Source organism: Oncorhynchus kisutch, linkage group LG5 (genome assembly GCF_002021735.2).
Source record: "Oncorhynchus kisutch isolate 150728-3 linkage group LG5, Okis_V2, whole genome shotgun sequence".
Lineage (NCBI taxonomy): Eukaryota > Metazoa > Chordata > Actinopteri > Salmoniformes > Salmonidae > Oncorhynchus > Oncorhynchus kisutch.
Window position 1 is genome coordinate 30042602 of NC_034178.2, and position 143812 is coordinate 30186413.

At 43.8% G+C, this 143812-nt stretch overlaps 5 protein-coding genes and 1 long non-coding RNA gene across 15 annotated transcripts in view; 2 read left to right on the forward strand and 4 right to left on the reverse strand.

The window, feature by feature from the left end:
- The window catches only part of LOC116374090 (uncharacterized), a 951-nt gene extending 125 nt beyond the window's left edge, over positions 1 to 826 (reverse strand). The window contains exons 1-2 of the long non-coding RNA XR_004209904.1: positions 795 to 826; positions 1 to 517 (exon numbers count right to left, since the gene is read on the reverse strand). The exon at positions 1 to 517 is cut by the window's left edge and continues 125 nt beyond it. This is a non-coding gene — a long non-coding RNA (uncharacterized LOC116374090). The remainder of the gene's footprint in view (positions 518 to 794) is intronic.
- Positions 827 to 7886: 7060 nt separating this feature from the next.
- LOC109890872 (semaphorin-3F-like) lies at positions 7887 to 80662 on the forward strand. 4 transcript variants are annotated; one of them, XM_031824817.1, is made up of 19 exons: positions 7901 to 8251; positions 11021 to 11180; positions 58558 to 58718; positions 58806 to 58868; positions 60825 to 60944; positions 62340 to 62426; positions 64899 to 64992; positions 67733 to 67852; positions 68998 to 69137; positions 70223 to 70337; positions 74560 to 74629; positions 75859 to 76003; positions 76106 to 76328; positions 77419 to 77507; positions 77808 to 77849; positions 78041 to 78198; positions 78385 to 78467; positions 78709 to 78842; positions 79037 to 80662. In XM_031824817.1, the coding sequence occupies exons 2-19, from the start codon at positions 11066 to 11068 to the stop codon at positions 79508 to 79510; spliced, it is 2433 nt and encodes an 810-aa protein (XP_031680677.1). In that variant the 5' UTR covers positions 7901 to 8251; positions 11021 to 11065; the 3' UTR covers positions 79511 to 80662. The 4 variants fall into 4 exon arrangements, with proteins under 4 accessions (XP_031680680.1, XP_031680677.1, XP_031680678.1 ...); XM_031824818.1 differs by having other exon boundaries at positions 78400 to 78467; XM_031824820.1 differs by lacking the exon at positions 62340 to 62426 and having other exon boundaries at positions 7887 to 8251; positions 78400 to 78467.
- A 118-nt stretch (positions 80663 to 80780) lies between these two features.
- On the forward strand, positions 80781 to 90014 carry LOC109890870 (guanine nucleotide-binding protein G(t) subunit alpha). 2 transcript variants are annotated; one of them, XM_020482963.2, is made up of 9 exons: positions 80781 to 81124; positions 86637 to 86679; positions 86789 to 86930; positions 87091 to 87248; positions 87561 to 87689; positions 87889 to 88018; positions 88300 to 88453; positions 88669 to 88875; positions 89083 to 90012. In XM_020482963.2, exons 2-8 carry the CDS (start codon positions 86675 to 86677, stop codon positions 88857 to 88859), a joined length of 909 nt encoding a protein of 302 aa, XP_020338552.1. In that variant the 5' UTR covers positions 80781 to 81124; positions 86637 to 86674; the 3' UTR covers positions 88860 to 88875; positions 89083 to 90012. The 2 variants fall into 2 exon arrangements, with proteins under 2 accessions (XP_020338552.1, XP_031680682.1); XM_031824822.1 differs by lacking the exon at positions 80781 to 81124 and adding an exon at positions 82913 to 83316 and having other exon boundaries at positions 89083 to 90014.
- edem1 (ER degradation enhancer, mannosidase alpha-like 1) lies at positions 90012 to 96363 on the reverse strand. Of its 2 annotated transcripts, none has more exons than XM_031824821.1 (12): positions 95719 to 96363; positions 94758 to 94830; positions 94529 to 94632; positions 93982 to 94153; positions 93535 to 93718; positions 93234 to 93408; positions 92967 to 93087; positions 92634 to 92804; positions 92476 to 92549; positions 92247 to 92343; positions 91865 to 91993; positions 90012 to 91604 (listed from the first exon to the last, which is right to left on the reverse strand). In XM_031824821.1, the coding sequence occupies exons 1-12, from the start codon at positions 96180 to 96182 to the stop codon at positions 91515 to 91517; spliced, it is 1854 nt and encodes a 617-aa protein (XP_031680681.1). In that variant the 5' UTR covers positions 96183 to 96363; the 3' UTR covers positions 90012 to 91514. The 2 variants fall into 2 exon arrangements, with proteins under 2 accessions (XP_031680681.1, XP_020338551.1); XM_020482962.2 differs by having other exon boundaries at positions 91814 to 91993; positions 95719 to 96362.
- A 518-nt stretch (positions 96364 to 96881) lies between these two features.
- Positions 96882 to 120777, reverse strand: LOC109890871 (ADP-ribosylation factor-like protein 8B-A). Of its 4 annotated transcripts, none has more exons than XM_020482965.2 (7): positions 120598 to 120777; positions 102398 to 102478; positions 102204 to 102277; positions 101848 to 101941; positions 101663 to 101730; positions 98030 to 98100; positions 96882 to 97856 (listed from the first exon to the last, which is right to left on the reverse strand). In XM_020482965.2, the coding sequence occupies exons 1-7, from the start codon at positions 120718 to 120720 to the stop codon at positions 97807 to 97809; spliced, it is 561 nt and encodes a 186-aa protein (XP_020338554.1). In that variant the 5' UTR covers positions 120721 to 120777; the 3' UTR covers positions 96882 to 97806. The 4 variants fall into 4 exon arrangements, with proteins under 4 accessions (XP_020338554.1, XP_031680674.1, XP_031680676.1 ...); XM_031824814.1 differs by lacking the exon at positions 120598 to 120777 and adding an exon at positions 102600 to 108617; XM_031824816.1 differs by lacking the exon at positions 120598 to 120777 and adding an exon at positions 102600 to 108617 and having other exon boundaries at positions 101663 to 101941; positions 102415 to 102478.
- A 15301-nt stretch (positions 120778 to 136078) lies between these two features.
- tnfrsf18 (tumor necrosis factor receptor superfamily, member 18) lies at positions 136079 to 142575 on the reverse strand. 2 transcript variants are annotated; one of them, XM_020482120.2, is made up of 7 exons: positions 139567 to 139698; positions 139178 to 139303; positions 138811 to 138945; positions 138603 to 138690; positions 138431 to 138501; positions 138228 to 138350; positions 136079 to 138043 (listed from the first exon to the last, which is right to left on the reverse strand). In XM_020482120.2, exons 1-7 carry the CDS (start codon positions 139688 to 139690, stop codon positions 137925 to 137927), a joined length of 786 nt encoding a protein of 261 aa, XP_020337709.2. In that variant the 5' UTR covers positions 139691 to 139698; the 3' UTR covers positions 136079 to 137924. The 2 variants fall into 2 exon arrangements, with proteins under 2 accessions (XP_020337709.2, XP_020337711.1); XM_020482122.2 differs by lacking the exon at positions 139567 to 139698 and adding an exon at positions 142273 to 142575 and having other exon boundaries at positions 137332 to 138043.
- Positions 142576 to 143812: the final 1237 nt, after the last annotated feature.

Sequence of the window (143812 nt, forward strand, 5' to 3'; positions counted from 1 at the left end):
TAACACAAGCGCATGATGATTAACACACGGGACGAGACCCATAATCATCTGCACAATCCACAATGGCACGAAAGCCAAAACACACAGCACAGGTACTCACATGAACCAACGGACATTGGAACAATAATCAACAGCCCAATGGAAACCAAAGGGCACACTTATACAAGTACTAATCAGTGGGAATAGGGGACAGGTGTGCGTAATGAAAGTTTGAGGGATCTGTGACAGTACCCCCGCGACGCGCTGCACTAGCAGGGCAACGACACCGGCCTCGAGGACCATCACAGGAACGCAGTGCGGGTCGATCAGGACCCAGGGCAGCTGCCGAAGTTACGGTCGTCATCCGACGGGCCAGTTGCCACGGCGTTGGACGGACCAGTAGCAGTGGCGTTGGATGGACCGGTTGTGGCGGCGTCGGACCGGCCAGTTGTAGCTGCTGACGTTGCGTCGTCGGACGGACCAGTCGCAGCCTCATTGGACGGGCCATTCCCGCTGTCTCCCTTAATGGTTGATTATTCTGTAAAGTTGGTATAAATGATTAGAGAGACAGATGCAGGAATGCGTAATAGTTTTTTTTATTGTACCCAAATTACGGCGTGCCGTGTAAAGGCACAGGGATGAAGACCAAACCAACACGATGCAAAAACACAGGGTTGAAACCCAAACAAAAGAGTGAGGAGTACCTCGAATAAAGAACACACGCGCACAATGATTAACACACAGGACGAGACCCGTAATCATCTGCGCAATCCACAAGGGCACGAAAGCCCAAAGCACACAGCACAAATACTCACACGCACCAACGGACATTGTAACAATAATCACCAGCCCAATGGAAACCAAAGGGCACACTTATACAAGTACTAATCAGTGGGAATAGGGGACAGGTGTGCGTAATGAAAGTTCCGGAGGGATCCGTGACAAGAACATTTGCTTTAGAACTGAAAAGCGTTCTTTGCACCCCATGACAAAATGTGTAGAATTGCAGGAAATTCACTTTAAACATGCAAAAAAGAGGGATGAGGAGTGTGCATGCAAGGGGGGCATGGGATGTTCCCCAATGCTGGAAGGGGGACCACGAGTGAAAAAGTTTGGGAACCCCTGACTTACATTATGGTTAGCGCATGCAAGATACACTGATCCACTGTTACTAAAATGATGGTACAGCATCAGTCTTCAGGATTAGCTTCCTGGCAAGACCAATCTAATGTTCTCCTCAATTGATAAAGCAACTTTGCTCAAAATCTGCACTGCACGTGAGTGACATGATCGTCAATTTCGGGTGGGCCAAAATGAAAAGCAGCCACTTCTGTTGGAAGAATTAATTATTCAGAAAAACTTTCATTTAAACACTTGAATTAATTAAAACCAATACATTTTACAATACATTTTACAATACATTTTTAATGCCACTAAGAAACAATGAGCCTTTAAAATTTGATTAAACTAAATATGGCATGCCCTTTAACCAGCAATGCTTATATAAGACAGACAAACTAACAGAACTATACAATCTCCAACCAGTAACATATCCAACTTTTGCACCCAATAACATATCCAACTTTCTCTTTAACCTATTTTTTTTTACATTGAAAAATAGGATAGAAAATTCTACATTACATATATCCTCTCCAACTACCTGTCTCCCAGAATGTTCTCCCACCCAGAGCCATATATATATATATATATATATATATTTTTTTTTAAGTACTCAGGCCCCTTGACTTTTTCCACATTTGTTACGTTACACTGTTATGTTACATCCTTATTATAAAAATAAAATCCTCAGCAATCTACACACAATACCCCATAATGACAGAAAATAACTTATTTACATGAGTATTCCGACCCTCTGCTATGAGACTCGAAATTGAGCTGAAGTGCATCCTGTTGCCATTGATCATCCTTGACATTTTCTACAACTTGTCCACCTGTGGTAAATTCAATTGATTGGACAGGATTTGGAAAGGCACACCCCTGTCTACTATATAAGTTCACACAGTTGACAGTGCACGTCAGAACAAAAATCAAGACATGAGGTCGAAGGAATTGTCAGTAGAGCTCTGAGACAGGATTGTGTCGAGGCACAGATCTGGGGAAGGCTACCAAAAAAATTCTGCAGAATTAAAGGTCCCCAAGAACACAGTGACCTCCATCATTCTTAAATTGAAAGGTTTAGAACCACCAAGAATCTTCCTTCGAGCTGGCCGCCCAGCCAAACTGAGCAATCAGGGGAGAAGGACCTTGTTCAGAGAGGTGACCAATAACCTTATGGTCCCTCTGACAGAGCTCTAGAGTTCCTCTGTAGAGATGGAGAAACTTCCAGAAGGACTACAACCTCTGCAGCACTCCACCAATGTAGGCCTTTGTAGTAGAGCGGCCAGACGGAAGCCACTCCTCCAGTAAAAGGCACATAACAGCCCGCTTAGAGTTTGCCAAAAGGCACCTAAAGACTCTAAGACCATGGACAAACAAGATTCTCTGGTCTGATGAAACCAAGATTGAACTCTTTGGCTTGAATGCCAAGCGTCACAACTGGAGGAAACCTGCCACCATCCCGATGGTGAAGCATGGTGGTGGCAGCATCATGCCGTGGGGATATTTTTCAGCTGCAGGGACTGAGAGACTAGTCAGGATCGAGGGAAAGATGAATGACGCAAAGTACTGAGAGATCCATGATGAAAACCCACTCCAAAGCACTCAGGACCTCAGACTGGGGTGAAGGTTCACCTTCCAACAGGACAACGACCCTAAGCACACAGCCAAGACAATGCAGGAGTGGCTTTCGGACAAGTCACTGAATGTCCTCGAGTTGGCCAGCCAGAGCCCCGACTTGAACCCAATCAAACATCTCTGGAGAGACCTGAAAATAGCTGTGCAGTGATGCTCCCCATCCAACCTGACAGGGCTTGAGAGGATATGCAGAGAAGAATGGGAGAAACTCCCCAAATACAGGTGTGCCAAGCTTGTAGCATCATACCCAAGAAGATTCAAAGCTGTACTCGCTGCTAAAGGTGCTTCAACAAAGGACTGCGTAAAGGGTCTTAATAATAATGTAAATGTGATATTTCAGTTTGTTGTTATTTATTTTTGTAAAAATGTCTAGAACACTGTTTTGGCTTTGTCATTATGGGGTATTGTGCATAGATTGATGAGGAAAATTTGTTTTTAATCCATTTTAGAATAATGCTGTAAACTAATAAAATGAAGAAAAAGTCAAGTGGTCTGAATAGTTTCCGAATGCACTGTATATAGACAGTATGCACACACTGAGTGTACAAAACATTAGGAACACCTTCCTAATATTGAGTTGCACCTCCTTTTACCTTCAGAACATCCTCAATTCATTGAGGCATTAACTTTGCGTGGTGTCGAAAGCGTTCCACAGGGATGCTGGCCCATGTTGACTCCAATGCTTCCTACAGTTGTGTCAAGTTGGCTGGATGTCCTTTGGGTGGGGGACCATTTTTCATAAATACGGTTGCTAGAATCTTATGTGATAATATTTATCCAGTGCTAGCCTCTCTACACTGGCTTTCTGTAAAGGCTAGGGCTGATTTCAAGGTTTTACTCCTAACCTACAAAGCATTACATTGGCTTGCTCCTACCTACAGTATGTCTCCGATTTGGTCCTGCAAGATATACCTACACGTATGCTACGGTCACAAGACGCAGGCCTCCTTATTGTCCCTAGGATTTCTACGCAAACACCTGGAGGCAGGGCTTTCTCCTATAGAGCTCAGTTTTTATGTAATGGTCTGCCTATCCAAGTGAGAGACGCAGACTCGGTCTCTACCTTTAAGTCTTAAGTCTTTACTGAGGACTCATCTCTTCTATGATTGAGTTTAGTCTGGCCCAGGAGTGCAAAGGTGGACTGCAATTCACTGGAGCGACGAACCGCCCTTGTCTCTGCCTGGCCGGCTCCCCTATCTCCACTGGGATTTTCTGCCTCTGACCCTATTATGGGGACTGAGTCACTGGCTTACTAGTGCTCTTCCATGCTGTCCTTAGGAGGAGTGCATCCCTTGAGTGGGTTGAGTCACAGATGTGATCTTCCTGTCCGGTTTTGCGCCCCCTCGGGCTTGTGCGGTGGAGGAGATCTTTGTGGGCTATACTCAGCCTTGTCTCAGGGTAGTAAGTTGGTGGTCTGTTGATATCACTCTAGTGGTGTGGGGGCTGTGCTTTGACAAAGTGGTTGGGATTATTTACTTGGATATGTCGATGATAATGATATTGATGCTTGATTTTGACTGGCTAAGAAAAAGTAGAACTCATCTCCTCTGGGCACCGTTCACTCTATGTATGGTACCAGTGGCGATTTTAGCATGTAAATCTAAGTGGGGCAAATAAAATAACAATGTTTCAGATGTATGCCAGTAAAGCCAATACACAACACTAAACAGTACATTAATAGCATGATAACAGTGACAAACGGTGCCCACAAACTGTTAGGGCCTACATAAAGCTGTCCCAGCAGCAGAGCTTTCTTTTCAGCACCATGGAGTGAATCCTTACTATCACTACACCTGGCTATCAGCGGAGCCTTGTCTGGCAGAGAAACAGTTTATTCCGCTTCATTTACTGCCTTTAAAAAAAGCATAGCTGACGTTAAACAAATGTGTTTTCTATTGACAATTGATGTACAAACTATGGCATAAGGGAACGACGAGCGGATAAGAGGCAATCCGTAATTTTGATTAATGAGCGAGCTAGGATGGACATAGTCAAAATAACTATTTTTTAAGCAATTTTGAAATGTACAGCGACAGAATTCAGAACATGGGCCGTACTTACAGTATTCTCCCTGTACACCATGTCAGACCCGTAGGATAAATAAATGGGACATATAAGCAGTCAATGAAAGCTCTTACAATATTCAATGATGACATTTCTCTAAAACAGGCTATAGGCTACATGTGCACGACCAAGTCAGAACAGTAGGCTAAGTTAGGAGGGGGAAAGGGACAAATTATTAGGTTGAGGCACATGGGCTACTTACTACACAGCTTACTACACAGCATACACTTAGTATTACTTTCTTAGCTACAGTATACATATCGCTCTGGCATATTACATAATTTATGCAGCAGCATACAAGACATTTTTGGACACACCTTGTTGTGCTGTGCACACTTGAACAGGAAGGAGGTGCGGTGGTCCTTTGCGGGCAAATTTTGTCATCAAAGTCTTTATTTATGGTGCTTTCAAGACATCTGTGAACTCGGAAAAAACATGGTCGAATCATAATGCTAGTTATCTTCAGCTCGGAGCTCTAGAAAGAGTTCCCGACTTGGATTTCCGAGTTGGATGATGGTTCAAAATGTATTTTCTCAGTCGGAGCTTGTTTATTTCGAAGTTCCCAGTTGTCGTGAACTCGCTGAAGTCTGAGATTTCCCAATTCCGAGTTTCCAGTTGTTTTGAACACGGCAGAAGTCATGCTGGATTGACAGCATGGCCAATGTATTCAACTTTTTCTGGCTCACTGTGTTGAATGTTAATCCTTTAAAATGTGGAAAAGAGAGCCTTAAACCCAGACTTGGACCACACACCCACTCCACTGAATAGCAGGCTATTGATTGCTTTCCAACGCTTGCAGTTAGCCACTGATTCCTTCAAAACCACTCATTGTTGAATTTGCGATTTCCAACTTGTTGTGTAATGTTTATGTCCAATGGCCGATGACCGATGGCCGATAATTTCTCTTCATAATTTATTTTCATATGACAAGGATTGAAAAGGATTTGCCAGTAGATTGTCAACTTGATATAACGTGATTTGATGTCATTTTATCTGTGGCCAATCACCTTGAACCTCATTGGATGGGCACTTCTAATGTAACTATGGCAGCACCCAAGGGACTTACATTTTTTTCGTGCTCTCCCTGTAGATTTTGTGGTGACGTAGTGTTCCCATGAGTGACAGAACACTGAGCCAATCACGGGGTAACTAGATATCATTACCAACCCCTACACTCCCTATATTCCGCTGGCTGCCCCACCACCACAGAAAGCACTGAGCTCGGCTGAAACACCTGCATTTTGGAGCTGCATTACTCAACAAAGCAAAGAGACCATGTTTGTATGCGGCTTTATTAACTCAATTATATATATATTTTTTATATTGTTTACAAACTGATATGTGACACATATTAATGCCAAAATAACCATGCAAAACAGGCAACAACAAAAAACAGCTAAACAGGGGGTCTCTGCCCCACCTGCCTTGAATGACCGGTCGCCACTGTATGGTACTACACGGATCAAAATTCAAAAGTGAAACATTGTTTCCCGAAGTCGGACAGGCAGACTTCTAGGCTTATAGTACCAAACTAAATGCTAGGCTGGAAGCACGGGGAAATCATGTGTGAATTGAAATAAATACAAGAGATGATTCAGACAGCAACATGATATTCTAATGGAGGCACAGTGATCATGTTCAGATGTAACTGTTAGCAGGCATAGGGGTGTCTATGACGGCCTAGACAGCATGACTTGGAAAGCTGCTTGTCCAATCAGCATCCAGGATACCAAACAACTAGTTTTATAATGTTTTGTGCACTGTGTATATATGGCTCTGCTGTCTGCTCCCACCTAACACTCCTTATAAACTGGGTAGTTCGAGCCCTGAATGCTGATTGGCTGACAGACGTGGTATATCAGACCTTATACCACGGGTATGACAAAACATTTATTTTGACTTCTCTAATTACATTGGTAATCAGCATATAATAGCAATAAGGCAACTTGCAAGGGATGTAACCAGGCAATCTGCCTTGTGTTGTACATAAAAACAGCCCTTAGCCGTGGTATATTGGCCATATACCACATCCCCTCGGGCCTTATTGCTTAAATAGTACTCCATCCGAACGTCATTGCCCATTGTCAGGTAGCCTAGAAAGCATGTTGGGAGTGTTGCAAATAAAAAGCACTGCATGAGGCACAGCACACTTTAGGCACAAAACATAACAGTCCATCCTCCGTCAGGTTAGGGCTCACAAACTCACTCCCTTTTCTGCTTAGGCAGCTGGACTGTTGAAAGTATACAATGGGCTGATCTGGCATCAGGTGTGTTTACTCAGATCTGGCCAAGCATCCCACTGCTGTCATCAGAACCCTTCCCCCTTCACACACATGCATGCTCTCTCGTTCTCTCAGTAGCACACACAATGTGGGATCTGCTTCACTGATGCAAAAAGAACAGTGTGCAGGACACCATGAAAACAAACTCAAAATCTATGAAAATTCTATGCCCCAGTTGAGATTTCATGAGGTTTTACTCAAAAGCCTAAGCAAATCTTAGATAATCCTTTGTGCTGTGTATTAACTCAGCAACCCTTTCCTCTGAAACAGAATGGAGGTTTTTTTTCTCATCTCCCCAGCGGCTTCGTTTTTTTTCTTCCAGGATGTGGCTTACATTTTCTGCATCACCCATCTCAGTACACTTAAGTGGCACTCTTCCTTGACTTCACAGACGTTTGCATATTTCGCAGACGAAACTTCAGAGAATATGCGAGTGACAATAAAAATGACACAAGGACCGACTCTGGAAGTTGTAGACATTTTCAAACACACGGAAACTACGAGTGCAGCTCTAGACATTACTGCAATACTCTGGATGGATTCATGTCTGATGTGATCCGATGTAAATCACCAACACAGTAAATATCCTAAGTCTAGGGGCTATGTATAAAAGTAAAATGGATATTCTGAAACGTCCAGTTTTGAAGTTAGGCCTACTCTACCTTTTGGGCTCTGGATGCTGATTGAATCTTGCCATTGTGTTACAGGCACATCATTTTCAGGGGGGCGGTACAGATGCGTCTGCAGCTAAGGTAAGTTCCCGCCCCATGGGTGTGTGTCTATGTAGGCTACGGGCGAGCGCACTGCATTCACCTGCCAATGCGTCTCCCCTTCAGTAGCCTACAGAGCTGTCTGTGGTGTAGTGCGCCGCGTCAACTTTAGCAACTCCTCGATTTCAAGGAATAACAGATATTAACGAGAACAACAAAGTGGGATTGTACACTATTGACCGAGACAAGAGTAGAGAGTAGGATACAAATATTGCAAGCTTAGGTGATTGCCAAGTTCATTTGGATCCATAGCTTTGTTGCTGGGGATTCGTGCAGGATCTCCGCGGCTTCATTCGTACACTGGGGACGGAGAAGGAGAATTTAGTAGGATTTTGTTATCTGCCTTCTAAATGACTCTTATGACTGGAATCTGCGTAATTTCCACCGGGCAATAATAACCAGGTAGGCACAACCGTGGGCTACTTAATTGATCTAATGTTTTCATGCATAAGGTTTTTTTCAGCCAAATCATGACTCATATGTCCGTGTTGAATTATTTATTATCCTAAGAGATTATTATCAAAACAATGCCTCCAGTAATTGAGTCGAACTACAATTGGTGATTTATACCTATTGTCTCTTATGTATTATTATTTTCAGTCCACTTAGCCAAACAATAAGTTAATGATGCTTTGATAGGTCTCTGTTATTTTTTTAACTATTATTAGGCCTACAAATGTATGATTTATTGATTATTTTTGCTGTATGGATGCACGAGGAACCAGATAAGCGTTCAGATCCGGTAGGCTATGGCTTGATATTAGCCATAATATCTCTGCATTTCAAACGGCTGTAGGAGCTCTTGCATGGTCTTTTCAGCTACTTCTCACGAGCGTCACAAGAAGCCAACATTTTATAGCGTTCAAGTTTCTTCATCCAACAACAGGCTGCAGAAGCCTGCGCTCCTAATTCTGTGAAAAGTCAAGACTGTTCGTTGTTCGCTTATAACAGGAACATTTTCCCACTTATAGCCAGCCTAAAATCTTTTAAGCGTAGCCTAATTCATTTTCTATTGCACAGACTTTTAATGTTATTCTCGTTAATTATAGCCTCAACCCCATTCCCGAATAAATAAGGAATGTATAGTGTTTTCTTTATATTCATTACGCAGCGGTGGCCCATCTCTGTTGTCACCGCCGCAAAAAGCCTCTGCGTAAAAACAAAAAAACAAAAGAGTTCATATATACAGTGCTAGAGGCATCACTACAGACACCCTGGTTCAAATCCAGGCTGTATCACAACCGGCCGTGATTGGGAGTCCCATAGGGCGACGCACAATTGGGCCAGCGTCGTCCGGGTTTGGTCGGTATAGGCCGTCATTGTAAATTGTAACTGACTCGTCATGGTAACTGACTTGCCTAGTTAAATATCGGTTAAATATAATAATCATATTTAAAAAATATATGCCGAGACGCGCTTTTAAATGGATAGTCGCTCTCATTCGGAACTTGATCCAACGTCCTTTTATGGCAGTTTTTAACCCCATACGCTCATGACCGAACAGAACTGTAATATATGGCCAAAGAACGTATTTAAATAGCCTTTATGGGTTCAAAACCCCATAAATCAAGCACAATATTTAAATTATCTTTACTAATGTGTTGTTTTGTTAAATAGGCCTATCCTGGGTGCTTTTAGCGTTGCGGATGTATTACATACACTAGCATTGCTTTCAATTGTATTGGGTTGCACAAAAGAGTCCTTCCGAAGCCAGAAGTTCAAGTTGTGCTGGTGGGCGGGATGGTTGGTCATTATGAAGGGGGGATTTGAGACAAAATATCTAAAGCATCATATTATATTATTAAATAGACTTTCTAACGGTAGGTCTGTTGTAGACCCACTCATTTTCTGCTTAGGTCATGTCAAAATAAATGTCCCCCACAACGTATTCCTTTTTTGTCCACATATGGTGCATGTCAGTGGAGGTTCCTCAGAGGAGGAAAGGGAGGACCATCCTCCTCAGTGAATTTCATAAAAATAAAAATAGTGAACCATTAAAAAACTTATCCTTTTTAGATAAAACTATACTAAATATATTCACATTTCACCAAACACAGTAATTGATTAAAACACACTGTTTTGCAATGAAGGTCTATAGTAGCCTCAACAGCATTCTGTGGGGTAGCACCATGGTGTAACTGGAGGACGGCTAGTTTCCGTCCTCCTCTGGGTACATAGACTTGAATACATAACCTAGGAGGATTGTGGTTCTTACCTTCTTCCATAGACATACACAGTAATTATGGCAACTCCCGGAGGACGTCCTCCAACCTATCAGAACTCTTGCAGCATCAAATGACATGTTGTCAACCCAATCAAAGGATCAGAGAATTAATCTGGTATTGAACGCATAAACTACAGCTAGCTAGCACTGCAGTACATAACATTTGGTGAGTAGTTGACTCAAAGAGAGAGAAAGACAATAGTTGAACAGTTTTGGATAAATTAATGTATGTAAAAATGAAGGAAGAGAGAGAGCGGGAGAGAGAGAGAGAGAAAGAGAGAGATATTTCCTTGTAGTTTTCTTTTCACTTTCACTTACCTAGTGAATGCAGCTAGGTAGTTTAGCCTACTCAAACAACCGGCTCAAACAGAGAGGGATGCTATGTTAGCTAGCTGGCTATGGCTAGCCAACACTCGAACTCTTCCAAGTCAAGGTAAGTTTAGCTTTTTTAAACATTTATTGCTAAACTGCTTGCTGACTGTACACTGTACTGCATGATTGTCGCGGGTTTACTAACGCGTTAGTTCTAGTACGCATGTTGACTAGCTATGACGTTAGCTAATATGGTGACAATAATGTAGGCTGTGTATAGCAGTTAGCTGTTATGATATGAAGGTTTGGCTTGGAAAGCTTTTTTCTCCAGGTCACATATAGCTGATGTGTTGAGACTGAAGTCCCTAAGCAAAGGGAAAAGGTGCGAGAAGGAATTCTACAGCGAGCAAAATTAACATGCTGTTCGTTGATCAGTAACTGTAATACAGTACTTAAATTGGAATCTTACTTCGTTATATTACTCATTACCGCAAAAAGTAATATTATTACTGTAACACGTTACTTTGTAAAGTATTACACCCAAAACTGGTGGCATGTGTGTGTGTTGGAGGTTTTTGTATGGGGCTGTGATACAGAGCTGATCATCATCTCACTCTCTGCCTCTCTTTCCCCAGGTACCTGGACTCTCTCTCCTCTTCTTCTCTGTAAGCGGAGGGACCATGCTGTGGGACAAAATGTGGTGGCTGTCCACCATGCTGGCCCTTTCGGCCCAGGCACTGCCCACACTGCCCATTGAGCCCCTCTCTGCCCCTCGGGTTTTCCTCTCCTTCAAAGGTAAGACACACTTTTAGATATCTTGCCTAGTTGGTGTGGTTCTCTGTAACTCTGTAACAGGTAAATAGTATTTCCCTGTATGTGAGCTTTAGTGGTTGCTTTTATTTTACCAGCTCATCCTAGCTTTGTGTTTGCTCTTGGTGAAATGTAGGGTTTAGGGGGACTAGGAAGGCATTACAGACAGCTACGTGCTTGGCACACCGTGGTGTCAGTGTGAGCCCAGCCACCTCTCTCTGGCTGAAGCTTGATTATCTGCTGAGAGAGGAGGTTGACGAGAGACATGAGCAGGGGAGAGAAGAAGTGCTGTTTGTGCCTACTGGTCAGGGCCAGAGACCAAATCTTCATTAAACAGACTGTCTGACTGACTACCACAGTCTTCCAACAGCGCTTTGTCTGCCCTCGGCAGAGCCCAGTGTATTATGAATACTTAAATTGGCACGTGAGGTCCTGTCTATGTAGTGAACTGTACCTTGAAAGTGTACCTTCATGGTGTACCATAATCTCTGATGCTTTATCAATCCCGTTGCACTGTGTGCATGTAGCGCTAATCGTGATGTGAACCCCGGTGTGGAGCTCAAAGGAGAGGAGGCCTCGCTAAACCTCCAGATGTCTTTAAATCCTCATCACCTCATGTGGAGAATGAGAATAGATTCTGCACTTGTTTTTTTTTTTTGCCTGTGAGTTATGTGGAATTGGGCAACCTGAGTCTCTCTCTCTCTCTCTCTCTCTCTCTCTCTCTCTCTCTCTCTCTCTCTCTCTCTCTCTCTCTCTCTCTCTCTCTCTCTCTCTTTCCCTCTTTCTTTTTGCTTACTTGTCGGTTTTCACTCTCTAATTAAGTTGGTCTTCACAACCCACTGGTTTCAAGTTTACAATCGCACTGCTCCAAAATGGTCATTTCTTTCCAATTTCCTTTAAATCAGTTCCTTTTTTTGTTTTGTTATTCATTGGTTTTTGAGAAATCTATAGGGTTGTTCCATTTGAATTCAATCCCTTTTTGACCACATCCCTTTTGATTTGAACAAAACCTTCCAGACATATTTGCCCATAGTAGAAGTGTTCAGAAAGGGACTTTTTGGACCTGAATGTTAAAATATTGAGGTGCTCAAAGTTGACCCATTTTGCATTCCCCGCCATACCATGAGACATCCAAGTCACTGGAAAAGATTAATGGTTGAGTTTGATATCATTTAAAAGCTTTACAAACAGCGTTATCTATTTTATAATGTTGCATGCTCTTGAATACAGGGTGGGTGTCATATTCTGGAAAATAAATGTACTCGAATGCTTATAAACATTGACATTTAAAACTCAAATTGGGCCACAAAGATTGTTGGAAGCCCACACATCAGAGAATGTTGACTTGAATGGGGATATCAGTTGTTTTAAATTATACTGTCAATATTGTATAGGAAACCTATTTAAATAAATAATGGAATAAGAAACCTATTTAAATAAATAATGGAATAGACAATTCCCAAATAAGTTGACATTCGATGGTGGGTGGACTGGCGGCCATCTTTGTGGTAAAAAAGAAATTCAAGAAATTATCAGATAGGTTGAAAACATTGTCAGATTTTAAATTATATCAAACTCCGTTAATCTTTTCCAGTAATGAATACTTGGATGTCTCATGGCATCGTGGGGTATGCAAAATGGGTCAACTTTGAGCACCGATGTCTCTTGAATGTTTTTGGCATTTAGGTAAAAAAATATTTGAAATCAAATGGAACGACCCTATATGCTTGACAGAGCAACTTCACTTTGTTGGTGACTAGAATTGAACATGAGCTGCACATTTTCTAATTGTGTTGTTTTGGCTCACACTAAGGGGAATTGCTTTTAAATGTGCCCATATTGATTCCTTTATGGACCTTGGTGAGCCAAATAATTAGCTACACATTTTACAAAGCATACACATGGGGGGCAAGATTCCTTGGAGCTTTCCAAGGGGGCTCGACTGAATTTTAACAACCTCTTGAAAATGCAACTCTAATCTCCTTATAACCATCCAACTGTTTTTAACAAGCTTTTTGTTTTCAACGCTCCATGCTTTACACAACCTATTGCACCCACTGGTTCATGCTGGCAATCTCTGTCTATTGGAACAGTTATAAATTGTGGACTGTGTTGGCAAAATGCAGAAGCTAACCTGTGGCATTAATGTGGCTTGTGCTGGTCATCAGAGGGGTTAGACTTTGGCCAGCCCTATCTGTTGAGGAGGACTCAGACCGTCAGACAGAGTAACTAAAACAAGTTTGGGAGTTCATTTAGTATGTCTGGCATTATTGATTGCTTTGGATATTGCTTTGAATATATATATATATATACACACATATATATATATATATATATATATATATATATATACAGTGCCTTGTGAAAGTATTCGGCCCCCTTGAACTTTGCGACCTTTTGCCACATTTCAGGCTTCAAACATAAAGATATAAAACTGTATTTTTTTGTGAAGAATCAACAACAAGTGGGACACAATCATGAAGTGGAACGACATTTATTGGATATTTCAAACTTTTTTAACAAATCAAAAACTGAAAAATTGTCGTGTCGTTCCACTTCATGATTGTGTCCCTCATGATTGTGTCCCACAAAAAAATACAGTTTTATATCTTTATGTTTGAAGCCTGAAATGTGGCAAAAGGTCGCAAAGTTCAAGGGGGCCGAATACTTTCGCAAGGCACTGTATATATATATACAAGCACTTCCTTCTTTGGATGAGGACTTGAGTGCTTGTAGGCTCCTGCTACCTGGAGAGCATGTTCATCATCAGTCAACTCATTCAGGGAAGCTGCGCTACAGACAATCTCACAGAGACCTTGGACTGATACATCTAAGATATAAGAGGCATTTTTTTTCAGTTAATGCAACTACCCTGGTTGAATCCACATTCGAGTCATGTTGGTTGTTGGTTCACATTGCCAACAACCAAGTCATGTTGGATGTTGGTTCACACAGAGAGTGAGTGAGTGAGTGAGTGAGTGAGTGAGTGAGTGAGTGAGAGAGAGAGAGAGAGAGAGAGAGAGAGAGAGAGAGAGAGAGAGAGAGAGAGAGAGAGAGAGAGAGAGAGAGAGAGAGAGAGAGAGAGAGAGAGAGAGAGAGAGAGAGAGAGAGAGAGAGAGAGAGAGAGAGAGAGAGAGAGAAAAAAAAAAAAAAAAAAAAGCTTTCTGCTGAATGAGTGAAAGCTTTAAGGATTTACATGCTAAACGGTGGCCCGGAGGGGAGAGGGGAAAGACACGTCACATGCTAGCCATCACATAACTCCATTGTGACATGACAGCATTCATTCCCAGCACAGTGGTTAGGAAAATCTAAATGCTCAAGGTTGCACATGTTTTTTAGAATGTCGTTTTCTGTCATTCTGAGCTGTATAATTTCTATATATTTATTCAACTGACATTCTCGTCTGAGTATTGAGTTCATTTCCAGTGTTCTTGACTCAGAAATCATTTTTAGTTTCCGTTGAATAATATCAGTCTGTCTACCTTGTCTTCAAATCTATGCTTAAGTCCCCATCAGGTCTGAGCTTTCTTTATAAGTTCCTACCAGTTGTCTGTAGTATAGTGAGGTCTATAAAAAGCTACCAATGAGTGGGTCAGAGTCAGTGCAGGGCTCTGAGTTATCACCTGTGATAAGGGAAGAGCAAACAGCGGCTCAGAGTAAAGGAATGTCCACTTAGGACTCGTAAGCATCGGTCATCTCCCACACTGCTTTAGCCGTATAAGCCGAAAGGGGAAGGAAAAAAAATTACATTGGCCCGTGTAGAAACAGGCAGGCAGGCACACCATCTACACCTATTGTATACACTACAGCACCGTTGAATAAAGCTCTCCCTTATACAGTCACACACACAAAAACACTCATGCGCGCTCACACACAAGTACAAACACATTTTCAAAGTGCTCATCACAGGCTGGTTAGCCAACAGATTTGATGGTTATGAGATAAAGAGGGCACTTGGGTCTTCAAAGAACAGAGAGAGTGTGTTTACTGACATTGCTGAGACCCATACTAGATATGTAGACGTTGCCTCACTTCCTCTTCCGGGCTGGTGGAAATTGCTGACAAAGTGGATGGTGGAGGTTGTAATACAATGTTGCAGCACAAACAAAGCACCACTGTTGTGTTCCTTATTCAGTGTACCTTTCTGCTGTCTTTGTTTGTGAAGAGTGAGTAGGACTGACTGGTTTTAGCTTCTGATTCTAGCTTATTTATGCTCAAACAAGCTCTATAATTACATGCTATTTCAGGGTGTGGGGCTCCCCAGGGGTCATGACCCCCCCCCCCCCCCCCCCCCCCCAAAAAAAAACAGGATCCAGTCACACTTGGGCTTAACTGACGGCCCCCACACCCTGGGAGAATGGGAGCGTATTAGCTAGTAATAGCTTGTTACACTAATCTTCAGTCGCATTTGGACGCGTTTAACGTTGTTTACCTTTTGCCTTTGGTTCAGGGTGAAACACCTGGAAACAGAGTTGCCAGTGAGCGAGGGAGAGAAAGGGAAAAAAACTCAAGGTCACTTCAACTTCCCCTGGCTTTTTTTTCTTTCCCCAACTCGCTTTATCTTTCTCTGTCACATAACCTTACGGTTTAAATCGGGATCACAGTTGCCCAAAGAGCTCAGCATTAGCGCACCTCTCCTGTCCGTGCTCTCAGGGTGGACGATGTTAACGCCGAGAGATCGTGTCTGACTATATGTCTGCGTCCCCTGTTCGGTGAATTAGGCTGCTGCTCACAGTGACCTTCACTTCGACTTCCTTCATTGTTGCTCTCTGGCTCTGCGATTACAATAGGCCAGATTTCTTAGATTAGTAGAAGAAGAAAAATAACCGCGGGCAGACATAGTGCTATGCCTACTGTGGCTGGTAAGAGAGTAAAAGCTATTCAGGGTTAAATGGCCTGCTGAAAGGTGCTTCCTCAGCTTTCCGCCTGCCTGTGGTTCGTTTCTACACTGTATGGGTTGTCTGATACCCTTGCTGACGTGTCTGCTGAAAGGTGCTTCCTCAGCTTTCCGCCTGCCTGTGGTTCGTTTCTCCACTGTATGGGTTGTCTGATACCCTTGCTGACATGCCTGCTGAAAGGGGGAGCATAATGGCCGTCCATTTGTGCTCTGTCTGTCTGAGAGCCTTGCGACTGAGTGTTCAGTGTCTAAAAGAGAGAGAGATGGCCAGCCGAGAAAGAAAGACGAGAGTGAGAGGAGAAAAGTCCGCAGTCAGGTCTCCATGCAATGGACACGAGGTGGGAGTGTGTGTGTGTGTGTGTTTGTGTGGGTTAGTTGGTGCGTGGGTGTCTGTGTGTGCGAATAGTGAAACAAAGAGAGTTAGATGCCCATGCGTTTATCTCCCTCCATCTCCTTCCATCTCTCTCCCAGGCTCCAAGGTTCATATTTATTTGGGTCAATTGTAAGTGTGACACTGGAGCCAGAGCTAAGTGCCCCGGGCAGGACTTACCAGAACAGAGGCCCTCAGCAATCAATGAGCCGCTGAAAGCTTATCCACAGCTAACCTGCCAAGAGACAGCAAGTGCACAGACCCAGGGTGACTTTGTCAAGCCTTTCCAAGTCTTCCCAGGCAGAACAAAAACCTGCCCTGGGCTCCAGACCGACATACTGACACGGACACGGTTTCGGAGGGAGCAACAATCCCAATGAGACCAGAATCAAAACCACCAGTACAGTACAAGGATTGTTGCTTGCCACTGCCAATCAGTTATGACATATCCACTGACTCCTTCAATAACCGTTGCCTCTCCCTTTTTTTATTAAACAAAGGTTCACTTAGAAGACATGCAACTTTGTAAAGGTATAATGATCACCGGGGAAACCGTGTCTGGGTCTCCGGTTATATCCGCTACTCGCGATTACTCAACGTTTCATTTTCATAGCAAGCAGGTAGAGGTGGCGGCTTTTTGCCTAAGAGGCCATTGATGAATTTGTCTTAAAGTTGATTATGGTTCCAGGGTATCTGACCACATGACCAGGTACAGGCAGCACCTGACAGAATGACATCACATAGACCCAGCAGGAAACATAAAAAGAGACGACAAATATCTTGATGATTGGCATCATTTGCTGACTATTGATGCGCACCCTCCCACCTCCGTAGCACGGAGTCCCCTAACCCAGCTGACACAGAGAGCCACTGCTGTTAGGTAAGGATGGCATGTGCCATGTAAGACATACAATGTAAGGGGCAGCTGACATATCTAGTACATCAGTCCACGCATGTAATGTCAAAGCCCCTGCCTGCCTGCTCTCCTCTCCTCTCCCTACTGTGACTGAGCTATTCCACCCCCTCTGCTCTGCACATCTGCTGCTGCCGTGTCATATGTCATCTGCGTCCCACCTCCTCCCTCCCTCCCTCGCTCCTCTCTGCCGGCTGTGTGTGTACACAAACGTTGACAAAAAGATGCACAGCGCTGTCCCGGACAGACAATTTGTAACACATGCAGTCATGCCTTTGCTGCGTGTTTTGCAGAATGGGCTCTGAGAAGCCAAGTCGGTGCAGTTCCCACGTGTCACTTGGGCGGTCTGATAGTTTAGGTCTAGTGGGTTTGGTGCTCGTCCACTGATCTACAGATTGGGGGGCGGTGGATGGAGATCTCTGGTTTGCCAGTTTTCGACTCCCATGCATGAAATGTGTATCTGCATTGTTATGGTCAGCAGGCTCATAGCTCCCCTTCACGTCTGTATTTTTTTCATCGCTAAGGCCTCTGACAAATTGCTTCAACAGAATTATATGAGGTGGCTGTGGCACGCAAGCCTGGAGAGAACATGATTATCTCGCTGGCTGTGTTTCTCTCCGGAGATGACAGGGTGGTATATCCCAGCAACCTCTGCTCCGCAGGATTCGTGCTGTCAACCTGGGATTATTCAAGGGAGGAAAAACAGAAGGTGACAACTCAAGCTCTAAATATAGTGTCCTTCATGTCTCTGTTTCTCTGTATGTATCCTCCTCTCCTCCTCCTCCTCTTCCTCCTCCTCCTCCTCCGCCTCCTCTCCTTACACCCTCTCTTGTTGCTTGTTGATAAGGGGTTGGGAGGGGAGGTGGAGGGAGGGAGGGAGGGGAGTGACTAGCGTGCTTCCCACAGCTGGGGCACCCCGTTTTAGCACGCTCCAAAGGGGAAAGGGGAAACTGCCAGGTCTGCAAGGTCTCTGAAGTGACCAGACTTTCACTGGGGGAGAGGAGGGAGGGTGGTATATTTTTTTCCATGGCAAAATGTTTAACACGAAGCAGACCAAACTCAACTTTGAAAACCTGCTGTAGGCAAAATATTGTGTGCTATAGCACGGAAAATAAATACATGTGATTCTGGTTGACAACATAATGATGTTTGTTCCCAAGTATTCTCCTCTGTTCTTTTCTGTGTCGTTTTATGTCAGCCCTGTCGTATAATGGCTGGCATATTTCTACCATCAAGCTATTAATCCCTGGCTCTCCCCTCTCCAAATGATGTCATGGATTTAAAAGAAAGACTTCAAAACTATTCTTCAATCAACGCGAAGGGACAGCAAATGAAAAGCAGGCAGGCTGATGCAGTTTATACTAGTGTGAGCAGAGTAGTTCATGTTAGCAGGACGACAGTGACGATACAGAGCCATTACCAAATAGTTATTCACGCTGCAATCTCGCTCCATGGAGTTATAAAGGCACACCATCCAAATGAATTCCTAATCTGTACAGGGAAAGGACAGATTCCCTTATCTCTGGGATCTGCTTGTCAGCCTGTCTAACGTAGGCAGCCTGTCTGACGTAGGAGGCCTGTCTGACGTAGGAGGCCTGTCTGACGTAGGCGGCCTGTCTAACGTAGGCGGCCTGTCTAACGTAGGCGGCCTGTCTAACGTAGGAGGCCTGTCTAACGTAGGCGGCCTCTCTAACGTAGGCGGCCTCTCTAACGTAGGCGGCCTCTCTAACGTAGGAGGCCTGTCTAAGGTAGGAGGCCTGTCTGACGTAGGCGGCCTGTCTGACGTAGGCGGCCTGTCTGACGTAGGCGGCCTGTCTGACGTAGAAGCCCTGTCTGACGTAGGATCCCTGTCTGACGTAGGCGGCCTGTCTGACGTAGGAGGCCTGTCTGACGTAGGCGGCCTGTCTGACGTAGGAGCCCTGTCTGACGTAGGCGGCCTGTCTAACGCAGGCAGACAGACAGACAGACAGACAGACAGACAGACAGACAGACAGACAGACAGACAGACAGACAGACAGACAGACAGACAGACAGACAGACAGACAGACAGACAGACAGACAGACAGACAGACAGACAGACAGACAGACAGACAGACAGACAGACAGACAGACAGACAGACAGACAGACAGACAGACAGACAGACAGACAGACAGACAGACAGACAGACAGACAATGAGGTGTGGAGTGAGTTTGAGAAGATGCAAAAGTAAAGTACTGACATACACTATACTCTTCCATATTCTCCTCGTTCTCACCCTCAATCTTTCTTTACTCTGTTTCTCTTTATTTCACCCACATACTGTACATTTTTTAACCTTCCAACAGTGTTCCTCCCCATTACATTTAAGCTCCCAAGAGGGTGTGTACTTTAATAGCCTGAAGTTTTTAAACTTCATGTTTATCTATGCGTGCGTGCATCTGTGGAATTATGTTTTGAAAACCAGATCGGATACAGCTTCCATGGTTTTCCCATAGTGCGGGTTTCAGTTTCCCCAACACATGAAATGCTTCTTCCGAATGCAATATCACATGTAGATCATCGTTTACTTCACATGGGGCCACTTTGGCATGCTTGGTAATGGTCCTTCTGTTTCGCTCTCTATGCTGTGCAAAGGGGGGGCAACACTCAGCAGGGGTGAGAGACAGCCACATTCTGATGCATTTGTCTAAATGTGTGTGTGTGTGTGTGTGTGTGTGTGTGTGTGTGTGTGTGTGTGTGTGTGTGTGTGTGTGTGTGTGTGTGTGTGTGTGTGTGTGTGTGTGTGTGTGTGTCTGTTCGTGTCTCTTGATGTCTGCTACGGCTTTTTTATCCCAGTTGAAATGTGACAGACAGGATAAAAATAGGCTCAGTGGAAGATGCAACGATGATGTTGCCTAATTTCCTTTTTTATCCCCTATAAAACAGAATTGAGGACTGCTGAACATTCAAACATGTATTCAGATATATTCAGATATGTCTTAGGCCTAGTTTAGGTTTTTGTTTGGTTTTCACATGCAGTTGACCATTGACTATAGGCGTCAATGGTCTTCTGGCCATTGTTCCTCGTGAACGTAAGAAACTCCCTTGCAAATCCTTTGCTTCTAATGAAAGAGTATGCAGGCAGAGGCTATAGAGTAAACCACAGCCCCTGATATTAAGATGCTGTTTGACAGCAGCAGAGTGGGGAAGGCGAGGGATGGAGGATAAGGGGAGCACTTGCAGTTGGAAGGCACAGACAAAGATGATAATGGATATTTCGAGAAGTGTTTCTCTTAAGATTCAAAGTGACAGAGAAGGAGGAGGAGATGGAGGAGGATGAGTGTTTGAATATTCATCTCCTCAAGCCTGTGTGTGTGTGTGTGTGTGTGTGTGTGTGTGTGTGTGTGTGTGTGTGTGTGTGTGTGTGTGTGTGTGTGTGTGTGTGTGTGTGTGTGTGTGTGTGCATGTGCGTGCGTGCGCGTGCGTGTGCGTGTGTGTGTGCGTGTTCACTCAGCTCTTGTTTTCAGGAGGACAAAGAAAAATGGAGCCACGTGTCTGGAAACAGGAACAGAGGTGGAGTGTGACAGTACTTTGGCATGGTTGCCATAGCAGCGTTGCTGTCACTTCTCCTCTCAAACAAACCAAACTGAGTTCAAATGACTCTCTCTTCAGAGGGAAAAGGAATGCAATCTCTGGATTGGTCTTATTTCCCCTGGCTTTTGTTGTTGTGTCTGCACACAGATAAAGTCTGAAAAAGACAAGGATAGAGGTCTGCTAGGTAAGATAAATGTGGATTTTCGGAGATTAACCTCCGGCCGACGCTTGTTTAACCATCATACGGATTCAAACAGATTCAATATTGGGAATGCGATTGAGGTTTTGTGTGTGTGTGTGTGTGTGTGTGTGTGTGTGTGTGTGTGTGTGTGTGTGTGTGTGTGTGTGTGTGTGTGTGTGTATGTGAGAGAGAGAGAGAGAAATCAGAGACGTAGAGAAGGAGAAAGTGGAAAAGTCGATTCCCCAAGGACACAGACACCCTGTGGGGCCTCCAGATGTTGCCCCTGTGTTTGTGGGAGTTCTCTGGGGGTTAGCAGTCGGGCCCTGACCCCAGGGCTGAAATTAAAGGGACGGGATGGGGGGTCAAGGGCGCCTCTCTCTCGCCCTGCTGGCCCTGTTTATCCAGCCAGACATGAATGATTCCTAAAGAAACCCAGACAACGTATTCTTTTTAAACAATGTTCTGAACAAGGAATTCATAGACTTTCAAACATATTGACTGATGAAGGTTTATTATCCTTTCATGACCTTAAAAATATGTATAATTTACCTTGTTCGTCATTTTATTTTATTTGCAGTTAAGAACCGCTAGGCGTAATTACGACTTCCCATGGAATCCACCACTCCCCTTTCATCCACTCACTGAGTTATTAGGTAGCCAGAACACAAGTTGAGGTTTTGTGTTCTATCTATATAAAGAAAGCTACTAGAAACTCTCCATAAACCAATGGGAGGAGTTACGAAATGGAACATATATTTTAAAGACTACTAACAAAATACATACTGGAAAAGAGTCTGGAACAATCTTCCAATGTTGTCCCGAAATCTGAGTCATCGACTAATACACCACAAATTAATTCACCGATTTTATTTGACTCTGTGGAAATACCAATTTAAACTTGCTCCTATACTAATTTGTCTGTTGTGTTCTCAAATAAATATTGGAAGCTACATACACATGATGTGGGACTGCCCCAGTGTGAAGACCTCCTGGTCACATGATGTGGGACTGCCCCAGTGTGAAGACCTCCTGGTCACATGATGTGGGACTGCCCCAGTGTGAAGACCTCCTGGTCACATGATGTGGGACTGCCCCAGTGTGAAGACCTCCTGGTCACATGATGTGGGACTGCCCCAGTGTGAAGACCTCCTGGTCACATGATGTGGGACTGCCCCAGTGTGAAGACCTTTTGGTCATAGTTTGCCAGGTCTGTGTCGAACATAGTTGGTGCTGCCATTCCCAAACAGCATTAGATACATTCAATAGAGCAGTTGAAAAGGTCAAAAGCTTATAATGAGATAATGCAATATAATCATGTTTGCATTTCTATATTATATTTTGAGTATCTGTATCGAATATGTATCCAGGCTGATTCTATTCATGTGTGCCTTGGTCCCACAAAGAATTTGACAAAGATTAGATGGGTTACCCATGATGTTTTGTTTTATACAAAATGAGCCCCTGGGGGGAGGGAGGGAGTGTGTCACACATATTGAGAAGAGGGGGGGAGAGGGGAGATGGGACATTTCTCTCCTGTGTTTCGTTACTTTATCTATATACAGTTGAAGTCAGAAGTTTACATACACCTTAAGCCAAATACATTTAAACTCCATTTTTCCACAATTCCTGACATGTAATCATGGCATAAAAATCCTTCTTAGGTCATTTTGTTTTAAGAATGTGAAATGTCAGAATAATAGTAGAGGGAATGATATATTTCAGCTTTTAATTATTTCATAACATTCCAAGTGGGTCAGAAGTTTACATACACTCAATTAGTATTTGGTAGCATTGCCTTTAAATTGTTTAACTTGGGTCAAACGTTTCGGGAAGCCTTCCAGAAGCTTCCCACAATAAGTTGGGTGAATTTTAGTCCATTCCTCCTGACAGAGCTGGTGTAACTGAGTCAAGTTTGTAGGCCTCCTTGCTCGCACACGCATTTTCAGTTTTGCCCACAAATTTCCTATAGGATTGAGGTCAGGGCTTTGTGATGGCCACTCCAATACCTTGACTTTGTTGTCCTTAAGCCATTTTGCCACAACTTTGGAAGTATGCTTGGGGTTATTGTCCATTTGGAAGACTCATTTGCAACCAAGCTTTAACTTCCTGACTGATGTCTTGAGATGTTGCTTCAATATATCCACATCGTTTTCCTACCTCATGATGCCATCTATTTTGTGAAGTGCACCAGTCCCTCCTGCAGCAAAGCACCCCCACAACATGATGCTGCCAACCCTGTGCTTCACAGTTGGGATGGGTGTTCTTCAGCTTGCAAGCATTCCCCTTTTTCCTGCAAACATAACGATGGTCATTATGGCCAAACAGTTCTATTTTTGTTTCATCAGACCAGAGGACATTTCTCCAAAAAGTACAATCTTTGTCCCCATGTGCAGCTGCAAACCGTAGTCTGGCTTTGTTATGGCGGTTTTGGAGCAGTGGCTTCTTCCTTGCTGAGTAGCCTTTCAGGTTATGTTGATATAGGACTCATTTTACTGTGGATATAAATACTTTTGTACCTGATTCCTCCAGCATCTTCACAAGGTCCTTTGCTGTTGTTCTGAGATTGATTTGCACTTTTCACACCAAAGTACATTCATCTCTAGGAGACAGAACGCGTCTTCTACCTGAGCGGTATGACGGCTGTGTGGTCCCATGGTGTTTATACTTGCCTACTATTGTTTGTACAGATGAACGTGGTACCTTCAGGCATTTGGAAATTGCTCCCAAGGATTAACCAGAGTTGTGGAGGTCTACAATTATTTTCTGAGGTCTTGGCTGATTTCTTTTGATTTTCCCATAATGTCAAGCAAAGAAGCACTGAGTTTGATGGTAGGCCTTGAAATACATCCACAGGTACACCTCCAATTGACTCAAATTATGTCAATTAGCCTATTAGAAGCTTCTAAAGCCATTACATCATTTTCTGGAATTTTCCAAGCTGTTTAAAGGCACAGTCAACTTACTGTATGTAAACTTCCGACCCACTGGAATTGTGATACAGTGAAATATAACTGAAATAATCTGTCTGTAAACAATTGTTGTAAAAATTACTTCTGTCATGCACAAAGTAGATGTCCTTAACCGACTTGCCAAAACTATAGTTTGTTAAAGGAGACCTGGGTGGTCAATGTGTAATAAATAGGCCTATGCCAACTTTGAGATGTGATTTTTCAAATATGATTTTGTTGTGTGACCAACTTTTTATTACTTATTTTTTTGTGAGGGGTTCAGATCAGACACTCAATAATATTGAAAAAGTACAGTTGAAGTCATTAGTTTACATACACTTAGGCAGGAGTCATTAAAACTCGTTTTTTAACCACTCCACAAATGTCTTGTTAAGACTCCATAATGTGTCATCTGTAGATGCTACTAAGCTAAAATTGGTGTCATATGAAGCTTAACCGCTTGCTCTGTAATGAGAAGTATTTAGATATAAAAAAAACATATTAATTGATTAATATATTTAAATATAAACATGATTATAGAAATGCATTGATTTAGCTAATTGTTCAATATATTGTTAAACATAATAAACTCTACAGGCATATCAAAGTTCCAGAGTGGGACCTCTGCTACTTTTAATTGTTTTGGCCCATTTTATACAGATAAATTGGCATAGTAGGCAATGTAACCAATCACAGCCCTCCTTTTACTTGCATCATTGCACATCCTGCAAATCACCAGCATTTTGAATCCATTTTCACATTCATTCTGTTGGTAATGCTTACAAATTGGATCATAACTCTAAAAGTAGCAGAGATCCCACTCTGAAACTTTGATATGCCCATAGAGTTTATTATGTTCAACGATATATAGAAAAATTAACCAAATCAAAAATGTTATATTTTCAATATTCATGTTTATATTTGTCAATATTCATAAATGAATGTTAAAAATGTTAAAAATCACAATACCACTCGTATTACAGAGCAGTGGTAAAGCTTCAGATGACACTGTTTGTTTTATAGCACCAGTAGATGATACACTATAGCGACTCAAAAGAGGCCTGGGTAAGCCCAAAATGTCATTAACATGCCAACTTTGATAAATGATTTCTGAATTAAGCTTTTTAGATACAAATGTCAAAAATGACTGTTCTTTGGATTACATTTAGTGAAAATCCTAAAAACCCAGGTCTTTATTTGTCTTGTTATCATGAGAATTACTCATATTATTTATTAACATCAAAATCAAATCAAATGTTATTGGTCGCATAAGTGTATTTAGCAGATGTTATTGCGGGTGTAGCTAAATGCTTGTGTTCCTAGCTCATACAGTGCTGTAATATCTAACAATACATAACAATACGCACAAATCGAAAAAGTAGAAGATTGGAATTAAGAAATGTATAAATATTAGGATGAGCAATGTTGGAGTCCGGAGTATAAATATATATACACTACATGGCCAAAAGTATTAGTGCATTTGGCTATTTCAGCCACACCCGTTGCTGACAGGTGTATAATATCGAGTACACAGCCAACATTGGCAGTAGTGGCCCGTACTGAAAAGCACAGTGATTTTCAACGTGGCACAGTCATAGGATACCACCTTTCCAAATTTCTTCCCAACTAGAGCTGCCCTGGTCAACTGTAAGTGCTGTTATTGTGAAGTAGAAACGTCTAGGAGCAACAGCGACTCAGCCGCAAAGTAGTAGACCACTCAAGTTCACAGAACTGGACCACCAAGCGCATAGCGAGTAAAAATTGTCTGTCCTCGGTTGCAACACTCACTACTGAGTCACAAACTGCCTCTGGAAGGAATGTCAGCACAATAACTGTTTGCTGGGAGCGTTATGAAGTGGGTTTCCATGGCCGAGCAGCCGCACACATGCTTAAGATCACCATGCGCAATGACAAGCGTCGGCCGGAGTGGTGTAAAGCTCGCCCTCATTGGACCTCATTGAGCAGTAGAAACGCGTTCTCTGGAGTCATGAATCACACTTCACCATCTGGCAGTCCGACGGACAAAGCTGGGTTTGGCAGATGCCAGGAGAACGCTACCTGCCCGAATGCATAGTGCCCACTGTAAAGTTTGGCGGAGGAGGAATAATGGTCTGGGGCTGTTTTCCTTGGTTTGGGCTAGTCCCTTTAGTTCCAGTGAAGGGAAATCTTAACTATACAGCGTACAATGACATTCTAGACGATTCTGTGCTTCCAAATTTGTGGCAACAGTTTGGGGAAGGCCCTTTCCTGTTTCAGCATGAAACACAAAATGAGGTCCATACAGAATGAGGTCCATACAGAAATGGTTTGTTAAGATCGGTGTAGAAGGACTTGACTGGCCTGCACAGAGCTCTGACCTCAACCCCATTGAACACCTTTGGGATGAATTGTAACCCTGACTGTGAGCCAGGCCTAATCGCCCAACATCAGTGCCTGGCCTCAATAAAGCTCTTGTGGCTGAATGGAAGCCAGTCCCTGCAGCAATGTTACAACATCTAGTGGAAATCCTTCCCAGAAGAGTGGAGGCTATTATAGCAGCAAAGGGAGGACCAACTCCACAGTAATGCCCATGATTTTGGAAAGAGATGTTCGACAAGCAGGTGTGGATGTTCTTTTGGCCATATAGTGTATGGGGAGGACAGCTGACTGGCTATCTTATTAGAGATACTAGTTATCTCTGGGGAGTAGTAGGAGGGGGCCGATGAACAGTACAAAGGTAGTTAGTTATGGAGCTATTGCTGGTGGTAAGGAGGGAGAGCCTGTCCCATCCCATCCCAGTGATGTGTTTTAGACGTGGAGCGACGAATCACCAGAGACTGTGCTAGCCTGGCTCTTCTCTTGTTGTGACAGTTAGAGGGACATGACGAACTGATGGACTAGACTTGTCTGGGAGAGAGAGATAATTAGGGGAGGGGAGTACATGAGATGGTGGTGGATAGAGGGAGTGAGAGAGAGAGAGTGACAGAGAGAAAGGAGGGAAGAGTGACATGGATGGGAAAAAAGATGGAGCGAAAGAGCGCTTCAGACTTGGGAGACTAAAAACAGGAGTGAGGGAGAGAGGAGGTGACGGATGAAAACCTGGAGGGTGAGATGGAGAGGGCTGAGCTACTGCTAATGGATGGAGGGGCATCAATGTCAGGCCTGGTATCTTAAAAAGGCTAGGGCTGGATGGATGGATGGATGGATGCTTGGGGGGGGGCTGGAGGCGTACTCAATAAATTGTCTGTCTGTTTCCCATTAGCTGTCTCTGAGTGTTGGTTGAGTGTTGGTTGTGTAGTGGTTGAGTACTGGTTGAGTGTCGGCATTCTATAGAGTGAACCTTCATGCCAATGCTCTGACCGTAACCTCATATGCCTTAATCCTCGACTGTCCTACAGGTCCTACTTGAACGTCAACAAGCCCCTACTTTATTCACAAATTTGAATTGTCATACAAATTATGTTAAACTAACTGTTTCAGATCACTTGGCATTGTGAGCCTATTTGGACTGAAGCCCAGATAATATAACTGAGCCATACAATTTACTCACTGATGATATAAGTTGTTGTCTGCCATAATGAGAATATCTACAAATGTGTATTGTTTTTGTGTTCAGGAGTTGGACAACCTCAACAGTTACTCTGAGGTGTGTGTGTGTCTTCACTGAGCTCTTGTTTTCAGGAGGACAAAGAGAAATGGAGCCACGTGTGTCTGGAAACGGGGACAATGCCCATGTTTGGAGGTGCAGTGTGACAGTACTTTGACTTGGTTGCCATAGCAGCGTTGCTGTCACTTCTCCTCTCAAACAAACCAAACTGAGTTCAAATGACTCTCTCTTCAGAGGGAAAAGAAATGCAATCTCTTGATTTGTCTTATTTCCCCTGGCATTTGTTGTCGTCTCTGCACACAGATGGAGTCTGAAATAAACAAGGATAGAGGTCTGCTACTTAAGATAAGTGTGTGTGTGTGTGTGTGTGTGTGTGTGTGTGTGTGTGTGTGTGTGTGTGTGTGTGTGTGTGTGTGTGTGTGTGTGTGTGTGTGTGTGTGTGTGTGTGTGTGTGTGTGTGTGTGTGTGTGTGTGTGTGTGTGTGTATACTGTATTTATAAAACTGCTTGTTTGGATCCTGGATGCTGATTGGTTGATGGCAGGGAGATATAGCAACACAATCCCCGCATTCCACAGGTAATGCCTATTAACAGTTCCATTAGATGTATCAATGCGCATCCACTGTCTCAAGGCCCAGCCAGTTAATTTATACATTTGATCTCCCCCAGAAAAAAGTATCAAGACACTATTTCCCCATGCTACTAGCCTAGCATTTGGTTTGGTACAGCGGGGATTAATACAAACCTATGTGATCTAAGCAAAGAAAATATATCTATTTTTGCAATCTCCACCATGCCATGCGTGTGAAGAAATACATTTATCAGGATAAGTATCATGGACACTGTATATCCAAAGAAATGGCAATAGTGGCAAATTGTATGCTGTCATGTCCGCTGCTTAATGTGATTGTTTGTTAGCTTGCCTTTAGTTAGCTAACTAGCTCGCAAAGGATAAGTAATATTAGCCTAGCACAGGGCTCTCCAACCTTGTTCCCGGAGAGCTACCCTCCTGTAGGTTTTCGCTCCAACCCCAGTTATACTAACCTGATTCAGTTTACCAACCAGCTAATTATTAGAATTAATTGTGCTAGATTAGGGTTGGAGTGAAAACCTACAGGAACAGGGTTGGTGAGCCCTGGCCAAGCTATCCTCCATAACTATATTATTGACTTGACAATCAGCTGGTTTTTGCCTATTTATACATTATTTATCAAAGTATTATTTGCTGAAGTTCTTGTTTCCTATTTATAAATCATTTATGAAATCATTACTTATTGAAGCTTGTCTCTCATCATCATTGAGCCTCTGCTAGTTTTCTAGCTAGCTATATTCCAATTATTTGTTTAGCTTAGCAACATGGAATGAATAGAATGTACGACTGGGTCAAAACATCCCAAAATAAATAACGACCACCCTGTTTGGTTGGCAATTTCTGAACCTCAGGAACTAACGACGGGCTTTTGTCAGGACCATATCGTCTGGTGGAAGGATGAAACAAAACAAATGTACTCATTAAAATCACGTTTAAAAAAAAATGAAAACATGTCTTGAATCTTTTTTTTTTAAATGGTGGCAACAGTTTTATAAAAGCAATAAGGCCCTCGAACCCTGGGATCAATCACCCACGGGTTCTCATGCCTTATTGCTTAAATATATCACCCAGGAGCACTCCCAGCTGCAAAACTCTCACCAGAGAGAAAGGACTTGCCCGTTGGAACACACAGAAACCCATTTGCTCAATGCATGTGGTGGGACAGGGACCAACGAGCTGTCTGTCTATGGGAGTACTAGAGGGATCAGGGATGGGGCGTGTGGTTGGGAGTGACCGCTGCTCTTGTGGGAGGGAGGCTTCTAGCTGTGCTCAACTGCTGGATTTAAAACAGCTTCATCAGCATTCCTCCTCCCTCAGTGACAGCACTATTTCACCCCAGTTCCCTTCGCTAACCAACAGTGAGGTCATACCCTACAGGTCCTACCTCGCCCCCCTCTTCTAACCCATCAGGTGCACTTGGAGGGTATCAAAGTTCACGCTTTTTTAAATGCAAATAAACAGAGCATGCGTGTGTGTTAAAATGCACCGTGGTTTGGTCACACACCACAGAAATGTGTAGGCTACTATATTTGAGACCACATCCTGGATCCAGTGTTATCTCTCGCTCTCACCTTTCATACAGCATGCATATTGTACTGAACATGAATTCAAACAAGTGTGGAACATTAGTGTGGCTGAGTCAAATGCTGAACACTTTCCAGCCCCACCTTCAGGCGAAGTATAATGTACAGGTCCAAGACTTTTCACATCTCTTTCCCATAGTCATTGTTGCTTTCAGGCTAGGAAAGGCAGAGTGCATGTGAGAGTCAGTCAGTGTGGGTGTCAGAACATTGAGGAGCAATGACAACTCCTCAGAGAGCACCTTTGGGTGGGCTAAGGCTTTTGGAGGCTTGGATCCCTCCAACTGACTTTTTCCTGGAAGATGAACAGAGAGAGAAAATGGCCTGAATTTAGAATGAAGAGACTGGGGGATTGTAGATTGTATGTGGTGGGACATGAGGTTCCGGACCTTGTTTTCTGGGTTCATGCACTGATGGGGTTTCTGTTGCGTGGATAATGTGCTGATTGTTGGAGGAGGAGATGGCCTCTCATCCCCAGTCATTGTGGTGGTTGCATTGACATGATGCCAAGATTCTCCCCATGTCCTGCCTCCTTCACCCCCCTTCACTCCCCTCTAACCCTCCTGCTTTGTCGGTTGCCCCTGTTCTCAGGGACCCTCTGTCGGTATCTCAAATGGTATGTTGGAAATGTGGGGCCTGCGTGGAAAAGTCTCTGTATGTGTGTGTGTCAGGGGAGAATGACTGCCCCCTCTCATTGAAACCACGGAAGTTCAAGGCCGACCTGCAGGCATTGTTTGCAGAAACAGGATCCCCCATTATAGTAAATGAAACATGGCAATCTTTGTGTAAACAAAGCATGCTTTTTGAAGAGAATCATGGTAACAGTAATTGCTTCTATTACACCAGATATATGTCCTTGAACTGATTATTGTAATATCGCACAAAGAGAAGTTATAAGGATAATTTAGTTGCTAATGGCAGCCTGCAGTACCTCAGCCTAGCCTTCAATTTGAGTTCCTCAATGACAAGGAGGCAGCACTGAGCTAGCCTGCAACATCACTTCCTGGAGTAGCTCAAACTGTGCATGTTATGTCTCCATGAAACACCATCTTAACTGACTTAATTTCGCTTCAATGTGCTATTGAGTCTTCACATAGGAATGAATGGTGTCACGTGATGATCGATAGCTTTGTCCATTCATATACAGTCATTGGTGTGTGCATGTGTGTGTGTGTGTGTGTGTGTGTGAGAGAATGAAAAAGAAGAACAGGGGCCGCCGTTCCCAATGCTGTTGTTGTTGGTGGTGTCGCCTCCTCACTCATCCCAGTGAAAGGAATGCTACGTCTCAGTAGAAGGGCATTTGTGTGGGCTGGGTCCATCATTCAGTTACTGTCTCAATGGAAGCCAGGAGTAGTGGCAGACGACATTGGCACTGAATTCATGTTAAATTAATCTCACTCTCTTTCTTGCACTCTCTTTCTCCATTCTTTCTCCCTTACTCACTCCTCGTGGCGCCCCAGAACTTGGAAATGATCCAAGGCTTTTATGTTCTTGAGAATTTCACGTTACATGAACTGATGTTTTCCCGCTGTACCCTGTGTTAAACCTTCCATACCGTGAATCTACTGTCCTCTAGGAACATTAATGTCATGATCAGTTAGACAATGACATTCTACTGCAGAGACACAGTATTTCGAAGAATCCCCAGAACAGTTAGAGAATGTGATAGTTCTACCCATTCCAATGTTATGGTTCTATTGGAACCCCACCACAAAACACCTTGCAGCTTCACTTGTATCCATTATGCTGGCTTTGGCCCCCATGGTTCACGTTAAGATAAAGTGTCTCTCTATGGTTTCAAATGAGGTGATGTACATTGCGCGCATGTGAATTGGGGGGCATGGCATTTCTTCTCATGGCATGCCTGCTCTGTAGAGTCATTTTTAATGGTGTCTACTCAGTTGAGCAACACAGAGAGAGAGAGGAAACAAAACCAACCTCTTTTGGCATGAAAACGATGGGGAGGAAACCGGCATAGTTGACAACAATAATCACCTCCTCTATTGACTCTCAGCTAGCCTGGAATATATTAGCCTGACTGTTAATTAATCCAGCGTCACTGGGGAATGGTTACGCACAGCAAGATTTAAATACTACCACCCATGACCAGATTATGTTGTTCCCGTTATTGAAAATGTTTGTGCTTAATTAAACCGTCGTTGCATGGTTAATTCATAATGAACAATGAAATGAAGACATTCATTTAGACCAGAACGCATCCCAATCATGGCAAGGCTTACTCGATAGCTTGACAATTTACAACCGCCCTACTGTTGGCATAGGAAAGATGATCGCTATGAATCTTGTTCTCTCCTTGCTCCTGGTAGAAGTGGAAAGGTTAAGCTGTTGTAAAATGACAAAAAACTCTGGCTTCTGTCATTGTGCTGTGCAGGACTGGATACTCAGTGTCATGTTCCAAGAAGATTGGGGTAGAGAACATTTTGATGAATGATGTTAAAGGACTGGGTTTCTCAATGCTGTGTGAAATCACCAAGCTAACATGAAACAGTTTAAATGTAGTCGTAAAAGCTTCAGAGATGAAGAATTGGCTTTGTGCTTTTGACCTGAGCCAGGGAAGGATTTGGGATCTGGTAAGTGGAGGGATAATATAGATGACACTGAAGTCTTTTGGTCTGTAATAACACTGCCTAGGACAAATATTCCCAGCATACCCATCACTGTTAAAATTCAACAAGAGAGTCGACAGACATCTTAAAGATTTTTTTCATCATCATGCCTACACGGTCTGATGAAATGCTTTTAAGAGGTGTCCAAATGTCCATGCAGGTTGAGTTTCTGAACTCTCAGAGGACGTTTCCATGCTGAACCTTGACTGACATCATACCGATACTGTCACTGGCTACAGTTACCCAGAAAATAATATTGAAATTAAACGTTTTGTCCCTTAATATTTTTCACAAGATTACAAGAGTCGTCCAGCTTTTATCCTGTGTGAACGGTCAGAGCAGTCATTTGCCGATGTCAAACCGAATTCACGAGCGAGAGGCTGTGAGAGAGAACCCGGCAGGCTGCAAACAAACAAAACCTGAAGCGGAAAAAATAACACGTCTGCTGTTGGAATGAGAGTGGTGAAAAACAGATAGCAGCGATATGAGGTAAAGGGAGAGAGTGTGGAATGGTCTATGTTTGGGTTTCTTATCAGAGTGGATGGCGTGAGCTTTGATTTCTGAGCAGGTATGACAGTGTGTGATAAGAGAGTTTTAAGCCCCTCCGTGTGTCCCTGACTGGAATCCCTGGCCTTCCCTAAACACACGCTCCACAGAGAGAGTGAGAGGGTGGAGCAGGAAGCAGGACCACCACTTCCCATTGTCACGCATGCTATTTTTTGCCCCCGCCCTAAATGTGCAGGCCACAGAAGAAAAAAAAACGATGCTTCCAACTAATATTTCCTCTCCTCAAATCTGTCTGAGCATCTCCCGTTGGAGTGTTTGGTGTTTTACTTGGTGAAGATGCTAGGAATGTTATCGAAATGTTGGCGGGAGAAACCAAGTGGCCTGTATGAGGAGCTAATAAGCAGTCAGAAAGTTTCTCGTCCAGCAATCTGTCGCGACGAAGGAGAGAGGACGTCAGTGCCCATAGAGAAATAGCTCTCGCGGTGCTGTTTTCGAACTGTAGAGAGCTCTTTCTTGGCTGTGGTTGGGGGTGAAAAGGTCACTATAACGGTTCTTGTATGTATTTGTTGTTCTCGTCTCACACTGCTCAATAGCCAACAATTACATGCCATAGAAATTGGCAACATTTTATGATCTGCGGTTTCGTAGCTGTTCGTTGCTGAGAGTTTTGTTCCGCTTGGCGCATACATTGAATTCATCTCTTAGTCTGAACAAAGGGGCAATCTTATTAGCCAATTTCATGGCGGGTTTATGGTTAATTACTGTAACGATGAAAAAAGAGAAGATCATTTAGACTGCACTAATGAGAGGAAAGGTTCATGGAGGTTACCAGCACCGAAGCTGGGGCTCTGGTGGGGCTCTGGTGGGGTTGTGTTAAATCAAATCAAATCAAATTGTATTTGTCACACGCACCGAATACAACAGGTGTAGTAGACCTTACAGTGAAATGCTTACTTACAAGCCCTTAACCAACTGCAGTTTTAAGAAAAATATGTTTTAAGAAAGTGTTTACTAAAATAAACTGAGGTAAACAAAAAAAACTTAAAAAATTATAATTTAAAAAGAAATAACAAATAATTAAGGAGCAATAATAAAATAACAGTAGAGAGGCTATATACAGGGGGTACCGGTACAGAGTCAATGTGCAGGGGCACCAGTTAATTGGGGTAATATGTACATATAGGTAGAGGTAAAGTGACTATGCATGAATATTAAACAGAGAGTAGCAGCAGCGGTACCGGTACCGCTTGCCGTGCGGTAGCAGAGAGAACAGTCTATGACTAGGGTGGCTGGAGTCCTTAGAGATTTTTAGAGCCTTCCTCTGACACCACCTGGCATAGCGGTCCTGGATGATAGGAAGCTTGGCCCCGGTGATGTACTGGGCCGTATACTCTACCCTCTGTAGTGCCTTGCGGTCGGAGGCAGAGCCGTTGCCATACCAGGTGGGGACGCAACCAGTCAGGATGTTCTCGATGGTGCAGCTGTTGAACCTTTTGAGGATCTGAGGACCCATGCCAAATCTTTTCAGTCTCCTGAAGGGGGAATAGGCGTTGTCGTGCCCTCTTCACGACCGTCTTGGTGTGTTTAGACCATGATAGTTTGTTGGTGATGTGGACACCAAGGAACTTTAAGCTCTCAACCTGCTCCACTACAGCCCCGTCGATGAGATGAAGGCGTACTTGGTCCTCTTTTTCCTGTAGTCCACAATCATCTCCTTTGTCTTGAGAGTGTGACGGACAAGATGAACTAGTCCCTGCCTCTCATCTTTTTCTCACTTAATTTTTCCTCTGAACGTTTTGTAGAATTAAGCAACCTGAGTGTCTCTCTCTCTCTCTCTCTAGTCTATAGGGCGTTATCTTTATCTATAGATGTCTCTGTATAGATCTGTGACGTGATCCATAGCGATATGGACCGTCACGGGTCACAGTCACTTTTGACTATTTTAGTAACTGAAGCAAATGCAAAGTCTCCTCCAACTCCCCCACATTAACCCTACACTGCACACTGACCCTAGTTGTCACGGGTGAGAAAAAGGTTGCAGGGTCATAGGGTAGGATGTCCCATCTGTCTGTCAAACATGAAAGGGCTAAAGTGACTGGCTGGGCGATGGTGTTTTAATGGGCTGGGTTAGTGTGTCAGTCAGCACGGGGAGTTAAAAAGGCTGTGGATTACCGAGACAGACAGTAATCTATAGGCCTGTCAGCCTGTCCGTCAGACCAGCCTTGGGCAGCGTCTCACTAAATTACAGAGGAGGATGAGCAAGAAGGGCCTGCCCATTCCAGACTATTCACATTACCCACCGTAGATGTAATGGCTGCCGACATGTTTCATCTTGAACGACAAATCTTCCTTTCACAGCACATGAATTTGCACTATTGGAATGTAAAATGGCAGTTTTAGCCTGCAATTATTTAGTGAGCGTTCCTCGTTTGAAAGGTATTCGGGCCCATTAGGTTTGAAGAGCGTTGGCTTTTATTTTTCTATTCAGACGGACCAGACAAACAGACGTCCTTTAGGACAAAGCACAGGGTGTCTATTAGTTTGGACCACACGCTACCTCTCCTATGCACGAGATATATTTCAAGGTCATTCAATACCTCATGTTGGACAGCAGAGGTAGATCTCTCGTCACACCTCTGACAGGATACGTTCTCAGTTCTCACCTTGTCAAACCAGGCTCCATTGAGACCCTGTTCATATCACAACAAGCTAAAGCGACAGGAGTGTTTGTAGTGACTGCGGTTTCAATGGGGAAATGGGTTCAACTGTGAGATGTTTTGTCAACCGTTTACTGCTGTTACAATCACCTCCACAGGCCCTTTCCATCTATTTCCATCGAAACAAACGTCTATAGCACTCCCCTCATGACAACCCCAGCCCTAACAGACAAACAAATGGGACAGAGGGGAGGAGTCAGCCTTGAGGATCTCCATGTCAGTCAGAGCACCCTGCCGACTCCTCTTTCTCCTCTCCCGCTCCCCCTAACCCCCACCCACCACTCCTGCTGCGTTCTCCTCAAAGCCTGGGTCACATTTATGATGTGTGTGAACATACCAGAGGGTGAGTGTTTTGTATGTCGTCTTTTACGCTTCCCCATGAACGAGGTCCAACCGAAGTTTGCTGCATTCACACAGTCCGGTCATATTCAGAATGGTTCCATTGTAACAATGTAAAAGAGAGAGAGAAAGTGAGAGAGTGAGAAGATGCTCCTGGTTGGGATAAACCGAGGTGGTGGTGGGATGCTCTCCATGCACACCAGCTGCTCTATTGCTCCTCTGCGTCTCCGTCACTGATTTCAAAGTGCACTAATGTGTTGAGCGTGAGATCCTCTGGGCCGCTCCCGCCAGAGCGGTCACGCCGCCAGAGAGTAGGCTGGCTGGATCAATGGCCCGTAATTGACGGTGGTTTGTTCTTGCGGGGAACCAGATTCCAGTGGGGGTGTTTAGCCCTCGGATGAGCTGCTTCAGAGACGTCGAGAATCCAAAAGCCAAGGCCCGGCACAGAGATGGGAAAACAGAGTTCACATTTCTGAGGATCCATTTCCCAATCTCTCCCCTTCTCTAATGTCTCTGAATGAAAACAGCATAGGAGTTAACTGGGATAACTTGTCAGAGGTTTCAGATTGTTTGAGAATTTACTCTGCCATTCTCTGAGTAACCTGTTGGTTAATATGTTATTTTAAAGCCAAGGTCATTTTGAGAGGGTATAACAAACCCGAGGGAGAGAGTTTGCTCTCTGAGTGTAATTATCCACAGAATCCTTACGCTGGATTCTGTGTTGATTTATTGATTTGTTATACCGTACCCGTGAGCAGCCTAGCTGCCGGTAATAGAATAGATTAGTCATGGAATGGTATGGTATGTTTTATCCTTTTTCTGAAGACTTCTCTTTAGGGAATTTGGGCAGACAGGAGACTTGACCTTCAGCAGAATCCATTGAATGGAATTGAATAGTATAGTAGCACTTTGTCAAAATTTGACTGCACTAGTCAATGAAGCAAATACAGACACAAACAAAAAGGTTCATATGTGATTTGTTCGTCAGACCATTCCACCAATGGGTTGAAAGGGAGGCCATACAGTAAGCATTGAGGAGGGATAGGAACATTAAATATAAGACAGAAACTATACTATACAAACACGGATCAAGATGATTGATGTTGTTTTAAGAGGTGATTTCATATTTCTCTTGGTGAAGCTGAAATGGGGGGGAGCATTTCGTTGTGGTGGGGGGTTGATGTCTCCCCCATCATGAACTCCATGCCTGTCACATCGTCTTAGTGGCAGGGCCTCCATCTGCTGCTCAGTGAGCACAAAGCCTGTCAGCTGAATGAGCCAGCCTCTCTGCAGGAAGGGCCCAACACTGACACCCCATCACAGACCCGTGCCTCCACGAATCCGCGCCACACAGCACAACAACCAGCCACCACGCCCTCTTTATCCCAGTGTCTTCTGCCTGTCACATGGCATTAGCTGCAAGAGGTCGGGCTTGTGGTCTCTGTTGACACCTACCTGGTCGGGGGTGACCCTCGCCTTTGTGTCCCACAGACGGAGGGGTCAAGTGGGTGTATGCAGGGCAGGCAAAGCCCTGGATGCCCCCATCCTGGTGGAGGCAGAGGGGTCTGAGGCTTGTAGTGTGATAACCACCCAGACCCCAGTGACCCCTGTTCTGTAGGGCAGCTAGCCACAACATGCTGATGACTCTGAGAGGGGGATCTGTAGGGTTGAGGGTTGTAGTCACTCCCACCCAGTCACATTGTATAATTTATTTTCACAATATAGACCTGTCCCCTCTCCCCACTGGCTCTCTTCATTCCGTACAGAGATAGGGGCTTTTATGAGGTACCACATCATGCAACAAGAAGAGTTAAAACATTCTCTATGGGCTCATCACTTGTGCTAAGGCCCCATGCGAGCCGTTTGAGTCTTATTTCACGCATCTATTATCATCCATCATTTATAATATAATATATATCATTATAATATAATATATCATTATTATAATTATTATAATAGAATGATGAGTATATGCCATTTAGCAGGCGCTTTTATCCAAAGCGGCTTACAGTCATACATGCATACATTTTCCGCATGGATGGTTCCTTGCTCTACCAGCTGAGCTACAAGGGACCATTTAAAACTTCTTACGGCTGAAATCCCATTAACGGGATCAATTTGACAACTGCCAATGAAAGTGCAGGGCGCCAAATTCAAACAGAAATATCATGATTAAAATTCCTCAAACATACAAGTATTATACACCATTTTAAAGACACACTTGTTATTAATCACACCACAGTGTCCGATTTCAAAAAGGCTTTACGACGAAAGCATACCATGCGATTATGTTAGGTCGGTGCCTAGTCACATGAAAACACGGCCATTTTTCCAGCCAAAGAGAGGAGTCACAAAAAGCAGAAATAGAGATAAATCCAAATTCACAAGGCGCAGGCACTTAGTTCAGACGACAGTTCCATTACAGTTCGTATAAACATGTCAAACAATGTATAGAATCAATCTTTAGGATGTTTTTATCATAAATCTTCAATAATATTCCAACTGGACAATTCCTTTGTCTTTAGAAATGAAAAGGAACAGAGCTGGTGGTCACGGCCGTGTGCGAGACTTAGCTCATGGCATTCTGCCAGACACCTGGTTCAAACAGCTCTTATTCGCTCCCCCTTCACAGCCTGAAACAAGGTTCTAAAGACTGTTGAGATCTAGTGGAAGCATTAGGAAGTGCAATCGGACCAAATTTTACACTGTATATTGGATAGGCAAAGACTTGAAAACCTACAAACCTGAGTTCCCACTTCCTGGTTGGATTTTTGCTCAGGTTTTTGCCTGCCATATGAGTTCTGTTATACTCATAGACATCATTCAAACAGTTTTAGAAATGTCAGAGTGTTTTCTATCCAAATATACGAATATAATATGCATATCTTAGCTTCTGGGCCTGAGTAGCAGGCAGTTTACTCTGGGCACCTTATTCATCCAAGCTACTCAATACTGCCCCCCCAGCCATAAGAAGTTAAGGAACCATATAAGGAACCATTTAAGGGACCTTATACGGAACCATTTAAGGGACCATTTATTATGATCTAGTGGAATACTATTTAGGATTGAACCATAAAGTCCCTGAGTCAGAGTGAACCCCCCCCCCCCTCCTGCTCTCTCTACCTGCGACACGCTGCCTGCCAGAGAAAGGACAGGAGGAATCAACAGGCTTGCGTTATCTGAATGAGCGGTTGGCGGAGTGTAGGCGGCGGGTTAGTCTAGAGGCTGCTGGCAGGATCAGACAAGGCGTGGTGGTGGGGAGTGAAGGTGTCCAAGGTAGCTAGGGGATAAATCAGAACACGACATTAACGTACCACGCACAGCCTGAGAGATGGTGGTGCCAGATTCCTCTCCCAGAACTGCCATGACAACACCTTCAAAGAATCCCCAGTATTATGGATGGAGAATGGTGGAAGGGATATTAAAACAAACAGAGGAGGTTGATACATGGAAATAGTGTGAGAGAGACGTTGGCTCAGTTTCCCCATCGTTCCTTGCCACTGAAAGATGGGTGCGTTTGATTATGTGAAATATGAAGCCGTTTCGGTTATCTTCCACTACCCGTCACCTTTATTTCAATGGAGCATCCCGATGCTGATTAATGGGTTGATTGCAACGATTGAGCAAAAATACTTTCACTCAAGTAACACATGAGTTCTGTGGTTTTTGGAATGAGTTCAGATCTACAGTAGAATCACACTGCAGAATGTTTTGTGACACTGTAAACTGCGTTGTAAAGGTGGTTGCTCTTTGCATTTGATTAAAGCATGTCTCTGGCAAGGTGTGTTACGGGTGGCCAAATGAGTACCTGGGACTTAACCGTAGGTAGATGTCATGTTGAGTCTTGGCCAAACTATTTTACCCCTGGCTAGCTGGTCCAGAGTCTGAGATTCGGCATAACCTGTGGCCTGGCTTAAAGTGACTGTGAAAGGGCACACTGTGGGATGCAGAGTAAATGTATCTTTCTCTTTTCAGCCTTCAATCGTCTCCTAGAAGAATCAGGTGATAATTCGTGTTCAATGGAGGCCGTATTTACAGTTGCTTCAGAAAGAGTGTCTGCATGCTGCACATTTCCTGTCTATCAGAATGGATTGCCATACTGTAGCATGGCAAGACAATTTGCTTCTACATCCGATATAATGAACAGCATGGCTGTTGTTATACCTCCAGCTTATTCTAAACAATACAGTGTTTGCCTTCTTTACACTTGGCTAAATCGGATCCCTCTAAAGCTCTGAGTAATGAGGTCAGGGGAATCGTAATGTTATTGTTGGCCACATTGTACGCTAAATCCATCTCAGACAGAGTCGAAAGGTTAACCAAGAAAACATGGCAGAGGAGAAGTGGAGGAACTCCAAACACACCTCACCGATGAATGTAATCGTACCTGATTCTGTGAGAACAACCTCTAGCAAAACGTATTCATTTCTCCGTCCAAAAAGTGACTTCTTTACGCTCACCTTTCAGTCACAGGTTGGTCAGATGGCGAAGTAATGCAACCAAGCCCACATTACTGCCAGCCTCCCACACAGCGTAGGTTTCATTTGTAAACTTCCAGCCGATTTTCTGTAAACCAAACCTAAATTATACAGGTAGCTGTAGGATGATTGTACACTCGTTTTACAACCTTGCAGTAAAATGTAATTTTTCACTGTTCAACCCTGAGCCAGAGTGACTATATTATGACTATAATTATAGCTTTTTTAAATGCTCTACTATAGTACTATATAAGCCCCTCTCTCTCTCTCTCCCTCCCTCTCTCTCTCCCTCTCTCTCTCTCTCTCTCTCTCTCTCTCTCTCTCTCTCTCTCTCTCTCTCTCTCTCTCTCTCTCTCCCCCTCTCTCGCTCTCTCGCTCTCTCGCTCTCTCTCTCTGTGATGTGTATTTAGCAGCCCTTTCCCTCAACACGACATAATTGGACAGCTGAGGCTGCAGCCTGGACATGTTGAGGTATAAAGAGGGAGAGTGACATTTCTTCTCTTGTTTGTTACTGACGTAAAGAGACAAAAGCACAGGGAGACAAATGAACGGGAAAATTAAGAGAGAATGGAGGATTTTGACATGGATAGAGAGGAAAGCGTCAGGGGGAGAGGAAAGAGTTGCCTGACTGTACAGATTGTTCATGTAAGTCAGTGTGAATGCTGCTGGGGCCTCTTATCTCCTCAGTTCTGTGCTGCTGGCCTTGTGTTTCTATTTAAGGCCAGACAACTTTGGCCACCTGGGAGGGACCCTACAAGTCCAGTGCCTCCTAACTGGTGTGGTTCTAAAGAAAACCTCCACTCAGCTCACACCAGTTCTCTTTCTTTCCCACCTCTGATGGCCACAGCCATTCATGTCGGTCAGTGTTCCTCTCAGTGTCAAGCCACTCGCTCATGGTTAGACCACGGAACGCCTCCCAAAGCTACGCCTGTGACTGTGACTGTGAGTGAGCTGCTTTGAAATGAAAATGAAAACCGAGTGGAGTGTTTTCTGCCCCCTTCAGTCAACCTGTAGCATCTCTCTCTATAGCTTTTTTTTTAACAGTCATTCAGGCTCAGTGTCAGAGAGTTGCCAAGGCACTCCTGCTGCCAGGCTAGCATTGATAACGGACAGCTCTTAGGCCATGCTGTCAGACTCCTCCACCCTGGGGACTCCTCCCTCCATTCTCACCCCTCTAGCCCACCACCATCACTCCTGTCCTGCGGTTGTAAAAGGACCCGGCGTCCTAGGCTCCCCTCGCTGCCCTGGAGTGGAACACCCTGAGCGGGGAGAGGGAGAGCGGTGGATGACTCTGTCCCAGTAGACCCTGAGTCAACACTCAGTCCTAGTCGTCCCTCTAAATATACTTCCTAATTACCCGCACTCATTTCCCCATCTACCTCTCCTCACCTACCCCTAACTACCCCTACCTTCCTCTCACCATGCGGGCCACGACCCTGTTACAGGGGAGGGGGAAGGGGAAGACAGCGACACTACTCCCCAAATAAAGCCCAGCACTCCGTTGTATGTGTAAAGATATGTTGGAAGGAGCATAGATCAGGCTTAAGAGTCAACCTAGTGCACCCCCTTTACTGTGGGGCTGTGTGCGTGTTTTGTTTATATAATCCCCAGAGGAAAAACACTTTATGTAGGGTGGGAAGACATTTTAGATCCTTAAGTGAGTAGAAAGTGAATCTCCAGTGTCCCATCATGGGCGTGTTCGTGCCGCTGACGGTGAGAGTGTGCCTGGTCAGAGGTCTGGTGGAGATAGAGAGAGATAGAGAGAAAAAAAATCGGAATCGCCTGTCTTTTTCCACGTAAGGCCACGATGAGGATTTGGAGGTTTAGCGAGGCCTCCACTTCTTTGAGTGGAAGAGAGATGGGGAGATAGATGGATGCTCTGTTCATCCACGCCCCCATCAACGTCTCTGTCTCATTATTCAGACCCTCCCTGCTCCCTTTGACCTCTGCCCTCTAGTCTCAGCACCGGGCCAGCTACACACACAGAACCACCCTGACCCTACCCCACCCCACCACCGACTAGCCTATAGCACAGCTACAACAATAAACACAGCTTCATCATCATAACAGAGGCTAGTTTAGCGGCTACGTATACCCCACTGCAGCCTCTAATCTACTATGAATACCCCACACCCACGCGCTAGCTCACTAGCCAGGAGCCCAGACAGCGCCACTGGGATACAGGCCCCATGGTAAACAAACAAAGAAAGGAACCATCGTTCCCCACGTTCACCAGAACCCAGGGATTAGTGTTCTGAGAAACGGGGTAGCCAATAGACTGATGTGCTGCAGGGCAACAGGGTTTACGGTATTAGCAACTCTGCATAAATTTAGCATATTTTTGGCATCTCCAAGACAATTTTTTGCTGTTGAATATGGAAACTATTTTGGGAGATTCTTGGAGACATGTTAGAATGATTTGGTGCAATGTGCTTTTTTTTTTTTTTTTTTACAGGTTATTGTTTTGTTGGAAGGATGCCATTGAATACAGAGATACCAATAAAAAATCATATGAAAATGATTGTATTATGTCAAGGTTCAGTTCAATATCAAATTCAGGGACAACTCAACCCCTCCTCCCTTGACTGTCAACACCTTTCCAGTGTCTGACCATTTCACCCTCCTCCAGTATAGTTTTTCTAATGGTAACCCCGCCCCTAGGCTATTGCGCATATAAGCCTGGGATATGAACGATTCAAAGTTGGCTTTAGTGGGTGTGACCATCGAGTTATATGGGAGTAACCTTACTGAGTAAAGTATTTGTCATAATTACATTTTTTTGCGAATCACACCACTGTGAACTGTGGCTTCAAATGGAGGCAGAACCCAGGCAGGAACTTGAGGTGAACAAGACACAGACGCGGGAGGGTTAGGGGGACGGTGTTGTGGGAGATGATTGGTTGGTAGATTATGATAATTATGCCAATGCCTATGCGCCGGGAGTTTGATGTGTTGGTCCATCCAAGGTCTTTGCACATTTGGGCGGGAGTCACTGGGAGCGAAATTATTCTGATGGAGGCTGAATGAAGTGCCTCCCCACTCTCCCCCTTCTCATCCCACTCCACCTATCCCTAGCCCCTGATTGTGATCAGGCAGAGGGGCGAGCCACCCTGACCCCTGAGATAATCCCAGATTATGCTGAAGCGTGTACGGGACCAGGATGAGCCTTTTCACCAGCCCCCTGGTGACCTTTCACCTTTAGCTCCTGACCCTGGGCTGCTGCAGGTCGGGCATCTGTCCATGGCCTTGTTTGACGAGGGAGAGGGAAGGGTGTAAGCGACAGTCTCAACTAATTACCTCAGAATTATACTGTCCCACCCAAACAACCTCCCAGAGCTCAGTGTGTATTAGTGTGATCTAAACTCAAGGATTGTCCTCTACTGCTTTTCCTCAAGTGCAGAGTGCAATTCTGCTAATTTGGTTAGGCAACTTGATTTTTGCGCTTGCAAAACTGAGAGATTACAGGTCTTTTCTGGACAAAGTACAAGTGATGATTGAAGAGTCAAGCTTGATTGGACTGTTTGGTTGAATTATGCTTAAAAAAGCCATTGGCATCACTCTGGAGAACATGTCACTTTTTGTTTCGTCAGTCGGTAACATCCCTGGCTGGGTTCTGGCAAGGACAAAAGTTAGTAATGGGATGGCACATTTGCCACTGCCTTTAAATTGACTGACGATGTATGTATTCACTCACCTTGAGGCAACTCCTTCCGAAGCAATAAGTCCTCTCCTTCTTCCACTCACATCTGCAGTTGATCCACGTCTCTTTTCGTTTTCCTTTAACGAAGAGAAGTCAAGATCAGGTGCACTGACAAGAGGGACAGAGAGAGAGAGAAAAGTCCTGTCATCCGAAACAAGCCCAGATAGATTTTGATAATCTCCTGTTTCCACCCAGGAGCTCAGCTGAAGGAACAGAGCTGCTCAAATCAATGTTTCCTCTTCCTGACCTCTGCACTGGGAGATAGGTGTCCCTGATTGAATGTAGGGATCAGAGATCTTTGCTCATTGCTGCACTGTCACACGCACGCACGCACGCGCACACACACACACACACACACACACACACACACACACACACACACACACACACGCGCGCACACGCACACGCACACGCACACGCACACACACGCACACACACGCACACACACACACTTCGATACACACACATGGATACACCAACACACACACTGTCAGTCATAGCTGTGGAGGAGCATGAGAGCATCGGAGTGACAACCTCCAGAGGCTCGGAGATAAGACTTAATCTGGTGCCAATTATTTCTCCTTGACAGGTGAAGGTAAACACCAATCAGCTCCTGTGACTTGTGTTCTGAGTCAATAGTCCAAGCCCAGTGGTTGTTGGTGGTGGTAGGGGGCTGATTATGAGGTGTCGATTGGTGACAAACACCAAGCTGCCACATCACAGTTCCCTGTGATAAGGGGCTTTTCTTTCTGATCAACCTGGCTCTCCAGTTACTCAAATCGTTTCGTTCTTTTTTTATTTCAAACCATCATTTTTTTTTGTTTCCGACCAGCAAAATAAAGTTCTGAACCGGTTATAACTCGCAAAAATTGGTGAAAAAAAGAATCTGTATCTGTTTTTGTACATTAAGCTCGACCTTAAATGACTTCAGCAATGGATAGAGCAGCTATGGAGTTGGCAAGCTATGTACATGCATTGGACAGACAAGTGTTGTGCAGGGTGCGACATACGACTGAAATTTTGCGGCTGAGGAGAGCACCCGGGCATGAAGTCCTAGGCATTTTGTTGTCATGTCATGCATTATCTGAATTAGGCCTACAGAATTATACCTAGGAGGAGCGGCTTCTATGAAGGAACTTTGAATTTCTTTGAACTTCAGACAGTTGGCTTAACTAGCGTTGGACAGGAGCTTGAGCCCTTGATCACGACTCTCAGTTCAATTACATTACACATGGTGCAGCCTCGAGTTTCCGAGGGCTAGACCAAAGCTAGCTAGCTAACACACTTGTGTGTGTGTAGACCAGTGCCAGGGTTAAAATAAACACACACCTTACCTTTTTGTAGTTAATCAATTGAACGTGAAAGGTGATTGCCATAGTATCCTCAACTAGCATTGAAAAAGAGAATCCATTGTTCTCCAAATAAAAAAAACGCTCTCTCCCTAATTTCTGAATCATGCCTGTAACAGGCTACAAGAGTCTATATGTGCTTTGTAGGGAGGGGAGGGGAGGGGAGGGGAGGGGAGGGGAGGGGAGGGGAGGGGAGGGGAGGGGGGGGCAGGTAGCCTACACGCACATGCTGGCAAACGTTTTCAGCTGGCAGGCAGGCAGACACTGGAATATGTTTATAAGTGACAGTGAGGGCTTTGCATAGGTGCTTTGTTGCATTTTTTTTTGTGGGACTGGAAACAAATGCCTAGAACATAAAATAATGTTACTGTTCCGGAACAGTATAGATCCCTGGTTCTGTTTCTCAATTCAGTTCTGTTCCCTGAACCAGTTCCAACACCTGGTTCTCTCTGTGTCCCTGCCTCTGTGAGGCTCAATGAATGTCCTCTTTTTCTCACGCTTGCTTTTGAACACATAATTATGGGCAACTCTACGGTAACAGAGTGATGCTGAGATGTTTCACTTTAAAATGTATGCCAAAATAAACCCCAGTGATTGCAAAGTTAAATAAACAATGCAACTCTATACACAAGGACGACTTCTAACATGTTACTTGTGTTACTTGAAAAACAGTGCAGATGCTAAGTTTGGTAACAGAATGATGGTTTGTGCTGTTGGTGCCCTCATTCTGTTACCAAACTTTGCATCTGCACTGTTCTTCAAGTAAATTTATTTTTGCAAAAAAATGGGAAATTGTTAAAAGTGGTCATTGTGCAAGGAGTTGTGTGGTTTGTTTAACTTTGCAAGCAATGCTTTTAGTTTGACATGCATTTTAAAGTGAAAAGTCTAAGCATTACTCTGTCACCATGGAATTTCCCTTATACACTCATACCAAATCATGCAAGCTTTCTGATAGGGATTCATGTACGACTCAAGATAAGTGTGGCCGTCTTTGTGTCCCTTGGGGATGTGTCCCTTGGGGATGTGTCCCTTGGGCTTGGGGCTCAGTCTGGCCTTGGGGCTGGGAGTTGGGGCTGGGGTTGGGGCTCAGGCTGGGGATGGGGCTGGGAGTTGGGGCTGGGGTTGGGGCTCAGGCTGGGGTTGGGGCTGGGAGTTGTGGCTCAGGCTGAGAGTTGGGGCTGGGGTTGGGGCTCAGGCTGAGAGTTGGGGCTGGGGCTGGGGTTGAGGCTCAGGCTGAGAGTTGGGGCTGAGGTTGGGGCTCAGGCTGAGAGTTGGGGCTGGGGTTGGGGCTGGGAGTTGGGGCTGGGGCTCAGGCTGGGTGCAGCTGGACAGGGTCACATTGTGTCCTTGGTGGACAGAGAGAGGTGGCGATAGATGTGTGGTAATAGGTAACAGATTGGAAGAGAAACAGTTAACTATTGAGAAAGTATTATTTTCTTATATGTAGCAGCTCGTCAGTAGGGTTGCAAAGGGTCGGAAACTTTCCGGTACATTTCCGGAAATATTCCGGAAATTTTCCATGAGAAGGTAAGCCTGGCAATTTGGAGAATTTTGCTTAAATTCGTCAAAAAAAGTTAACTTATAACAATTAACCTTTTTTGTGGGTACACATAAGGCAATTCTCTGCATATTTTGGTTAAACTATTGCAACCCTCTGCATGCACAGTGCATTCTTCCATCACATGTGCAGTGCACTCTTCCATCACATGTACAGCTGATTCTCAAGATCTTGCATGAGATGCTATTGAACCCACACTACTATACTGTCTGAGCCAAGGACTACATGCTTTCTGGTAAGTGTTGATTACAATACTGGGTGGGGTGAATATATTTTGTATGACAGATTATTTTTTGTTAATAGTAAATAGTAGCCTACAGCAAAGTGTGTTTAAATAATTTCTAACTTGTTAATAATTTCTGGTGAATATATTTTGTATGACAGATTATTTTTTGTTAATAGTAAATAGTAGCCTACAGCAAAGTGTGTTTAAATCATTTCTAACTTGTTAATAATTTCTGTTAGTTAGTTTTTGCTACCATGTGGGTTTTCACTTGCTTGAGCCTGCTAACTGAGGAGTGTTAATTCACCTGTTTCCATACGTGTTTCATTTTAAAACATTTATCTTACAAATGAGTTGTTTAATCTAACTGCTTAACTATTTATTTGTACATGGAATTGTGTTTGTTTCTTTTTACTCATTTTTTTCTAATCTTTACAGGAAAATTCCACGGGCACTATCTGATTTGTGGAGACATTTCACTGCAGCTAATTTAGAAGGAAAAGCTGTGTACATTTGCAAATACTGTGCCAAATCATATGTGAAGAATGCAACAAAGATGCAGAATCATCTGGCCAAGTGCATAAAGTTGAATCAGTGAATATGATGAATCAGACACCTTATTCGATAGCAACAGCTCATGGTCCTCCTGGAATCAGAATGTTTTTTGACTCAATGGAAGAACGTAGTCAGAGAAATGCTGATGAATGTCTTGCTCAAGCTGTGTATGCAACTGGTTCACCTCTGATGCTCACAGACAATGTGTATTGGAAGAGATTCCTGAATGTTCTTAGTCCAGCATAGACCCCTCCAACCAGACATGCTTTATCTACTCATTTGCTGGATGCAGAGTTCAACAGAGTTCAAGTGAAGGTCAAGCAAATCAATGAGAAAGCAGACTATATTGCAATCATCTCTGATGGGTGGTCGAATGTTCGTGGGCAAGGAATAATTAACTACATCATCTCCACCCCTCAACCAGTATTCGACAAGAGCACAGACACAAGAGACAACAGACACACCAGTCTCATTGGAGATGAGCCGAAGGCGGTCATCAATGACCTTGGACCACAGAAGGTATTTGCACTGGTGACAGACAATGCTGCGCACATGAAGGCTGCTTGGTCTAAAGTGGAGGAGTCATTCCCTCACATCACACCCATTGGCTGTGCTGCTCATGCATTGAATCTGCTCCTCAAGGACATCATGGCACTGAAAACAATGGATACCCTCTACAAGAGAGCCAAGGAAATGGTTAGGTATGTAAAGGGTCATCAAGTTATAGCAGCAATCTACCTCACCAAGCAAAGTGAGAGTAATAAGAGCACCACATTGAAGCTGCCCAGCAACACCCCTTGGGGTGGTGTTGTCATCATGTTTGACAGTCTCCTGGAGGGGTAGGAGTCTCTCCAAGAAATGGCCATATCAGTCTGCCAATATGGACAGCCCCATCAAGAGGATCCTCCTGGATGATGTATTTTGGGTGAGAGTGGTAAGCAGCCTGAATCTCCTGAATAGCAGTAGCCATTGTACGGATTGAGGGAGAAAATGCCATCCTGTCATCCTGTTCAGACTCTACTTGCAGATGTAAGAGAAGAAATGTGTACTGCCCTGCCCATTTCACTGTTGCTCCAAGCAGTGGAAACGGAAGTTCTGAAATACATTAAAAAGCGTGAATACTTCTGCCTGAAGCCCATACACGCCGCAGAGTACATGTTGGACCCCAAGTATGCTGGCAAGAGCATCCTGTCTGGTGCAGAGATCAACAAGGCATATGGTGTCATCACTACTGTGTCTCGCCACCTTGGCCTGGATGAGGGCAAGGTTTTTGGCAGTCTGGCGAAGTATACTTCTAAGCAAGGGCTTTGGGATGGAGATGCCCATATGGCAGTCATGCCAACATATCTCATCAGCCACCTGGTGGAAGTGACTTTGTGGATCTGAGGCTCTTTCCCCTGTTGCTTCCATCATCCTCCAAATCCCACCAACATCAGTTGGTCGTTGTTTGGGAACACACACACAAAGCACGCAACAGGCTGATTAATACAAGGTTTGAAAAATTGGTGGCCATCCAGGCAAATTGTTGGCGTTTTGAGCCTGACAACAAGCCATCCTCAACAAGGTTGGAAAATTACAGTGAAGATGAGGCCTCAGAGTCTGATGTTCAAGAGGTAGACATTGAGAAGGTCCAGGGAGAAGACATGGAAGCCTGAGAGGAAGACAACCAAAGCTTTAGTTTCTAGACTATCATTTTACAGATGAATGTTGAAAACGTTTTGGGGAGATGCGATGGATCATTGGGGATCATTCAATATTCCCTTTCTTTTGTTGTTCAGTGAAATCATCCCATGTGAAGAGTCAACTCATTTAATTAAAGTTACATTTGTAACTAAATAGTTTTAAAATTATTATTATTTCTATTGAAAGGATTTAATAATTTGCAAAAATGTCTACTTTTGACAAAATGTTTATGTTTCTGTCTCCATATGATATGGTAAATATATCCACTGCAAAAAAACATCTACATTTAAATGGTATTAATATTAATTTGCATATATTCCCGTTAATTCCCATACAGTCCCGTTAATTCCCACGGAAAGTTTCCACCTCTGAATATTCCCCAAAATGTGCAACCCTACTCGTCAGTATGGTCAAACGGCGTCGTATGCTCTGTATCATACATGCAAGACGACACACACACACCACACACACATGCACACACACACCACCCACACACACACGCATGGCTGGAGACAAGCCAAAGCAAGGTGAGCCACACCTTCCCATTATGGGACTCTGAGTGGAGACGGGGAATTCAGACAACATGCCGGGGATGCCTGGGCAGGTATGTGGGATTTTCTGCTGTCTGCACCTTCCTTCCTCCTCCCCTCCCCACCTTAGTGCTGCAGGCAGATCAGGGGAGATCTCCAGGTCTGATAGCGGCTCCTCACACAGGAAGAATCATGTCGGGCAGAGGGGCTCTACAAACTCTCACAGCGCAGTTCACTCCCCAGCAGATCCTCACACAGAGAGACCTGGGCAGGTATACAATGGGTCTCTGTCTCTCTGTCCACCAAGGACACCGTGTGACCCTGTTCAGCTGCACCCAGTCCGTTCCCCAGCCCCAACCCCCAGCCTGTCCACGCACCTGGTAGAAAAGAACAGGGAGCAGAGGGATTAAATCAACAGGTGGACAGACATACCATATCATTTTACCACCAGATGTCACTGACATGCTGGCCTTTACTAGTTACATTCACAGGCCTACCTATGATGGGATGTTCCATAGGGCCGAGGTCATCCCATTCTCGATTGCAATACCTTTTGTCGTTCTCCCTCATCTCACCTGTCAATCTCCCCCGAGATGCAGTAAATGGGACAGGTGCTTAAATTCAAAGTCTCTTTCCTCCTTTAACCTTATCTCCTCATCATAACCATGAGGTCCTGGGAAACACGTACGCTCACGCACACACACACACACACACACACACACACACACACACACACACACACACACACACACACACACACACACACACACACACACACACACACACACACACACACACACACACACACACACACACACACACACACACACACCAGTGGAGTTGAGCCCTGTCTGGCTGTGGGTGGTTGTGGTTACAGAGGCCTTGGTGAGAGCTCCAGTGGTGTATACCAGATCCTTCTGCTCTGGATGGAACGCTTGCATCCCATCCCTGCTGGAGTTTTCATCACCAGTTTGCACTGAGTGTACAATTCATGTGAAGGGAACGTTTCTCCTCGATATGCTTCCTCTCACTTTCAATATATCGATATGAAGATAAAACAATCCGATTCGCAACTGAGAAGAGCATATATCTCGCAAGGATCACATGCAAGTACTAAACGTTGCACTCGCTGGAATTGAAGTCGCTTTGGACAAATGGAATATAGTATATCATCCCCGAATGGCTTCAATCGACTCAATGCAGACGATAGCTTTCCCGTCCCGTCTTTGTAGGATGATGTGGATTTGAGAGCCATCATCATACCATAGCTTGGATATCACCATGCCACTACCAGTAGCTTAGTTACAGTGGACACATGCTGGAACCTGCTTATGGCAAAGGAAATTCATACTTCTCAGCTATGCCCGATTGCACTTCAGTTTGCCCATGGCCCATGGCAACGGGAAAGGATACGCTGAATGAGAACAATACGCCGTTCACCAGGAGTACTGGGTGCCAGGCAGTCTTTCAGTCCAGTACTGTAGGTGTCACAAAAGGGATTGCTAATCTGATTCGGAGGTGAGAGCGCTAAGTAGCCATATAGCCCGTCCTGGCTGTGGCTTGTGTTCAATCCTGTGTTCGTTCCTTCGTCCGCGTCATGTCATAGAGTATACCTTTGGTGCTCAGTAATTCTGGACAGATACAGAGGAAGAGGACAGGCAGGCAGGAGAGAAGCAGACATCTCACCTCAGTGTGGATCCCGTTCAGTCACTCCCTCATTGTATCCCCCCTCTCTCCCCCCCTCCCCCCCTCCCAGTCTCCAGATCCCCAGTCAGATGTCATGCAGGGGCATGCTTTACTGTACGGTTGGCACTCCTGATGCTTCTCATTCAGCCAATTTGAAACTAGAGACACCTCCCGTGTTTGACAGTGCAGTCAGTTTAGCCACAAGGAATGTTCATCGCAAAGTCCCATGCCAAGATTTTTTCCCTCTGTTTTGTTTTATGTTAAACACAGCCAGAGAATGTTTCCATTATCCGATAATGCTCTTTGCTTACAATGGAAATTTGCTCTGAGAAAGAAAATGCAGCAAGGGGTGAGATGTATTTTTAAGATGATTGTTGGATGCAGTGATCGTTCCAAAACACAATTACATGAGATGTCCATTTTGCAAAACAAACCACAGTGCACAAGTAGTATTTAATGTAACTTAAGACTGTAATTATTCTATTTTAAAAGTGATTCATTTAATGTAATGTTTTGATATCATTTCAAGGCAGAGAACATGCACCTCCACTGTATATTTGTTCAACTAAACTCAGCAACAAAAAAAAGAAACGTCCTTTTTTCAGGACCCTGTCTTTCAAAGATAATTTGTAAAAATCCAAATAACTTCACAGATCTTCATTGTAAAGGGTTTAAACGCTGTTGTTCCCATGCTTGTTCAATGAACCATAAACATTTAATGAACATGCACCTGTGGAACGGTCGTTAGGACACTAACAGCTAACAGACAGTAGGCAATTAAGGTCACAGTTATGAAAACTTAGGACACTAAATAGGCCTTTCTACTGACTATGAAACACACCAAAAGAAAGATGCCCAGGGTCCCTGCTCATCTGCGTGAACGTGCCTTAGGCATGCTGCTAGGAGGCATGAGGACTGCAGATGTGGCCAGGGCAATTAATTACAATGTCCGTACTGTGAGAGGCCTAAGACAGCTCTACAGGGAGACAGGATGGACAGCTGATCGTCCTCGCAGTGGCAGACCACGTGTGACAACACCTGCACAGGATCGGTACGTTCGAACATCACACCTGTGGGACAGGTACAGGATGGCAACAACAACTGCCTGAGTTACACCAGGAACGCACAATCCCTCCATCAATGCTCAGACTGTCCGCAAGCTCAGACTGTCCAGCTGAGAGAGACTGGACTGAGGGCTTGTAGGCCTGTTGTAAGGCAGGTCCTCACCAGACATCACTGGCAACAATGTCGCCTATGGGCACAAACCCACCGTCACTGGACCAGACAGGACTGGCAAAAAGTGCTCTTCACTGACGAGTCGTGGTTTTGTCTCACCAGGTGTGATTGTCGGATTCGCGTTTATCGTCGAAGGAATGAGCATTACATCATACTCTGTACTCTGGAGCGGGATCGATTTGGAGGTGGAGGGTTCGTCATGGTCTGGGGTTGTGTGTCACTGCATCATCGGGCTGAGCTTGTTGTCATTGCAGGCAATCTCAATGCTGTGCGTTACTTTGAAGACATCCTCCTCCCTTCCTGCAGGCTCATCCTGACATGACCCTCCAGCATGGCAATGCCACCAGCCATACTGCTTGTTCTGTGCCTGATTTCCTGCAAGACAGGAATGTCAGTGTTCTGACAAGGCCAGCGAGGAGCCCGAATCTCAATCCCTTTGAGAAACTCTGGGACCTGTTGGATCGGAGGGTGAGCGCTAGGGCCATTCCCCCCAGAAATGTCTGGGAACTTGCAGGTGCCTTGGTGGAAGAGTGGGGTAACATCTCACTGCAATAACTAGCAAATCTGGTGCAGTCCATGAGGAGGAGATGCACTGCAGTACTTAATGCAGCTGGTGGCCACACCAGATACTGACTGTTACTTTTGATTTTGACCCCCCCCCCCCCTTTGTTCAGGGACACAGTATTCCATTTCTGTTAGTCACATGTCTGTGGAACTTGTTTAGTTTATGTCTCAGTTGTTGAATCCTGTTCCTACAAATATTTACACTTGTTAAGTTTGCTGAAAAGAAACGCATTTGACAATGAGAGCCACAATGGGAATAAGTCCCAGACTTTATTGTCAATGATTTTATTCATGTAAATGTATGGCTTTTTCAAGTTTTATGTGTGCTTGTTTTTGAACCTTTCTAGGGCAGGCATTCCGCTAGCGCAACCCCTCGACAACATTCTGCTGAAAAGACAGCGTGCGAAATTCAAAAATATTTGTAGAAATATGTAACTTTCACACATTAACAAGTCCAATACAACAAATGAAAGATACACATCTTGTTAATCTACCCATTGTGTATGATTTCAAAAATGCTTTACAGCGAAAGCACAACATATGATTATGTTAGGTCATAGCCAAGTCACAAAAACACACAGCCATTTATCCAGCCAAAGATAGGAGTCACAAAAAGCAGAAATATAGATAAAATGAATCACTAACCTTTGATCTTCATCAGATGACACTCATAGGACATCATGTTACACAATACATGTATGTTTTGTTCAATAATGTGCATATTTATATCCAAAAATCTCAGTTTACATTGATGCGCTATGTGCAGTAACGTTTTGATTCCAAAACATCCGGTGATTTTGCAGAATTACTCATAATAAACATTGATAACAGATACAAGTGTTATTCACGGAATTAAAGATAGACTTCTCCTTAATGCAACCGCTGTGTCAGATTTCAAAAAAACTTGACGTAAAAAGCATAATCTGAGAACGGCGATCAGTGCCCAATCCAGCCAGAGAAATATCCACCATTTTGGAGTCAACAGAAGTTAGAAATAACACTATAAATATTCACTTACCTTTGATGATCTTCATCAGAAGGCACTCCCAGGAATCCCAGTTCGACAATAAATTACTGATTTGTTCCATAAAGTCCATCATTTATGTCCAAATAGCCACTTGTTGTTAGCGTGTTCAGCCCAGTAATCCATCTTCATGAGGTGTGAGCACTTCGTCCAGATAAAAACTCGAAAAGTTCCATTACAGGTCGTAGAAACAAGTCAAACGATGTATGGAATCAATCTTTAGGATGTTTTTAACATAAAACATCAATAATGTTCCAACGTGAGAATTCCTATGTCTGAAGAAAAGCAATGGAATGAGAGCTAACTCTGTCGGGAGCGCGCATCATGAGCCTGAGACACTCTGCCAGACCACTGACTCAAACAGATCTCATGAGCCCCTCCTTTATAGCTGAAGCCTGAAACAAGTTTCTAAAGACGGTTGACATCTAGTGGAAGCCGTAGGAAGTGCAACTTGACTCCATAGACACTGTGTATTCGGTATGCCAAGCTTTGAAAAACTCAGATTTCCCACTTCCTGGTTAGATATTTCTCAGGTTTTCGCCTGCCATAAGAGTTCTGGTATACTCACAGACATCATTCAAACAGTTTTAGAAACTTCAGAATGTATTCTATCCAATACTAATAATAATATGCATATATTAGCATCTGGGACAGAGTAGGAGGCAGTTCACTCTGGGCACGCTATTCATCCAAAAGTGAAAATGCTGCCCCCTATCCCAAAATAGTTAAAATAGTTGAATTAATCAACTAAACTGAAGACTGTGAGTGGACGTTTCTTTTTTTACTGAGTTAATGTTGCCCTGATTAGGGATTTGAATTAGAGGCTCCACTGAGTAGCTACTGTGTATCCCGAATGGTACCCTATTCTCTATGTAGTTCGCTGCTTTTGACCAGAGCGCTATGAAGGTAGTGCACTATGTAGAGGACGGACTCAAGCAGAATGTGCAGATATTAAGTGTCCTGCTATTTCAACATTCTCTGTAGGTTTCTCAATATCTGTTACAGTTAATGTCATTTCTTCTTTGTTGCCAGCTGGAGAATACAAGTGTTCTTAGCAGCCAAATTCAGAGTTCCATATCTGTAGGTTGTTGGTCTTAAGTTATCTCTGTCTGGGCGCTACACTTGAGCTATTTCACTAAGGGTTAAACGATTTCTATGCTCTACATCCGAAATGATAGAAATTGATAAAGAAGAATTTGAGAGACAGGTTATTGGAGTATAGAGAGGCAGTCGAGAGATGTCCTGACAGACTTACACTAGAGGCTGGTGTGACTGATAAGGTTTGTGATGGATGTCTGCCTGTCACTTGTACTATTCCTATGTCTGTCTGTCTCTCTGTCTGTGTCTGTGTCTCTCCTATGACCTTGGACTTGCTAGGGACTTTGGCACTGCCTAACTCCCCCCCCCCCCCCCCCCCCCATGCAGTCAAGCATTAGAAACAGAGCAAGCAGGCTGCAGCGGTTCCATTCAAATGACCCTGAGTGCTAATCTCAGCGCGGAGGTGATGAATGCCACATGTCAGCTGGTGACGGCTTGTCCTCTGAAGTCAGCGTCTCCAGTATCCCCTCAGCCCAGTGCTCCAGCCAGCAGCACCACGGGATGGGACGGGAGTGATGTCTGGGCACGGCAAGGAAGGGCTGGCTGGCTGGTGTCCCGCCTGCTGATGACCTGAGTTGACAACAACACAGGGCTGCTCAGACTGGGGTGTTTATGAAGGGAGATGACCTTTCTAATGTGTGTGTGTGTGTGTGTGTGTGTGTGTGTGTGTGTGTGTGTGTGTGTGTGTGTGTGTGTGTGTGTGTGTGTGTGTGTGTGTGTGTGTGTGTGTGTGTGTGTGTGTGTGTGTGTGTGTGTGTGTGTGCGTGTGTGTGTGTGTGTGCGTTGCGTGTGTTCTGTATCTGTTCTGGAAGGGGTGCTCTTGTCTGTCTGGGTTATGGTTAGTGAGGGTTAGTGCATGTGTTTGGAAGTGCATTCACGTTAACCGGCGGAGAAGGGAAGACGCCTTGCACTATATATCACCATCTCCTCTGTGTGTGGCTAGATCACACCTGCTAAACCATAACAATACCGTAACAGAGTTTCCAAAAGACAGAAGCTAGCGCTCACCACATTAACAGCTGAGGAGCCCTCTGCCAGTGGGCCCATGTCAGTATTACAGTTACACCATCTCCTGTGTCTCTGTGTGCAGTGGAGAGCTCCCCAGCTCACTTAATCACTTCTCCCATCTGGGTAAACACAATAGTATACACTTTTATTTCCACATGGACAGATGTTCACTAAAGCTGTTGTTGGGAGGACTTTTTTACTGAGAGTAATCCGTCTCCAGCTTTCTCCTTTCGATTCAATGCAGCGTACAGTTCGGTGCAGGGGAGTTGAGAGGGCTCTGGAGATGTAGTAGAAGTTCCAGAGGACAGCGGGTCATTTGTCTGCACCCATTGGAGTGGAAAATGAACAGGACTTCCATCGTGGTGTCCTCTGGGACGTTCGGGATCCAAGTGCTGGATCAACTTTCCCGAGCTGCACGGAGAGAGAAGGCCCACCTTGAGGGAGAGAGATAGATTGTCTGTCAGATTCCCGCCCAGCTCAAGTCTTCTCTCACAACCTCTAATGGAGCCATTTTCATACCACACCAGATTAGCTGAAACTAATGGCAAGAGGAGAGGGATAAAGTTCTACTCTGTGTCCCAGACCTCCCATCCATCTGCCCTCACGCCCGCTGATCTCACACAGAAGCGCGCACACACACACACTAATCCCCGGCAGCAATCTGCCATTAACGGCAGAGATGAGTCATTTGCGAGAGATTTTATTTCCAGATTGTTTAAAAACCGATGAGTTCACATGACATTTGAAGCTACGTGTAATATGTGGCCAGAATGTTTCGTTTTTTTAAAGTGATCCTTTTTGTTTTAAAGAAGTTGTTCTTCTCCTTGTGTCGGCAGCCTGATTCAGCTGGGCTGTCCTCTACAGGTGGCCCTACAATACTAGAACACTAGGACTGGAGTCACGTTACAAGTCTTCCATTACCAGGGCCAGATCAGAGATGATAGCCGGTATCTGGCACGCAGGCTGTCTGCTCCCATGTTTCAGCCTCCTCTGTCTCTCTCTCCCCTCCCAGCCCCCACCTCTCAGACAGGCTATGAGGTTTATTATGATGGCTTATGATATTGTGCAGCATGGCAATTTACACCGAAACACTCTTCATGCAAACTCAGGTTGCGTTTTCTTTCTGAGTGTGCCTTCCTTTAGTTCCCACGTTACAGCGGAACAGATAGCGTCCTTTCCCTGCTAGTCTTGCGTCACCCACAGTCTGACGGGCACCTTTTAAATTTGACTTTTTTTTACACAGAATGAAAACGTCTATGGAAAGGCTCTTTGTGTGTTACGTTTGGGATGTGTATATTACATTTCTATACTATGAGTGACACCAAAACCATAATAACAGGCTGTGAAGGTCCGTATTGCATACAGAACAACTGACTCCAAACAACAGATTGGAGTAGCAGGCTCGCTCCACCACAGCTACTGTAGATGTTAGCTGGGTAGTGGGGGTGTCGGAGGTCTAGATTTGGACCGTGTTTTTATGAGCGGTTGAAGTTGCTCTAAGCATGGTATGGTACAACATTTGTTTTTGTCTATGTGCTTGGATATGTTTGGCATGACTTTATGTGGAGGAAATATCATTTCCAGAAACAGTATTTTCAGAGTTTTGGCAAGCAAAAGACTGTTACTGTGAAGTTCCTGTGCCAGTTCTAGGATTGTGTTGCCCTGAACTGACTCCCAATAAAGGCTAATCGCTCGGTGGGTGAAACACTCTGTGGGCTACACGTGTTTCTCAATGTGTATATATGCTGCACTTTATGGCCACAGTGTTCAGGACGACAGTGATTAAACCTATTTCTCTCTCTCTCTCTCTCTCTCTCTATTTCTCTCTCTATTTCTCTCTCTCTCTCTCTCTCTCTCTAGAGCTGCGATCTACTGGCACTGCCCACCACTTCTCCTTCCTGCTCAACTCAACAGACTACCGTATCCTGCGTATGGACGAGGACCACGACCGCATGTACGTGGGCAGCAAAGACTACATCCTGTCCCTGGACCTGCACGACATCAACAAGGAGCCGCTCATAGTAAGAGACACCCCAAGCCACCATTGATCCTAGACCGGCTGTATAGTGATGCATTAAAACTAACCAGCTCTTTCCTTTCTCTCTCAGATTCACTGGCCTGTGGCTCCTCAGAGGAAGACAGAGTGTGTTTTGTCGGGGAAGGATACCAACGTAAGTACCGTGCTCTCTCAACCATCGTGACATTTGGGTTAGTTGGGCTGTTGACATCATTCATTCCTTATCCAACATTACCCTCCCATTACCCTCCCATTACCCCTTTGAATCATGCTAAAATGGCCGTTAGGGTGCGAAGGACTGTAGCTGGAGGCTAAAGCTCCTGTTTAACCACATCTGTTTCAGAGGTACCTTTACACACACGCGCGCGCACACACACGCGCACACACATGCACACACACACACACACACACAAACACACACACACACACACAAGCCCCCCGTGGACCTGAGAGCACCATTTAAATCCATATCAAGGTCTGATCCTCCTCTGAATTCTCTGTTGATTTGTTCACACATGTCGACACCCCCACACACAGCCCTAAGGGGTGTATTTGGGCAGTGGCATGCAGGATGGGGTATGGTGGAGAGGTGAAGGGGGGTTTGGATAATAACCGTGCTCCCCTGCTGGTATTGAGAGAGCAGGCCTCTGTTTATCCTACTGGAATGTTCATTTAAACGTGCTCGCTGACCCACACATCTCACCGCCTTTGGTTACATAGTATGGGCCCCTGTGTGTGCATATGCATGTATGAGCTAGCGTGCATGTGTGCATGTGTGTGTGTGTGTGTGTTGTGCAGGCATATGTGAGAGGGGTGGAATTCCAACACCGTAATAATAAAATATTAAATTGGCTGTAGACATCTTGGCAAACCTGGCCCCTCTTTAGGGAATGACAGATGATGACAATTCAAAAGCAATTCAAAGGGGATGTCAGTTCAGGCAAGAGGTCAAAGGCAATCATGCACACCGCACTCTTGGGGGGAGCACAACTGTGGAATGAATAATGCACACACCTGTGCACACACACACACATGCGCACACACACAAACACACACACAATGAAATGAATTGACTGGTGTGCATCTGTCATGTTGTTTGGGTTAGCTATGCTAAAATGGCTTATCCCCTATTCTACACACATCTCATTGTGGATAGTTGGTACATCCTTTTCTCCTGCAACAAGATGGACAGCATGCAGCACTCACAGAGATCGTATCTGCCCAGACTGGCCCTAGCTGTGTAACCCTGTATTACTGTGGCCAGCAAGGAGGCCTGGCTGGGGTTAAGGCAGGGGGCCTGGCTGGGGTTAAGGCAGGGGGCCTGGCTGGGGTTAAGGCAGGGGGCCTGGCTGGGGTTAAGGCAGGGGGCCTGGCTGGGGTTAAGGCAGGGGGCCTTGCTGGGGTTAAGGCAGGGGGCCTCGCTGAGGTTAAGGCAGGGGGCCTGGCTGAGGTTAAGGCAGGGGGCCTGGCTGAGGTTAAGACAGGTGGCCTGGCTGGGGTTAAGGCAGGGGGCCTGGCTGGCATTAAGGCAAGGGGACTGGCTGGGTTTAAGGTAAGGGGACAGGCTGGGGTTAATGCAGGGGGCTTGGCTGGTGTTAAGGTAAGGGGACTGGCTGGGGTTAAGGCAGGGGGACTGGCTGGCGTTAAGGCAAGGGGACTGGCTGGGGTTAAGGCAAGGGGACTGGCTGGGGTTAAGGTAAGGGGACTGGCTGGGGTTAAGGCAGGGGGACTGGCTGGGGTTAAGGCAGGGGGACTGGCTGGGGTTAAGGCACGGGGACTGGGTTTCCATACAGCTGGTAGGTGAGATTAGGGGCCTCAGATCGTAGAGGCACAGATCTGTTCTCATTACCAGCACCTCCAAGAAGGGGCCGCTGACCTGTCCTATTCTAAAGCCGGACTCTGTGTGTGTTTGTGTTCCAGCGTGCGTGTACAAGTGTGTGTGTGTGTCCAATAAAGAAAGCCAGCAGGGAGTAGTACTGCAGCCAAACACCAGACTCAGATCAATCAAAAATGGTAGCTGAGGGTGTTTGAGGTGGTTAGCTGAAGGTTATTAATCATCAATTTGACATTTTGTTTACTATTACTAACGTTTTTGGATTTTCTCTTTCAGGGGGAATGTGGGAACTTCATCCGTCTGATCGAGCCGTGGAACCGGACCCACCTATACGTGTGTGGAACAGGGGCCTACAACCCCGTCTGCACCTATGTGGACCGCGGACGCAGGTCCCAGGTAACCAGAGACCAGATGTATCTGACCATGGTGACACTGACCCCTGAACTCCCCCTCTTTCAGAGTCAGATCTGTCAATCAACCCACCTCGTCTGTCATTGTCACGGTCTGTTCCTTTCCGCCACTCATTTTCTGCTCCCCTGTTCACATTGACTCGCTCTGTCCATGGTCTTGTGAACCCAGAGAAAGGCTTAATAGTGAGCTCTCCACAGATGTGTAACTCTCCTTTGTCCCGGGCACTTTGTGTCACACTGTTGTGGTGGATCCTGTTGGTGAGGCAGGTAACGTCCACCATAGGAAGCTAACTGCCAACTATAGTACCGGTGGGAAGAGCATGTTGAAAGTGTGTCTAAAACAGCTGCTACTATTTCCCCCCTCTAGCGGCGGTCTCCTCTCCCCCCTCACCTGTTTATGTGTAGTGTTCTGGCCTGACTGGGAGGCTCTGAAAGCCCATCATTACTGATGGAGCCTCTCATCCATCACCGGCCTTGTAACTCACCCCCCGTCCCTCCCCTGTCCCCCCCCCCCCCGTCCCTCCATTCCTCCCTCTGTCCCTCATAGACCAGCAGACATCAGAGCTTCGGCAGCTGCCGTCCCCAGTGCACACTTACTGTTGCTATCCCGCCTGTTTAGTCTCAGCGTTTAATTGGAGGACTTGGGTTTCAATGTACAGGCCAGTCGCCCCCTTGTCATTCATCCGCTAGCTACGTCACTTGTACTGTAAAGGTTTTCCTTGGGTAAAATTAGAGCTGTAAACAGAAACCATTTGCTTTGGGAGTTCTCCCAGTGTTCGTTCCAAAGGCCTCGCACGTGTTGAGTCCTTAGACAGCTAACCAAGGTTTTCCAGATACGACCTACACATCGCCTTCTCTGAGATCACTCCCGCCATTGTCCTTTTTTTCTCTCTGAGCTCCTTTTCACCTAAATGGGTCCACCTTTGTCTCGTTTGTCTTGTATATGTTGCTGAACCTTGGCTATGTGTGCACGTGCATGACATACCATGTTTTCTGCATGTATCTGGCAACCTAGATAGAGGCTGGTACTGATACTCATCCAGATTGATTTATGCACATGACATCATCACTGAACTCTCTGTTGAACTCTCTAGCGCGGTTTACTAGAGTTCTGATTTGTTACTTTTTGGGGTTCTATTCTCCCACCTCTGTCAGTCTTTACATTCCTCATGGAGTCCAAACTAATTTCTTCTGTTGTGGTCATGTTTTTTGTGTGTTTTTTTTACGGTTATGGGTCTTTCTTTGAGCTTTTTCTGTTCTGCTCCTGGTCAACTCTTCGGTTGAATTTTCACTGAATTTTCCATTGGTTTTGGGGTCTCCGGTTGGGTGCAGCCGATGGGACCGTCGTGGTAATCGCGTGGCACGTGTCCTCTTTTTTTAGGCCCACTACCTGCAGGCGGCCCAGTCCGGAGGGAGGACCAACCGGGCGGCAGATTTCACCACTACGGCAGGGCCTGTGGAGCCAAAGGTGGGCCGTGGGCCGAGGGGAGGCTACTGTAGAACCTGGTCCTGGGTCAGGTGCCCATTTGGGGTCTTAGAGGCCCTGTCTTATCATGTTCCTCCTGCTGAGATTCAAAATGGACGCAGCTGACTATGGTGTGGATGAAATAAGGTGTTAGAGATTTGGATTCAAGTGTTTATGATCACAGTTAAATAGTAGAGCGGTTTTATTCATAGGTTAAGTTGGTTAGTATAACAGAGTCCAGTACTTTACATTCACTAGCATCCAATATGACCTCAAAAGGCCTACTTTAAAAAAAGGGATTTTACTGTACTTGGTCTATAATTCATCTTGGCTACTAGAATGTTGAGAGGTAGGCTACGTATTAATATTAGCCAAATCATTCAAAGGCATGCAATAAAAACATGTGTGGTGGAGGACAATGGCAAGATCCATTCCAATGAGTACCACAACAAGTCAGAGAACTTTTTGGGGTGAGGGGGAAGTGTATTTGTCCAACTCGCCTTTTAGTCAAATATGTAATCCTGACGTGTGTAATGAGCATTTTTTGGCATGTGATAATTAATTGTCAGCTAAGTGAAAGGACAGTTTTTTTCTTAGGCGCAAAAGGAAAGGGTTTACGTTTCATGTTTCTTGAAAGCCAATCTGTTTAGGTTTTCCATTACCGTGCCTAAATCACATGCTCTACATTCAATCACAAATGTTGAACTAATATAACATTATTATTACTACCAACCCTCAGTAGTACAGCAAGCTACTTGACACAATGTTGAGACAGATGCTAAAAATGTCCTCCTGGCTCGCAGACCTGAGCTATCCTCCGCATCACTAACACTAGGAGCATGGTGGAGGAGTTTTCTATCGCTCTCTGCATATTTTAGCTCAAGCACTCCATCACGCCGATAACCCGGCCTTGTACGCGTCCGTACTCCCTTGCTCAGCGCTAATACGGGTGTGTGAGTGTGTGTTTTACATAGTTTCAAGTAATGCCTTTCTTGCAAGCTCTTTCCCAACAATGTAGTAAACAATGTCCGTAGTATTATAAAATAAAGGGAAGTAGAACAAAAACACACAAGAAATAGAAATAAGAAGGACAGGAGAATGTAAGTAAGCTATATACAGGGTCAGTTCCAATACCAATACCAAGGTGACTTGGCATCAGGATATATGATGAACAGAGTAGTAGCAGCATACAGGATATGCTGTCTGTCTGTCTGTCTGTCTGTCTGTCTGAGTTAGGTTTAGTGCGGGTGTGTGTGTGAAGAGTCAGTATGAATGTGTGGGCGTGTTATGTGTGGGAGCCATTGAAGTGTGTGTGTGTGTGTGTGTGTGTGTGTGTGTGTGTGTGTGTGTGGGAGCCATTGAAATGTGTGTGTGTGTGTGTGTGTGTGTGTGTGTGTGTGTGTGCGTGTGTGCGTGTTATGTGTGGGAGCCATTGAATTGTGTGTGTGTGTGTGTGTGTGTGTGTGTGTGTGTGTGTGTGTGTGTGTGTGTGTGTGTGTGTGTGTGTGTGTGTGTGTGTGTGTGTGTGCGTGTTATGTGTGGGAGCCATTGAAGTGTGTGTGTGTGTGTGTGTGTGTGTGTGTGTGTGTGTGTGTGTGGGAGCCATTGAAATGTGTGTGTGTGTGTGTGTGTGTGTGTGTGTGTGTGTGTGTGTGTGTGTGTGTGTGTGTGTGTGTGTGTGTGTGTGTGTGTGTGTGTGTGTGCGTATGTGTGCGTGTTATGTGTGGGAGCCATTGAATTGTGTGTGTGTGTGTGTGTGTGTGTGTGTGTGTGTGTGTGTGTGTGTGTGTGTGTGTGTGTGTGTGTGTGTGTGCGTGTTATGTGTGGGAGCCATTGAAGTGTGCATGTGTGTGTGCGTGTGTGTGTGTGCGTGTTATGTGTGGGAGCCATTGAAGTGTGTGTGTGTGTGTGTGTGTGTGTGTGTGTGTGTGTGTGTGTGTGTGTGTGTGTGTGTGTGTGCGTGTGTGCGTGTGTGCATGTGCGCGTGTGTGTCTGTTTGAATGTTTAGGGTCCTGTGAGTGTGCATAGAGTCAGTGCAAAAATAGAAATTAAAGGGTCAATGCAGATAGTCCATGTAGCTATTTAGTTAGATAATTAGTTAGCTATTTAGCAGTCTTATGGCTTGGGGATCGAAGCTCTTCAGGAGCCTGCTGGTGTCAGACGTGTTGCTCTGGCACCGCTTGTCGTGTGGAAGCAGAGAGAACATCTGGATCAGTACAAAAACAGCATTTGAGAGACGTGCTCAGAAACCATTTGTGTACCAACCTCTAGTCTGCCCATCACTTCATGGTGTTGCCCTTACTGGTCTGCCAATGTATCGTCATCCATGTGTCAGTATCTCCCTCCACAGGACTACAGTATGTGAAAACTTGTAATACACAAATTCTATAAGGCGGGGATCAACTCTGCTCTGTGTTCTCAATGGAAATGACAGAATAATGAATGGTAGTTTATATATTTTATTGTTTATTGCAGGAATATATCTTCCGTTTGGAGCCGGGCAAGGTGGATTCGGGTAAAGGCAAATGTCCTTACGACCCTAAACTCAACAGCGTCTCAGCTTTGATAAGTAAGTTCCTGTTTATCTCCTTTCTCTCATCTGACTTGAATGTCTTTCTATGGAAACAAAAGGTTTGTTTCCCGTCAAGGTTTATTCCTCTCTTCCCCAAGGAATGTTTGGGGTCAGTCCAACCCTTGTGGAAGCTATTACTGCACCATTGGCTAGTCACACTCTGGAGCTTGTTAATTCAAATACTTCTGCCTCTTTTCATGTGCAGCTACCCTGTGGTGACGTTAACTGTCCCATTGTCACATTATTGTCATAATCAAAAAGAGTGTACTGCAAAGTTATTTGCTGGGTTGAACATTCTTAATGGGTGAAGCATGCATCGGTATGTAAGGTCTCATATCAGTAGGTGGTCTGGTGTTGTCAGCAGCTTAAAGGCAGGTGGTCAGACTTGGCAGTTGACCTCTTCCTCTCTGGCTTGACTCCACTGACCTCCCAGCCACCCAGAGTTGTGTGACACTACCCATGACCCCCCTCTGTGACCTCCTATGTCAGCCCCAGTGGTGGAAAAAGTACCCAATTGTCATACTTGAGTAAAAGTGAAGATATCTTAACAGAAAATGACTCAAGTAAAATTGAAAGTCACCCAGCAAAATACTACTTGAGTAAAGGTTTTTTTAAGTATTTGCTTTTAAATATGGTTAAGTATCAAAAGTAAAAGTATAAATCATTTCAAATTCCTTACATTAACACTTCTTCGGGATTGGTGTTCCCGTCCACGGGACGGTTGAGCTAACGTAGGCTAATGCGATTAGCATGAGGTTGTAAGTAACAAGAACATTTTCCAGGACACTGACTTATCGCAGAAAGCTTAAATTCTTGTTAATCTAACTGCACTGTCCAATTTACAGTAGCTATTACAGTGAAATAATATCATACTATTGTTTGAGGAGAGTGCCCAATTTTAAACAGGAAAAGTTATTAATAAACAAATTAGGCACATTTGGGCAGTCTTGATACAACATTTTTAACAGAAATGCAATGGTTCATTGGATCAGTCTAAAACTTTGCACATACACTGATGCCATCCAGTGACCAAAATCTAAATTGCACCTGGGCTGGAATAACACGTTATGGCCTTTCTCTTGCATTTCAAAGATGATGGTACAAAAAAAAAGGACAATTTTCCTGTCCTGCAAAGCCTTCAAAATGTAACGAGTACTTTTGGCTGTCAGGGAAAATGTATGGAGTAAAAAGTACATTACTTTCTTTAGGAATGTCGTCGAAAATATAAATGGTAAAGCACAGATACTCAAAAAACGACTTATGTAGTACTTTACACCACTGAGTAAAAGTAAAGATACCTTTAATAGAAAGAAAATGACTTAAGTAAAAGTGAAAGTCACCCAGTAAAATACTACTTGAGTAATGGTCAAAAAGTATTTGGTTTTAAATATACTTAAGTATAATTTCAAATAGCTTATATTAAGCAAACCAGACAGCACAATTTAATTTTTTATATTTTATTTACAGATAGGCAGGGGCACACTCCAATACTCAGACATGATATACAATTAAAGTATTAGTGTTTAGTGAGTCTACCAAATCAGAAGCAGTAGGGATGACCAGGGATGTTCTCTTGATGTTGTAAGTGTGTGAATCCTGTCCTGCTAGGCATTCAAAATGTAATGAGTACTTTTGGGTGTCAGGGAAAATGTATGGAGTAAAAAGTCAAATGTAGAGAAGTAAAAGTAACAGTTGACAAACATCTTAATATTAAAGTACAGATACCCCCCAAACCCATTTAAATACTACTTTAAAGTATTTTTACTAAAGTACTTTACACCACCGGTCAGCCCACACCTAGAGCTGACCTGGGTGAAACTACCAAGCATCCACTTACTGCAGCAACTCAGCTATTACATAACCAACCTACAATGTGGCCAGAGTCATACTGTACCACACAAATTCAAAACAAGGAATTCCTCTGTTATAGATTTCAATGTACCTCTCTTGACCCCAATATTTCTGTCGTGTTTGGTCGCTATGGTGAAGAGGTTCAATCTGAACCGATTGTAGAAGGAAAATGCTGTCTTGTCTTTAGGGAGATCTGTCAACTCTCTAAACAGGTCCCATACTGGGGCAGCACCTGCTCACTCACACTCAGCCACAATCAACTGGGGGTGGGCATTTCCCAGGTCTCCACCCCACACTGTTAGCATGACCTGCGCCAATGACCACATCCTCACATCCTGCCCCAGGTTCCCAGTGTCTACCCTGGGATCTATCTCCTCTTTGTCCAGCCTGACCCTGGCCACCAGCTGAGGGCTACTGTTGGTTATGGTGAGCTGAGGGATACAGTGTGTTCCTGCCCTAAAGACAACAGGGCCATATCTCCATAACAAAGGACTGTAGTCACTAATCACCTGTGGTTTCCTTCCTGTCAACCTCTTTGTTATTGTCTTTCTATGATCTTCCATTGATTTCTCTCTCTCTCACTCTTTCTCTCTCTCTCTCACCCCTTCTCTCTCAATTCAATTTCAATTTAAGGGCTTTATTGGCACGGTAAACATATGTTTACATTGCCAAAGCAAGTGAAATAGATAATAAACACTTAGTGAAATAAACAATAAAAAATGAACAGTAAACATTACACTTCCAAAGTTCCAAAAGAATAAAGACATTTCAAATGTCATATTATGTCTAAAAGTGGGTTCTCTCTCTCTCTCTCTCTCTCTCTCTCTCTCTCTCTCTCTCTCTCTCTCTCTCTCTCTCTCTCTCTCTCTCTCTCTGTGATTGACAGATGGGGAGCTCTACGCGGGGGTCTACATTGACTTCATGGGGACAGACGCGTCCATTTTCCGTACTCTGGGGAAACAGACAGCCATGAGGACGGACCAATACAACTCCAAATGGTTAAATGGTAACGTCTAACGTCTCATCCTGACAAACATCATCTCTCTATGGCGTTTGTCTTTATACTTCCGTTGTGTGTCAATCGATTCCTCAGCCTCTACATTCCGGTGCTGTCTCACAGTACCTATCTCATACTGTATATATGGCTCTGGTCCAATGGCTGTTCCAGCCATTAGAAAATCAACAATGCCTATCACATCAAACCAGTAATGCCTGCACTCAACTCACCGAGTGCCTTTTCTAATGAACTGTTAAGGAAACGTTTCTCCTCACTGTAATGCGTCAGCCTCGACACATGCTGTATGTGCTGTGGCCGAGTCATCGATGGTTTGTTCTAATGCCATACATGTCTTCTGGCATTTCATCATGTATGGATTGCTCTTTGTCGGATCCTGGTCTCTTATTCTCCATAGTCTAAAGTTACGAGACTGTACACGTTAGTTCTGCTGGCTGGGTGGGTGGGTTTGGGAGGTCATTGTTGCCACCTTTGATTATTTCAGAGTAGGGCTGGGTCCCAGGCAGTTCTCCAAAGTGACCCTGTTGCCCCCCCAACCGTCTACCAGCAGGAGGCATACCCCATCCCCTCCTGAGTCCTGTTTATCAGCCCCAGGGCCACACTAGGACATCCTGCTCTGCCAATATGGCTTAATGTTCCCCACCCTCCACAGGGTCTGCCCCCATTTGGGTTGTGTCTCTGTAGCAGCAGGGAGGACCGGGTTTATTTGATGTGTCCAGCAGTGTCCCAATCAGTGAGCCAGCATGAGAAGAGAGGGCGACGCCATATTGTGCTCATAGAGTGAGAATAATGAGGGATATTTGGAATGTACAGCAGTGACATGAGCTCAAATTTAGGCCTCAATTGACTCTCACTAGCATCTGTCTAATTATCAGCACTCTCTCTCTCTCTCCCTCTCTCTCTCTCTCTCTCTCTCTCTCTCTCTCTCTCTCTCTCTCTCTCTCTCTTTCTCTCTCTCTCTCTTTCTCTCTCTCTCTCTCTCTTTCTCTCCCTCCCTCTCTCTTTCTTTCTCTGCCCATCTCTCTCTCTCTCCCTCCCTCTCTCTCTCTCTCTCTCTCTCTCTCTCTCTCTCTCTCTCTCTCTCTCTCTCTCCTTCTCTCTCTCTCTCTTTCTCTCGCACTTTCTCTGTCTTTCAGATCCCACATTCATCAAGGCACACCTCATTCCAGACAGTGCTGAGAAGAACGATGACAAGCTCTACTTCTTCTTCCGGGAGAAGGCTTCAGAGATGGGCCAGAGCCCCATGGCCCAGTCCAGGATAGGCAGGATCTGTCTGGTAAGATACTGTAACTCATTATCTTCAAAAAATACAGTCAATAAGAACGTGAAAGAGGTCATATATTGTCACCTTTGACCCTGCGAACCCAGTACCCCGCCACTAATGATACTGAGACATCCCCAGAGTAGAGGGGGTCTCATTGGAAACTCTGCATAAACCATGAATGTATCTTAGCATTCAACACAGTCAGACATAAAACAACACAGCCCTGCCCCCTCCCCCTTCCTCAACAGCCAATGAGCAGTCTAAGAAACCCAAACTAAAGGGAATGCTGTTGTCCCCTTGTGATAAACTGTTGGAGTGGGAGAGTTTGCCTTTGGCCTCCAGTATTTACACATAAGTGCAAACATACACATACACACTCAGGGTAATGTTTATCTAATGATGTATGTATGTCCCAGTGGTTGCCGTGACTCAGAACATTGTTTATCCTTAGAGGGGGACCCTGGGCTGTGTGCAAGCCTTCCCCCTCTCGCTGCACGCCTCGTAATGGACCCTAGGGACGCTGGTCCTTGCCTGTGTCTGGATCCTAAGCCCCTGTCCTCTGATGACTCCCACTAGACTTAGCACTACTGGCATAGATACACATACAAAAACATGGTAGAAAAAGCACACAACTTGATCGAATTTTGAGTACATCACTATATAAGCTACAACATAATGGAATATAACTTTAGATTTGGATGATGATTATTATATTACTCCAATATAAATTGTGGCACAAATAGCATTCTCTGATTTTTCCACTTGAACATTGTCTCTCAAACTCCTATTTTCTCTGTTCAACAAGTCTAGAAGATGTTTTGTAATGTACAAGGAGTTCTGGATTGGGAATAATTGTCAACGTGTTTCACCTCACTCCCTTTACTCTCTGCAGGGGTTGGCGTCTGTCCACAACAGATGGGGCAGACAGACTGAAACACAGCTGATGGTTTTACTCTCGGCTTCTCTCTAAACTAGTGTTGGCTGCTAGCTGTCTAAAACAGCTGTTGATTTGGATCTTTGGAGCGGTCCACTTGTGGTGTTTGTGTAGGGGTCAGGTGTGAGTGACACTGCCTTTTGTCCCCCCCCCCCCCTTGCAGAATGATGATGGTGGACACTGCTGTCTGGTCAACAAGTGGAGCACTTTCCTGAAAGCCAGACTCATTTGCTCGGTACCTGGAGTGGACGGCATAGAGACCCACTTTGATGAGCTCCGTAAGTAGGCGGAATTTTTACAACAGTGGTATAACCCAATTGTTAAGTTATATGTTCTTAAGGCTCGCACACATCCCACCGAATGTGGTTCTGGCGTTCGTCTACCGATTGTTCAACACGCTGTGTTTTACGGACCACTGCTGACTGACTGACAACATTTTCATGCGATTCAATCGGTGTGCGCACTCGTTAATCAAATTCCAACCGCCAGGTGCTAAGTACTCTCGGCCAGCAAACGTTATTGGTGTGTCCGAGCCCTTGCACTAACTTCCCAGTTTTCCTCAAGTTTTGTCTTACTCCTCTGCTCCCTCATCTTCTAAACACTAAACATAGTCAGCCGCACATGAAAGCGACAACATGTAAAAATGACCAACCAATCCATTCAGACCCCACTCTGCAATCATACTGTGATATCTCTGTAACATCCGAGTTCGTTTGAACCGTTTCAAAGTGCACTCCTGTTTCGTTTGGGCTTTGAAACGGACACTGTGTGTGTGTGTGTTCTGGTTTGACACACATCCGCCCGTACAGGAATCATGTGTCTGGATTCTAAAGTTCTGTAACATTGTGACGTCTGGGATTCTGCTGTCCAATATTCCATCATTGTGGGAGCAGATCTTACACGAGAGTCTACCTGGAGAATGAAAGCTCCTATGTGACCAAGTGACCGGGCTACTCGGAAAACAAGAGTCTACTGTACGTAGGGTTACTGCTGACCTTTACCGTAGCCAAACAGGGATTTCTCACAGACAGTAACTCTTCCATTTTGTTTTAACATATACCATGTCTTCAGCTTTCCTTTCTGGTATAGTTTGATTTAGCGCCACAAAAACAAGGAAATTGGCAAAGCGTTTATGACTGCTCCAACGTTGTAACGATGGGTCTGTAAAATCATTGTACTATTCTTCTCTGCCCTTGTAAACCAAAGGAAAGGGGAATTCTGAGGAAGGTACTGCAGGGATCAAGATACCGCTGTCCCACCCAGCTTGCAGCCTGTTTTGCTTTAGACATCAACATCGCTCCTGTATGATAAGCATGTCTGGGTTCAGGTTGGCTCAATCAGACAGCAGTGGAAGTGCTGAGGGTAGAGGTGTGTGTGGAGGTGTCTGGGGAGGACTGGTAATGAAGCGCAGGGCTTTACGGTCTGTCTCTGAACCAGCCAGGGGGGAGCTCCTTGCAGGGTTACAGGGGTCACCCCTGCCTGTCAATCACATCTCTCCTCTCACATGACTGGTGGCTCACCGTCTCAGGGAAACATTAGTGTGATGCGCTGTGCTGTGGAGGTCCTACTCTGAGGAGACTTGAGCGCTCTCCTTGAAATGATTATGAACACTAGTTATTAGTAGGACAGTCAAATGCAAATCACAACAACTGATTTTGTTTTATTGCAGGTCATTTGTTTTTACTGATTCTGTTTGTTTTATACTATAGCCCAGTGGAGGCTCATTTTAGCTTTAGCCTGAGGGCTGTGAATGACCAGTTTTGATACCACATGTCTACCCAAACCACACACTTATGTTGAGCAATTCGTACTCATTTCTTTGTCAATGTAAATGTCCCATCTGCAGGTCAATTGTAGTCCGGGTCACTCTCAGTGAGGGTCATACTAGGCTTGTCACCCCTGAACGTTTAGCTACCCACCACACGTCTGTCTGTGGTTTGGTTTCCCACAACCACTACCATCAGGCCTATAGCAGAGAGGGGTTCAGAGTGGGGCTGAGGGGGTGGTTGAGGGGGGGTGGTGAGAGGGGGCTGAGGGCGTGGTTGGGGGGGGGTGAGAGGGGGCTGAGGGGGTGGTGGTGAGAGGAGGCTGAGGGGGTGGGGGGGGCTTATAGGGTGATTGGGGGGGGGGGGGAGGTGATAGGGGGTGGTGAGGGGGGGGCTGAGGGGGTGGGGGGGGCTGATAGGGGGTGAGGGGGGGGGGCTGATAAGGGGTGGTGAGGGCAGAGATGGGAGTAAAGTCAGATGTTGAGAAAGTCTTCTTGTCTTTCCAGGCCAGCATTGGAACTACTGTATGTAGAGTAGAGTCTGAAAAGGAAGACAGAATGGGGGGGGGGGGGTTGCAGGTTTCCAGACAGTGTCTCTGTCAGAGTAAATTATTTTTTTATTGCCTTTTCAAAAGTGTAATGGGGGGAAAGGAACATTTGGTTTCTGGTTCATTTCATAGTTCCTTATAATAACAGAAAGGGCAAAACCTCAGAAGCCACCTCTTTCCCTTCCTTCGACAGTTAAAGTTGTTTATCATCTGCCGTTCTTTTTCTCGTAGTCGTCGTTCTTGAGCAATGGGCTTTTGTGCGGACATTTTGAATACATATTTTTCTGTGTCACCAAGGGAGTCGTGTGGTTTTTATTTGTGTTTGCTGTTGTAACGCTGTGCAGTCAGACGGGTCCCTAGGGTAGAGACCATATATACAGTACCATCTGACCGTCATCAGACAGACGAACAGACAGAGAGAGAGCGTGTGTGTGTGTGTGTGTGTGTGTGTGTGTGTGTATTAGTATCTGTTTTCCACCACCATCAACAAAACACCAAATGATGGAATTTCTCACCTAGAGTTGTCAAGGCGCATTGAATCTGTTCTGGCTCGTAGTGATCCAACGCCCTGTTAAGACACTTTATGTTGGTGTTTCCTTTATTTTTGTCAGTTACCTGTATATTATACTGCACTTCCTCGTGATATGAATGGGAATTGTATTTTGGGCATTCATAGGGAAAATTAAAGGTGCAGTAGGTTTATTGGTCTTTAATAACACCATACTGTGTACATACACATTGCAGAATAACGGCGTTTCTCTCATAGATGTGGTATTTCTGCAGGAACAATGTGCTGACTTTAGATACTCAGTGAGCCTCAAGGAGTCTTTGTCTGCAATGACACATCATAGCAGCCAATGATGCAACTTGTTCCAAATTTTCAGCCAGGAGGGCTGTCAAACTGGCGTCAGATGTGTTAGGAATTTCTCTCCCGTTTACCAAAAGTTAATTCCCGTTCTCGTTTACGGCCTTTACCTGTCAGTCTCTTACACTGCCAATAAAGAAGGGATGATTTTCTTTGTGATGTTTACATACATCATTTCAATGCAACTCAGTCATAGCTACAGCTTTTATTAGGGGCCATCTCTCTTCAGAAAAATAAGGAGTGGTGGTTTAAAACTCTTAAAGTTTATTCTTTGGGAGAACACTCTTAAGGCTTGATAAGGCCTTGGGCAGTAACATTTTGTTCTTCAACTTGAATCCAGAAGGGTTTGGAGAGTGTGTGATTGGAGAAACCTGCTGTTTTGTTCTTTGAGTATTTTCCATTTCAACTTGATCTTTGCCCAGAGATTTATTTGAAAAGTTCAGGGCGTGGAGCTGCTTGATATCTACGAGGCTCAATATCTTAGTAATGCCTGGCTTCATAAATGCACATGACAGAGGTTCCAGAGTTATAAATGGAGGGTATAATGTTTCCTGCTTCATCTAATCATTAGATATTCTTAGTGATTGGCATTTCCAATGACTTGTGGCTGTGGGTTAACACATCCTATCTACTCTCCCTGTCCTTGAAAGAGTCAGCCGATGTCCACCCCCCCCCCCCTCTCCTCCCCTCACTCTTTTTCTCTCGATGGAAAACATTTACCCTGGAATTGTGTTTCCAACAAGGGGCTGAAGTGTTACACTTCTCAACTGAGGTAGTTGACTCTAAATTGATTTAAATGTTTTTCCTTTCACTTCTCGCTCATTAAACCATTGGAGGATACAGGGTCCAATTACCACAGCTCTGAGGATCATGGGAAGCATATGGCTTCCATTAAAGCCTTGTTACCCCACAGATCTCCATTTCTTACCTTCCCCCTCTGAAACCCAGGAATTGGGGTCTGCTCTGGAAGCGTTCTGATTCAGGACCCCACAGTGGCCGGAAAGCCTGCTGACTTAACTAACCACTGCTGTGCTGTCCAATCCAAAAAGGGCTTCCCCTTGAACCCGCCTCCTATCCAGGAAGTAGTAACTGTCCGTATGTCACGCTTTGAATTAGATCTGGTTGCTCAGGAATCCCAGGTGGAATAATAGAGCCTCTGGGTTAACTAAGAGAGAGAGAAGAGAATAGACTCCATCCTTCAATGTTTATCTCAGATTACCACTGCTTTACCAGAGTCCTTCGTACTGTTATTGTAAAGTGAGAGCGTAAGACATTTTGCAGTGCCACTTTTGGTAATGTGTAATTCTCGCTTTGTCTAACAGGGGACGTGTTCATCCAGCCAACTCAGGACACCAAGAATCCTGTCATCTATGGCGTGTTCTCAGTTTCAGGGTGAGTCACGGACTGTGTGCCTCTGTGTCCCCCCTTAATTAAATCGCATTTCCACAAGTATCTGTCTCCATTAAAGGGCGTGTAGAATAGATGTTTTTTGGGGGGGGTTTCCTCCCGTGGTTTCCCGTCTCCCATCAATATTCATCGTGCCCAAAAGCGCCTCTGTAACAGGGTCTGTTATTGAAAAAGACCATTCCGCACAGTCTGCTCTGCACACTAAAAAGGCAGAGGAGGAAGTTGGTCGGGAAGGGGTTCTCCAGTGAGAGACTTGACCTGTGTTCCCACATAGCCGGGCTTTGATAACAAGTCATCAGTCAGCAGCACAGCATTAGGAGTCAAGGAATCGGCTCGCGGCTCCTGCCCCAGCATATACAGCGGGAGATTTTGAGTGGAGGATGCACACACGGAGAGTTCGCTCTCACACTCACGCCCAGTCATAATAAACATGGCTGTACTGTATGTGTGTCTGCGTTGGCTTCTGTGAGATACCTAAGCAATAAGGCACGAGGGGATGTGGTATATAGGGCAATATACCACGTCTAAGGGCTGTTCTTAGGCATGACGCATCACCAAGTGTCTGGACACAGCCCTTAGCCGCCGTGGTATATTGGCCATATACTGTACCACAACCCCCCCCCCCGAGGTGCCTTATAGCCATTATAAACTAGTTACCAATGTAATTAGAGCAGTAAAAATACATGTTTTGTCATACCCATGGTATACCGTCTGATATACCACGCCTGTCAGCTAATCAGCATTCAGGGCTCAAGCCATCCAGTTTTTAATGTACTGTATATGTTTCCCTGACTCACCCAAGGCCTCAATACTAACTCGCAATAATCACCCCCCCCCCCCCCCCCCCCCCCCCCCCCCCCCTTAAAGCCCAGTTGATCAGAACTACTGTAGTGCTAATGATAGGGCCCTCGACAGAAGATACTAATATAATGCTGTACTGTACACCCACCACAGCACAGCAGAGATGATTAGCTTGGCTGTGTGTGGGTGTTTGCATGTCAGTGTGTCAGACAGCCTGTCTGTGGTGGAGAGTGTTTGTGCGGCATCGTAATGTTGGAGTACGCCTGCTTCGTGTCTCTGAGTTGGGATGCGAGTTGATTCTATGAGCGGGAGAACGTAGCTAATTGCTCGCAGAGTGAGTAGTAATCCCATGTCTCCTAAAGCTGTCTGTCCCCTTTCGTGTTTCTGACCCTCCTCATCCCTTTACCCTGCAGGTCAGTGTTTAAGGGCTCAGCAGTGTGTGTCTACTCCATGGCTGACATCCGTCAGGTCTTCAATGGACCCTATGCTCACAAGGAGGGGCCCAACTACCAGTGGGTGGCCTACACTGGGAAGATCCCTTACCCTCGGCCTGGGACGGTGAGTGACATGCAGAGGGTGACACACACACATATATATATTTGTAAATTCAATTAAATAATACATTTAACATGGCTGGTTCTGCCCTCTTTCTAAACCCAGTGTCCCGGAGGTACGTTCACCCCCAATATGAAGTCCACTAAGGATTACCCAGACGAGGTGATTAACTTCATGCGGAACCACCCCACCATGTACCACGCTGTATACCCAATACACAAGCGCCCCCTGGTGGTCCGGAACAACGTGGACTATGAGTTCACCACCATCACCGTGGACCAGGTGGCCGCTGCCGATGGGAGCTACGAGGTCCTATTCCTGGGGACAGGTCAGTGCTCTGAGCGCCCGCCTGTTGGTTGATTTGATAGACTTGTTATTGTATGTGTGTTTTCACATCTGTGATAGATTCAGAGATCTAAAACAATCTACGCTCTGGGGAACCTATTGTGGTTAGGATTTTGTTAGAAGTGCTTGTCTTCTCAAAGACTGGAGAACATATAGCCTACTATCTTTACAGACGGGAGAGTTACTGTAATTTGAGTTACTGTAATTTGAGTTACTGTAATGTGAGTTACTGTAATTGTTTTGGGAATGTACGCTAGTACTACCCTGGTCATCGTTTGGCAGTACTTCACACAGCCTCTCCCTATGGCCATAAATCATGTGGATCTGAGGGTGGGAGCTGGGAACCCCTAGGGCTGCTGACTTTACGGTGTTCAGCCTGGTGATGAATGGATCCTGTTTGTCGAACACTGTACAAGACGAGGGGGATCCTCCTATTATCCTCATGGCATTTGACCTTATATGGACAAATGTTTTGGAGGGATGTGGATATGAGTAGAGGATGTGTGAGGGAGGGAGCAGGCCAGAGAGGACTAGATTAGAAGTTAACCTGATCACTCCTCTTGGCAGAGATGGGCAGTATTTCTGTTACATTTATTTGAAATTCGTATTTTGCCATTTGAATTACATTGGGCTACACTCCAATGTATTTTGATATTTGGTATTTTCAAAATACTGTAGTTTGTATTTTCAAAATACTAAATACTTATATATACCATTTTTTTTGTGGTTTGCATTTTGTGTCTCCCTTTCACCCTGCATTGGTATTAGAAGTCTGACTATAGTGAGGACTATAGGACTATAGTGTGATAAGAGTGTCTGCTAAATTAACTAAATATAAATGTATATGTAAAAATAAACAACTGAAAAGCATGTTGAGTATTATTCTAATGAGCTCCGCCCTGAAACAAGGCCAATCATATTACCCAGTGTGCTTTGCACTTAATTTTGGTATGTTCATTTTCACATATACATGTACTTTTAGGTCATTTAGCAAACAATTTCCCAAACTCAGTCCTTGATCTTTATGGTATTTTGTCATTGTATTTTGTAATTTGTTATTTTTGGGTCTTCAGACAGGGGGACGGTTCAGAAGGTGATTGTCCTGCCCAGAGACGACCTGCAGACTGAAGAACTGGTCCTGGAGGAGGTGGAAGTGTTCAGGGTGAGTCTCTCTTTCTCTCTTCTCTGTTGTCTTTCTCATTCTCTTTATTTCTCTCTCTCTCTCCCTCTCTCTCTCTCTCTCTCTCTCTCTCTCTCTCTCTCTCTCTCTCTCTCAGTATCTTTCTATTTGTGTCTATTTATTTCTTTGTTCATTTGACATGCCATTGACATGCACCAGATGTAGCTATTTTCATCCATAGTCTCTGGAGTATTCCTCAGATGAGAAACATTTTGTGTGGGAACACCTTTCCAACTTCCATTCTGCTCATATAAAGATCTGCTGCTATCTTTTACGTTTCAGGTGCCAACTCCCATAACCACCATGAAGATTTCATCCAAAAGGGTAAGCTGATACATGTCCACGGTCTGATGGTTCAGTGCGCACAATTTCAGAATTGTGTCTTCCCATAAAATATCCCATGAATCAATGCAGAGTGTAAAAAGTGAATGCCAACGTCTGGATGACGCAACATTTCCCCACTTGGTCTCTCTTCCTCTCTCACTCTCTGTCTCTCCGTCTCTATCTCCCTACAGCAACAGCTGTACGTGGGTTCAGTGTTGGGTGTGACCCACCTGGCCCTCCATCGCTGTGACGTGTACGGGGAGGCGTGTGCTGACTGCTGCCTGGCCCGGGACCCTTACTGCGCCTGGGACGGCAAGTCCTGCACCCGCTACTCCGCCTCGCAGAAGAGGTGAGTTCCAAGAGAGTGCGTTTGTCTTTGTCTGTTGCTCGTCTGTCGGGAACAACAACCCTTACCAATATAATGTTTTCCATCATGGCTCTACTATTTCATTTGTCCGATTTTTATTTCATTCACTGCACATTTTCAGTTTGTGGAACGTAGCGTAGTTAACCTCTTTTTATTTGGCGAATGTTGATCCGACCCCTCTAGGCGCAGCCGTCGACAGGATGTAAAGTATGGCAACCCAATCCGCCAGTGCAGAGGCTATAACTCTAACGGTGAGCTGACAAGAACACTCTAACGTACCCCAAAATAGACACTCAAACGGTGCCGAAATGTCCACTGTGACAGAAGCGGCACACACTAGTGTCGTATGTGACTCACGGAACGTGGATGCGGTTGACATTTCTGCCGAGGAATAGTTGACCGATTTGGTCGGTTGCAGTAAGAGACGTTGAGAAATGAGAAATGACGCCTCAAACGTGTTTGAATAATGCTTGTGACGATGCTTTGCCGCAGCCAATAAGAACACGCTGGAGATGGTGCAGTATGGGGTGGAGGGCAGCACTACGTTCCTGGAGTGTCAGGCCAGGTCCCCTCATGTGTCTCTCAAATGGCACCTGCAGAGGGAGAACAGCGACAGGAAGAAAGAGGTGAGTCGGGAACTCTCATCCCACTGCAGCTATGTACTGTATTGGGTCTTCTACTGCTTGACATCGAAAGGATAGGTCGACAATCAGAGGGACTCCTTAGTCATTGAACAATATGGCCTGCTGTTTGTGGGGGGGGGGGGTTGCTAAATGAGTGCAATGATAAATGAATGGCGTCTCGCTCTCCCTGCTCTTAGATCCGCTCTGAGGGCCGGACTGTGAAAACAGAGCAAGGTCTGCTGCTGCGTTCCCTCCAATCTTCTGACAGCGGCGTCTACCAGTGCACGTCCACAGAGAAGAACTTCAAACACACGCTGGTCAAGCTGCAGCTGGTGGTCCTGTCCAGCCGCACGGTCAACAGTGTCCTGGTGGAGACGGGCAACCCGGCCCTGCCACCCCTCCAGTCCAGCGCCTGGACCCCCAGCGCGGGTCAGTACAAGGACCTGCTGACCATCCTGAGCCAGCCGGAGATGGGTCTGATCAACCAGTACTGTCAGGACTACTGGCAGCTGGGAGAGGGCAGTCCGGGGGACCCCATACTGGCCATCAGCAAGGCCCGGGGACTCAAGGAGCTGAAAGAGCAGAAGAAGCCCCGCAACCGCCGGCATCACAACGATGAGGATAAGCACGAGGACGACAAAGATGAGCACACCAACCTAGCCGAGACATGAGGCCCCTGGACTTGCACCACATGCCGCACACTAAGCCCCTACACCACGACACACAGTCCCTTGTCCCCTCCGCTCTCTCCCTCTCTGCACAGCCCTCCGGAAATGGGAAAGACTTCAATTGAAAGCATTCAAAAGCAACCAGAAAGAGAAACCACTACAAATAGCAAAAATAGTAAGCAACGAACAGATTCTTCTTAACTGTTAAAAAAAAAAAGATACACAGTATTTATTGTAGGTTGTACATAGTAAGATTCTGTGGATTTCTTTGTCCTTAAATAGAAAAACGAGGCTTTTTTTTGTGAATAGGTAGATCTGTGCAAATATGATTGTTATTATGATGCTATTATCGTTGTTAGTGTCATTGTTTATTACAAATTGTGTTATTATATGGCAAAGATATTTGTGTTCTGTCTTTTGGAGGGAGTGCGAAACGTTGAAAAGACATTTGAAGGTGTAAATACCTCCAACTGTTTGGACTCAGAGGAATACCTTCAGAAAGGTTTTGGTATGTTGGCTCCATGTTGGGTCCATTTGACTGCTGGCAGTATGTAGTCTTTGAGGTGGGACGAGTCAGATCACTGATGGAGTGATGACCCAGAAACTCACCCAAAGCCATGATGGACAATTAATTCCCACAGCCAATGGACTATAAGGATGACACTTCATAGCATTTCATTGGACACGCAGAGAGACGAGGAAATTGACCGTAGGACACTGCAGCTTCGAGTTGGTCCCACGGCCACAGAGAGACACTAGAGTGAAAAGTCTGGTGGGAAATAACGCACTCCTTGTCTGCTGAACTGACCCTGGGGTGAAACAACTGACCCTGGGGTGACCCCAAATCCCCTCAACCCCAAATCCCCTGTGTTCCACTCTTCTTGGGCCATGTGGTCCAATATGGCTTTCTGTCTATCCCTTGTGTTACATTTGCATTCATATTCCCAATCTCCTCCAGAACTAGTTGATGTGGGCTGTTTGTGTAGAGTATCTGTAAATATAACACTCAATGTTGTACCCTTGAGGCCATGATGGTTAGAATAAGCTGTTTTGTTTTAGGGGGGGATTGTTTGTTGTTATGGGATTTAAATAGCATTGCCTTCTCTTTGTGCACCATTGTTCAATTGAGATTAAAACGTCAAGCAGGCAGCTAAATCATTTGTGCCAATTTGATTATGCACAGTTATGACAAGAGATAGAGAACTTTTTCACTTCTTGTTGAATCTGATCCCATTCTCTGAGTTTCCAAACTAAGCCGTAAATATACTGGTTTGCATTCCAGCCATTTCCCGGTCTCCTTATGGGTTCAGTTGTTTCATAGGAAATGTACTTAACATTTCTCAACTCCTCCAATCGTCCCATGTAGTTTAATATCACAGCTCTCTTAGTAATGTACCGTTAGTCCACATCGTCCTAAATCAACTAGCGCGACGATTCCGCCCGCACTGATTTGTCAGTTGAGGGACTAGCATCGCGTAGGAGTGACGTACGACAACGGTTAGCCCATGTAAATCACGAAAGCGAAAGTGCATGAAGACTGTTTTCAGAGATGTAGTTTGACTGGTTGGAGAGGGACACCGTAGCTTTCTCTAAGCTGTTATCCAGCTCCCACAGAAGGTAAACGTTACATAACTCCCACTAAAGAATTTAAGCAACTTCTCTGATCAGCCGGTGTTGATGGCATTTTGCCTGGAAAGGTGTCACCTGCGTGTATCGCGGAACGTCTCCATGTATATAGCTACAGTCACTAGAATGATCAGCTCTTGAAAACACACGCCAAACCCTTTGGGACGGTGGCTTTTCATTGTGCGCATGAAATGTATAATGTCCTGTTTGTGATACTAGTTCAACAAGCTACAGTATGTTGCTGCGGATGTCAGTGGATGTCTCTCTTGTTGCGGGAACATGGGAATAATGTCAGTGCAAGGAAAGGCAGATAGACTCATACCCTAGTGATGGAATTTTAAAAACACAGGAGATGTACACTGAGTGTACAAAATATTAGGAACACCTTCCTAATATTGAGTTACACCCCACCCCCTTTTGCCATCAGAACAGGCTCAATTCGATTAAAATCCTTCTTTAACCTGTCTCCTCCCCTTCATCTGGTGATATCAATAAGGGATCAAAGCTTTCACCTGGTCAGTCTATGTCATGTAAAGAGCAGGTGTTCTTAATGTTTTGTCAACTCAGTGTAGGCCCCTATGTCTCTCACTCTCTTTCTCTCTCCCTCTCTCCTCCTCTCTCTTTCTCGCTCTCTTTCCCTCTCGCCTCTCTCTTTCTTTATCTCTCCCTCCAAAAAGGTACAATTGATTTGCATATTTTAAATATATGCATATTTGGTTATTGTTTGGTATGGGTTAATGAGGAAAAATCAGTTCATATAACATAAAGCACAGTTGATGTTATTGTAATGACTTGTGTAAATTACTCTATCCTTTCTCCTTTCTCATTGATGTTGCTGACTAAAAAAAATTAAAGCTCTATATTTGATAAAAACAGATCATTTTTTGATATTCATATGGTACATGGATATCTATATCTATATACAGTTAGGGAACATAGACAGGTTTTGGGTCTCGTACCCTGGCCTTACCCCTTTTATTGTGTCAACTGAACCCTAATTGGTTTGTGCTTTGACGGTAGTGGTTCTTTCAACTACCAAAACTGAGTGGTGGAGTTGAGTGAGAATGGATGAGTAGGTGTCTCTCTCTCTCTCTCTCGCTCTCTCTCTCTCTCTCTCTCTCTCTCTCTCTCTCTCTCTCTCCCTCCGTCGCTCAGAGGACACAGTGAGGATTAGGATCTGTTGCCGTCTTCAGATTGAGGTCAATGCGATCTGTCAGGTGAGACTGTAAAAGCCCCGTAAGTACCTTAGAGATCCCACACCTCAATGGAGAAAATACAGTATCCTCAAAGTGTTCCACAAGCGTGAGCTGACTATTGTATGTTGTAGAGTCCCTGTAGTCTTTCACTAAACGGTGATGTCAGCCCTGGCATGAAAGGCACAGCTGAAATACAGTGAGCCTCTAAAGCGTAGGACAGTGAACACAGCAGTAACTACCCCTGCCCTGCTATAGACCAGACTAGTGTTTCTATAGACGATAGGAGCTATAGGTGAGCTTCTCATAAACAAGTGATAACATGCGTCATTGAACATGCTTCATGAACCACACTGATCAACTGTACACCTGGTTCCCTCTTTCTACCTCACCCACTACTTACTGCGGCCTTTTACTCCTCCTGGAACACAGGCCAGTGGGTAAATAGATGTCTTTCTATCTCCCTCACTCTTATCAAGGCAGCTGAGGACAGAGTAGACAGATAAGCACTTGAGCCGATGTGCATCTTCCGCTGAGCACAGCAAAGTCCCCCTAAACCTCAACCTAAAAAAGGTTAGGTCACTCCTACGTCCATGTACCCCCCGGCCTCCCGCTCCCTTTCCCCCTGCCCCAGGAGTCTCCTGTCCTTGTGCCCCATTGGCCATCGCTGATCAGGTGGACAGAGGATGCCCAAAATCTTCCCTAAGACTCGAAAACACGCCATCATTCGCCTCTCCCGCGTTCCTTGGAAGCAGTTGACGTGCCAGCTGCGTATTTGACGGCGCCCGTTCGGCCCTCTAGACGATCAGCTAGGACCCTTTTCCACCGTTTCTCCCCCCGTCGTTTGGTTTTGAGCACTACAGGGTCGAAGCCGGCGTGTGAGGATGGGGGCCGGAGCGAGTGCAGAGGACAAGCACTCCAAAGAGCTGGAGAAGAAACTCAAGGAGGATGCAGAGAAGGATGCCAGGACAGTCAAGCTGCTGCTGCTGGGTAACATCTGCATGTCTGGTCCTCTTGCCCTCTGCTCTGGGGAATGGCCTGGGTTGAGGGTGTTCTATGGGGTGTCTCATCATGACCTGGTATCCTCCAGACTATACACAGTGTATGATGTGTAGACTCTAAGGCCCTATATGACTGTCCAGTGATTGGCTTGTATCTTATCTGGTCAAAGGTCTATTGTTTCCATAGCATGTGTAATAGAAATGTGAACATGTTGTGAAAAGCAACCTTTTGACCCTAAGCGTATAATCCCATGTTTATATTGATGAGTAGACTATACTGTGGATGGGGATAGAGATTGTTTTTTCCTCTGCCGTTTAGCTTTGACAGAGATGAGAAGATAAAGTCTGTGGTATTTTTTATTTGTATTTATAATGGATCCCCATTAGCTGCACTGTGTACCCTCAGGCCCCTATTCCACCACTACCACATACCCACGGTACAAGATCCATGTGTACGTGTGTGTGTGTGTGTGTGTGCACGTGGCTGTGCCTATGTTTGTGTTGCTTCACAGTCCCCGCTGTTCCATAAGGTGTTTTTTTATCTGTTTTTAAATCAAATTTTACTGCTTGCATGAGTTACTGTAGTACTGTACCCCTTCCATGGTCTGTTTTGGACTTGGGGACTGTGACGAGACATCTTGTGACATGTCTTGTGGGGTACACATGGGTGTCCGAGCTGTGCGCCAGTAGTTCAAATAGACAGGTCGGTGCATTCAACATGCCTCTCATAAATACAAGTAGTGATGAAGTCAATCTCTCTTCCACCTTGAGCCAGGAGAGAGTGACATGCAAATGATTAATATTAGCTCTCTGTGTACATCCAAGGGCCAGCCGTGCTGCCCTGTTCTGAGCCAATTGCAATTTTCCTAAGTCCGGTGGTGTTGAATAATTCAGATGTGTAGACAGAGACAATGTTATCTTGGCTCTTTGTATTATATCATTCATCGTTAATCACCCAGTAACAGTTCCAACAGCCTGGTCTCATAGACTAGACGTAACATAGTAAATGCAAATCCGGGACACTCAAATTAGTAGGATAAGTTATGTTTGGTTTGGTTACATAAGACAGATGGTTAAGACAAAAATGAAAGCAAGCTGGTTGGTCGGGGTGGACGGGTGAGCGTATAATGCGAACTTCCAGCAAACCAAATGTTGCGAGTTCAAATCTCATCATGTATAATTTTAGCTATTTAGCAACTTTTCAACTGCTTACTACTTTTTAGCTACTGTTAGCTAACTCTTCCACTAACCCTAACCTTAAGCCTTAAGCTTTAACTGAACTCCTAAACTTAACCCTAACCCCTAGCCTAGCTAACGTTAGCAAGCTAGCTAACGTTAGCTACCTAGCCACCTAGCTAGAATTCGTAATATATCATATGTTTTGCAAATTTGTAAGATATTATACAAATAGTCATTCTTAATATATCATACTAAATGGGTAATGGACATTCACAAATTAATATATACAATACGAAGCATAACAAATCATAATAAATGGAGTGTCTCGGATTTACACACAGAATAATAAGAAATGTTCTGAGACCAAGTTGGTTCTAAGGATGGTCTGAGTCCTAAACCAAGTTGGATTCTTATTTAAACTTTACCAACCTTTCAAACACTATTTTCATTGAAGAGATAATTACACAAATTATTTTTCATGATTTTGTCTTTATTGGGGATGAATCAAGGGAAATGTCAATGATAATAGGATTACTAAACCAAATACATTTACCCTCTTGTAGACATTTGCTGAAATAATTGACTGAAACTGCTGATATTCAGAGGCACTACATTTTGCATCAGCAACATTGGTGGGACTAAGCATCGGTCTCTATGTAAAGGCCAGAGGCCTAGCTTATCCACCCCTGGCTGTCACACTATTGTTCTAAACACTTTGGTAATTAATCACCTCAATCTCCCGGTAATCCTAAAACAACAACTGTTGCATTACAGAAGGTTTAACCTCACACTACTGCACACACACATGCCCTACAGCCTAATTACCCCCAAGGCAAACCTATTATAGCGCTACTGACCCCAACGTCCACCCTCAACATAACACCCTGCACCAATACTGAACTAAGGCCTAGATTCAATCAGATCAAGTGTTAACCTGCGATAGCAATAAAAAAAAACTCTGTGGATATTTCGGAGCATTGGAGCCGTCGAACTGGTGAGCAGCTGCTCTTGCGATCATTGACACGAAGACACGCCAGCCCGGCTCTCGTCGGAAGTTCAGAACGAGAGAGTGGAGACTACACAGAAATAACGATGCTTAGCATACAAAACCCGTTCATTTCCATTGAAGGACCTAAAGGATGAGAGTGGGAGAGAGAGGCAGTGGGAGGGAGCACGTTCATGTCATCAGAAACTTGATTAGGGCCACAACATGGATTGTAAATCCCTGAGGTGTAGTAGCCATGTCATGAGCAAGTGGAACACATGCAGATTCCAGGTGGTGCTGCTGACATAACAACATTCGGCATGTATAGGACTCTGCGCCCAGTTGTCACATTGACACTGTCCCTGAGGGGCCTCCACAACTCATAGAAACTCTAATAGAAAGTAAAGTAGTGAGTGTTTCTCACTGGCCCTGCAAAGAGCAAGCAATGCAGATGCAGAAGCACAGTGGCTAGGAGAAACTCCCTAGAAGGCAGGAACCTAGGAAGAAAACTAGAGATGAATCAGGACTTGAGGGGTGGCCAGTCCTCTTCTGGCTGTACCGAGTGAAAATTTAAGAGAACATGTGGCCATTAAAGCCTGATCATTTTTCAAAACGTTCAAACGTTCATAGATGATCGGCAGGGACAAATAATAACCATGATGGCTATAGAGGGCGCAGCAGGAGAGTGAGTCATACTATATCTCCGTGACAAAGTTCTTCCTGACATCAGCTTTAGAGGGGCTTAGGACTGGAGTAATGAGCTTGGTGCCCTTGTGTGGATCATCTGTGGGTCAGGGCACACACCGATTCAACGGAGGGGACCATAACAGGGCAGGAAAGAAAACGGAGGGAATAGTAGGAGAGGAAAAGAAAGGGGGAAAGTGAAATGGAAAGAAGGGAGTACACTTTGGGACCTGTCACTCCAGGTCTAAAATAGTCTAACACTGCGGCCCAGTGGTCATCTTTGGTACTGTAAATGTGAATCCTGCTTCCTACAGACAGACTGATCGACACACTCCCAAAACCTCACCATGCAGTAGATCACGGTCTCTTACCACAGGCTGCCATTTCTATATACATACCTGAGATCTAAATAATTGTATTGTGTGTCACTAAACCCCCCACCCCCCCCCACTTGTGTACAGGTGCTGGAGAATCAGGAAAGAGCACAATCGTCAAACAGATGAAGTGAGTCTGGTGACACTATTGTACCCAGTGCAATATGTCATAAAAGATATTGGTGTCTCAAAAGGTCAAACGTCAACTTTATCTGTGGCTGCTTGTCTTCTCGCAACAGAATTATCCATCAAGATGGTTACTCTCTTGAAGAGTCCATGGAGTTTGTCACCATCATCTACAGCAATACCCTTCAGTCCATCATGGCGATTGTAAAGGGCATGACTCAACTCAACATCGGCTACGGTGACACCGCTCAGCAGGTAGCTACTGAACACCGACTGTCTACAGTACACTGTTCAGACAGGTGGATTATATAACATACCCAAGCCAGGCATCATATTGTTTGGGATGTGACATAAAACCCTTTGACAAACTGAGTACAGCATGATGTGTGTTTTTGGTGCTTGTGTGTGTCTGTAGGACGATTCCAGGAAGCTCATGCACCTGGCAGACACCATTGAGGAGGGTTCCATGCCCAAAGAGCTGTCTGACATCATCATCCGGCTGTGGAAGGACACTGGTATCCAGGCATGCTACGACAGGGCCTCTGAGTACCAGCTTAACGACTCCGCTGGATAGTAGGTTTACTCTCCTGGACTGGACCGACCCCCAACCCTGTTCCCTTTCCCCCCCCATCCCTATGAAACCATTACCATCATATCCACATAAACAAAGGACTGGTTTTCTAAGACTAAAAAGCTCTTTCAAAATGAGAATCTCCATTGAGAATGCTTTTTAGTCCCGGGCCTGGCTCTGTATCTGGGAAACTAGCCCTAAGAGCTTTGGACCTCTTGCTAGACTTTTATATAGATAAATCGTTAATCCTATATTAGTGTGTTGATGAATCAGGCGAAGGAAGGAGATTGTTCCTCTCTCTGTGTCCCACCTAGCTATCTGAATGACTTGGAGAGGCTGGTGCAGCCTGGATACATCCCCACTGAGCAGGACATGTTGCGATCAAGAGTAAAGACCACTGGTATCATAGAGACCCAGTTCGGCTTAAAAGACCTCAACTTCAGGTGAGGCTGGAAACACAACGAAGTCTGCATTAATCCCCATTGATCAGAATCCCCAAAACACTGAAAAGCAACATTTCTCTTTAAGTAATCCAATGAGCTCAGATGACAATAACATTGTAACAACATATTAATAACATTGTAATAACATTGGCGAGCATCACAGTGACATCTGCAAGTGCTCCCTCTCTCTCTCCTGCAGGATGTTTGACGTGGGCGGCCAGCGCTCAGAGAGGAAGAAATGGATCCACTGCTTTGAGGGAGTGACCTGTATTATCTTCATCGCTGCTCTGAGCGCCTATGACATGGTGCTGGTGGAGGATGACGAAGTGGTGAGATACATTATCGTCACATTGTAGACGCTAGATTGAAGGAGCCACTGTTGGAACGAAGTGAAGAGACGCCACGATCAAAGAGGGTAGATTGAGGTAGTGACTGTGGCACTGTTGTAGTAGTAGTAGTAGTAGTAGTAGTAGTAGTAGTGTCGTGGTCAAATGAGCTTTTGTGAGCTATCGGACAGATGAATTGCAGAGAAATTTGTTTCATAGGCGTGTTTCATGCAACGCAATCCATTTGTCCCTCTTTCTCTGAATGTGGTTCTCTCCTCATGAAGAACCGAATGCACGAGAGTCTCCACCTGTTCAACAGCATCTGCAACCACCGCTACTTTATTGCCACCTCCATCGTACTCTTCCTCAACAAGAAAGACGTCTTCACCGAGAAGATCAAGAAGGCTCACCTCAGCATGTGCTTCCCCGACTACGACGGTGGGCTCACAACAGCAGATCTGTCACTCAAGCAATGTTCTCTTTGGAACACGCCTTTTTTCCCCTCTCTATGTTCTTTTGATGTCAGGAGCCATGTCAGAACTCAACTATTGCATACTGTGTTTGTCATCCATAGCCTAAGGCAGCTCTGATTTCTGTTGAGTCTTTTGACAATATAGGTATTATTTCCCTAAATGTTGTTGGATTCCCTGTAGGCCCCAACACCTATGAGGATGCTGGCAACTACATCAAACTCCAGTTCCTGGACCTGAACTTGCGGCGAGATATCAAGGAGGTCTACTCACACATGACCTGTGCCACAGACACAGAGAACGTCAAGTTTGTGTTTGACGCCGTAACCGACATCATCATCAAAGAAAACCTAAAGAGTTGTGGTCTCTTCTAAGAGCCACGCCGTATAGGTGAGTGGAACTCTTCTGGCCTAGAGTATGATACTGAGAGATTGTCTGCCTCTGGGATGGTACTCTGCCCATTGAATCACAGAGCCCCAGAGTTAACTGTAGTTCACCCGGAAGATAGCTCACTAGGAATTAGCACGTCATTTCTCTGTCACTCCCCCCAATGGCCCACGCCGTCTGTGATTTCCACTAAACACTCCTCTGTTTCAGGGTGTTGGTTTACCCTCTGAATCCTATCCCCTTCCCCCTTCAAACTGCGGGTAACAATCTCCTCAAGAAGACCGGACGAAGGAGACCAACACAGCGACTGTCTCTGGAAGCTGCCATTCACAAATGATGACACTACACACACACACACACACACACACACACACACTGACATGAATTCATACAAAAAGCAGCATCATAACCAAAGACATTTAAGTTCATTTGAGACCTGGAAAATAGGTGTACTGTCAAAATAAGAGGATCTATACTGTACAGATTTATGTTATAAGTCAATCATAGTCAAGCTATCGTCCTTAAATGTCTTGAATAGGAACTCCTTTTCCATTTGCAGTGCTATGCAACCTGTAGTTGAAACATCGGCGCCTGTCAGCAGAAAGCGCTTCTTCCCCCAGACAGTACATTTGAATAGGTGTAAGGCAATGTATCATCTCTATGCTCCAGTAACTGGCATAAAAAGCTATAAGAGATGGCCTCATCACCTGCAGACATATTTCAACTTGCGTGACAACAAGTTACAAAACCCATTCATCAGCAAAAATGGGTTGTATGTGTAGAACAGATATTGAGCTGTACGTATAGTGGGCACAATATGAAAGACCTCAAGCTACAGGAGAGGACCAATGACATGAAATCGGACCAATTCATTCTTATATGTCAAACATCACAGAATTGTAAAGTTGAGGGTAACTTGTATCTAGAACTATTTCACTGATGAGCGACTGTAGTAAAGATGCAGTATTTTTATGGATGTAGCTTGGTCACATACTAATTTGAATACCTTGTAAGTCTTTGGGCCACATTCTGTACAGAAATAAAACATGAAATGTTCATGTGAAATCAGAAATTAAGTTAAAGCTTCTGTAGAAAACTAACCTCTGAACTAATTACTAAATAAATTCACCTCAATATGGTCATGTTCTGTACTTTGCATTTATTTCAGACTATTTAAAAAAAAAGAGATTTCTGACATGAAGAGTAAACCCATTGTTACAACATGGTCTGAACAGTACTGTAGAGGAGAAAATCATTAGTTCAAATTCAAGACGGCCTAAGAGAAGAATGGTTCAGTCCTGATTCGTTTATCAAAAGACCAAAATAACTGAGACGGTTCGAAGACAATGGAGGGCAAAAACAAGATGTCAAGAAGATCATCTTTAACAAAAACCATCGAGAGTTCACTCCCAGAAAAGAAACATGACATTTGTCAATCCCTGAGTTTCCTCTCCACATACAGGAACTTAAAACATTCTGATAGCAGCATTAAGGGATGGTTGTATTGTACTGTATTACTACGTACTAAAACTTTGGATATAGAGCTAAGCTAACAGGAGCGTGAACAAAGCCGTACAACCTGCATGCTCAACAGAAAATATATTCCGCATGAGTGTCTGACATGATATAGCCCTTTCTTGAATAGGAATACTACGAAGAGAAATGTATCGTTGTTGTTCAATGGAGACATGACACTCTTACACAGCAACCTTAAAAACATGACACACTTTATGGCTTTGTTCAAACATACAGGTATGACAGACTGTATGTCAGGTATACATACCAGGTAAAGGTAAGTCTGTATTGACAATGAACCAAAAAGCCCAAGGCACTATTGTCCATGTGATTGTGTAAATCTATATCTCACTGTCATGGCACATAAAATGACATGCATACATCTGCCTATTGCAAGGGCCATTGCATGATAGTCAGAGATGCATATATCACACATTCACCTCACAAACGTAATATTACTGAATGGAGAAAAAAAGATAAAAGCTGGATGACTCCGAAGCGGAGGCCTCTGAAAACTTCTCAGTTGAAAACATAAGAACTGTGACATTCCAAAGTGGCCTTTGGAAATCCCAAGCAGTGAGGCACTAGTCCCCTTGTGTAGTGAGATCTATTTTTGAGTAATGCACTTAAAAACTACGCTGTGGACTACAAACCTGTATCTGGATGGCACTGTTCCCCGAACCCAAAAAATATTTCACAGATCAGCTGTATGTTCAGAAAACCTAGCTACAGACCCACACCCAAACACTAAATCCCTCATTGCTTGGTTCATTTATTCCTGAAACAAAAAATCCCAGTCGTACTGGCACCAACCCTGACGAATCACAATCAAAACATATATTTTTTTTTTAAAGTCTCCTTTAAAAAATAAATGTCTCCCTCTGTACACTAAGTGATGCATATTATAAGACAATAACGCAAAAAAAGTAAAATTATGATTCAAAGGTGTTCTAGAGAGTTGGTATTGTCCACCTTGGTCCTGAGCAGCAGAAGAGTTTGGAGTGGGGGGGGGGGGGGTGAGGCGATAAGGGTTTATTCCCCTGTCCTATTCGCACAACAAGCTGTGCCTGAGTGAGTCTACTGACTGGGGACCCGTTCACACCAGTGTCCTCCTCCCCTCCAAGAGCTCAAAACAGTCCCACCATGTGATCGATCTGTCTCATGTACACACTCTTCAGAGGCAGAGAATACCTCCGCTCCTCGGGGATCCGGTCACACTGAAAGAGAGAAAGAAGAGGAGAGCGGAAGATTTGTACAGAAAAAAAGATTATACACAAGTAACCTATCAGCAATCTTACTCCGCATATTTCACATATTTTAGCAAAAAGAAATGTACGTTATTCATTACTGTATATTTTAAACTGCGGTACTTGATCCTGCAGGCAGTGTCATAGTAATATGTATTTATATATCAGAGGGTCATTACGTTGCTATTGTTAGAGAAAGGCCCATTGGAAGTTTCCTGATCTGGTACCACCTTCTCACAGGGGGACAGGTCGTTCCACTGCTTCTCCCGAAAACGCTTGTCGATAGGCACTACATGGCCCTCCGTGGTGAAGATGTACTTGTTCTCGGATTTGTGCAAGGGGTTGTCATCGTCAAACAGCTGGAAGGAGAGGGTCATAGGATTAACTAGAAGGAAAGTCAGGTTATATTAGCTTAGAAAAGCCCATTCCAGGTTCTGACCAACAGTGCAGGTCCACATACCAGGTAAAGGTATTTGCAGACAGTACAGGTCCACATACCAGGTAAAGGTATTTGCAGACAGTACAGGTACACATACCAGGTAAAGGTATTTGCAGACAGTACAGGTACACATACCAGGTAAAGGTATTTGCAGACAGTACAGGTACACATACCAGGTAAAGGTATTTGCAGGTCTCGCTGAGGAAGAAGCTCTCCATGCGATCCTCTTTGGACTTGTCCACCACGTGGTGGAGAGTGGCATACCCACACCTGCCAAATACACACATCCGTTTAGGGAACCCAGGTGTGACGTCAAGTCAGTAGAACGAGACATCCTAAGTCAGTAGAACGAGACATCCTAAAACACTCTAAAGTTGTGTTCCTCCCAGATCCGACTCATACCTGACTTTGGCATTTTTTTCTAGGCTCTCTAGGATATCCATTCCAACGTGTAAATAGAAAGGATTCTTGGTTGCCTGGGAGGGGAAATGAAATAGCTCACTCAGAGCAGCTCATAACATTCAAACATTGTGTTTCAAATTAATGTGAAGCACTGGTACCTGGTACAGGAGATAGGTGGACTCCACCAGTTCTGGCCTCAGGGGGTAGAAGAGCACGTCAGGCGCCTGTAGCTGCCAGTTGTACCTCTCCGGCAGGGCCCCGAAGCGCTTCCAGATGGCGTAGTAGAATGCATGCAGGCAAATGGCCTCCTCCACATCACCATTCAACACCTGGCGAGTACAACACAAGGTCAGAGGTCAACACAGGGAAAACATCATCACAAACAGTAATAACACTGTCAGGATGAACATACAACATTTATTGGGACAATGTTGGCTGAGGACATATGCAGGGCTGCGCAGCTCCCCATTCCCAGAGAGAGAGGTGTCTACCAGGAGGCCAGGGAAGAAGGCCTGCAGGGAGTCGATCCAGGTGTTCATGATCTGGCCGTTGAACATGTTCACATTGACGTAGAGAGGAGGGTCCCCTTCTCCTTCGTTACATGACTCCCTCCTGCAGGTTCAACAGGGGAGAAGGTTCTCAGACGACATCATCATACACATTACCTTCACAGAGCGTAGATCAACACTAAACAACACGCCGCCAATATACCAACACACATACACAAAAAATCAAGTCAATTCAAGCACAGGACTGACCCTCTTCTCAGGTGGTTCTGGATGCTCTCATAAGAAGCTTGGAACATCCGGTAGTCCTCTTTCTCTCCAAACAGGATGTAAGACTTGAGCAGGTACTCGTAGAACGAGTCCATCCCTGCTCCCAGGCCACTCTGCTTGCTAACCCACTGTCCCGTTTGGATGTTCACCACGTTCCCTGAGAGTTCAAAGAGAAGAGGTAACCATTTGACGTGCAACAAGAAGGGAAAGATGCTGCTACGCATAAGCAAACATCTACATACAAACATAAGACTACACCAACAAAAAAAACATCTCTACTCACCTAGCAAGCCCGTCTCATTGCTCCTCAGTTTCCACAAGGCTCGGACAGCCCGTCTGGCCACCCACTCGAACGTGGAGTCGCCAATCAGACGGCTGAGAATGCCGAACTCCACCAGCAGGGAGCCAGCCCCTGCTGTGCAAGTCTCATTGATGCTGTCTGGAGGGACACCACTCTTCAGGTTCACCTGAGGAAATGAAGTGACAGGGCGATCCAGTCACTGAGGAACATTACAGTCATTTCAGTTGCACTCGTAATATATTGTAAACAACAGGTGAAGTAAATGTCAATGAGACATACTATAGTGGATCTCTGTGGTTGTTTAATGGTCTAAGATCTCCCTCCACCTGTTTGGTATTCCCCCCCCCATCTACAAAACCAGGACTGTCAAATCGCTATGAACCCAGGCAATATCAGGTAACCCACTATGCAGCTCTCCTCTCCTCTTACCCTGGGGTAGGGAATGCCTGTGCTCGTGTTCTCGAAGGCTGGCAGCAGGCGTACTGCCAGGTCGTGAGCCAGGTGCAGTAGCTCATTGTCATAGTCCACCAGGCCCACGTTGCCGAAGGGATGCTTGGGGTCAGTCAGGAGGATGTGAGCAGAGATCAAGCTACCCAGGATCCTGGAGGGACAGAGAATGAACGAAAGAGACAACCATCCAAGTGATGTTAGAAGGTAGTCCTTGGTTAGGCATTTAGATATGCTTCAGAGAAATGCATTGAACTCTGCTACCAACCACTAGATAAGAGCTACCATTGCTCTACTTTTAAACAATACTTAACCAATGCCTCATCTACAATCACAACACTTGTATTGCTTCTTTCTTTTTGTTGCCACTCGTGAAGACAACAAAATGTTCTTTGCGGTTTACTGAAACGTTAGCGGCAACTCCACTGTGGTTGTAAATCTGTTTGCGCCACCTTTACATCTGTAACTTGACCCGAAGCTAATCAAAAACATTTCAGTCACTATTTGAAAGGAATGACATATGTAATACCTGATGTTAGCCTCAAACACCTGCACAGTGGAGTCCTTGTCGAAAGAGACGGTGTCTATCACCAACTTCACAGCTCTGTGAAACTCCGACACATTCCCCAGTACCTGGAATGAGAGACATTATCGGGATCATTAAAAATACCCTTGACAGTAAACTGTTTTAGCAATACCATTCCCCTTAAAAGCCCACAAAAATAAATAAAACAGGAATACAGAATAAGGCTGCTTACCAGTAAGGTGTCAAGGGTGTCAATGAGTGTCAGGGAATAGTTTCCCAAAACATCATTGATGTTGATGTTTGACCTGAAAAAACAATGAAGCAATGAAAAAGATAACAGGCTTGACAATAACTGAGGGCATGTATATGTAGGCTATATTGCAAGCACCAAGTCATTCATAATGGGATCACATTCAACTTGATCACACGTTGAACAAGTTAAATGGATTGACCGTTTCAGCTTGAGAGAAATTAAGTTTTGTCCAGCTGTGCCTTTTGTTATCAGATTTTAAAGAATGTCAAGGTGAAAAGGCTAAACGTTGTGGTATATGGTCTCACATATGAATGCTGTTTTAGCCAATCAGCACCCAGTATCCAAACTACCTGGTATATAAAGTCAATAATAAACTGGGTGGTTCGAGCCCTGACTGGCTGACAGCGGTGGTATATCAGACCGTATACCACGCATATGACAAAAAAATGTAGTTTTTCTGCTCTAATTATGTTGGTAACCAGTTTATAATAGCAATAAGGTACCTCTGAGGTTTGTGGTATATGGCCAATATACCACAGCTAAGGGCTGTATCAGGCCCCCTGCTTTGCGTCGTGCATAAGAACATCCAAAAGCCATATTGCTTAAATAGAACCCTTGCCTGGTCTCCAGGCAAATAGAACCCCCAGCCTTACTGTAACTATATTTATTCAGATATTTACATAACTTTTTAACCAGATCTGTTAGTAAGTCCTGCATGACAGACCGATGCAAATTACACTAACCACAAGACACAGTTGCCAGACATCAGTCAGAATGGAAATGTTGAACGGAGAGTGGACACACCTAGTAAAACAGGGTAGTCTACCAACCTAATACGTCAATCAATCCAGCACACACATACCCGTAGCCTAATAATCAATTTCACGTGAGTGTGACCAGATTGGTTCTAGGCCTAGCTATCGGGCTATAGATGACTCACGGGTTGAGAACGTCAGGCCCTCTCCCTTGACAGTCAATGGGATTCAGCTCATCCTCAGGAAAGGCATATTTCATGTAGTTGTCATATCCAAAGTAGAACATGTCTTTGGCCATGCCTTTCATCTTTATCTTGAGTGTGTCCGGGAAGGAGCTATATCTCCTGTCATACTCGTCCCTGTCCCCCTCAAAGAGGCTAAGGTAAGACTTCTTAGGTGAGTCCTCTTTTGTGGCACAAGAGGTCCTGCATTGTGCGTCTCCATGACCGTGTATTCGTTGTGACCAGGAATTGGCCTTTGCGGATTCCCCATCATCTTGCTTAAAAAGTTCTATTTTGTGCAAATTGAAATTGAAATTAAGGGGGAAGTTGAACCCCCAGCTAGGTCCCAGTCCAAACGCTAGCCATAGCAGACAACTGACAGTGAGTCTGAGCACGACGAGAGCAACCACTATTGACCTCCATTGCATATTTGCCCTGGATCGGTCTTAAAAACCATAGTTCAATTTGACAATCCTTTGATGAATAGATGGCTGAATTGTCTACTGTGTATTGCTTTCAAGCCACCTAGGCAGCCTGGCTGACAAAGTCGACAGCGCACCACACTCTTCCTGTCAACAAAACCAGCCCCTCCCCGGTTCCCCGGTGTGATTGGAGCTCCAGTCATATCGTCATCGAGAAAGAGGGGGCCGGCGCGTTTCAGCAATTGGCTACCATGCATGTCCGTTTTGCTGTATGTCAAGCAATACAACTTTAGAGCCAATAGAAAATAGCCACAAGCATGAAAAAGTAGTGGGGGCAGAGACAGGCGACCAGAAAAATCACATCAGCATACTTTGCATTATTTGCAGTCAGAACAAATGACATCAAATCGTTTTTTGTTTTTACTATCTGACATTTGTTTGTGCATCTGTTTGAGTTACAATCATAGCCTACCAGTCATCTGAGATTCTTGGTACAATTATTAGTCCAATGATGAGTGTAGACTAAATCAAACATTTCCCTTAATTTTTATTACAAACTTACTCTAAGCACCGCTCAACCCTTCTTATCAACCCAGATTTAACATATTTACAAAATAATAAATTGACACCATTAATATCTATCATTTTCAAAAGTGTACCACAGCAAATATTGCAATTTGAGTGCAAACACAACAGTACAATGTCTAAATTAAAAGCATGCCTTTTTATTTCTGCAATATATCCCAGTGGTGTTCATGTTTTATTGCAAAGGTAAGCACAACTTGCATGCTGCTTTACTTCAGGGATGAGAGGTATTACACAAGGCACTTTGAATTCTCTCTCTCTCTCTCTCTCTCTCTCATAGACCGCAGAGGACATCATCCCAATGAGGCAAATTCAAAACAAACCACACAACCAACACTACAGCTTTACCTTCAGTACATTCAAACTTTTCAAATATAATCATACGCTCATGTCAGTAAAAATCTTACCAGCTTGATATGTGTACACACCTGGCTGCTGAGCTATTTACTTATTCCATTGCTCTCCTTTCAAAAATATCACAAATGTCCTCAAAATAAAACCATTTGGATTTGGCAATAGCCATAAAAGTTACAATCTGACAAACAGGAGGGGAACCTGGAAGTCCCAATGATGTATATAAACAGGTCTATGTACTTTCTTCTAGCATCATACAGGACTGTCTGGAGAACATGTATCATGATTAGAGGCCCCAGTGAGTGGCTGAACAACTACAATAGCATACCCTGCACTGGTGTTATAGAGTTGGGCTATTGGGCTTACAGACCTGGGAAACGTCTGCCGTGCCGCCTGGAGGACGCAGAAGGCAGACTGAATCGCTCTGTTCAGGACACTGAAGTAGCCCCTCTTGGAGGAGGTGCAACGCCGATTCTGTGACTCATGGGCCTTGGAATATGATATAGACCAGGGGGTACCATCTTTTAGTAGTGCAAGGGGTTGTGGGGGGATAACAACAACACCAGGGGGGAGGCACAAGCAGCACAGTGCAGCAACTGAGTTGGGAGGGACAACTATACATCAGCGTGAGCATGGTGTGGCATGAGGGTAATATGGCAGATGGAGCTGGGAGGGTGCAGTTCCGGTACATTCAGTTTCTCTGAGATTTTGAGTGTTGGATGAGCCACTGCAGTGTGATATCTGGAAGGCAGGAGAGGCATGGAGGGGGTGGTCAGCGTGAGAAACAGGAGACAGCAGGTGAATGGGTGAAACAACGGACACCTATATAGCCACTTTGGGTGGACAGTGTTGTAGTGCTTTCTCCTTCAGCCTTCCACTGGGACACAAACGAGACCTGTCACCGTCTTACTCACCCATGTTGTCTTTCTCTTTGCAGGAAACAGAGTAGCAGCAAATCTCTCTGTCTTGAATAGCTGCCAAGTTCCTGTAGAAAGGAAGAGCGGTAAAGGAAACTGATAACCTGCTAAAAACTGTTGAACTGGCCAGCAGAGGGAGCTGGTTCATTGTGAAAACCTGGATCATTTCTAATAGCAGTACGGTACAAGTGACCGAGAAAATAGAATGCAGTGTTTTTTTTTAATGGAAAACGAGGGCCATGGTTCAGTAAGAACGACGCTTCTATATATAAAAATGACAAAAAAATTAATGTGTAAATCATAACTGCTCCTCCTCTAAAATAAAAACCATTAGCTCTTTGCTGATGTGAGATTAAGATAGACATGTTTAAAACCTCCAGCAAAGTAGCCCTTTATAAAAGCAAACTTCATGTTCAAGAATGGTAACTGTAATCTTCCAAGATAGTTAAGGTCATAAATATATACACTACTGTTCAAACGTTTGGAGTCACTTAGACATTTTTGTCCATTAAAATAACGTCAAATAGATGGCCAGCATCCCGGAGTCGCCTCTTCACTGTTGACGTTGAGACTGGTATTTTGCGAGTGCTATTTAATGAAGCTGCCAGTTGAGGACTTGTGAGGCGTCTGTTTCTCAAACTTGACACTCTAATGTACTACCAGTCCTTTTGCACAGTTGTGCACCGGGGCCTCCCACTCATCTTTCTATTCTGGTTAGAGCCCGATGTTCTGTGAAGGGAGTAGTACACAGCGTTGTACGAGATCTTCCGTTTCTTGGCAATTTCTCGGATGTAAGCGCCTTCATTTCTCAGAACAAGAATAGCCTGACAAGTTTCAGAAGAAAGTACTTTGTTTCTGGCCATTTTGAGCCTGTAATCGAACACACAAATGCTGATGCTCCAGATACTCAACTAGTCTATCAGGACAACATTTTTCAGCTGTGCTAACATAATTGCAAAAGGGTTTTCTAATGATCAATTAGTCTTTTAAAATGATAAACTTGGATTAGCTAACACAACGTGCCATTGGAACACAGGAGTGATGGTTGCTGATTATGGGACTCTGTACTCTGTATTCCATTTAAAAAATCCAGCTACAATAGTCATTTACAACATTAACAATGTCTACACTGTATATCTGATCAATGTGATGTTATTTTAAAAATGGACAACAAAAAAATACTTTTCTTTCAAAAACAAGGACATTTCTAAGTGACCCCAAACTTTTGAACAGTAGGGTAGATTAAAAAATTGTGTGCGATATGAACGTCTTTCTCCTGCTACCACATTAGGGTACCCGTCTTGAAGTGAATAAGCGCATCCAAGGTCACAGCATGGAAGACAAATGAACAGCTCTTTTGTTTAAATGTTAGGAGGCACAATATATGCCTAAATCTAGTTGTTGCCATAATCTTTTGTGGAAAGAAACACTTTCCAGCCATTTGAACCATTTACTTTATCGTTGATATTTGTTTTATTTCATCCTTTACCTTTGCTGTATTATACCTTTTGGACTTCATCAATATCACTTGGAATTGGTTTAGTGAACTGCATTGTTGGTAAAGGGAAGTAAGCATTTCACGGTAAAGTCTACACTTGTTGTCTTCGGCGCATGTGACAAATAAAGTTTGATTTGAACACCCAGAAACTCTTGCTTTGTTATGCCATTCATCAACTGGAATCTGTGTGACAAACCTGGACATTCTTTCTGTGCGAGTAATGAATTACATTTGAACTGTAACAAGAACAAAACTCTCAAGACTCTCAATTGGGGAAAAGTGTTTGAACTAGTCCTTGTAAAAGCATCTAAAGTAGTGGCCTTTTGAAATGTTAGAACCTAGCCACTACAGGCCCTAACTCGCAATGGCAAGGCAAAATGAGAGGGACTCTCCTGTCATTCTGTTAGAATTAGAGTTGTTAAACTACCTCCGCTCAGATGCATCACAGATTACTGCTGTGGGTTTACTGGTAGGGAACGACTCATACCAGTGCTGTAGTCGAGTCCCAAGTCCCCTGTACTCAAGTCCTTAGTCACTATGGCTGAAGTCCCGGTCACAAATGGTCAAGTCACGAGTCCATCAATTTATAATAGGTCTTATTATGCAATAGTTTCTAGTCGCCACAGAATGTCAGTATATCGCCACTCCCTCATGAAAACCCCCAACTAATTTACTATTGATCACTACCTCAGTTCTACACTCAATACCTGTGTTTCACTACTTATTTATTACATAAAGGAATGATAAGTCAGGCTTTCAGGTACTTTTTTTGTCAAAATTGTATTTTTTGCAGTGCAAACTAAAAGTTAGACTTGATCAAACCTGGCTATGGAATGCAGGGGGGAAAGCGGAAGGGTAGAGCCTACTTTTCTATATTCAAAGGGAGAGCGAGAGAAAAATAGCTAGACTGGTTGTTCTACTATTAAAACCTCAGGATGTAAGGTCTCCTTTATAGAGGACCTGCATGGTTCGGGTTCCAATCAACATTTTATCTTATAAATCGATCTGTGGATACCGTAGATCCAAATTGTTCCCACTGACACAGTAGTATTTCTTCTGAACATGTGTGACGTACGACGTGAAATCTGAAACCCCTTGAAGCTGGGATGTCCCTCCTACCACTTCATTCACTCTTCCGACTGTCCATCAACTCCTTGCTGAACCCTATATCACAGCCACGGACAAAGCACATTCCTGCAATTGTTACATCATAAGCAGGAGAGAGTCGTTTCATCAAGGTACCACATTCGGAGATCGATTTATAGCCCTTAAATCTAAAATCATTCAGATTTTAAACACACAAAAAAACACTGTCACAGAGGGACAGGATTACCATGAAATGAAAGGTGAGTTCAGGAAGCCAAGCTAGATCTCTGACGTTCTAAGCAATACGAATAAACGTATTGATCAAGAGAAACCATTCCAAAATAAGAAACTGTTCTCGAACACTAAACACACAAATATGTACATATTGTACAGTTAAGGAAGTTAGTCGTTTTATAATTAGATTATGCTATATTTAGAAAGCATAGGTCTTATTCATAGTTTTGTTGAATAAGAAATGCACCATAAAATATTTCATATTTTTATAATTTGTACTTTGTACTTGAGCTTGTGTCCTCAAAAGTGAGATTTGAACCTTTCTTTGAGTATGCAGCATTACTAGTTATTGTTTATGGCCCTCTCATGATAAATTATTCATTTTGGGGATGACGTAGATGACATTTAGATATATATAACTGGTTAAACGCCATACGATTGTTTTCAATTTCGTAAAGCAGTAGGCTGGTGGCTAGGAGGAAGAAAATGTTGTTTGCACAATATGTAGCCTTTGATCGGAGGCGGAGTGGAGCCTGCCTGCCCACAAACATTTCTTCCTTCCCCAGCAACTCACCAGCTGATGTAGGCTGTGTATGCCTGATTTGGCATGTCCTTTCCACTGCTAGAGGACAGAACCCTTGATGCTATGCACAACCCAGTGCTGCTAATATTCTGTGTAACATAGTAGCCCATCCAATCAAAGTGCAAATACCGAGAAGGAATGTCTGAGTCATGGTAGAGTCCAAGTCATGAAAACAAAAATTGGGACTTGAGTATTACAACACTGCCTAATAACTTATCTTCATACTCACAGTTTTTCAATGAGCTGCTTCTCGTCTAGAGCACTGGGGAGATCTCTTTTGTTGCCAAGCACCAAAACCTAAAAAGCATAACAGTTTAGATCTTGTGTGGCAGAAATGTCTGCTGACTGATCATATAAAGAAACTCCCTCATTTACATGTGTTCGTAGCAGTTTCTGGAGTGTAGGCCTACTTACAGGAATTCCTTGCAACTGAGGCTTGTCTAACAAATTGTGAAGCTCATTTCTGGAAGCTTCCACCTTCTCATGGTCTGCTGCGTCCACCATATATCTAAAAGTTTTTTTTTTAAGTTTTTTTTTTTAAACAGGTCACAAGTTTACAATTGCATCAAAAATCTAAAAGAGCAAGTGTTGTGCATATTGAAAAGGAATGGAAGTGTACAAAACATGCCCATCACAATGTTCGAACACCGACTTGTAGCCACTGAACTAACCCTAAACAGAACAATCCATCTTCAGCATTTCTGTCCTCTTCCCGCATTTCAAGTTGTACCCATGCAGACTGACAGGAATGGCCAAACTCAGATACTCACACAATTGCGTTAACTCCCCGACAGTAGCGCTCCCACATGCTCCTGAACCTCGGCTGCCCTCCTATATCCCAGATCTGGGAAAACCAGAAGAACGAAAATGAGCCTAGGTATTTTCATTTCCTCATGCAAGTCGGTATAGATGGTCACTGCGGAACATTACAGTAACCGACACACTGTAGCGACTGAAGACCTACCTTGATGGTAACGTTACCTTTTGTGACCTTCCTCATGTTGAATCCGACTGTTGGGATCATGTCTTCACTAAATTGCCCAGACTGAGAAAGAAGAGAAGGCCGTCGATACATTTTTAGATGTACAAGCTGGGCTGACATAAACAAAACAGAAAATCTAGGTCAAATTGCATGTGATGTCATCTGGAATTGCCACTATACTTACTAAGAATGTCAGAAAAACCTAGGCCTCATTGTAGTTTACTAGATTTTGCACATTTCCTGTTATTCCGTTTGAGAAAATAGATGATCACGTGCAAAAGGTTCATGGTAGTTTCACAAGTTCCGTTAGGCCTAAAGGCATGTGAAGGTCACAGACTAGATCAGGGGAGGGGACTGAACTTGGGAAACACTGCTCTAGAACTACGAGGTCTGGAGCTTGCTGGTTCTATTCTACCTGATAATTAAATTGCACCCCCCCAAAAAAGCTGTGGAACCGACTTCGAAATCCAAAGTTGGCTGAGGGCTCTAGAGGAAATATGTTTGGCATGCAGACCCAATCTTCTATAATAATTCTAAGATCACTGAAAATTGTGTATTTTTAGCCAACCCTAAATCACAGGCTACACTCTTGACGATAGGGCAGGGAAATAATTTCAGTCATTCTGATGTCTGCCCTCTTCCCCGTCTGTGTAATCCAAACAGTATCTCATCAAGAAATAATATAATAATAATACAACCAACCACGTGGGCACTTCCCTATCAATGGCAAGTATCTCATTCACTACAGCACTGGTGGAAGAGTTAGGGTAAGTGTACCTATTAAGCCCATGTACCCATTAAACCCACTTCAATCTCTGGATTCAAAAGACAAAAATAAACACTTTCTGCTATTTAATGTTTTAACCAGTTCATTTAGTTGTATCCATACCAGATTTTCATTCTAAGCCAATCAGATGCTTTATTATTAAGGTTATTGACAGTTGTGTAAGTTCCTACTATTGGCCAATTTCAAAGCTGCAAAAAATATTTGTATGGGGCGACTCAAGACATTTTTCAGATATTTGTAGCATCTTCTCAGATAAGTGATCTGGCTTAATGTAAAATTACGAGATTCCTGTGTTGACATATGCACATGACAGTACTTAATACCCATCTAGTATGCCATTTCTTGCCAACTGAAAATGTGTTTTTCATGCTAACAGTACCACATGTCAGTCAATACAGTGGCAACATAACTGGTGAACCACAAAAATATAATAGATCAAGCATTCACAGCTAACATTTAATGCAATTTGTCTTATATTACTGTTAAATTAACCTTGCTTTGTTATAGATGTTTTCTTTTGTCAATTTTACATCTCTATCAGATGGACTTAAAAATAAAAAGTAGCACCCTCTATACAGAATGTAAATAAATGAATATTGTTCAATATTCTCAACACTAACTTTGCATAATATTGTAGTATATAGTGTGAGCGGACCAAGTAATTGGGTGTCACTCTAAAGCGGGAAGGTGGAATAAACGAGTCAGGAGTAGGTTTTCTTGATTGAACACAGTTCTCTATTGAGGGCATTTGGTCAACACAAACACTCCAACATAATCAATGAAAATCTTCTAAGGAAAAAAACATACATCTTCTTCTCCAGATGAAACAGGAACACAATAGGATTATCTTTAAACTACAACAAAAAGTCACGGGATTGTCACCGTCTTAGTGGTTCTTCATGGATAGCTCCTCTCTCTCGGTGGCCATCTTCCAGAGATAGTTTCCCCTTCTCTCTGCTGGTTCCATTCTCTCTCTTATAGGGGAAGGAGAGTATGTCATTAGTACCGTCAGCTGTGCTTAATTGCCTCTGGTTACCTTGTCTCCCATGCCTTGTTGGGCTACTATCCATGAGCCCAGCCTGCCCTCTGGTGGTCCTTCCACATACCTTCCCCCCCAGGACCGAACCGGAGGGTCGGGCGCCAGACGCACCGTCTTGGTCGCGTCGGGACAGCGCGTCTGCATTCCCGTTCCTCGATCCGGCCCTGTGGATGACATGGAAAGAGAACGGTTGTAAAGACAAAAACCATCTGGCTATTCTGTTGTTATTGTTTCTCTTACCAGCCATCCACGTGAGGGGCGCATGGTCAGTAACTAATGCAAACCTCCGACCCAGTAGGTAGTACCGGAGATAATCGAGGGCCCACTTGATGGCTAAGGCCTCTTTCTCTACGGTCGCATACCTCTGTTCCCGATCGCTGAGCTTCCTACTAATGAAGAGAATCGGCTTCTCTGCTTCACCTTTACCCTGAGCTAGTACGGCCCCGAGCCCTGTATCCGAGGCGTCGACCTGCACAATGAACTCTTGTGAGAAGTCCGGAGCCTGTAGAACGGGATCAGAACACAGGCCATCTTTTAGCAATTGAAAGGCCTCTTCCGTCTCGTCTTTCCACTCTACCTGGTTTGGCAGGTTTTTCCTGATGAGGTTTGTGAGGGGGTTGGCAATGGTTGCATATCCCGGGATAAAACGGCGATAATATCCTGTTATCCCTAAGAAGGCCCGAACGTCTCGCTTGGTCCGGGGTCGAGGCCAGTCACGAATTGCCCTGGTCTTCTCTGCCTGTGGGCGTATTTTCCCATTCCCCACGGTGTACCCCAGGTATTCCGCTTCGGACAGGCCCAGGCAGCATTTATTTGGATTGGCTGTCAACCCGGTGGCTTCCAAACTCACGAGCACCGCCCGTAATCGCAGGAGGTGACTATCCCAGTCCTCGCTGTGGATGACCACATCGTCTATGTACGCCGCTGCATACTCTTGATGGGGCCGTAGAATGGCATCCATGAGGCGTTGGAAAGTTGCAGCGGCACCGTGCAGTCCGAAGGGCATCCTCACATACTGGAAAAGCCCCTCTGGGGTGGCGAAGGCAGTCTTTGGGCGATCCTCCGGAGCCACCGGCACTTGCCAATATCCCTTTGTCAAATCCAGGGTAGTGATGAACTTGGCCTTTCCTAAGCGCTCCAAGAGTTCATCCACACGGGGCATGGGATACGCATCGAATGTAGAGATGGCATTCACGCCCCTAAAGTCGTTGCAGAGTCTCATACTACCATCGGACTTGGGGACCAGGACTATGGGACTGGACCACTCACTCGTCGAGGGTTCGATCACGCCCATCCTCAACATCTCCCTCACCTCTTTCTTAGCGATGACTCGGCGAGCCTCAGGAATCCTGTAAGGGCGGATATGCACCTTCTTGCCGGGTTCCGTGTGGATATGGTGGAACAGGACATCTGTTTGTCCTGGGAATGGAGAGAATATTCGACCGAAGTTCATAATCAGCTTGTCTAGCTGTCTTGACTGCTCCGGTAGGAGAGTTTGGCCACGGCGCACCTGTGGTAGAGTCTCCTCTTTTCCTTTGCCCTCCAGGGCCATCAAAGCCACCTCCTCCTCTCGTCCATGGTACGTCTTCAGCAGGTTTATGTGATAGAGTTGGACCTTCTTCCTCCTGTCAGGTTGCTTGATGAGGTAATTGACCGGTGAGACCCTTTTCATTACCTCGTAGGGCCCCCTCCACTGCGCCAGCAAGCGATGTTCGGCCGTGGGCACAAGCACCATCACTTTCTCTCCCACGCTGAACTCACGGGGGGTCGCAGACTTATCATAGGCCTGGCCTTGGGTCCTTTGGGCCTTCTCCATATGCTCCTTGACTATGGGCCACACTGCTGACAGGCGGTCTCTCATCAGGGTAACGTGTTCTATTGTGGATCGAAAGGGACATGGTTGGGTCTCCCAGGTCTCCTTGGCTAAGTCGAGGATTCCTCGACAGGGTCTGCCATAGAGCAATTCAAACGGAGAGAATCCAGTGGATGCCTGGGGTACTTCTCGCAGGGCAAACATTAAGTGTGGGAGAAGCATGTCCCAGTTTTTCCCGTCTCGGGACACCACTCTTCTCAACATGCTTTTAATCGTTTTGTTCAAGCGTTCACACAACCCGTCTGTTTGAGGGTGGAATATGCTTGTACGTATCTGTTGAACCTGATATAACCGACACAAGTCCTTCATCAACCGGGACATGAACGGGGTTCCTTGATCGGTTAAGATAGTCTTGGGGAGGCCCACACGAGAGAACATCAGGAATAGCTCCTTGGCAATTCCCTTTGACGACATGTTACGCAGGGGTATGGCCTCCGGGAACTTGGTAGCGTAATCTATAACCACTAGGATGTACTCGTGTCCTCTGGCGGATTTTGGGAGGGGCCCTACGAGGTCCATAGCTATGCGTTCAAAGGGAGTCTCTATGATGGGGAGAGGAATCAAAGGGTTACGCAGGTGTGGCCGTGGGGCTGTACGTTGACATTGATCACACGTCCTACAATACCTGGCCACATCCCGGGTGACCCGGGGCCAATAGAATCTCTGCATGATTCTGTCAATAGTCTTGTCTCGTGCCAGGTGTCCTCCTAGGACGTGGGAATGGGCTAACTGTAGAACTGTATCCCTGTATGGCCTAGGCACCATTAGTAATTCCTGGTTTTCCCCCCTTCGTCGTACGACCCAGTATAAGAGACCCCGCCTGATTGCATAGTAAGGAAGAGGGGGCTCACCTGATCCGTCGACGTTCCTCCCGTCGATCACCTTCACCTTCCTCATGGCCTCCTTTAGGTCTGGGTCTCTATGCTGCGAGGTGCCGAACTGTCCCTTTAATTCCTGGTGCAGGTCGACCTCGGTAGAGGGGTGTGGAGGATGTTCCATATCCCCATCAGGGGTGACCGAGGAGAATCCCTTCCAGGTTCCCTCCTCGGATGGAGCTTCAAATATATCCCTTAGCGCCTGGTTGCTCCTTCCTTCCTGCGTTGTGTATAACCCTTCACATGTGTCTTCATCAGTGGTTTCCTGGAATATCTGTCGTAAACGCTGGGTCGCTATTTCTTCCTCTGCTGCAGAGGACGAGGACGCGGCTACGTCTCCTTGTAGGACTACTACCTCGGGCTTGGATTTTCTCTTCTTTCCTGTCCCCCTTCTTCCCGTGCATAACGTCATCTGCCGAAGCTCCTTATATAGGGGACAGTCTCTCCCGATCAATAATGGCACCTTCAGCTGGGGCACTTTCCCTGCCCTGACTGTACACCTTCCTTTTGGAGTGAGAATAGGCAGATTCACAGTGGGGTAATAGTGGGTGTCTCCATGGATACAGGATACGGCTACTTTGTCTGGTAACAGTGTTGCGGAGGTCACCATCCGCTCCTCTACTAACGTAACCATGCTTCCCGAGTCGAGAATAGCTACCACATCTTGTCCTTCGACTCGCACCGGAATCTCTGAGGCTGGGGCTATCTCTGCTAACCAACAGTGTTGATCCTGCCCCCTCAAAACGGGATGTGTGGGGGTAGGCAGTGATGACTCCGTGACCATGGGCTCATCCTTGCTAGGACATTGTGGGGCATAATGGTTGGGAGACTGACATTTATAACACCGACCCTGCTGTGTGGTGGCTGACTTCTCCCACCTCCGGGGGGGGCTTGGACGTTTCGGTGGCGGGCGCGCCGGGGTGAGTCGTGGTACGGGATTGGAAGACTCCTTCCGTTCCTCCTTGTCACTTTTTAACAACTCCCCTGTAGACCGATATGTTTCCACCGCCTGGGCTATGTCGTCGGCTGACAACGGGTTGGCTTGCCCCACAACCCTTTTTAAGTCACTGGGCAATTCTCTCAATATCTTGTCCACTACGAGAGTCTCTATCACATGTCCTACTCCCTTTCCAGGTTCTAGCCACTGTTTCGTCAGTCGTATTAATGCGAAGATCTGGGCACGGACGGGTTGATCAGCTGTATAGGTCCATTGATGGAACTTTACAGCCCTATCTCTGGCAGTCAGCTGGTACCGGGACAGGATCTCGGTTTTTAGTCGCCCATAGTCCTCAGCTTCGCGGGAATCCAGGTCAAAATAGGCTTCCTGAGCCACCCCGGTCAAAAGAGGGGCTAATGCGCTCGCCCATTCTGTGGGCGACCACTCTTCCAAGGTGGCCGTCCTTTCGAAGGTCATGAGGAAGGCCTCAATATCATCCTCCTTGGAGAGACGAGGTAAGATGGCGTGAGCAGCCGCTCTTGGCTTAACTCTAGGTTCTTCTCGTCGGCTCAGCTGTTGTTGCAGGAGTTCTATGGTTGTCTGCTGTGCCGTGATCAACTGTTGTAGTAGGGCGTTATCCATCGTTCTTGAATGGTTCCTCCGGGTCTACTGGAAGAATCTTGATTTACTCACTTATCCTTGTGTCACTCGTCCACCTAATGCCCGCATCCTCCACCAATGTGAGCGGACCAAGTAATTGGGTGTCACTCTAAAGCGGGAAGGTGGAATAAACGAGTCAGGAGTAGGTTTTCTTGATTGAACACAGTTCTCTATTGAGGGCATTTGGTCAACACAAACACTCCAACATAATCAATGAAAATCTTCTAAGGAAAAAAACATACATCTTCTTCTCCAGATGAAACAGGAACACAATAGGATTATCTTTAAACTACAACAAAAAGTCACGGGATTGTCACCGTCTTAGTGGTTCTTCATGGATAGCTCCTCTCTCTCGGTGGCCATCTTCCAGAGATAGTTTCCCCTTCTCTCTGCTGGTTCCATTCTCTCTCTTATAGGGGAAGGAGAGTATGTCATTAGTACCGTCAGCTGTGCTTAATTGCCTCTGGTTACCTTGTCTCCCATGCCTTGTTGGGCTACTATCCATGAGCCCAGCCTGCCCTCTGGTGGTCCTTCCACAATAGTGTATATTTACACCCCAGACCATTGGATAGAAGACCTACAAGTAGTGGTAAAAAAACAAAAACAAACGAGGGACGAGAAAATGGACTACTCATGCAGTTAGGGACAGGACATTGTCATATTGTTGTCCCTCATTCATCTAGGTGTTTCAAATTTTTTGGGTCCAACAGTAGAGAGGGAGATTTTAAAAACGTATTCAGACAGGCTTTAGGAAGACAAGTTGAACTACACTGAACAAAAATAAACGCAACATGTAAAAGGTGTTGGTCACATGTTTCATGAGCTGAAATAATATCCCAGACATTTTCCACATGCACAAAAAGCTTCAAATTTTACACATAAAATTAGTTTAGATCCCTATTAGTGAGAATTTATCCTTTGCCAAGATAATCCATCCACCTGACAGGTGTGGCACATCAAGAAGCTAATTAAATAGCATGATCATTACACAGGTGCACCTTATGCTGGGGACAATAAAAGGCAACTCTAAAAGGTGTAGTTGTGTCACAGGACAATGCCACAGATGTTGCAAGTTGAGGGAGCGTACATTTGGCATGCTGACTACAGGTATGACCCCCAGAGCTGTTGCCAGAGAATTAAATGCTAATTTCTCTACCATAAGCCACCTCCGTCATTTTAGAGTATTTGGCCAAAAGGCCTCAAAACCGCAGGCAAAATTTAACCACGCCAGCCCAGGACCTCCACTTCAGGCTTCATCACCTGTGGGATCGTCTGAGACCAGCCATCCGGACAGCTGATGAAACTGAGGAGTATTTCTGTTTCTAATAAAGAACTTGTGGGGAAAAACTCATTCTGACCGGCTGGGCCTTGTTCCCCAGAGGGTGGGCCTATGCCCTCCAAGGCCCACCCATGGCTGCGCTCCTGCTCAGTCATGTGAAATCAATAGATTAGGGCCTATTGAAATTATTTAAATTGACTGATTTCCTTATATGAACTATAACTCAGAAAAACCATTAATTGTTGCATGTTTCATTTATATTTTGGTTCAGTATAATTAACAAGAATAGGAGTACAGCAAATGTAAATCAGCTTTCAGAAAAGTAATTAAAAGATGTTTGTGCATGGCATCTTATCCACAGAGGGCCAGCGCGGGTGAAGGTTTTTGTTCTAACCAAGCAGTAACACACATGATTCAACAAATGAACACACCATTGAAGTCTATGATTAGTTTAAGGTATGTACTAGTTGGCAAGAACAAAATCCTAGCCCCAAATTATCTCTGCGGACACCCCGTTATGAATACTTCTTACATGATGAATAGTAATAATCAATTGATTTTAATAACTTTAGGGGAGATCATTATAATTTAAGCTTACATAAGAACTTAGTTTGAAAAAAAAAGATTATTTAAGAAGTGAGCTTATTTCGAACACCAATGAGCTTAAAGGAAACATTCTGTACCGATTAAGTCCAGTCCAAACTTTCACATATTTTATCAATCATTTTTATCGCACCGAAAAAAATGAATTCATATTCATCTTTCATTGCATATCCACAGTTGAAGTTGGAAGTTTACACACACTTAGGTTGGAGTCATTAAAACTCATTTTTCAATCACTCCACAAATATCTTGTTAACAAACTATAATATTGGCAAGTTGGGTAGGACATCTACATTGTGCATGACAAGTAATTTTTCCAAAAATTGTTTAAACAGATTATTTCACTTATCAATCACTGTATCACAATTCCAGTGGGTCAGAAGTTTACATACACTAAATTGACTGTGCCTTTAAACGGCTTGGAAAATTCCAGAAAATTATGTCATGGCTTTAGAAGCTTCTGGTAGGCTAATTGACATCATTTGAGTCAATTGGAAGTGTACCTGTGGATGTATTTCAAGGCCTACCTTCAAACTCAGTGCCTCTTTGCTTGAAAATGGGAAAATCAAAAGAAATCAGCCAAAAAAATTGTAGACCTCCACAAGTCTGGTTCATCCTTGGGAGCAATTTCCAAATGCCTGAAGGTACCACGTTCATCTGTACAAACAATAGTATGCAAGTATAAACACCATGGGACCACGGAGCCGTCATACCGCTCAGGAAGGAGACACGTTCTGTCTCCTAAAGATGAACGTACTTTGGTGCGAAAAGTGAAAATCAATCAAACAACAGCAGCGAAGGACCTTATGGAGATGCTAGAGGAAACAGGTACAAAAGTATCTAAACTCAGCAAAAAAATAAACGTCCTTTCACTGTCAAATGCGTTTATTTTCAGCAAACTTAACAAGTGTAAATATTTGTAGGAACATAAGATTCAACACCTGAAACAAACTCAACAAGTTCCACAGACATGTGACTACCAAAAATGGATTAATATGTCCCTGAACAAAGGGGGGGGGGGGGGGGGGGGTCAAAATCTAAAGTAACAGTCAGTATCTGGTTTGGCCACCAGCTGCATTAAGTACTGCAGTGCATCTCCTCCTCATGGACTGCAACAGATTTGCCAGTTCTTGCTGTGAGATGCTACCCCACTCTTCCACCAAAGCACATGCAAGTTCCCGGACATTTCTGGGGGGGAATGGCCCTAGCCCTCGCCGTCCAATCCAACAGGTCCCAGACATACTCAATGGGATTGAGATCTGGGCTCTTCGCTGGCCATGGCAGAACACTGACATTCCGGTCTTGCAGGAAATCACGCACAGAACGAGCAGTACAGCTAGTGACATTGCCATGCTGGAGGGTCATGTCAGGATGAGCCTGTAGGAAGGGTACCACATGAGGAAGATGTCTTCCCTGTAACGCACAGCATTGAGATTGCCTGCAATGACAACAAGCTCAGTCAGATGATGCTGTGACCCCGCCCCTACCATGACGAGCCCTCCACCTCCAAATCGATCCCGCTCCAGAGTAGAGGCCTCGGTGTAACGCCAGTTCCTTCAACGATAAACGCGAATCTGACCATCACCCTTGGTGAAACAAAACTGCGAATCGTCAGTGAAGAACACGTTTTGCCAGTCCTGTCTGGTCCACCAATGGTGGGTTTGTGCCCATAGGCGACGTTGTTGCCGGTGATGTCTGGTGAGGACCTGCCTTACAACAGGCCTACAAGCCCTCAGTCCAGCCTCTCTCAGCCTATTGCGGACAGTTGTGCGTTCCTGGTATAACTTGGGCAGTTGTTGTTGCCATCCTGTACCTGTCCCGCAGGTGTGATGTTCAGATGTACCGATCCTGTGCAGGTGTTGTTACACGTGGTCTGCAACTGCGAGGACGATCAGCTGTCCATCCTGTCTCCCTGTAGCGCTGTGTTAGGCATCTCACAGTACGGACATTGCAATTTATTGCCCTGGCCACATCTGCAGTCCTCATGCCTCCTTGCAGCATGCCTAAGGCACATTCACAGATGAGCAGGGGCCCTGGGCATCTTTCATTTTGGTGTTTTTCAGAGTCAGTAGAAAGGCCTCTTTAGTGTCCTACGTTTTCATAACTGTAACCTTAATTGCCTATCGTCTGTAGTGTCTTAACGACTGTTCCACGGGTTCATTAATTGTTTATGGTTCATTGAACAAGCATGGGAAACAGTATTTAAACCCTTTACAATGAAGATCTGTGAAGTTATTTGGATTTTTACAAATTTTCTTTGAAAGACAGGGTCCTGAAAAAGGGACGTTTCTTTTTTTGCTGAGTTTATATCCACAGTAAAACAAGTCCTATATTGACATAACCTGAAAGGCCGCTCAGAAAAGAAGACACTGCTCAAAAACCGCCAAAAAAAAGCCAGACTACGGTTTGCAACTGCACATAGGGAAAAATATCATACTTTTTGGAGAAATGTCCTCTGGTCTGATGAAACAAAAATAGAACTGATTGGCCATAATGAGCATTGTTATGTTTGGAGGCTTGCAAGCCAAAGAACCCCATCCCAACCGTGAAGCACGGGGGTAGCAGCATCATGTTGTGGGGGTGCTTTGCTGCAGGAGGGGCTGGTGCACTTCACAAAATATATGGCATCATGAGGTAGGAAAATTATGTGGATATATTGAAGCAACATCTCAAGACATCAGTCAGGAAGATAAAGCTTGGTCGCAAATGGGTCTTCCAAATGGACAATGACCCCAAGCTTACTTCCAAAGTTGTGGCAAAATGGCTTAAGGACAACAAAGTCAAGGTATTGGAGTGGCCATCACAAAGCCCTGACCTCAATCCAATCAAACATTTGTGGGCAGAACTGAAAAAGTGTGCGAGCAAGGAGGCCTACAAACCTGACTCAGTTGCACCAGCTCTGTCAGGAGGAATGGGCCAAAATTCACCCAACTTATTGTGGGGAACTTGTGGAAGGCTACCTGAAACGTTTGACCCAAGTTAAACTACTTAAAGGCAACGCTACCAAATACAAATTGAGTGTATGTAAACTTCTGACCCACTGGGAACGTGATGAATGAAAGAAAAGCTTAAATAAAATCACTAGTATTATTCTGACATTTCACATTCTTAAAATAAAGTGGCAATCCTAACTGACCTGAGACAGAGAATTTTTAAATGTCAGGAATTGTGAAACTGAGTTTAAAATCTATTTGGCTAAGGTGTATGTAAACTTCTGACTTCAACTGTATGTTAGAAATGTCTAAACTTAGATTTTGGTGGGCTTAATATGTATACCTACCCTACTCGTTCTACATCCTATAAGACATACCTGGAATTATAGGCTACCTGGAAGCTTCAAGTATCAAATCCTGATCCATTTCTGATATCTTTGTTAGCAATGACAGTAGAAAAAGAGATTGTGTTGGTGTTGAGGCAAGCATGCTGCTGAAGGGAGTCAGAGCATGGCATAGGTCATCAAGTTCATTCTGTTCTGTTGGAACTGTTCTATTGGACCTACAACTGCCTTTCACAATCTTTTGATCAGCTAGCGTCTTTTGGTCTTTGATCTTGCACATCCAAACTGCTGCTATGCCAATAAGAAAGGATCACAATTTCCAAATAATCTGGACAAAGGATCACCATTTTCTGCTTTTGAGAAATCATAGTTGCAACACTAGTGACTGCGTAAGAGGCCCTGTCCTGCTTGTTTTACCAACAACTGGTGAAAAGACCGCTTTGGGTCAAAGGGAGCGAAGACAACGACACTGTGGCAGTAGGGGGACCCCGCCAACTCTGGACCATATCCTTGCTTCCTGAACCCAGTTATACCTGTCCATGTCAGGACTAATTATGTATATTTGACAGCAGAATGTATTCATACCCCTTGACATATTCCTCATTTGTTGTTACAGCCTGAATTCAAAATGGATTAAATAGAAATCAGAAATCTCATTTACACAGCACCCTTAGCTGCGATTACAGCTTTGAGTCATTATAGGTATGTATCAGCTTTGCTCATCTGGATTTTGAGATTTTCTCCCATTCTTCCTTGTAGATTTTCTCAAGCTCTGTTTAAGTTAGATGGGGAGCGGTGGTGAACAGCAATCCCCAAGTCTTTCCACATATTTTCAATGGGATTCAAGTCTGGGTTTTGGCTGTGCCACTCAAGGCCTTTCACATAGGGTTGGACTTTATACAGTTTTTTACTATATAACGGTATTGATGCGTGGACCGGTTACTTTCGCTTCAATAACGGTATTTGAAGGTTTGGTTTGTTAAATGTGATACGCAACTCAGGCGAGTGTAATGTCAGTTTTTAGAGTTTACTCTGTATGCTACTTGAGTCTTCTTTCTACCTCCGCCTGCTGAAGGCCGCTTCCCACACCAAGCCCTGCACCGTCACTCAAGGAGAGAGCAGTTGCTCGACCATGGAGTCATGAACACTTTCTTGCCATTCACGCTGCAGTCTCCATGGTCAACATGTTGGTGAAAACTATGCTGGCTTTCCACAATTACACTATTACCTTGTGTACCTTACTGTCTGCAAGTTTGTCTTTTCTTAGCAAGTTGTGACTAAATTAAATCTTGTTAGCTGCTAATGCTAATCGCTAGTTAGTACATTTAGCAAGCTAGTTAGACAGCTAAGAGCACAAGTAGATAGCTAATACAGCCTGGTACCCCTAGATAAGCATATTGTTTGTGTAACGTTATCTGAGAGAGGAATAGGTATAACATGAATGTTGGTTAGCTACATGAGGTAAGAAATCATGGAATGTAACACTAATTAGGGTCACCTGGAAACATTGACCAACACTATGGTTCCTACCTTGTCAATATTTCCTTCCTGGTTTATTCATTATCATGTCAAACAACAATGATTTCAAGGTGACGCCCACTATATTACAACTATAGAACTAAAAGTATTATTATTATATTCCCATGATTCCAACAGTTTTGCTCATATCATGCAGCCCTGCATGGCACAAGTGTGGAAATACCTAAGTGCAGGAAATGCAGAAATGTACAAAAATGCCAATTTACATTTCTCTTGTTGTTTGAAGTTGGATAAAAACAGTATATAAATCAGAATGGAGAAAGCCCAATTGAAATCGTGTATAATTTGTGTTGTCACCCTAGGTTCATGAACTACTCAAAGCATATTTAAAACTTGTATTAATCAAAAACGTAAAATACCTTAATTCTTTTAAAACATATTTTGGCCATAACGTCCAGCCCTACTTTCACATTCTTGTTCTGAAGCCATTCCAGCATTGCTTTGGCTGTATGCTTGGGGTCATTGTCCTGTTGGAATGTAAATCTTCACCCCCAGTTGAAGGTCATTTGCAGTCGGAAGCAGGTTCTCATCAAGAGTTTGCCTGTATTTGGCTCCATTCATGGTTCCCTCTATCCTTACCAGTCTCCCAGTCCCTGCTACTGAAAAGCATCCCCATAGCATGATGCTGCCACCACCATGCTTCACAGTGAAGATGGTGTTAGAAAGGTGATGAGCTGTGCTTGTTTTTTTCTCCAGACATGGCACTTCGCATTATCTCATCAGACCACAGAATATTTTGCCTTATGCTCAGAATCTTTTTTATTTTTTTTCAAATTCCAGGTGTTCTCAGGAGTTGCTTCCATCTGGCTAGTCTCCTATAAAGGCCAGATTGGTGAAGTGCTGTAGAAACCATTGTCCTTCTGGTAGGTTCTCCCATCTCAGCCAAGGAACTCTGTAGTCATTGGGTTCTTGGTCACCTCCCTGACCAAGATCCTTCTTGCCCGGTTGCTCAGTTTGTTGGGATGGCCAGCTCTAGATAGTTCCATATTTTTTCAATGTCCCAATGATGGAGACCACTGCGCTCTCGGACACTTAAGTCTAAAATTACACATCCCCAGATATGGCTCATCACAATTTTTCCATGGACCTCATGGTCTAGTTTCTGATCTGACACTGTCAACTTTGGGACCTTATATAGACAGGTGTGCATGTCTAACCAATTGAATGGGCCACAGATGGTCTCCAATCAAGTTGTAGCGACATCAAGGATGATCAAAGGAAATTGGATACACCTGAGCTCAATTTGGAGTGTCATAGCAAAGGGCTGTAAATACTTCTGTAAATTAGATTTCTGTAACTCATTTTCAATACATTTGGTACATTGTGGTATTGTGTGTAGCAGGGTTTCCTTTATTAAAATGTGGTTCCAGACATTTTAATTTACTGGACATTTGAGAAATTGACCATGCCCATATGCATTGGGTGTGTAACCTGATGAGAGTGTCCACCCGCGGTGCTCAGAATGAAAAAAAATCACATTTAGATGATGGTAAGTCGAGAATGCAATGACTTGTGTCCTTAACATGCACTTTGAAGATGTTACTGTCCACATTTACTTTTCCTCAGCCAAAAAGACAATTAACGAACAGCGAAATCACTAGAGTATGCATAGACGGAGCATGAGTTTCAAGTTTGGGGAAGCAAATGTTAACCATAAAAATGCACCTTTATAATAAAGCATTCCATCCATCATCGCATTTGCAGAAGCATGTAAGATAGCCCACTACTCATAATTTAGGCTAATAATATAAACCTCAAATCACTGTTGGCAAAAAAAAATAATTGCATGGCTGAGCGTGTATAGTGTAGGAAATTGCCCCAAAACAAACTTTTAAGTGGCACTGACCCAACATCAGGGCATACAATTTCCTTTTTGGTCCACCAGCCCCTGTGGCAGGAAGATTAAAACAACTACCAATCAATCACTCAGATTTTTTAGCAGCCAAAATATTTTAGTTGAGCTACAATTACATCAACACACAAAAAAACTGATCAGCATGATTTGTAATGTTTCTGCCTGTGAGTGAGTATGACTAGTGGAAGCGTTGTCTTCTCTTCCATATCAGTTGAAACTCAAACATAGAAAACAACCTTGTGTAGATCTCAGGAAGAGAAGATACTGCTTTTGCAACAGCTAATGGTGATCCTAATAAAACAAACAAAAAAACTAGCTTGTGAACAAAATGTATATTTCCAAGAAACACAAGGACAAAGTCTCACTTCAGTAAGCTTTCGTGTCAAGTAAATTTGACCAACTTTTATACCTGTGCGCGGCGCTTCTAAAAATGAATCTTTCACTTAGCTCTTCAGACGCACAGCCCCTAGCCAGGCAGTGTTGCAGCACGTGCTGGAATAGGCTATATAGGACTCATAGTTCTTTGACTTTGTGTGATTAATTTACAAGCTATGAAACAAAGCGGAAGAAATACTTTGAAAACATCTACTGCAGCATTTATTTTACTATAAAATGTGATCATACTTGACTATTTTTATTGACAAATGCAAGTGAAATGCTCGCAATTGGCAGGTGCCAATTGGAACAGTAGTGGAGAGGGTAGCAAGTTTTAAGTTCCTCGGCATACACATCACAGACAAACTGAATTGGTCCACTCACACAGACAGCATCGTGAAGAAGGCGCAGCAGCGCCTCTTCAACCTCAGGAGGCTGAAGAAATTCGGCTTGTCACCAAAAGCACTCACAAACTTCTACAGATGCACAATCGAGAGCATCCTGGCGGGCTGTATCACCGCCTGGTATGGCAACTGCACCGCCCTCAACCGTAAGGCTCTCCAGAGGGTAGTGAGGTCTGCACAACGCATCACCGGGGGCAAACTACCTGCCCTCCAGGACACCTACACCACCCGATGCTACAGGAAGGCCATAAAGATCATCAAGGACATCAACCACCCGAGCCACTGCCTGTTCACCCCGCTGTCATCCAGAAGGCGAGGTCAGTACAGGTGCATCAAAGCTGGGACCGAGAGACTGAAAAACAGCTTCTATCTCAAGGCCATCAGACTGTTAAACAGCCACCACTAACATTGAGTGGCTACTGCCAACACACTGTCAATGCCACTGACTCTACTCCAGCCACTTTAATCATGGGAATTGATGGGAAATGATGTAAATATATCACTAGCCACTTTAAACAATGCTACCTTATATAATGTTACTTACCCTACATTATTCATCTCATATGCATACGTAGATACTGTACTCTATATCATCGACTGCATCCTTATGTAATACATGTATCACTAGCCACTTTAACTATGCCACTTGGTTTACATACTCATCTCATATGTATATACTGTACTCGATATCATCTACTGTATCTTGCCTATGCTGCTCTGTACCATCACTCATTCATATATCCTTATGTACATATTCTTTATCCCCTTACACTGTGTATAAGACAGTAGTTTTTTGGGGAATTGTTAGTTAGATTACTTGTTCGTTATTACTGCATTGTCGGAACTAGAAGCACAAGCATTTCGCTACACTCGCATTAACATCTGCTAACCATGTGTATGTGACAAATAAATTTGATTTGATTTGATTCAATTTATGAATCATATTTTCTACTTTTTTTTGTGGCAAAAAACAACTAATGGGAACTCTGGTGTGTAGATGGGTGAGAGAAAAAAATCTATTTAATCTATTTTGTATGCAGGCTGTAACATAATGTGAAATAAAGTCAAGGGGTATTTATACTTTCGGAAGGCACTGTAGAAAACCCTGGATTGTTGATGCTACGTATTGGCCAATTCAAGGCGTTGAAGCCACCGGTCCTCATATTGGCAATTCCTCCTCATAGGAATGAATGGAATTCTACAGTAATTCAATAAAATGTTTCAAGGACAAAATTTGAGTATTTTAGTATTTGTTTGTTGTAGTGGGGACAGTAAGATTAGTATTAAAAAATACTTTAAAAAGGTAGATATGACATACAGTACCAGTCAAATGTTGGGACAGATACTCATTCAAATTTTCCACATTGACAAATGTCAATTCAAGTCTTAAAGTAATCATGGACTGTCGTTTCTCTTTGCTTATTTGAGCTGTTCTTGTCATAATATGGATTCGGTCTTTTACCAAATAGGGCTATGTTCTGTATACCACCTCCACCTTGTTAATTTGTGGAATTTCTTTCCTTCTTAACTTCTAACAAGGCACACCTGTTCATTTAAATGCATTCCAGGTGACTACCTCATGAAGCTAGTTGAGAGAATGCCAGGAGTGGGCACAGCTGTCATCAAGGCAAAGGGTGGCTACTTTGAAGAATCTCAAATATAAAATATATTTTGATTTGTTTAACACGTTTTTGGTTACTACATGATTCCATGTGTTATTTCATAGTTTGATGTCTTCACTGTTTTTATACAATGTAGAAAATAGTAAAAAAATTAAAACCCTGGAATGAGTAGGTGTGTCCTAACTTATGACTGGTACTATAGATGCAGAAAGTAAACAGCATTGTGGGGCAATTTCTGCAACACCTAAGAGTGTTGAAGGGCCAAACTTCTCTGCTGTTTAGGTCGGATACAGCCTCAGAGGCCGTGTGGTCTGCACAATGTTCAATGTAGCCGAGTTTCTCAACTCCACGGTGTACATCAATGGGAAATCCACCTCTGTACAATGATGCCACCACAATAAATATCATCATCTGAAATCTACTGTAGTTCAAAACAACTGGGAACTCGGAAAAAAATCATTTTGAACTGTCATCCAACTCGGAATTCCAACTTGGTAACTCGGGCCACTTTCTAGAGCTCCGACTTTCCGACCGGAACATTACTGACGTCATGGTTTGACCACCTATTTTCCGAGGTCCCAGTTGTTTTGAACGCGGCATAACACTTGACAGTCTGTGATGACCAACAATTGGGCCTACTCTCTGGGAAGATAAGGGCTAGGCAGCTAACTAGCTAGCCAAGTTGTAAACATGAAAAGTTGACAGCTAACGTGGCCAGCTAGTTAATCCAGATGTTTTAGAAAGAAACCTAGTCTAGGGAGAAAAACATGATCTGTACTGTAGCCAAATTCCAATAAAGTGGTTAGCTAGCTAACGTAGTCCTCTGCTTCTAATCGCCATCAAACAAACATCAACATACATATAACGTTAGCTAACTAGCTAGTTACCGGCTATAGCTAGCTAACCTTACAAACTAGTACAGTAAGTTTAAGGTATACTAATTAGTTATGCTTAATTGTACGTTAACGGTGGCTAGCTGGCTAACTTTACGATACTAGCTAAGTTGATATTGCATATCGCTAGCTAGTGCTAGCACAGCAGCACAATAAAAACTTACAGCTATCACATTAACAAATGTCGTTTTCCCCGAGTATTGAAGTCCAACCAGGGTTAACTCCATCTCCTCTTTCCAAAAGAGTGATTTAAACCAGTCCAAAAGCCGGTTTATAAGTGTCAGCATCTTGAATTTGATATTCCCACTCAATTTCGGCAGAAAGCTGGCAGTGGGAGGATTCGATTATGCTGAGCGGTGGGGCACCGGGCGTAAGCGGGGAAGGGAAGAGTGCCCTTCTCATTTTGTCAACAAGGCAGCATGGTGCGCTTTACAGAAACATATAGCTCTTTTCCAGAAATTCATTTTCCTTCATTCATAAGGCAGATACAGCGTTTTTATCAAAAGCAATCACTTTTCGTGGGAAAACACAGAATTCTACTAATTACTTATTATATGGTATATTGGCGATCACACAATGTAATGGAAACATGATTCTCCCAAAACAAAAAAAATCAACTTTTCTGTTAAAAAAACAAATAAATAAAACAGATATAATCGCTACACAGGCTCAAGGGGAACCTGAGAGGGCATGTCTTCTGGCGCCAGCACGTCTCCTTGCAAGTCGTTCGATGTAAAATCCTTGAGTCCCAGCCACAATATTGTCTAGTTTCTTTGACTTATTTGAGACTTGTGCTGTACAGTTTATAACTGTGAAAATGAATGCAACAAAATCCACCCTTTTAACACACAAGGTATCTTTTGTCTGGCAGCAAACATTTACTACAGACTGTGGTGTTTCCAGTACCATCTCTTCACTAGCTTCACTTGTTTTCTCATTTCTATTAATCACCTCCACATAGGAGATTCAATTGACCACTCTAACTTTTGCCACCTCAATTTCCTTCACATGGCAGCCCAGGAACTCCGGATAATGATCCCCACCAGATCCCCACTCTGTTCGTCTGCACACATTTGAAACATGGCCAAATCCTTTACAAATCTTACTCTGCTTACTCTGGTTTTGGGACGAAAGCTTTTACGGCGTATCTTACATAACCAAGCTTCACATGCAGGTATTCACAGGTATTCTACCTGAACATCCATCGTCACCCCTGAGATGACTCCTTTGACGCGTGCTCTACTCCGAAGTTCAAAACACAAAACCTTTAATGTCCGGATTCTTTTGAGGCCCACTGTAATCTTCCTCTGCTCTTCAGAAATACAACGAAACAAAATAAGACCACTCCTGGATCACTCTGACAGACTCTACCTTTCCAAGGGCATACCTCCCCATTTTCTACACCTCAAACGGGTTTCCCACATATGCATCCTTACTCAATAAACGCATCCCAACAAAACGCGTTTCATTGTAATTTACACAATTATTTTCCACTTCAATTTTAGACAATTTCCTTTTTGTTCCAGTTTTCGATATTACTGTTGTCCATTCAGAACGTTAATCTTCACCAAATTTACTTGATGCACTGCTTAATTCGAACTCAGCATCCACTTCCCTACTAATTACTACACGTTCTAAATTGTTGTGAGCGAGGCAGCCCGGTTCCAAATAAAATGTAATCAACTTTCATCCGATGCAAAACACGCTTGCACAGGCACCCAGCGAGATTAATCAAACCCCCTCAGTGTTGGGGCCAACGATGGGAATGAATTGACCACTTAGAGGCTTTGAAGCCACCGGTCGGCCATATTTGCAATGCCTACTAGGAGCAGTCCTCCGTAGGAATGAATGGAATTCTATAGTATTCAATTAAATGTTTCAAAGACAACAAAAAAAACATATATTTAAGTATTTTGTTATAGTTGGGACAGTAGCATTAGTAATGAGTATTTTTTTTCTGTGTATGTTTAGCTCACATAATATAATTTAAAAGTATGCATTAAGGTGTCTAATAGAATACATGTGGCAAAAACGAATGAGGACATTAATAAATGCATTTCTACAACTTTCAAAATATATTTTTTACACTGGTGAAGGAGTACCAAAATGAAGGCACAGTTATTTCAACACAGCACACCCTATAGTGTATAGATACATCATTGGTTGTGGTGTGTGTAACGTTATAACTTTAGACCGTCCCCTCGCCCCTCGCTCTGCACACATCAACAACAGTCACCCACGAAGCATCGTTACCCACAAAAGCCGCGGCCCTTGCAGAGCAAGGGGAACTACTACATCAAGGTCTCAGAGCAAGTGACGTCACCGATTGAAACGCTATTTAGCGCGCACCGCTAACTAAGCTAGCCGTTTCACATCCGTTACATGTGCACCACTGGTTTACACAAGTGTGCTGTCATATGACTTGCAACTGCTAACGACCAATTAGCTTTGTATTCGTGTGTTGCATTTCGCAGGTCAGAGTGCGGATTAGACAATTTGGTCTCTAAAAAAAAATGTCTGCAAAATGGTTATGAGAAAATCTTTAAATACACCCATATCTAAACCTTCGCCTATACACTATCCCCAAAAAAACACCACCCCATCCCACACTAAACAATCGTACACCAGGATTTCGGCCTGGGAGGATGGAACCCCTTCTCTCTAAACTTCCTGTAGATCTTCTGCACTAAAATCTCTCACACCCAAATATTTAACTCCTGCTGCAACTACCATATCTAATCACATTCTGTGATTTCCGCTCAATCAGTGCATTGCAGTTGATCACCATGGCTATAAATGCAAGAAATACAACCTTACTAAACCTTGTCCTCTCTGGATCTCTCTCTTCAGGCCTAGTCGACTCACTCACCTTTGGCCTGTCCTCTACTCTCTTCACTGGCTCAGCATAGGAACATTGCTGCCCCACTCAAACTCTGTCATTCTCCACCTGTCTTTCTCTCACAGGGCACTTCGGATCCCCAGCTGCGTGGGTACCCCCACAGTTGAGGTAGAGTGCTTTCTCTATTCAACCTGTACACTCCCTCTGACTATACCTTCCTGCACATTTATCAAATTGTGGGATCTCCCTTCTACACACTGCTGCAACATGTCCGAATCCTTGGCACCTAAACAACTGTAGCGGGTTTGGAACATAGGCCTTCACTGAATAGCAAATATAACCTAACCTTATCAGGTAGAAACTCTGTGTCGAAGCTAGACAAGACAGACAGGGTATTCTCAGTCTTGCCATTGCCACCAGGACTACGTCTGAACAAACGGCCGGAGTCACAAACAGTGAATATTATTTTTAATTTGATCCACATAAAGCTACACCACTGATCACCCCTTTGCTCTCCCTGTTCCGGAGAGCAAAGCACAACACAGGTTGAGCCCCGAGACCCCAGATTCGAAGCGCCCACTTCCTCTGGGCAGCGGATACACAAGAAATCTAAACAATTTCACTTCTCGAAACTTTCCCAGATGTAACCATTGCCAGTTTGTCCATTACCCAGCTTGACACAACATATGGGTCGCCCAAAAAAACATGAATCTTACTCCTACCGGTCAAAAATCATCTCTGGTAGAATTCTCAGGGCAAACGTGTGAAGTCTCGGACAAGGTGACTTTTATTAATATGTTTGCCTCTATTAGCTGCTAAACAGAACTGCGAATAGCTGTCTCAATCTTCACTTCACTCACCAGGGCCATGATGATCTGTACGAGAATCGAGGCAAAGGTAAGAATCTCTGGATGAACTATGACTAAATTTAGTAAATAAATTGGCTGAATTTGTTTAAATGGACAATTCTGTGAACTTTCTTGGGCAAGTTTTAAATGTACACAATACCTGTTATCTATCTAGCTAGCTCAAGGTGAACTAGTTAGCAACATTAGGCTGACTAGATGGCTACATTAGCAGTCTATTTGTCCAGCCATTGTCTAGCATGAGAAAATCATAAAAATGAGTTTAGCTTTCTTTGGCTTTTATAAACCAACAGTCTAGCCTGCTAGCTAACTTAGATGGTGAAGCTATGCATTCTTGATAATGTTTGTTTGTGTCTGTGGGTGAGGGGTGACTTGTAGCTACCCTAGATAGCTGTATTATTTTGTTCTTGATTAGCATCCTCTCTTGAGTCAACAGTTTCCTTACTCTACTGCAGGACAGCATATAATAAGTATAACTAGTAGGCAAGGTTATGTAACCTTATTTAGTCCTACCTGCTATGATGGGTTTGAAATTAAATGGAATTCACATGTTTGTTTTTGTGGTAGAATTACTGTTATGTTATTGACGCCAAACCTTACAAACCTTATTTGCACCTCCTCTATTCCAAACCAATGGGTGTGCCTCTCAACTAGGTAAGCTGTTTCAACCTGGAACACTATTCTCCTGCTTTGGTCTGTTTTAGTCATTGCAGGAAGACAAATTAACGTGACTCGTTTCAGGAAACTAGGCATATGTTGCGGGTCACTACTTCACAGGAGAGCCATTTGAACGTAAACTTATTTTTTTAAATCAAAATGCGTTTTTGTTCAGAAATGCCTTCTTGAACATGTGAACTTTCATGTGCCTTAATAAAAAATGTGTATGCTATCTGTAAATACGGACAAAATTGTTCAATTACGAGCGTAGTTAGTTTACCCACAGAAAAAGTCAGCAACCTTCCCGCTAGCCATGATTGGCTGAGATTATGAGTGGGCTGGACAAGTTCTGAGATAAGTTCAGATTGGTTTGCCATGTAGCACACTTCTGTCTGTTTGAGCTAGTAAGTATGTGTAGATTTTAAAATATATATATTGTGTAGAAAACTGCATAAGTGTTGCTCTCCACTCTCTGGAGGACCGAGTTTTGAAATCAGTGGAATTAGAGTATGATAGCTAAGGAGATGGAAAAAACACCTGTCTCCAGAATTACATCGTCAAACTAAGGGCAACCATGGCATCCGTGACAGGGAAAAGCATCCATCCATGATGTGTAGGGGTAAGATAGTCTAGCTAGCTACATTTTCAGATATTAAAAGTTTCTAATTTTGACAGAAAGTTGTTTTCATTTCAAGTTAAAGTGTACTGTTAGCTAGCTAACGTTACGTGTATGATCTCTGTAGTAATATTATTCGTATCTCAGAGCCATTTGCTTTGCTAGTTATAGCCTAATGTTAGCTAGCTAACATTGAACCTGGTTGGTTAGCTACCTGCAGATTCATGCAGGGTAGTAACATCCTGAGTTGGAATTATGGTTCATTGTTTACCTAGCTAGCCACTATGCAAGTAACCATTGCAATAGAATGTCACTGTGATAACTGTTGATAGACGTAGCCGATAAATTCACTCTGGCTATCAACTCTGATTTTAGAGCACTCTCATCTGAGTGTAACAGAGCGCAGAATAACTGACAAATTTACGAATGCTCAATGCCCGTCGAATACGGCCGGTGTCAGTAAACATTGGCGTAAAAGCATAAATTGTTGCCAGCAGCACAGTTGCAGTCACTAACTCTCTGGATAACATATGACAGGCAATTAAAAGTTTCTGTGAGCTGTTTTCTCATTAGTGTCTGGAAGTAGCTAGTCAAAGTTAGCAAGTTAGCTTGACTGCTGTTGTTAGGACAGAATGCTTGGATCAACCCTTAAAGAGATGGGTGGGGGTAAAGCTTAAGAGGGTGTGAACGATGCTGAATAGGTGTAGACAGAAGAGCTCTCCAGTATATACCAACATATTCAAAGGTAATTTTCTTAAAAGCGAGGTTACAAGTTTATCAACCTTCAAAGCAGAATTACTTTCCCATTGTTCCTCAACTGTAGTGTATGATATACTTTTTTTCTAGCTCTGAGTCTCTACTTTTATCCAATGTAGAAAACACTATTTCAAATTTTGCTACATTAGACCGAATCGAGCTGGTCGGCCACAAACTGCATTTGTCACACATGCCAAATACAACAGGTGTAGACCTTACTGTGAAATGCTTACTTACAAGCCCTTAACCAACAATGCAGTTTTATGAAAAATAAAAGTTAAGAAAATATTTACAAAAGTAAAAAAATATATATAATTACACAATAAAATATCAATAACAAGGCTATATACAGGGGGTACCGGTGCCAAGTCAATGTGCGGGGGTACAGGTTAGTCGAGGTAATTTAAGTAATATGTAGGTAGGGGTAAAGTGTAGGTAGGTGTAAAGTGACTATGCATAGATAATAAACAGCGAGTAGCAGCAGCATAAAAATTATATATTTTTATTTTACTAGGCAAGTCAGTTAAGAACAAATTCTTATTTTCAATAACGGCCTAGGAACAGTGGGTTAACTGCCTGTTCAGGGGCAGAACGACAAATTTGTACCTTGTCAGCTCGGGGTTTGATCTTGCAACCTTTCGGTTACTAGTCCAACGCTCTAACCACTAGGCTACCCAATGCGAATAGTTTGGGTCGTCATTTGGTTAACTGTTCAGCAATCTTATGGCTTGGGGGTAAAATCTGTTAAGGAGCCTTTTGGACCTAGACTTGACGCCCCGGTACCGCTTGCCGTGCGGTAGCAGAAAAAACAGTCTATGACTAGGGTGGCTGAAATCTTTGACAATTTGTAGGGCTTTCCTGACACCGCCTGGTATAGAGGTCCTGGATGGCAGGAAGCTTGGCACCAGTGATGTACTGGGCCGTACGCACTACCCTCTGTAGCACCTTATGGCAGAATGCCGAAAAGTTGCCATACCAGGCAGTGATGTAACCAGTCAGGATCCTCTCAATGGTGCATCTGTGTAACTTTTTGAGGATCTGTGGACCAATGCCAAATCTTTTCAGTCTCCTGAGGGAGAATAGGTGTTGTCGTGCCCTTTTTACAACTGTCTTGGTGTGTTTGGACCATGATAGTTTGATGGTGATATGGACACCATGGAACTTGAAGCTCTCGACCTGATCCACTTCAGCCCCGTCGATGTAAATGGGGGCATGTTCGGCCCTACTTTTCCTGTAGTCCACGATCATCTCCTTTGTCTTGATCAGGTTGAGGGAGAGGTTGCTATCCTGAGACTACACTGCCAGGTCACTGACCTCCTCCCTATAGGCTGTCTCATCGTTATTGGTGATCAGGCCTATCACTGCTGTGTCCTCTGCAAAATTAAGGATGGTGCAGGGGTCGTGCTTGGCCACGAAGTCGTGGGTGAACAGAGAGTACAGGAGGGGACTAAGCATGCACCCCTGAGGGGCCCCCGTGTTGAGGATCAGCGTGGCAGATGTATTGTTGCCTATCCTTACCACCTGGGGGCAGCCCGTCAGGAAGTCCACGATCCACTTGCAGAGGGAGGTGTTAAATCCCAGGGTCCTTAGCTTAGTGATGAGCTTTGAGGGTACTATTGTGTTGAACGCTGAGCTGTAGTCAATGAACATGTAGGTGTTCCTTTTGTCCAGGTGGGAAAGGGCAGTGTGGAGTGCAATACAGGTTGCGTCATCCGTGGATCTGTCAAGGCGGTATGCAAATTGGAGTGGGTCTATGTTTTCTGGGATGATGGTGTTGATGTGTGCCATGACTAGCCTTTCATAGCACTTCATTGCTACAGAAGGGTTTTGTCCCAGCCCAGCTCTAACACCTGACTTAAAAAATCAACGTAACGAATCATGGCGATAGGCTATGATTTGTATAAGCTTTTTGGAACAAAAGCTTATACACACTCCTGCTATTCGGATCTGGAGTTGTCCCCCCTTTTAAGTCATTATTCTGTACAGTGGCAACCGGTCATTTAGGGCACCTGTTTTGAGCCCCACATGTTTAGCTATGTGGGGGGCTTACCTGTTTTTAAAAAACGCATGCAAATATGGTCTCTTTTTGCTTTCTTCAGTAAGGTAGCTCCAAAATACAGGTGTTTCATTCTAGCTTAGTGCTTTCTGTGGTGGTGGGGCAGCCAGCGCAAATATGGAGCGTAGGTGTTGGTAATGTTCTTTAGTTGCACCATGATTAGCTCAGTGTTCTGTCCCTAGTGGGGACAGTATGTCACCGCCAAGTCTAAGGGTCGACCTAAAAAATTCAAGCCCATTGGTTGCAGCGATAGAGTTACATTAGAAGTGTCCATCCAAGAAGGCTCAAGATCATTGCCCACAGATAAAATTATGTAAAATCACGTTAAATCTACAGTAACTTTGAATAGACTGATCATGTTACATACTTAAAAAATCTTAGCTAGCAGTCATCATCATGAATCAAGTCGACAATGTACTGGCAAATCCTTTTTAATTCTTGTCATATGAAGAGAAATAATGAAGAGAAATTATAGACAAAACATATCGATGCTCATTGGACATAAACATTAAACAACAAGTTGGAAATCGCAAATTCAATAATGAGTGGTTTGGAAGGAATCAGTGACAGTAGCTAACTGCAAGCATTGCAAAGCAATCACTTGCCTCCTATTCAGTGGAGTGGCTTTGTGGTCCCAAATCTGGGATTAAGTGTCTCTTTTCCAAGTTTAATATGATAAACATTCAACATTGACCATGCTGTCAGTGAAGTCTGATTTGTGCCGAGCTCAATACAACTGTTCACTCGGAACTGCGAAAACTTGACTTCAGTGAGTTCAAGTCAACTGGGATTTCTGGAAAAAAAACGAGCTCTGACTGGGAAATACGTTTTGAACGGTAATCCAACTCGGAATTGTAAATCAGGAACTTGGGCCTCTTTCTAGAGCTACGACCTGAAGATCAATGACGTCATCATGATTCAACCTTGTTTTTTTCCCCGAGTTCCCAGTTGTCTTGAGAGCACCATAAATCCAGAGAATGCCAGACTTTAATGAAAAAATTTGCCCCACGAAGGACCGACACCCCACCTTCCTGTTCAAGTGAGCACAGCACAACAAGGTGAGTCCAAAGATGCCTTCTATGCTGTTGCATAAATTATGTAATATGCCAGGGAGCTATGTATACTGTAGCTAAGAAAGTAATACTAAGTGTCTGTTGTGTAGTAAGCTGTTAGTAGGCCATGTGCTTCACCCTTATAATTTTGTCGATTTATCCCTCTTAGTTTCTCCTACTGTTCTGACTTGGTGGAGCACATGTAGCCTATAACCTGTTTTAGAAAAATGTAATAATCGAATGTTGTAAGAGCTTTCATTGTCTGCTTACATGCTCTCTTTATTTATCCTACGGTTCTGACTTGGTGTACACGGAGAACACTGTAAGAACGGCCCAGGTTCTAAATTCTATCACTGTACATTTCAAAAGTGCTAAACAATTATTTTATTGACTACGTCCGACCTAGCTCGCTCATTAATGTCTTAATCAAAATTACGGATTGCCTCTTATTCGCTTGTTGTTCCTCTTATGCCATAATTTGTACATCTCAATTGTCATTAGAAACCACATTTGTTTAAGCAAGTCAGCCATTTCAGCTACAGTATGTTTTTTTAAAGGCAGTAAATGAGACTGAATGAACTGTTTTGCTGCCAGGCAAGGCTTTGCTGATAGCCAGCTGTAGCAGTGGTAAGATGTTGGGCCTGCTGTTGGAACAGCTTTATGTAGGCCCTAACAGTTTGTGGGCACCGTTTGTCACCGTTATAGTACAATTCATGTGTTGTTTAGTGTTGTGTTGTGTAGTGGCTTTGCTGGCATGCATCCCACTTATTTTTATTTTGCCCCATTTACATGCTAAAATTGCCACTGTTTCTGTACTATGTGTTAAATTTGGAGGGTGGGATACATTTAGATGATTTTGATATACACTGAGTATACAACACATTAAGAACATCTTTACATGACAGACTCACCAGGTGAATCCAGGGGAAAGCTATGATCCCTTATTGATGTCACTTGTTAAATCCACTTCAATCAGTGTAGATGAAGAGGAGGAGACAGGTTAAAGAGAGATTTTTAAGCCTTGAGACAATTGCGACATTGATTGTGTACGTGTGCCATTCAGAGGGCGAAGGGGCAAGACAAAATAAGTGTGCATCGGTTTGCGTCAAGAACTGCAACACTGATGGATTTTTCACACTCAAAAGTTTCCCTTGTGTATCAAAAATGGTCCACCACCCAAAGGACATCCAGCCAACTTGACAGAACTGTGTGAAGCATTGGAGTTAACATGGGCCAGCATCATAGGAGGTTGGTGGCAACTTAATTGGGGAGAATGGGCTCGTGGTAATGACTGGAGCGGAATTAGTAGAATGGTATCAAACACATGTTCTGCCTTTCCATTTGCTCCGTTCCAGCCATTATTATGAGCCGTTCTCCCGTCAGCAGCCTCCTATGGCCAGCATCCCTGTTGAACACCTTGTACAGTCCATTCCCCAACGAACTGAGGCTGTTCTGAGGCAAAAGGGGGGAGCAACTCAATATTAGGAAGGTGTAACCAATGTTTCGTATACTCAGTTTATAATGCATGCTCCACTCTCAAGTTGAATTAGTTGACTGTTAAGAAGGGAGCAACTGCGGACCAGAAGACTTCACCACCTGCCCTGTCTGTCGTATTGGTTGGTACTGTGGGGGGAGTTCGCCCAGGGAGCCATACAAGCTACAACCGCCACTGTCAATCATAATGGAGAACAACAAAGGACTAATCACACTTCCCTGGGGGGTGTCAGTTTTGTCTAGATGGGATAAAAAAATGTACTATTCGTAGCAGGTTATGAGAACTTTACGCAGCAGCTTAGGAGAATGAACGTAGCCGGTTAGGAGAATTAGGTTTAAGTTAAGAAAAGGGTTAGGGTTAAGGTTAGCTTAAATGCAAAAAAAATCTACTTTTGACGATATTTTGACAAGAGCTGTATTTCTTCTACGCATGGACACTTCAATAAATGCATGCTCTCTTTCCTTTCTTCTGTCCACCCTTCCTTCCTTGCCCCTTTTCCCATGCTCCATTCTGATGGTTTCTTTCGATCCATCCAATTTTTAAAGATTTGCAACACTGTCAGGATGTTCAGCAGCCTATAGTCCACTCCAAAGAAAAACCTCTACATGTAGGTTATAAGCCTTTTTAAAAGGTCACTTTTCATAGGCTATCATACCAATTTATACAGTTATTTGACACAATAGCCTACACATTGTTAAAGGGATAGTTCAACAAGATTACAAAATGACACATTGGTTTCCTTAACCTGTAAGCAGTCTATGGACAAGGTAGGACAGCCATTCATGCTTGGGTTTAATTTCTCTGGCACTGTTTCCACATGCTAATGTTTTGGCATTTGTTGCACAAAACCCATTGAAGTCATCGGACCCATATTAGCATTTTTGGCACATCATGACAAAATAATTTGATAATGTCAAACATTTATTGTAAAACTCAAGTCATTTATTGATGTTTTGAACATGATGTCCCCAAAAAATGCTAACCAATGTGTCATTTTTCTAATTTTGGGTGAACTATCCTTTTAATGGAACTTTAAGTTAATATTGGGATTCTTTAGAAAGAGTAAAAACTGCATTAATTGTGCAAAAAAGTAAGAAAGCTACAGTGCCTTGCGAAAGTATTCGGCCCCCTTGAACTTTGCGACCTTTTGCCACATTTCAGGCTTCAAACATAAAGATATAAAACTGTATTTTTTTGTGAAGAATCAACAACAAGTGGGACACAATCATGAAGTGGAACGACATTTATTGGATATTTCAAACCTTTTTAACAAATCAAAAACAGAAAGATTGGGCGTGCTAAATTATTCAGCCCCTTTACTTTCAGTGCAGCAAACTCTCTCCAGAGGTTCAGTGAGGATCTCTGAATGATCCAATGTTGACCTAAATGACTAATGATGATAAATACAATCCACCTGTGTGTAATCAAGTCTCCGTATAAATGCACCTGCACTGTGATAGTCTCAGAGGTCCGTTAAAAGCGCAGAGAGCATCATGAAGAACAAGGAACACACCAGGCAGGTCCGAGATACTGTTGTGAGATTTCCCAAGCTTTAAACATCCCAAGGAGCACTGTGCAAGCGATAATATTGAAATGGAAGGAGTATCAGACCACTGCAAATCTACCAAGACCTGGCCGTCCCTCTAAACTTTCAGCTCATACAAGGAGAAGACTGATCAGAGGTGCAGCCAGAGGCCCATGATCACTCTGGATGAACTGCAGAGATCTACAGCTGAGGTGGGAGACTCTGTCCATAGGACAACAATCAGTCGTATATTGCACAAATCTGGCCTTTATGGAAGAGTGGCAAGAAGAAAGCCATTTCTTAAAGATATCCATAAAAAGTGTCGTTTAAAGTTTGCCACAAGCCACCTGGGAGACACACCAAACATGTGGAAGAAGGTGCTCTGGTCAGATGAAACCAAAATTAAACTTTTTGGCAACAATGCAAAATGTTATGTTTGGCGTAAAAGCAACACAGCTCATCACCCTGACCACACCATCCCCACTGTCAAACATGGTGGTGGCAGCATCATGGTTTGGGCCTACTTTTCTTCAGCAGGGACAGGGAAGATGGTTAAAATTGATGGGAAGATGGATGGAGCCAAATACAGGACCATTCTGGAAGAAAACCTGATGGAGTCTGCAAAAGACCTGAGACTGGGACGGAGATTTGTCTTCCAACAAGACAATGATCCAAAACATAAAGCAAAATCTACAATGGAATGGTTCAAAAATAAACATATCCAGACCTGAATCCAATCGAGAATCTGTGGAAAGAACTGAAAACTGCTGTTCACAAATGCTCTCCATCCAACCTCACTGAGCTCGAGCTGTTTTGCAAGGAGGAATGGGAAAAAATGTCAGTCTCTCTGTGCAAAACTGATAGAGACATACCCCAAGCGACTTACAGCTGTAATCGCAGCAAAAGGTGGCGCTACAAAGTATTAACTTAAGGGGGCTGAATAATTTTGCACGCCCAATTTTTCAGTTTTTGATTTGTTAAAAAAATTGGAAATATCCAATAAATGTCGTTCCACTTCATGATTGTGTCCCACTTGTTGTTGATTCTTCACAAAAAAATACAGTTTTATATCTTTATGTTTGAAGCCTGAAATGTGGCAAAAGGTTGCAAAGTTCAAGGGGGCCGAATACTTTCGCAAGGCACTGTATATAGAATCATACTTAGTATTGATGAAAAGACTGCACAAATAAAGGAAATAGCAACAAACAAGATTACAAAATACAAATTATAGCAGGCTAACTGCAAAACAAATTGTAGAAGTAGCATTTAGTCATTCAGGACTAGCTGACATGCTACCCTGCAATAAAAGCACTCCTGCAAGCAGATGTAAGATATCACACAGTGGAGATGATCGCCATGGACAGCAGAATCTGGCTGGCATTGTCCTTGGTTTCAGCCATGTATATCTGGAGAAGTGATGGAAATACTTGTTGCAGGGCAGTTCACTAAAGGCTGTTTTTAACACATCAGTACTTGAACTTGAACTTTACATCTGAATACTGTAATTAATTTGAGAATAAATTGTAGCCTATGCTATGTGTTCCAAAGTATTCCAAATAGACCGGGACACAGTATCAACAACTTAACCAACTCTGTGGTCTTGTTGGGTATTGTTCCCAGGGAAAATCACAACAATTCCATGTGTACCACACTTGTTTGTGACCAGGTATTACAAGCTATTTAGAAGCCTCTAAAAATATTTCACACGATAGAGGAATTGGTGTTCTTACTGTGTCAATGGTTTGCAGTGGTGTCTTTTTTGTTTTCTTGAGTACGGCAGCTCCAAAAGGCAGGTGTTTCAGTCTAGCTCAGTGCTTTCTGTGGAGGTGGGGCAAGCCAGCAGAAAATACAGAGCGTTGCGCTGTGATTGGCTCAGTGTTCTGTCACTCATGGGTACACTACATCACTGTGATTGGCTCAGTGTTCTGTCACTCATGGGTACACTACATCACCGCGAAGTCTAACGGTAGACATCGAAAATTATAACACTTTTGGGTGCTGCCATAGAGTTACATTAGAAGAGTCAATCAAAGAAGGCTCAAGATCATAGGCCATAGATAAAATGACGTCAAATTGCGTTATATGTACAGTTGCTTAATTGGACTGATCATGTCAACATCATACTTTCAAAATCTTAGATGGCAGTATTGGTGCTCATCGGCCACTGGACAGCAACATTACACAACAAGTTGGAAATCGCAAATTCAACAATTACTGGTTTAGAAGGAAGTGAGCTTCTACGATTAGCGTGAGGCACATGGGCTACTAACAGCTTACTACCTAACATACACGTAGTATTAATTTCTTAGATACAGTATACATATCTCCCTGACATTTTTGGACTCACCTTGTTGAGATATGTATACTGTAGCTAAGAAAGTAATACTATGTGTATGTTAGGTAGTAAGCTGTTAGTAGCCCATGTGCCTCATGCTAATCATTTGGTCCCTTTTCCCCTCTTAATTTTGCCCACTGTTCTGACTTGGTGGTGCACATGTAGCCTATAGCCTGTTTTAGAGAAAAGTAATCATTGAATATTGTAAGCGCTTTCGTTGTCTGCTTATATGCCCCCGTTATTTATTCTATGATTCTGACGTGGTGTACAGGGAGAATACTGTAAGAATGGCCCATGTTCTGAATTCTGTCGCTGTACATTTCAAAAGTCATGAACAAATAGTTCTATTGACAACGTCCATCGTAGCTCGCTCATTAATGTCTTAAACGAAATTACGGATTGCCTCTTAATGGCTCGTTTTTCCCTTATGCCATAGTTTGTAAATCTCAATTGTCAGTAGAAACCACATTTGTTTAAACAAGTCAGCCATATCAACTATGATTTTTAAAAAGGCAGTAAATGAGGCTGAATGAAATGTTTCGCTGCCAGACAAGGCCCCGCTGATAGCCGGTGTAGCAGTGGTTAGGTGTTGGGACTCTGCTGTTTTGGACAACTTTCTGTAGGCCATAAGAGTTTGTGGGTGCCATTTGTCACTGTTATATTGCAATTAATGTATTGTTTAGGATTGTGTAGTGGCTTTGCTGGCATGCATATATTATTTTGGGGGGATTTGTTTGCCCCACCAAGATTTCCATGCTAAAATCACAGCTGAAAAGGGTACACTGAAAAGCAGACTGGGCTGACATACACATGACTAGGGGTGTGGGGGTCATTACATTTTGTCACCCAGTGATTGTCAAGCAAATAACTGCCAAAAATGTTTGCACGTTTATTAAAAATTTAAAACGGAAATAACTTATTTACATAAGTATTCAGACCCTTTGCTATGAGACTTGAAATTGAGCTCAGGTGCATCCTGTTTCCATTGATCATCCTTGAGATGTTTATACAACTTGATTGGAGTCCACCTGTGGTAAATTCAATTGACTGGCCATGATTTGGAAATGCACACACCTGTCTATATAACGTCCCACAGTTGACAGAACATGTCAGAGCAAAAACCAAACCATGTGGTCGAATTAATTGTATGTAGAGCTCCGAGACAAGATTATGTCGAGGCACAGATCTGGGGAAGGATACCAAAACATTTCTGCAGCATTGATAGTCTCCAAGAACACAGTGGCCCCCATCATTCTCATATGGAAGAAGTTTGGAACCACCAAGACTCTTCCTAGAGCTGGTCGCCCAGCCAAACTGAGCAATCGGGGGAGAAGGGCCTTGGTCAGGGAGGTGACCAAGAACCCGATGGTCACTCTGACAGAGCTCCAGAGTTCCTTTGTGGAGATGGGAGAACCTTCCAGAAGCATAGAACAAGAAGGCCTGCACACTGTTAAAGCTCCCAATTCACTGTTTTATTGACAACATTTCGATTCGAAACAGATCTTCATCAGGTTCAACACACTGAGTGTTCACATCCCAAAATAGACATTTCATCTCACATGACCATTGCGGACATGACCTATGGCGGGTGCTATTTAAAAAATATATATATCTCTAATAATTAAATAACAATGAGATGGGTACATGTAATGGTTCCAGAAAATAATATATATTTACAAAATGACCAAATGGGTAACCTGGAAGGAAAGACAAATCAAAGTAAAGTAACATATTCAGGTAAGAAATGGTCTGATCCCGACGGTCACTCTGACAGAGCTACAGAGCTCCTCTGTAGAGATGATAGAGCCTTTAAGACAGACGTCAAGACAGTGTCCAGACGGAAGCCACTCCTCAGTAAAAGGCACATGACAGCCCGCTTGGAATTTGCCAGAAGTCACCTAAAGGACTGACTATGAGAAACAAGATTATCTGGTCTGATGAAACCAAGATTGAACTCTTTGGCCAAGTGTTATGTCTGGAGGAAACCTGGCACCTTCCCTACAGTGCAGCATGGTGGTGGCAGCATCATGCTATGGGGATATTTTTCAGCTGCAGGGACTTGAATTCTAGTCAGGATTGAGGGAAAGATGAAGGGAGCAAAATACAGAGAGATCCTTGATGAAAACCTTCTCCAGAGCGCTCAGGACACCAGACTGGGGCGAAAGTTAACCTTCCAACAGGACAACAACCCTTAGCACACAGCTGACTGCTTTGAAGAATCTAATTTATAAAATATATTTTGATTTGTTTAACACTTTTTTGGATACTACATGATTCCATATGTGTTATTTCATAGATTTGATGTCTTCACTTTTATTCCACAATGTTGAAAATAGAAAAGTAAAGAAAAACCTTTGAATGAGTTGGTGTGTCCAAACTTTTGACTGGTACTGTGTATATATACAGGCCTCAACTACTACCCTGAGAGCACTTCATTCAGCATATCATGAGGCCCTCAGGTTCATTACCAATCAAAAATGTCTAGCATGTCATTGTGATCTCTACTGCGCCGTTGGCAGGTCGTCATTGACCTTGCGTAGTCTTAAACACAGGTATACACTGATTTAAAAGGCCATATTGGGTATAATGTCACTATCTCTGTTCTTTTTTAATCAGGTCAGTAAATAAATATAGATTACGGTCCTATTCTCATTTGCTTTCTTGCAGTACCAAGAATTAGAACAGGTCATGGTCGAAATCATTTTAGTTACTCACCTCCGTTGTCCTGGAATTATCTCCTGAACATTTTAAAATGAGATGATCTAGTCACGTTGGTGGAGTTTAAACACTTGGTCGATGTAAATATCATAAAGTGTAATTGTCGTTAGGACAGCTGTTTTTTAGTTATGACATTTGTGTTTTTTTATGTAATATGTAATTGTGTTACTGTATGTGTGTTTAATGTTTTGTTAAATGTTGTAAGATGTTTTGCCTGAAACTTTGTCCCCCCTGTAGCTGTTGGACCAGGTCTCTCTTGAAAAATAGATTTTTATCTTAATGTGAAAAAACCTGTAAAAATAAAGGTTAAATAAAAAAAGAAAAATGTTGGGATTCTTTAGAAAGAGTAAAAACAGTATTAATTGTGCAAAAAAGTAAGAAAGCTATATAAAATAATACTTAGTATTGATGAAAGACTGCACAAATACACGAAATAGCAACAAACAAGATTACAAAAGACAAGGAAATTATAGCAGGCTAACTGCAAAACAAATTGTAGAAGTAGCATTTGGTCATTCAGGACTAGCTGACATGCTACCCTGAAGTCAAAGCACTCCTGCAAGCAGATGTAAGATATCACACAGTGGAGATGCTCGCCATGGACAGCAGAATCTGGCTGGCATTGTCCTTGGTTTCAGCCTGCTGGATGAGCTGGCTTCCACTCTCCTCTTTTGACAGTGGGAAGCCATGTATATCTGGAGAAGTGATGGAAATACTTGTTGCAGGGCAGTTCACTGAAGGCTGTTTTTAAAACATCAGTACTTGAACTTGAACTTCACTGTAATTTAATTTGAGAATAAATTGTAGCCTAAGCTATGTGTTCCAAGGTATTCCAAATAGACTGGCTATCATCGACTTAACCAACTCTGTGGTACTCACTAGCGTTAGGCTTGTGCCTGATTCTCCTGATGCAGGCATAAGTGAGGAACACCAAGAGGACGACAGCAAAGAAGAAGAAGCCAATGGCCAGAATGTAATGCCCGTACTCTTTGTTTCCTTGCTCTGATAAACAAAAAAAAATGATTACAACCCAAATAAATTTCTAATACCTATGAATTGCTTGACTGTAATTGGCAACATACCATGTATACCACATTTTGAGTTATGGGTCTTGTTCCCAGGGAAGATCACAATAAATCCATGTGTATCACACCTGTTGGTGACAAGGTTTTACAAGTTATTTAGGAGCATCTAAAAACATTTCACACGATAGAGGAACTGATATTTGGCTATTTTTCAAAACTGTGTTCTTACTGTGTCAATGGTTTGCAGTGACCCTGTTCGGTGTCAGAGTATGTGTTATTAGGACATGGGACACATTTCCAAGTGTATTCCCTGGAACCTGCCATTGGAAAACATACTTTAAGTTAGCAGTAGTATGGACATGGCTGTTGATCCTTTCGCTACATTTGTAAATATTCAGTGACAAGTAGTGATGAAGGAAAATGAATGAATGTCTTACCTGTTCTCTTCAGTTCCTCTCCCTTGCGGCATTTCTTTTCCTTTTCACAATTTGAGCAGACATGGTCTGAGCACAGGAAACCAGAGCCACACAAACAGTTTGCGTTTGCGGTTGAGGTGCATGCTCTTGCATAGACTGCCCAGAAGAGCAAAGAGAGAAAGAAGACAACAATGACATGAACAAACAATGACATGAGAAGTGTGAGCCCCAGAAGCCCCAGAAGCTACCACTTTCCTGACATTCTTTCTTTCCTACAGTATCATTACTTGTTTTGACCATTTGAAGGTCCATCAACAATCAAAGTATAGGACGCTAATATTTTTCAGAGCTAGATTTTGTTTATGTCACCTCTCATCTTAACCCTTACCCTGTTGGCATTTGAGGCATGGTTGACAGTTCTCTACGCGGTCACTGAACTCAGAGTAGGAGTCCTCTGGGCAGTCACCACAGTCGGTTTTGGCATGAGTGGTGCAGTGCTTCTTCAAAAATGTGCCTATGAACCAAGACAGGATTGTAATATCATAATCACTACCACTCACAGAATCACATTCAATATTTCTTTATATGTCTTATACATCAAGCAATCATCACACAGGGTCCAACTAACATTTGCATACATAATTTTTCGTAATAATTATTAATAAAAACATTTTTTTTAAGGATTTCAATTGGTATAATAATTTGATATCATATGTTCAGTTGTTTAATCCCATGGTCAGTAGTCTACTGAATTGTCGTTAAAGGCTAAAAACAAACCTGGTGGACAAAGTTCACAACATCTGCCATCTTTTTCATACATATCATTGCATCGTAGATCCGCTGCTAAACCCATAGTCCAAAAACACAGAAGACCTGTCATCTGTATGTATTGAGTGTCCATAATGTTAAGCATCCTCTCCTTTCAACCGTGGGGTTTTTATTTGCTGTGCACAGTGACGTTGCACAGTGGCGTCAGGTATATCTCTCTCTCTCTCTCTCTCTCTCTCTCTCTCTCTCTCTCTCTCTCTCTCTCGGTTTGCCAGTGTGGTGAGCTTTTCTGTGAAAAGGTACAGTGAAAGCAGACTCTGCTGACACACGCATGACTAGGGCTGTGGCGGTCATTACATTTTGTTAGCTGGTGATTGTCAAGCAAAAAACTGCCGGTCTCACGGTAAAACTTGAGCACATTTGTGACCGACCCCTCAAATCGGTCTTATGTAGCAAAATGTTAGATTGTTTTTTGTACATTGGATTAAAGTAGAGACTACAACATGGTATATCATACACTACAGTTGAGGAACAATGGGAAAGTTATTCTGCTTTGAAAGTTGATAAACTTGTATAGTCACTTTTGAGAAAATGGCCTTTGAATGTTTTGGTACTACTACTGGAGAGCCCTTCTTTGTCTACACCCATTCAGCATCGTTCACACCCTCTTAAGCTTTAGCCCCATCCATCTCTTTAAGGGTTGATCCGAGCTTTCTGTACTGACATCAGCAGTCAAGCACCTAAGCTTACTTGCTAGATACTTCCAGACACAAATAAGAGAACAGCTCACTGAACATTACTCGCCCTCGCAGAGCTGGTTAGGCTGTTATGTTATCCAGAGCATTGGTGACTGCAACTGTGCTGTCCAATTGTCCAGAGCATTGGTGACTGTAACTGTGCTGCCAGCAACAATTTAGTTATGCTTTTATGCCAACGTTTACTGTCACCGGCCATATTCAACTGGTGTTGAGCGTTCCTAAATTCATCAGTTATTTTGCACTCTGGCACACTCAGACGAGAGTGCTCTGATATCGGAGTAGATGGCCAGACTGCATTTACGAACGCACCCAAAATGGTTACTTGCATATTGGAGTTTTTTGTTAAGACGTAACTAGCTAGCTAAACAATGAACCATTATCACAACTCATGATGTTGCTACCATTTATGTCGCAGTGACATTTTATTGAAATGGATACTTGCACAGTGGCGTCCCCAGCTAGCACAGTGGATCTGGGCCGATTCCGGCTTAGAGTCTGGGCACTCGGCTGAGAGTCAGACTCAGCCAACGTCATGTGGCCTGAGTCTGGGCTGCCTCCGGCACTATTACTTGTGGCTAGGATGTGAGGATTGAGCTCGGTCCGATTCCGGTGTGAGTTATCTGGCCCAAATCTATTACAGGTCGGGTCGTTTGGGGCGACTCTCTGGCAGATGATTACAAGGGCTGATTTATATAATTAACATTTCAGTTTTTATTTTTCCACATTTTCTTATTGTTTCTGTGTTTCTTGTGATACAATTAACATTTCAATTAAATTCTTTAAGAATTCTGCGTAGTATTTTAGTTGTTTCATATGTGCAGGGAAATTGATAAGCATTAAAAACTTTGCGGATGGAGCCTTCACAGTGGCGCAGTGGTCTAAGACACTGTGTTGCAGTGCAAACTGCGTTGTTACAGATGTTGGTTCAAGACCTGTGCCGGTCGTGTTCTGACTGAAAAACAGCTTCTATCTCAAGGCCATCAGACTGTTAAACAGCCATCAGTAACATTGAGTGGCTGCTGCCAACATACTGACTCATCTCTAGCCACTTTAATAATGAAACATTGATGTAATAAATGTATCACTAGCCACTTTAAACAATGCCACTTTATATAATGTTTACATACCCTACATTACTCACCTAATATGTATATACTGTACTCTATATCATCTACTGCATCTTGACTATGCCGTTCGGCCATTGCTCGTTCATATATTTGTATGTACATATTCTTATTCATTCCTTTACACTTGTGTGCATGAGGTAGTTGTTGTGAAATTGTTAGGTTAGATTACTTGTTAGATAATACTGTATGGTCGGAACTAGAAGCACAAGCATTTCGCTACACTCGCATTAACATCTGCTAGCCATGTGTATGTGACAAATAAAAAAAAAAATTATTTGGTGTTTCCTCCGACACAAAATGTTTTTGGGGGATTTGTATAATTTGGATGTATAAAATAGTAATATTTAAAATGACTAAATCAGGTAATTTTGTAAACATTTATTTAAATTTGCATTGGGCTGCTTCTGGGAGGATTCTGGTAAGATACCGGCAAAGTCTGCTGAATTCCGGTAGATGGAAGCGGCCTGAAGGTACTTGGGCCGATTCTGGGCAGTCATTCATTTAGATTCCGGGCCGAGTCCGACACCCGATTCTGGGCCAATTCAATCTGTTCTGGCCCCCCGTAAGAGGGACGCTTCTGGGCCAATTCCTCATTGCTAGATGGGTCTTTGTTCAGACATGTAGCTAGCTAGCTAAACAATGAACCATAATCACAACTCACGCATGAATCTACAGGTAGCTAACCAACCAGGTTCAATGTTAGCAAGCCAAGCAAATGGCTCTGAGATACGAATAATAATATCATGCACATAACGTTCGCTAGCGAGCCAGCCACCTAACGTTAGCTAGCTAACATTACACTTTAACTGGAAATTAAACCACTTTCTTACCTGTATACATCATATATGGATGAGTCTCCTGTCACGGATGCCATGGTTGCCGTTAGTTTGAAGATGTCATCTGGAGACAGGTGTTTTCTCCAACAGATTTTCAATCCTGTGCTGCTTGTAACTACCTTGGTAGTTTGATTGAAAACCTGATCCAGATTGCAGGCACCTGTAACAGTTTGATGCTTTTTCTTGAGTGAGCAGCTTGATGAAAGCCAGTCTATATTTAAATCACCCAGAAAATCTTCCTCTCTGTTGACATCACATACATCATCAAGCATTTCACACATGAAACTGGAAACACTTATCTCCCTCACTAGCTTTAAGCACCAACTGTCAGAGCAGCTCACAGATTACTGCACCTGTACATAGCCCACCTATAATTTAGCCCAAACAACTCCTCCCTACTGTATTTAAATAATTAATTAATTTTGCTCCTTTGCACCCCATTATTTTTATTTCTACTTTGCACATTCTTCCATTGCAAATCTACCATTCCAGTATTTTACTTGCTATATTGTATTTACTTTGCCACCATGGCCTTTTTTTGCCTTTACCTCCCTTCTCACCTCATTTGCTCACATCGTATATTGACTTGTTTATACTGTATTATTGACTGTATGTTTGTTTTACTCCATGTGTAACTCTGTGTTGTTGTATCTGTCGAACTGCTTTGCTTTATCTTGGCCAGGTCGCAATTGTAAATGAGAACTTGTTCTCAACTTGCCTACCTGGTTAAATAAAGGTGAAATAAAAAAATAAAAACATATTATCCAGATACTGACTGTTAGCACTTGGTGGTCTATAGCAGTTTCCCACAAGAATGGACTTTAGGTGAGGCAGATGAACCTGTAGCCATATTACTTCAACAGTATTTAACATGAAATGCTCTCTAACCTTTACATGAATGTGGTTCTGAATATAAACCGCAACACTGCCCCATTGTCATTTCTGTCTTTTCAGTAGATGTTGTAATCATGTTTTGCTACCACTGTATCAAAGGTATTATCTAAGTGACTTTTAGATAATATTTTACAAGCAGGTAATTGACTTCATGAACCTTGTTTCTTAGGCTACATATGTTAATATGGGCTATTTTGAGCATTTCTGGTTTGCTTGTTTGTTTTTAATGTTTTACTGGGAAGCTTATCAGAAGTAGACTTGCTCATGTTATTTAAAGTGCATTCGGAAAGTATTCAGACCCCTTGACTTTTTTCACATTTTATTAGGTTACAGCCTTATTCTAAAATTGATTTAAGTGATTTTATCCTTCATCAATCTACACACAATACACCGTAATGAAAAAGCGAAAACAGGTTTTTAGACATTTTTGCAAATGTATTAAAAATAAACAGATACCTTATTTACATAAGTATTCAAACCCTTTCCTATGAGACTCGAAATTGAGCTCAAGTGCGTCTTGTTTCCATTGATCATCCTTGAGATGTTTCTACAACTTGATTGGAGTCCACCTGCGGTAAATTCAATTGATTGGACATTATTTGGAAAGGCACACGCCTGTCTACACAAGGTCACACAGTTG

Bases quoted from the DNA above. Each gene is read 5' to 3' on its own strand.
- LOC109890871 (XM_031824816.1), bottom strand. From the start codon at position 108,568: ATGGATAACGCCCTACTACAACAGTTGATCACGGCACAGCAGACAACC.
- LOC109890870 (XM_031824822.1), top strand. From the start codon at position 83,211: ATGGGGGCCGGAGCGAGTGCAGAGGACAAGCACTCCAAAGAGCTGGAG. The intron at 83,317-86,636 runs GTAACATCTGCA...ACTTGTGTACAG, and splicing joins AGTCAAGCTGCTGCTGCTGG to GTGCTGGAGAATCAGGAAAG. The intron at 86,931-87,090 runs GTAGCTACTGAA...GTGTGTCTGTAG, and splicing joins ACGGTGACACCGCTCAGCAG to GACGATTCCAGGAAGCTCAT.
- edem1 (XM_020482962.2), bottom strand. From the start codon at position 96,182: ATGCAATGGAGGTCAATAGTGGTTGCTCTCGTCGTGCTCAGACTCACT. The intron at 94,831-95,718 runs GTGAGTCATCTA...TTGTTTTTTCAG, and splicing joins GGGCCTGACGTTCTCAACCC to GTCAAACATCAACATCAATG. The intron at 93,409-93,534 runs GTGAGTAGAGAT...TTGAACTCTCAG, and splicing joins CAATGAGACGGGCTTGCTAG to GGAACGTGGTGAACATCCAA.
- LOC109890872 (XM_031824817.1), top strand. From the start codon at position 11,066: ATGCTGTGGGACAAAATGTGGTGGCTGTCCACCATGCTGGCCCTTTCG. The intron at 64,993-67,732 runs GTAAGTTCCTGT...TGTGATTGACAG, and splicing joins CAGCGTCTCAGCTTTGATAA to ATGGGGAGCTCTACGCGGGG. The intron at 70,338-74,559 runs GTAAGTAGGCGG...TTTGTCTAACAG, and splicing joins GACCCACTTTGATGAGCTCC to GGGACGTGTTCATCCAGCCA.
- tnfrsf18 (XM_020482120.2), bottom strand. From the start codon at position 139,690: ATGGACACTCAATACATACAGATGACAGGTCTTCTGTGTTTTTGGACT. The intron at 138,691-138,810 runs GTAAGACATTCA...TTCCAATGGCAG, and splicing joins AGAGGAACTGAAGAGAACAG to GTTCCAGGGAATACACTTGG. The intron at 138,351-138,430 runs GTATGTTGCCAA...TTTGTTTATCAG, and splicing joins CTCAAAATGTGGTATACATG to AGCAAGGAAACAAAGAGTAC.